The 125786-nt window shown below is 39.9% G+C and overlaps 1 protein-coding gene across 4 annotated transcripts; it reads right to left on the minus strand.

Annotated features, from left to right (window-relative positions):
* Nucleotides 1-53993: 53993 nt before the first annotated feature.
* On the minus strand, nucleotides 53994-109743 carry LOC124595425 (zinc finger protein 391-like). Of its 4 annotated transcripts, none has more exons than XM_047134162.1 (8): nucleotides 109528-109743; nucleotides 106189-106251; nucleotides 84211-84273; nucleotides 79753-79815; nucleotides 75069-75175; nucleotides 64010-64579; nucleotides 63812-63895; nucleotides 53994-55600 (listed from the first exon to the last, which is right to left on the minus strand). In XM_047134162.1, exons 1-8 carry the CDS (start codon nucleotides 109546-109548, stop codon nucleotides 55228-55230), a joined length of 1344 nt encoding a protein of 447 aa, XP_046990118.1. In that variant the 5' UTR covers nucleotides 109549-109743; the 3' UTR covers nucleotides 53994-55227. The 4 variants fall into 4 exon arrangements, with proteins under 4 accessions (XP_046990118.1, XP_046990117.1, XP_046990119.1 ...); XM_047134161.1 differs by having other exon boundaries at nucleotides 53995-55600; nucleotides 64010-64582; XM_047134163.1 differs by lacking the exon at nucleotides 106189-106251 and having other exon boundaries at nucleotides 53995-55600; nucleotides 64010-64582.
* Nucleotides 109744-125786: the final 16043 nt, after the last annotated feature.

Consider the following 125786-nt stretch of genomic DNA (forward strand, 5'->3'; position numbering starts at 1 on the left):
ACAAAGACATCGAAAACCCTAGACATTTGGGTCAAATTGGGTTATTTTCTTGGACACATACAGAGGCTGGACAAAAATATGCAAAGACCAAAAACACGTTACCGTGCCTAATAAGGTGTGGGAAAACCGTTGGTGTTTAAAACAGCTACTGTTCGTCATGGAATGGACAAATACAGGTCTTGTGTGGATTTCAAGGGAATCTTTACCATTCTCCCTTTAAAATAATAGCAAGTTCAGGTAACAACAATGGTGGTGGATAGCAATCACACACCCTTCTCTCCAAAATAGACCAGAAACTCTCAATAGCATTGAGATACAGTGACTGCAGTGGATAGGGCAGATGTGATAATTCATCCTCGTGCTCCCAAACCAGTCCTGGACGATGCAAGCTGTGTGAACATATGCTTGGTCATCGTTGGAACACAGCATCACCACTGCAGAACAAAGATTGTACCATGGTATCGACCAGATCAGCGAAAATGGACTCATAGTTCTTGACAGTAACGGGCCTTGCAGAATACCCGTGGAACCTATGGAACACTATGATATGGCTGCCCAAATCATTACTGAACCGCCACCATGTTTCACTCTCGGCACATAAACACAGCTAGAAGTTGGAAGCAGAGTGCAATGAGACTCATCCGCCAAAATAATATTCTTCCATTGCTTTTAATCCCATGTTTTATGGCTTTGGTACCACGTTTTCTGGTTACGGGAATCTGCATCAATGATGAGTGGTTCTTGAATTCAATCTCGCTCTGCAATTCCCTGCTCATGGAGCTCCCTTAATATTGTTTTGGTACCGACAGGCTTCGCAAGTGCGATATTTTGTTGTGTAGAGAGCATCTGCCATGCTCTTATTTCTCGTCACAATGATCTTCAGTAATCATGTGTCACGATGACTCAAAACACACCTCCGTCCACGTTGCGATTTAGTCGATGATGTTTTTTCTGCTTTTCCGGTATGCAGTATAAATCTTTGATATGGTGCCTCTTGAAGCACCAGACACTTCGTCTCCCACCTTACGAGCACCAACAATGTCTGCACGTCTGAATTCAGTTAGCTTCGACATAATGCACTCACAACTACACAGAACCATGACTGACAATTGCAACATATTGAGGACACTGCACACGTGCCATTCATGATCACATGAAACGGTGCAACCTGCAGGCTTGGATAACATCTGCATTTAAGTTCAAGCACTCATTTCTTCTGGCGTTTCTTCAATTTTGCCCGACCACTGTATTTGTTGATGATAAGTTGGTCAATAAAAATAATACCATGATGAGTTAAAAAATATTGACCAATATAAATGATACAAAATTACTTAAATGGGTGTGCTGCAGAATCGAGATTCTATGTTTGCTGCACGGACATGTGGAGTGAAACATAGACTTGCAGGATTGGCTCGCCTGCACGCAACTGTATGGCGGGCGATTTCTCATTTTTCTCAACAATGAAATACAGAAAATATGTGCATAGGAGAGAATTTTAGCATGCTGGCCAGTAGTTTTTAAATATAAATGAAAGAAACTACCTATGCACCATACAGTTGTATAAAAAAGCCGCTAGGACACACGTGGACGGCATCAAAACTAGGCCAAGTCTTGGAAAACCCAGAGGAATGGCAGCCCTACCTAGGAAGGCAACATTTTCGAGACAGAACCCTCACCATGGCTACAGTATCCTTTTAATGGGACCATGTACACATGTAGTACACTCAATTGATTCCATTTCAATTCATTCCATTTCTATATAGCTCGTTAGTAACGTCCAGAATTCATTGACAAGCAAACTTTCTTTTCTTATGAGCTACACACTGTTCACAAGTACGGTACTAAAATCCCAAATTTCCGTGTGCACTCTTGGTCTAAGGGTAGTTTCTTTGATTAGTAATCAAAACTTCCTCAGTCCTAGGTTAGAACCACACCACCACTTAAATTTTGAATAAAAATCATCAGCAATGGCACCCGAAGACTTCCAGCATAAGACATTGCCCTCATTCAGCCAACAGCCTTGTCAAAGAGAGTGGAGGGCACTCTGTTGCCCTTGGGGTAGGAAATTGGCTCCCACAGGCAGAAGAAACAGCAATGATCAATGACATTAGGATGAAGAAGGCAATGGAAACCACTGCATTATTGAATGGGTAATTCAATATATAAAGAGAGATGAAAATCTAATAATCATGTGGCCTGTAATTGAAAAAGTGTCATGATAATCTATCCATTGGCAAAATATTCTGGACTAGTCACCCATTTGTATCTCTGGGAGGGGTCTGTCAGGTGGTAGGTGACCATGAGAAAAAGATAGAATAACCTTCAAAGAGTAATGTTCTATGAGTCAGGGCATGAAATTTCAGAAATTTGAACATGGTATGAAATCTAGAAAGTTTGAAAAGGGAAATGCTATGACTCAGTCTATATATAGTGGGGTGTCAGTAAAGTAAAATGGAAAGAAGACAAGGTTTTCTGGTCAGGTGAGTGTAGGATAATATCAATAGCAGCAGAAAATGGTATAACGAGAGTAGGATTTGTTATGAGTAAGAAGGTAGGGCAGACAGTGAGTTACCATGAACAGTTCAGTGACAGGGCTGTTCTCATCAGAATTGACAGCAAACCAACATCAACAATGATAGTTCAGGTATACATGCCGACATCTCAGTCTGCAGAAGAAGAGATAGAGAAAGTACATGGGATATTGAATGGGTAATTCAATATATAAAGAGAGATGAAAATCTAATAATCATGTGGGACTGGAATGCGGTTGTAGGGGAAGGATAGAAGAAAGGGTTACAGGGGCATAGGGGCTTGGCACTAGGAACGAGGGACGAGAAAGACTAACTGAATTCTGGAATAAATTTCAGTTAGTAATAGCGAATACACTGTTCAAGAATCACAAGAGGAGGAGGTACACTTGGAAAAGGCCAAGAGATACTGGAAGATTTCAGTTAGATTACGTCCAGGTCAGGCAGAGATTCTGAAATCAGATATTGGATTGTAAGGCATAACCAGAAGTAGATATAGACTCAGATCACAATTTAGCAGTGACAAAGTAGGCTGAAATTTGAGTGAACTGTCAGGAAGAATCCAAGTGCAAAGAAGTGGGTTGAATTGTTCTAAGGCTATAGATACTGCAATAATGAATAGTTCAGTAGGCAATTCAGTTGAAGAGGAATGGGCATATTGGAAAAGGGCATTTACAGAAAATGGAAAGAAAAACATAGGTACAAAGAAGGTAACTTCGAAGAAACCATGGGTAACAGAAGAAATACTTCAATCAATCAATGACAGAAGGAAGTACAAAAATGTACAGAAAAAATTCAGGAACACAGAAATATTAGTCACTTAGGAATGAATTAAATCAAAGTGCAGGGAAGTTGAGATGAAATGGCTGAATGAATAATATGAAGAAATTGAAAAAGAAATGATTGTTGGAAGGACTGGCACAGCATACAGAAAAGTCAAAACAACCTTTGATGAAATTAAAAGCAAATCCACTCAATTCTGAAGATTGCAAGAGGTGACAAATGTGGGAATTATCGTATAGTCAGCTTAACAACTCATGCATCCAAGTTCCTGAAAAGAATAATATGCAGAAAAGAGGAAAAGAAAATTGAGGATGTGTTAGATGATAATCAGTTTGACTTTAGGAAAGGTAAAGGTACCAGAGAGGCAGTTCTGATGCTGCTGTTGATAATGGAAGCAAGACTACAGAAAAACCAAGACATGTTCATAGGATTTTCTGATGTGGAAAAAGCATTTGACAATGTCAAATGGTGCAAGGTGTTCAAAATTCTCAGAAAAATAGGGATAAGATATAGGGAAAGACAGGTAATGTAAAATATGTACATCCAAGAGGGAACAATAAGACTGGAAGATCAAGAATGAAGTGCTCACGTTAAAAAGGGAGTAATGACTAAAAAGGTGTAAGACAGGGATGTAGTCTTTCACTCCTACTCTTCAATCTATACATCGAAGGCACAATGTCAAAAATAAAAGAAAGGTTCAAGATTGGAATTAAAATTCAAGGTGAAAGGATATCAAGGATAAGATTCACTGATGACATTGCTATCCTCAGTGAAAGTGAAGAAGAATTAAAGGATCTGTTGAATGGAATGAACAATCTAATGAGTACAGAATGTTTGTTGAGAGTAAATCAAAGAAAGATGAAAGTAATGACAAGTAGCAGAAATCAGAACAGTGAGAAACTTAACATCAACATTGGTGATCATGAAGTAGATTAAGTGAAGGAATTCTGCTACCTAGGCAGCAATCTAACTAATGATGGACAGAGCAAGAAGGACATAAAAAGCAGACTAGCACTGGCAAGAAGGGTATTCGTGGCCAAGAGAAGTCTGTTAACATCAAACATAGGCCTTAATTTGAGGAAGAAATTTCTGAGAATGTATGTTTGGAGCATGGAATTGTATAGCAGTGAAAGATGGATTGTGGGAAAACTGGAAAAGAAGAGAATCAAAGCATTTGGAATGTGTTGCTACAGAAGAATTCTGAAAATTCGTTGGACTGATAATGTACTCAGTGAGGAAATTCTCCACAGACTCAGCAAGGAAAGTAATATATGGAAAACATTGATAAAAAGAAGGGACAGGATGGTAGGACATCAGTTAGGGCATCGAGGAATAACTTCTATGGTATTAGAGAGAGCTGTAGAGGGTAAAAACTGTAGAGGATGAGGGATGTTGGAATACATCCAGCAAATAATTGAGGATGTAGGTTCCAAGTGCTACTGTGAGATGAGGGTCTTGGCACAGGAGAGAAATTTGCAGTGAGCCGCATCAGACAAGTCAGAAGACTTATGACTCAAACAGAAAAAACAAGCAGTGTGCCCCAGGAGGAATGGTCAGTTTTCACAGGTATGACAGGAACTCTCATTTTAAGCAAACAACTTCTTACGGACATATGCTCTGTTCTGAATGGTTTCCAAGATAGGCCATGTTCAATCCATGTTTGTTTTGGGGCTAGTTATAAGCATGTATCTGTCTTATCCCATTCACTGGATTGGTCATTGCGTGGTAGTACAAATAACTGGCCACCAAGATTGCCATACATTACACCATTAGATTTTTTTCTGTGAGGTTGGATGAAGTCTGGGGAGTACAACCAAATGGCGAGTATGTGAGTTGAACTGCTCAGTCACCTCATGGATGTTTCTGCATTCATTAGCGAATATGTAGAGGCACTTGGACAACCAACAAATATTCTCCCAGCAAATGTTGAAAGATTTTCTAACTACATGCACATGTTGTCTGACAACAGATGTACCACACTTTTGAAAACCTCTGCATGGTGACTGTCATACATTATATGATAGTTATACAACAGTTCCTGTACATCTTCAAACAATAAAATTTCTTAAAGAAAAATATTGTGGTTTTAAACTAATTACCCTTGTTTGAAATTTCAGTTCCAACATCCTATGAAGCATTCATAACTCTAGTTCATTTTGTAACTCACTTTACATACGTTTTACATTTTTTACGGTAATCTTATTGGTATTTTAAGGTCATTTTACTGATTATTTTCCAGGTATTTTAAATCATAAAAATATGGGCCCGACATTTTCAGCCACCTTCTCATACACATCACATGAACTAAGTGAATTCTCACTAGGGGAAAATGTCCCCACAGCTTTCTCCCCACCCCACCCCAATGACTCCTCCCCCCCCCTTCCTCCCAAGCCCCCACACCTGCTGACACCCCTGGTGACTATTTAGCAACAATTGGTGACCAAGCCACTCTGTGACACATTAAAATCTCACACCCAGTATGTTGGGAAGGAGTCCTGACATCACACAAAAAATTAAAACACATATCATACTTGCCTCATTGTCAGTTAAAATAGAGGTCAGGTACCATGGGAGACACAGGTCTGCTCTCAGGTCATCATATAAAAAATATTCTGTTAAAATCTATGGTACTGACTCCTACATTCCACAGCTTTAACAGTCTGGTGGCTCCTCACAACATAAAAGAAAGTGATATGTTAATGAGCAATGTCCATTTCTGAGCCTTGTAAGGGCAACTTCATCACCTCATTGTGGTCTGAAGCAGGTAAGCCATGGTTGCACTGAAGGTTTCACTGACTGCTGCTTACTACTACTCATTTCCAGCTGCTGAGACTCCCACCAAACATGGTCTGCAGGGTCACATGGGAGGTAAAAGCCTGCAGGGGACAGAAGAGCTAGCAGGAAGTGGAAGGGAGAAAGCCCCCTTGGCAGCCCCATCAGCAAGCTCATTTCCTCAAATCCTTATGTGCCCTGGAATCCAGCAGAAAATTATTTCCTTCCCCTGCATTTGAAAGAGAAGGAGACCATCTTAGGTTTCTTGCACCATCCTGCCCTCTTTGTACATCTGATCAATAACGAGATGGACACTTTAGGAATCTGAGCAGATGGGAAATTTCTTGCCAAGATTTGCAGAAAAATCCCTAAGCTCAACACCCTCTACAAAGCATGTTTCTTTAGTTATGTGGGTAATACATTCATAATTCAGCCACATGGATGATAGTATCTACAAGACTTCTTGAATCATCTGAATTCTCTGCAACAAAACATCTGATTCACAACGGAGATAAAAGAAAGCAAGCAACTTCCATTCCTTGACACGCTAGTCAAATGAAGACCAGATAGCACACTATGCCACACCATTTACTGTAAACCAAGCCATACAGATGTATTCTTGGATGCCCCCAGCTATCATGTTCTCTAACAATGAGAAGATGCAGTTTAGCACCACACTTGCAGCAGCTACAGCCAATTTTCTGGAAGAATGGTTACACCCACCAGCAGATCCAGTGTGCTGTAAAAACCAATCGAACCTAGTGTCATGTTTTGTACTGGATTGCTCGGTAATGAAAATCACAGCAAACACATAGGAAGGCAACTCAAACCAAGGTAACATTACCAACTTAATCAGCAGATATAACAACTGCCCCATCTAAGAAAGGGACAACTTCAGATACGTCTCTCTGTGTTTTTCTTATTTTATTTTATTATTATTTTTTTTAACAATCCAGAAGCTACAGTGCAACTTAGAAATGTCCTGGAGTTCTCAGTGAGCAGCTGGTGTCATAGCTCATTCATTATTCTGTACAGCTACAGGTGGCTCATTTACGATAGAGTTTGGTAGTGGTTCACTCTCAAGAGTATTGTCAGTTTCTCAATCAGAGTTGAATTCAGCTACATTATCATCAATTGTTGGCATTACATTATTTTCAGAAATGGCAATCAATAGAAATGGATGACAAGAGTTGGCCCACATGTTTCCTATGAATATTATGATTAAGATCTTTTACAGTGTACATAAAATTTCCTTCTCTTTTCAAAACTCTGCCCTTTTCCCATACATAACAGTTAATACCTTTCCTCATCCAGACAAAATCTCCCACAATCGACGTACAATCCATCTCAAGTATTAACTTGGGTCTGATCTTTGGCTAGATGTCAGATGATTTGGTTATGTTTAATTGAATCCTTAGATCCCTTCCAAATCCAAGCATGGCTGGGCTTTGGCCTGTGAATGCAAGTTCTGCTTTCCAATATGCAACTAACCAGACATACAATTTATCAAGTTTGGATGTTTAATCAAACATACTAAATTTCAGAGCATGCTTGTGTTTGGAAGGGATTGCCTGTAACTTATATCTACATCTACAGCTACACTCTGCAAACCACCCTAAGGTACATGGCAGAGGCTATGTCCCACTCTACCAGTTATTAGCGTTTCTTTCCATTCCATTCATGTATTGCGTGTGGGAAAAATGATTGTTTGAATGTCTCTTTGCTTGCAGTAATTAGTCTAATCTTATCCTCATGATCTCTATGTGAGCGATATGTAGGGGACTGTAGTGTATTTCTAGAATGATCATTCTGCAAACCACCCTGAGGTACATGGCAGAGGCTATGTCCCACTGTACCAGTTATTAGTGTTTCTTTCCATTCCATTCATGTATTTCATGTGGGAAGAATGATTGTTTGAATGTCTCTATGCCTGCAGTGATTATTCTAATCTTATCCTCATTATCCCTATGTGGGCGATATGTAGGGGATTGTAGTATATTCATTTAAAGCTGTTTCTTGAAACTTTCTTAATAAATTTCTTGGGACAGTTTACATCTATCTTCAAGAGCCCTCCAGTTCAGTTGCCTCAGTATCTGTGGGACAATCTTCCATGAATTAACAGACCTGTATACGGTCAATATCCCCTGTTAGTCCTCTTCGGTACGGTCCGACACACTTGAGCAATAGTTTGAAACTGGTCACATAAGTGATTTGTATGCAATCTCCGTTGTCGACTGATTGCACTTCCCAGTATTCTACCAATGAACCAAAGTCTGCCACCTGCTTTTCTCATGACTGAGCCTATGTGATCTTTCCATTTCATATCCCTACTAAGTGTTACACCCAGGTATTTGTACGAGTTGGCCAATTCCAACAGTGACTCATTGATATTATAGTCATAGGATACTACTTTTTCTCATTTTGTGAAGTGCACAATTTTACTTTTCTGAGCATTTAAAGCGAGTTGCCAAACTTTGCACTGCTTTGAAATCTTATCAAGATCTGACTGAATATTTATGCAGCTTCTTTCAGATAGCACTTCTTTATAGATAACTGCATCAGCTGCAACAAGTCAGAGGTTACTGTTAATATTGTCTGCAAGACCTCTAATATACAACATGAACAGTAAGGGTTTCAACACACTTCCCTGGGGCAACCCGAAGTTACTTCTACATCTGTCAATGATTCTCCATTTCACTGTGTCCTCCCTACAAAAATCCTCATTCCTGTCACAAATTTTACTTGATACCCCATATGATTAGACTTTTGACAATAAGTATAGGTGTGGTGCTGAGTCAAATATTCTTCAGAAATCAAGAAATACTGCACTTACTTGCATGACTATATCCAAAGCTTCCAGTATGTCATGTGAGAAAAGTGTGAGTTGTGTTTCACACAATTGATGTTTTCGGAATCCATACCAGTTGGCATTGAGGAGGTCATTCTGTTCAAGACACTTAATAATGATTGAGCTCATAATATTTTCTAAGATTCTACAACAGATCAGTGTCAAGGATATTGGACGGTAGTTTTGTGGATCACTTCTACTGGCCTTCTTTTAGTTGGGTGTGACCTGTGTTTTTTTCCAAGAACTGGGCACAGATTTTTGTTTGAGGGATCTACCATAGATTGTAGTTATAAAACAGGCTAACTCATCTGCAAATTCAACATACAATGTGACAGGGATTCCATCAGGCCCTGGAGCTTTGTTCAGTTTTAATGATTTCAGCTGTTTCTCAACAACACTGACACTAATACTAATTTCATTCATCTTTCCAGTGGTACAAGAACTAAATTGGTGCAATTCTCCAGGGTTTTCCTTTGTAAAGGAATGTTTGAAAATGGAGTTAAGCATCAGATTTTGCTTTGCTACACTCAAATTTCAGTTCCTGCGTCGTTCTCCAGAATTGGAAACTTTACATATGACCAGAATTTCTTTGATGTTATATTGAATGGACCTATATTTTTCCATGGATGTCGAGTCAATTTCAGTCTTGATGCTGGCACTGGGAATACTGGAAGTGGATGGTTTACTCTTGCTATTGTTCGATGTGAGAATGCGTCTCTACCTGGATTGGAATCATTCGCTGACCGAGATGTCATCACCTAAAAGACTTGGCATTGTGGAATAGATGCTAAATCCCAATCTATGCCTAGTTATGTATATAGTAATATGCCTTTTACATTGTATACAGCAGTCACTGAAGGCATCACATATTCCTCTCTTGACAGTCACGAGACTCAGAGAGGCATAGACACGGGTTCCCAGGTAGATTCCATGTTTCTTGACTTTCACAAGGCATTTGATACAGTTCCCCACAGTTGTTTAATGAACAAAGTAAGAGCATATGGACTATCAGACCAATTGTGTGATTCGATTGAAGAGTTCCTAGATAACAGAACGCAACATGTCATTCTCAATGCAGAGAAGTCTTCCAAAGTAAGAGTGATTTCAGGTGTGTTGCAGGGGAGTGTTGTAGGACCATTGCTATACACAGTATTTATAAATGACCTTGTGGATAACATCAGAAGTTCACTGAGGCTTTTTGCGGATGATGCTGTAGTATATCGAGAGGTTGTAACAATGGAAAATTGTACTGAAATGCAGGAGGAGCGGCAAAGAATTGATGCATGGTGCAGGGAATGGCAATTGAATCTCAATGTAGGCAAGTGTAATGTGCTGCAAATACATAGAAAGAAAGATCCTTTGTCATTTAGGTACAATATAGCAGGTCAGCAAGGCAGTTAATTCCATAAAATATCTGGGAGTAGGCATTAGGAGTGATTTAAAATGGAATGCCCATATAAAATTAATCATTGGTAAAGCAGATGCCAGACTGAGATTCATTGGAAGAATCCTAAGGAAATGCAGTCCATAAACAAAGGAAGTAAGTTACAGTACACTTGTTCGCCCATTGCTTGAATACTGTTCACCGGTGTGGGATACGTACCAGATAGGGTTGATAGAAGAGATAGAGAAGATCCAACGGAGAGCAGCGCACTTCATTACAGGATCATTTAGTAATCATGAAAGCGTTACAGAAATGATAGATAAACTCCAGTGTAAGACTCTGCGAGAAACATGCTCAGTAGATCGGTACGGACTTTTGTTGAAGTTTCGAGAACATACCTTCACCGAGGAGTCAAGCAGTATATTGCTCCCTCCTATGTATATCTCACGAAGAGACCATGAGGATAAAATCAGAGAGATTGGGCCCACACAGAGGCATACCAACAATATTTCGTTCCACAAACAAAACGAGACTGGAATAGAAGGGAGAGCAGATAGAGGTACTCAAGGTACCCTCTGCCACACACCGTCAGGTGGCTTGTAGAGTATAGATGTAGATGTAGATGTAAATGTAGATGTAGATGTAGATGTAGATGTAGATGTAGATTTGTTTCATTTAGCATCTGTCTACCTATAGCCCTATGTTTTGTTTTACACCTATTATGCAGTGATTTCTATTTCCTTAGAAGTTTCTTTACAGTGGCTGTTACCATGGAGGTTCCCTCCCATACGAACTGTTCTACTGGGTACATATCTATCCAGTGCACGGTCAACTATTCTTTTAAACTTGAGCCAGAGTTCCTCTACATGCCCCTACCCTCTGCTGAAAGTCTCAGGCTACTCACTGAGATATGACACTACTGATTTTTTTTATCTAGTTTACCAAACATATATATTTTTCTGCTTTTTTGGTCATTCTTTGTACTTTGGTAATCATTATTGCCACAGTCACATCAGTTACATTGGGAGACAAGTATGGTGGACAACCAAAGGATCCAATTATCATTTTATGCCCACTCCTGATACTGAGTCTTGCCCAAACAATCTCACATGCAGCTTAAATTTCTATCTCAGTGGATTTGAGTTTCTTGTCTACTGCGACAAATACACCACCTCCATTTCCCATTTGCCTATCCTTTCAATATGTACTTAAATTTTCCTCAAAAATCTCACTGCTATCAGTTTCAGGTTTCAATCAGCTTTCTTTTTCTAGTATTAGGTGAGTTTCACTGCTTCGAACTCTGGCGCTTGTTGTGAATGCTTTGGCAGTTTACCATTAGGATTTTAATTCTCTCACCTGTGGAAGGCGTTTCTTTTGACCTTATTCTGATACTGATAATTATATGGATTGGATGGAGAGTCACCTAAAAAAAAAAAAAAAAAAAAAAAAAAAAAACTGGTGTAGCAGCCCCTGATGCGTTTGCTTGTCACTGAACCTTCAAAGACTCTGTTTTAGTTCCTCCTCTCAACTCAAAACCAAAGAACCAAGATCAGTTCTGCAGACAATTCTGCAAAGTGTGAGCCTTGTTGAAACTCCATGTGCAAGGCTGGTCTTCTCAACCTTCTCTGCCAGTCACTGGAATGACCCAAGTATGGCCCTGGGGCCCAGATGACAGGCATCATTTGTTCCAATGTATGACACAATCTGCAGTTGTTTGCACCGTTCCCTCGATGGCTGCTGGAATAGCCTCTTCAACATGTCGAATGAGACCGCCTGGTATACAACAGTTAGTGAAGCAGGCACCCTTACCTGTCCCTTGCTGCCATTTCCCTAGGGAATATGTTCATTTGCTGTACATTTGAACCACCAACAATTTATGGACCCCTACCCTTTCATGTTTGCCTCCTCTTGACATTGGACAAAACAGATTTCCTAAAAACATTTGAACTGAGTCCCACTGGCCCAGTTTCACATTCAGTGAAAGACAGCACCTCAAACTTGTCGGTTAGGGGTATTGGTATAACATCTTGAGTCCTCCCTTGTCGCCATTCATCCTGTGCATGATGCACACCACTCACAGTCAAGTGGACGAGTAATAACAGATCCTGTACTTTCTGCAGGTACACAACACTCAGGAGCTCTTCCAACACACCAATTCTTGGCAGTTGTCAATCGTTTGACAGTATTTAGGGTGAATTCCAGCTGCTTACAAACATCAACCAAATCATCCCGCGTTCAAGAACATCATTAACAGTTGACTGCATTTTGGCTGGTGCAGTGTATTACAAGGCAGAGAATAAATAACTTTAAATTAAACCCTACTGATTATCTTTTAATCTGTTGAGCTATAAAGCTGTTAATTCTGTATCATAATTCAAGTGAATACACAAAACAAGATTTCTATTAAGGCAACATAAAAACCAAAGGTAAAAGTTACTAGTTACATAAAACATTTTGAGGTCAATTACAGTTGTTAGCAAACTCAAAAACGGAGATAATTTATGATAAATGTAGGTAATATATGGAGCTACTCCTCTTTAATGGAAAATTAAATGTAATGGAATATGTTGGTATATCTGCTACAGTAACTAGATCACAATCGCTGACTTATTACAAATTGCTCGTATATTATGCAAAGGACAATGGTAGCTTCTGAAAATTCTCAAAAATGCATATTTATTTGCATTGATATACAATGAAATATGATGTATTCTTTAGCAGAACTGTGAACCAGAAAGGCTGATTTGCTACAAAATAAGATATGTATCTAAAACATTCATACAGGTAACATACGAAAATATAGTTTTGTAATCATCTGGAAATTCTAAAAAATAACCTGTTTCTCATGTAATTGTACAATGAAATTAAAGAATGACTGTTTTGAATGAAGGCACACCTACTCTTCTCAAAAATTTTAAAAAGGCACAATTAAGTTTAGCCTGTAACTGACAACAATAGTACAAGTTTATTGTGGCTCTTGTGAATGTTCAAAATTTCACAAATATAGCAATACAGAAATGTACTGATACAATCAATGAAAGATTATGCAGAAGCAACATGAACAATAAAATGTGCAGAGCTAGAACCTCAATTCGACACATGAATCTTGGACACTAGGTCTCACACAAATGAAAGTTCAGAAGTTAGCATTCATATATAAATAAACATTCATATTGATCAGATTTTTCACTTACCTGTTCCTGTGCACACTTCTACACTGGTGTGCTGAAGAATAACACTGCAGTGTGAATTTGTCTCAGTCAAAATTGCTAAAATGTGCCATACAAACAAAGCAAGTCTTCTGTCTGTTGCAGCTAACTACAGCTAACCTACAGTGAATGTGAGGCCAAGGAACCAGTGAAGAAGATTCAAATGTCTGTGAATAATCCTGGTGCCATCACAATGCCCAAGCTCACAAAACAAGTACCATGAGGTTGTGTATATGTCCATTATGAAAAATACGTTCATTGTGCACAAGATTCCAGACAACTGCCAACTGCTACCAAACTAATCTTGAGTCTCAATGGATTTGAGTATGTAGCTCTCATCACAGTCCTAGCATACCCTCAGAACCCAGATGTCATGACTTTCAATGAAACTGACAGTAATGAAACTACTGCACCTTCAGTGATTCTGGATGGCTGTAAGTTTCATACAAGAAACCAGTTTTTGAAGAATTTATTCTGCAGTACATATCCCAGTTGAAGTCTGTGGCAGAACACTGTAAAAAGATAATCTACAATAAATGCTACAAGACAGATTAGTGTGTAGTTTAAAAACTGGAAAAAAAGCTGTTTGGAGAATGCAACTGACATTAAATAAATGCCAAGAAATTGCAATGATTATGGAGTCTACTGAATGATTATGGAGACTGCCACAACTGATGTTGCAGTGGTTGGCCACAGATACACAATCAGGCTTCTTCTGACAGAAATCATCAAGTGAGTTTGCAGTCTAACAAAGCACAATGTTACTGTAGTGGCAAACAAGGACACATGAAGCCATGATGCTCACTAAAAGGTTTCACTTGTAAAATTTGTGGCATTCAAGGGCGTGTTCCAAAAATGTGTCACAGAAAAGGCAGCAGTCAACAGTATACAAGTTGGGGACCAAAGGAAACCAGTGGGAGAAGAAGAAGAAGAAGAAGAAGAAGAAGAAGAAGAAGAAATGCAGGAAAGTGTACAAGATGGTGTTGGAGGATTCTGACACTGATTCAGGAGAATCAAATTCAAACAATGGGGCAGAATTAGTATTTAAAAATTTCATACTTAGAAAATGGTGCATCAAAACAAGTGTGTATCAAAAAAGTTATCTAAATGAAGAAAATCTCATTGTGTGCCAGGAGTGTCACAGTGCTGATGTGTGTTCAACTGTGGCAGAGCAAGTTCCAGTGCATAAAATTGACACCATTAAACAAGTGGACTATGATGCCAGTTGTAGAGCTAGTTGTGAGTGAAAACAAAATTCCTTTTGAGTTGGCTACAGGTATATACATGGGTGTTGTGAAGATAAGATTAGAATAATTACTGCACACACAGAGGCTTTCAAACAATCATTCTTCCTGGGCTCCATACATGAATGGAACAGGAAGAAATCCTAATAACTGATACAATGGAATGTACCATCTGCCATGAATCTCACAGTGGGTCGCAGAGTATAGATGGAATTGTAGATGTAGATGTGTACATGCCACTTTTATGGCATATCACAAATGGCACAAGTGTTTCCTAAAAGATAAGTTGTGCAAAATCAGTACAAAAACTATTCATTATGATAACATGCATGTGAAGGGCTCTGTATATTTGGTTAATGTCACTGGTGAAGTTGATAAAGTAAGCTGTTTATTGCCTCTATACATTGTAAAGTCATCAGCCAGCTCCACTGTGCTGGGGAGAAACTGGCTAAGATCCATTCCACTTAACTGACACAATATTTGTCAAAATGCATAAAGTGAAATAAATATAAGTTTTTGACCCAGAAATAGATTCAGTGGAAAAACTTGTGAAGTCATATCCAGAGGTTTTCACAAGAAAATCCAGAGACCTTAAAAGGCATCAAAGGTACGCTAGAGCTAAAAGAAGGGCCTCAACCTATTGCACTTTGTGCCAGGTCAATTTCCCTAGCTCACCAAATTCTTGTAGGAAATAAAATATAAAATATGGATGAGGAAAAAACCCCTGTCAGATTGTCAGATGAGGAGTTAGCCAAAGCCATATGGACCACATCTCTTTAGCCTATCATTCAGCAGGCTAAACACCAAACACCTAAATAAGAATTTCTGGGGATTTTAAGGTAACTGGTAGCCAAACATTTTCATTCCCTATTTTCCCTTACCAAAGATAGATGATAGTTTCACCAAACTTGCTTTGTATTTACAATTAGAAATGGCTGAGCAAACTATTGTTATTCCTTGGTGTCTGTTTAAGTTCACTAGACTTGCTTTTGGAACTGCATCTGCTGCCACTACATGGCAATCAGAACTGGATAATATACATGTTGGTCTTAAGAAAACATAACTATTTTGCAGAATTTTGTAAGACCATGTTAATTGTAGTGGATGTCCACAGCAGGTGGCCAGAAGTAATCAAGATGCCTTTTACCAATATTTCTGCTCTAGTGGATACATTAATCCCTTTGTTGCTCAGTTGGTCTGCCTATGTGATTGCATCAGACAATGTGACTCAATTGGTTGGTGATGACTTCACATCATTTTGTGTGAAAAATGAAAATAGGCATTTAATCATTGCACCTTACCATCCCATCCTCTATACCAGTGTGTTAGGTTTTGTACTGGTTTGCTCAGTAATACATAGACATAAAAACCACACACTTTATTTCACTAACTATATGCTCTCGCACACACGTGTGCGCACACGCACACACACACACACACACACACACACACACACACACACACACACACACACACACACACACACACACGACTACACTGAAGATCATAATATTGGCAAAAAACATAGGAAGGCAACTTAAGCCCAGTTATGAGGGAGGAAAAGACCCACTGTGGTTCAAGAAACTTGTTAGAATGCTGCTACAAAAGCAAAGAGGGCTTCACTACTAATTTAATTGTACTCAAAGCCTCACAGATAAACAAAAATTAGTTGAAACCAAAATTCGTGTAGGGAGGGCCATGTTTGAATCATTCAATGAATTCAAATTCTGGTTGAACAGTCCATGGGTGTACTGCTGGTCCACAGTGTCCAACAGGCACAATATTTTGGCGATCAGACATGTCGCCATCATCAGTTGTGCTGACAAACTGAGCTCCTGAGGTCGGGCGGCCATATTAAATCCATTCCCCTCACGAGGCGTTCTCTCCATGGTCCACGCCTGCATGTCAGCGGTCGCTGAGATGCTGGCGTCGGCATCTGTAATCATTGTAATTGCCTCGTCTGCCCCAGCTGCCTGTTCATTTCCTTTGCTGAGCATCTTTTTAATTATACTCAATGCTGGTTCCCATGCCCGGCTGAGGTTGTAGCTGCAATCTCGCTTGAAGAGTCTGTCCCTGGTTAGAATTTCAATAGCCTCTCTAACAACGCTGTCCCAGTATTTAGATGTCTGTGTCAAGACCCTGGTATGTTGGTAGTTCATTTCATGATTTTCAGACAAACAGTGCTCTGCAACTGCCAACTTGTTGGGATACCCAAGTCGAGTGTGCCTCTGATGTTCTCAGCAACAATCTTCGATGGTGCACACTGTCTGTCCAATATAAGACTTCATTTCGTGATTTTCAGACAAATAGTGCTCTGCAACTGCCAACTTGTTGGGATACCCAAGTCGAGTGTGCCTCTGATGTTCTCAGCAACAATCTTCGATGGTGCGCACTCTCTGTCCAATATAAGTCTTCCCACATTGACATGGAATCTGGTATATGCCGGCCTTCCACAAACTGAGATCGTCTTTGACACTTCTCATAAATGCTCGTGTTTTATTTGGTGAGCAAAAGACAGTGCCTACTTGGTGTTTCCTCAATTTTCATCCTATTTTCCCCGATTGTGTGCCAGTATACGGTATATAGACAGTTGCTATCTTCTGTCTCCACACACTGTACTGTAGAGGTGGGGCAGAGAGCACATCTGATCTGCCACTCCAAGTACCCATTTTTCTGGGACACAGTTTTGAGATGTTCCAACTCTTGGGGCAGACTCTCTGCATCAGAGATGGTGTGCGCACTGTGCACCTGTGGTTTTAGCACCCCATTCCTCTGCGCTGGGTGGTGGCAGCTATCCACATGCAAATACAGGTCGGTGTACATTTTCTTCCTGTATACCCCATGTCCCAGGGTGTCATCCGCTCTTCTTTTGACCAGGACATCCAGAAATGGTAATCTTCCTTCTGCTTTGGTTTTCATAGTGAATTTGATGTTCGGATGTATGGAGTTCAGGTGTGTTAGGAAGTCTAGGAGCTTGTCCCATCCATGGGGCCAGATCACAAATATGTCATCCACATAACGTAGAAATCAAGTAGTTTTCCATTTGAATGATGCCAAAGCTTCCTCCTTGAAGTACTCCATATAGAAATTCACGACCACAGGTGGGAGTGGGCTCCCCATTTCAACTCCTTCTGTTTGTTCATAGTATTCTCCATTAAAGAGAAAATGCGTGGAGGTCAGAACATGCTTGAAAAGGTCAGTCATCTTCTCATCAAATTTCTGTGCAATAAGCTCAACTGACTCTCGAACAGGCACCCTGGTGAATAATGAAACAACGTCAAAACTCACCAGGATATCTCAGTCTTTCTGCCCGCCCTCAGGAGCTCAGTTTGTCAGCACACCTGAGGATGGCAGCATGTCTGATCACTGAAATATTATGCCCGTTGGACACTGTAGACTGGCAGTACACCTGTGGACTGTTCAAGCAAGAAATACACCAGGAGAAACTGAAGAATCACATCAATTCAAATTCTGTATCCCAATTTTGCAGAATTACATTACATAGGTAAACAGGTACATGACACTGTTTCTAACATAATCACCAAGTCTCTGTAAACAATGGTCAGAACATTCTGCCCATCATTCAGTTTCTTGATGATAGAAATCCACTGCTTGGTCATGGAACAACAGTTCAAACATTCTCATCATTGAAAAATCTCTTTCCCCCAGAATTTTTTCCCTTGATTGCCTGAACATTGCCCTCTGTTATCAATGTTAATGACCTTCCTCTCCAATCAGCATCATCCACATCTGTGCACCCTTGGTCAAATTGTTGGCACTATTTTATTAGAGTTGGAGGCAACATTAAATTTAGTTTACACATCACCAAAATTTCACCGTGAATCTGTGTGCAACTGAGATGTTTTGCCCACAAAAATCTTACTGTCCTAAGTACTTCAACTTTGGAGTATGTTAACGTTAGCCAGACCATTTTGCTCACACACCGTGATGTACCTGTTGTCTGCACTGCAGTGGATCTGTGTCTGCAGGACACCCAGAAAATGTACTCTCTTGTAACAATGTGTGATTCTTGTTGTGCATTGGTCTTGGTGAGGAATGATATGTGTCACTTACTTTCTTAAAGTCCCTAAGTACTGTATTGTTCTATTAATGTTTCTAGTTGCCCTTGCAGCACTACGATTTAGTACTAATTTGTAAAAAAAAAATGATCATTTCCCTCCAGTTCATGTTTTGTGTAAATTGGTGTATGCCATGCTTATAATAAACTACCAACTTGCTCAGCTGAAGGTAAATATACTCATTTCTTTCCAGTACCTTACAGCATCTGGCATTGTTTGGAAAAGTGGACTTGCACCATCACAAAATCCATCATTTCATGGACAATTTATGCATTGAATACAGGCAGTGTCATGACACAACACTTTCTTTGCCTGGTATTCAACTAATTAAGTCAAGCTAGCTACATTTATCACTTAAAATGCTTGAAGATTTCATTTATTTCATTTTGCTGAACTAGAAAGAATATCTTAAAAAATTCTCTATAATTTCTCTATGAATGTCAATGGCAGTCTGAAAATAACTTATATATGTATTTCCTTTTTCTGCTTTCATTCCAGCTATGCTGCAATACACAGGAGCACTTCCTGTGTTGTGGAAAATGCTTAACACAAATGCTGACTTTAATGCAGTTTAGTCACCAACAGGTTTCAGTCCAGGACAATGTTCACAGTAACCAAATATGCTGTTATAGAAACAACAGTACATATCATATATTTTTCAAAATTTAAGATACATAATGAATGTCAAGCACAACAATTATAAACACAAAAACTGTGTGAAATGCAGGCACTAATCACTACAAATGGATACTTCAAACTGGTTCAGGATAGTCAAGAACAGAATTCTGAATCAGTTTTAAGTCTTCAGTTGTAATGATTAGTGCCTGCATTTCACACAGTTATTGTGTTCAGAACTGTTCTGTTTGACTTTCATTATGTAACTTGGATTTCAAAAAAATCTATTATGTGCAATGTTGTTTTTATAATTCATATTTGACTGCCACAAACAGGGTCCTGAACTGAAACTGGTCAGTAAATAAATTGCATTAATCAGCATTTGTGTTACGCATTTCCTACACTATATACATGCTGATATCCACCCGGGCAAGATGTTTTCCTGCACTGCTGCTGGGAAAAGTATGAGGGATTTATGTGTGGCTCCAACTAGAGGAACTAACAGAAATAATAAAAGCTAGTACTCATTGCAGTCTATGTTAACCCAAAAAGACACATGACTGTTTCATTCCTCATTTTCCATTGATCACTTTAGGCACTGTTTCCTAGCTTGAAATAATATTCCTTGTTCTACTATATGGAAACACACATCACAAAAAACACTGATTTAAACAGAATGACTGTTTATTCAGTAACGGATACAGAAAATCCAGAAACAAACAAAAAATTAACAAAAAATAATTTAAAGTAAAGAAAAGTGCCAACAGATCTTATTAAGAATTTTAATCCATTAATTTATTTTTCTTTTTACAATGGGACTGAGGCAACCACTCACTTTTTACAAGGAAATCTTGGCCCTCACAATAACACATTTCATCTATACCATTAAGAAAATTCTCATTACAATTATCACAACATTAATAAAAACATATGGGAAAAAATTGGTGGTTCTTAAAGCTGCTTAGTATCCCTTGGACAGCACTTGTGTCTACTGAGACTGTATGTGGTAGTAAAACTCTCACAGCACACAGGACATAAGAAAGGTTGTTCCCCAGTATGTGTGTGCATGTGTTTCATAAGACCACAGGAACGAGCAAATGTCCACTCACACAGACGGCACTTGAATGGTCGCTGCCCTGCATGTGTTTTCTTATGTGCTGTAAGATCAGAAGGTTTTGAGCAAGCCCAGCCACAAATGTCACACTCCAAAGGGAGTTTTATGATAGTTTCTGTCAGATGCACTTGTGAAGATATTGCTAATTGGTTGTCAAGTGCCAGTATCCTGTTATGGTCTGAAGTATTATCATCTTTTTCATGTTCACTCCCTTCATGTGTTGTTTGATGTCTCCCATGAATAAACTCTGTCTCACAATCATCACATCTGCAGTACTGTTCACAAATGTGTGTGCAAACATGTGAAGACAACTTCCCACAATGTGGACACAGTGCTTGTTGATCATCATTGTTGGAGCATATATGTTTCCTGTAACAATCAAAAATTTGGAAGAGGAATATCATATCGCAGAAATAAAATGGCAAAAAGACAGTTCTAACTGGTATTGGTAACTATATTTTACTTAACCACTCCATTAATTTTTCAGTATTTCTCTTAGCACATCACAATTACACAGAATCAGTATTGTTACTTTGCAAGCACAGCTTTGTTGCTTGCTTTGACTATCAAGACTTTTATCATAAAGATATCATAATTCTCAGTTAATTCACAGGAAATAACTTACATTATGAATGCAGGGCAGATTTTTCTGTGAACTGTGAGAAATTATCTGTGCTTTTTGTGTTCAAATAATGCATATCTGAGATAGAATCAGAAAACCACATTAGTATTTCACTAAATGAAGCTGTATATTGACTGACCACAATGCCAGATCTTAGGTGCATTTCCGATAATCCAACCTAATTGCATTTTTATCTTAAACTGTGCCTTTAACAGTCCTTATAGGAAAACTTTAAAAAGTTACATAGCCTTCCATTGTCACTAATGTTTCCATTTATGATTTCAAAAACCTACTAGCAGAGGTTCTCCCACCAGGGATGTGGGAATAGCACTACTGCAGATTCACAGTATATCTAAAAGGACTTCACTGACATTATATCACCTTCATTCATTTTTTCATCTTTGGTCTATTCTTTTCATTTCAGTGCATTTAATTTTAAGTGACACTGAATTGTTAATCATGAGTTGGACTTTTGCCTTTTTAGGTTGATGTGTGTTCTTTGTTGATGCAATGTTTCAGCGGTTGGTATTGTCAGAGGTTAATCTTCAGAACAGTGGCCTAGCAATTGTTATTGTATAGAAATCATGAACAAATTTTGCTATTAATTTTGAACATTTTTCATTAATACAAGATATGAAGTACCTATGTAATTCAATTTGCAGTTAAAGTGCACTTATGGCATTAGTGACTCTTCTGCTGTGTGCTGCTGCTGGCAATTTGTTTCCTTTGGTCATAGCCAATCAGATGATAGTATAGAGTAGCCAATGAGAACTGCTGAATCTAATGACTTTAGTTTGGTGGAAAATATGAATAGTTGACTTTTGTTTATGACACAGATAGTACAAGATTGATGATTATTACTCTGTGTATTATGTATTGCAAAGCTCGTTACTGGTTTTTGTATGTATTACTTGAATTGTGTGTTCCTTGGAATATGACAGTATATCTTGAAATATTGTTTTGCATTCCTGTGTTATAGTTTGGTTTTGAGCTGGCAAAGCCAACAAATGTGACTAGAGGGGGAAAAAAAAACACTGTGATAACAGACAGATCTTTAACGTGACCAACAGTGTAGGTTATGTTGAAACATAATGGTTTGATTGTGAGCTGTCAAAGACTACAAATGTGATTGGAAAAGTGGCTGTGGTGACGTACTGATCTGTAGTGTATTGTACGTACTGATCATTTTGAAAACTCAGTTGGGTATTTTAGGAATATCCCAATTTCCAAGGTTGTGGTTACACAGGAACAACTTCTATTTTACAGAATATTGTTCTGTTTGACATTCTGCACAGTATATTCCACTATGCCACCACAGAACTTCATACACTATACATTATGACTATGTTCATCAAAAGCTATTTTCATATTGGTTGTGGCTAATTATTCATTGTCTTCACTCCCTATCATTCACCACACAAACAGTTACCAACTGCAGCACGCAATACAAAAGCCGTAAGTGCACTTTTACTTCAGTTCTATCTTTGATAGAGTACACAGTGTCAGAACTTAGCTGCCCTGTCTCAACAACCAGTGACCACTGAAGATGTATGGTGGCCAGCCTACTGTTGGGTCACCCGGAAGGTACATGTGGAATATTGCAGCTATCAACAGTTGCACCCCCCTGTAAGTACACTCAGTGGTGACAGAGTAAATGTTGCAATGAATCTTGAAACTCAAGAGGTAGAATCTAGCACAACCAGGAAAAGACCAGGTGGGTGGAAACAAAACAATAAAGACGCAGGGAACAGATTGGTGGTAAAATAGGAAATGACAAATAAGGACTTACTAAGTGTAATAGTAAGGCCTGCGTTGGAAAAGACTTGATGGCATGGAAACAAAACAATAAAGGTCCAGATCAAAGATGGGTGGTAGAATTGGAAATGACAAATAAGAACACAGTGTAATGCTAAGGCTGTTGTTGTATAATGTACACAAGAGCTTAATAGTGGATATCTGCATACTGAATCACAATACAGTTATATAAAGCAGCATAAAAATATACATACGTTGTCTAAATAGAAGAATCAGACATGAATATCTGATATGGCCACAGATGAAACTTGAAAAATAATTTCATCAAAATATGCCACGAACTCGCAAATTAGTTATCTATAGCACTATATAAACACAAATTGTTGTTTAATGTCATTACCAAAAGTCTCAAAATGTTCGCAACCAATTTACTTCAGAGTTTTACATAATACTCTAACAAATGTTAGGACAGACACAGGCTACTCTTTTGTAAATACATGTGGTATATAAATATACAATATATTATATAAAGGTGAAAAATCAGTACCAAAAATTTTGAAAAATGCTTGACCAGTTTACTTCAAATAATTACATGATGCTCTGATAAACATTCAGATGGACATATGCTATATATTTCTTAATATATATGGTCTATAAATATATATCCATACTACTATATAAAGACAAGCAGTTGTGTTATGTTGTTACCAACAATCTTGAAAAGTTCTTGACCGAAATCGTAGGTGTTTTCCTGATGATATATAGGTGTTATCAATTGGGAACGACAAACACTGATGATATATATATAGGTGTTGTCAATTGGGAACAACGAACACTGGTGTATTCTCTGATGTCATTTCAGTATTAGATTGTTCAACAGCCTAGATGGTTTCCTGTTACCACATGTGAATTCAATGTTATTGATTTAATTATTCTTTCATTTGGGTCTACATATAGCCCCTGTTGGGCCTTCTTCACAATATTTTTATAACATTTTTATTTTAAGCACTTCTGTCACACTCTGAACATAAATTGTCAGTGACAACTGGCTTTATGAAGTCTGACATCCATTGCTGGTTGCATCAGTAATGCTCCTCAGAACATGCACTAAGCCATATAGGTAATGTGGGACATTAAACATTTTAAGTAATTTTGTGATAGTGGCTCATGCCTTTTGTTATTAATTCATGGGCCATGGTTTTAATTTTTAGTGTTAAGGATTCTGAACTTTGTAAGTCAGTAGTATGGTTCTTATAAAATTTCTACATAAACATTTTGTTATGCAGAAATACACCTGAGAATGTATGTGCATCACAAAAACTGGTTGTACCAGTCTCTGAGCAATTACAATGAAACAGCTAACACAGCAAATTGAATTCTCAATGAATTTTACCAGCACTTCAGGACCTCAGTATATTTTAAGTTTTTAGTTTTCCTTTTGGTATGCAAAATAATGATAGTTGTGGGTGTCCTTGTTATAAGACTGTTTCCTAATCTAAGAGAAAAAATTCTGATAATCAATTAACTCTTTAACTGCTCTGGACATGTTAATGTACGTGCCTTTGTACCTGTCCCTGTGTGTTCTAAAAGTGTTTATGCATGCCACCAGTCCTTCTACCTGGTCCCCTGAATGTGTCTACTATCTGGTCCTCTGAATGTGTCTAAGCGTAGACACACAGGGACAGCTACAAAGGCACATGTGTTAACACATCCAGAACAGTTAAAGGGTTAAAATGTTTAAAATTCACCTCAATAGAAAAACATTATTTATCATGGCAGCATAAGATGGAATTTAAGATGATGCATATGTAGAAATACAACTTGCATTAAATATAAGCACATTGTGTTAATTTTAATTAGTGAACCCAGTAGTTCATGAATAATTTCTAAACTATGTGTCATATCCAATTATGAAAACTACCACACAAAATTCAGCACAAAATGTATATTTTGTTGGTTTTTATTTATGGGAGAGTACATTGATGTGATGGATAAAATTTACAAGTAATGTTTCCCTGGTAATCACTACAGATAAATGATCTTGTAAATATTAACTCCACTGATAATACATTGTGTGTCTATTGGTGCAATTAGAATTAAGATTAGGTCAATATTAAGAAAGATCCTGTGTATGCTGTACAGCAAAAAGAACAATGACTGATGCTGACCTAAGTGCAGGTTGCTATTTTGTATCTGGATCACTCCTGTACAAATGGTCAGTTCAAAAGGTTGCAAGCAGTTGTGAGATTTAGTGAATGAATAGTCTACTTGTCACAATTTGGAAAAGATAGAAATCCAGGCTAGGCCATGACTGGGACTGATTTTTTGAGATGTGATGAACTTTGAAACATTTTTGCAGTGGGATATGCACTCTCAACAGTTAAGTGCAATGACGTCTTTACAATATTTCATTTAATATTATACACAATTGTGACACTGTTATTACTGGAGCTCTCAAGGAATTTTAGCTTGCATCACATGCCACCACCTTACAGACATTTGGACTTTATGTCAATTAATAATTTTAAGGAAAACTTAGCTCACCTGTGTAGGAGAGATCTCCTTTAACTATCTCACATCTTGTTAACTGCAATTGAACAATTTATTTGACAATGCAATGACTATGTGGTCACCTCTTGACAACAGGCAAAGTATGTATCAAAAATGCAATCACAGTTTTCACCCAGCCAATTAATATAGCCGCGACATCAAAACATATCGAGCAAAACTAACATGCTGGGTATTTTTACATAATGGACCATCACTGAGTGCTCAAATGCTTTAATTCACAAGTTGCCACCAAACAGTGCATTTGTGTGATGTTTAAAGCTTTCCCGGCATACTGATTGTTCCATAAAAACACAGGAGAACTGCCGGATATCAGTAATGTCCTGCCATGATATTTCGGCGCAGAGTCTTCTGGCCATCTTCAGGTGAGTGCCACTGTAGTAGTTCTGGCGAGTACGCACTGAGCCCCACTATTTAAAGTCATACTGAGGTGACGCATGCGCTGCTCAGTGTGCGCATTCATAATGGCTCCGTGCGCTGCGCCTTGCACCCTCCACGGTGAAAGCCTGTCGTATCGGTATCAGGTCGATTTCCATCTTTATGCAGATAACTACATCGACTATGAAGTTTCTCTATAACAGGATTCCAAGCAGATTTTAGCTGATAACCGCTATCTTGATTGATGAGAGTCTCATTGTCAGACAATCTTATTTCCACAGATTCATTGATAATCAAGCTCCAAAAGTTTGATGTATGGGCCAAAATTTTTGGGTCATTGTAATTCATGGAATGGTCTGTGGAAATACAGTGTTCAACGATTGCGGACTTGGTGGGTTGGAGAAGGTGAGTATGCCGTTGGTGTTCCACAATGCGTTCCTGCACAATTCGTGTTGTTTGCCCTATATATGGTTTGCCACATTCACACAGAATTTTGTAAACACCTGATAAACGCAGGCCCAGGCCATCTTTAATGGGTCCCACCAGTGATAAAATTTTGGAAGGAGGGCGAAAGATGACTCTCACTTGATACTTTCTCAATATTCTGCCTATCTGTGAAGAAGTATTCCCAATAAATGGTAGATAAACAGTCGACCTGAAGGCCTCTTCCTCTTCCTTGTTCCATTGTTTGTAGGTCTTCATCACTCTGTTCACTTGCCTAGGTGAAAAGTCATTCTTCAAAAATACTTTTTGCATGTGTTCCAGTTCCGCTTGAAGACTGTTGGCGTCAGAGATAGTATGGGCACGGTGGATCAAGGTTTTGAGAATGCCCATTGTTTGTGCTGGATGGTGGCAACTAGTAGCTTGTAGATACAGGTCTGTATGAGTGGGCTTTCTGTACACTGAGTGACCAAGTGTGCCATCACTCTTCCATCACACCACGATGTCTAAAACTGGCAGACAATCATCTTTCTCTATCTCCATGGTAAACTTTATGTTGCCATGTATGGAGTTCATGTGACGTAAAAATTCTTGGAAACGGTCCAGACCGTGAGGCCACACTATAAAAGTGTCGTCAACGTACTGCCAAAATACTGTTGGTTTAAAAGTGGCAGAGTCGAGTGCTCTCTCCTCAAAATCCTCCATAAAAAGATTGGCCACCAGGGGAGACAAAGGACTCCCCATGGCGACTTAATCAGATTTTTCGTAAAATTTGTTGTTAAATATAAAACATGTAGAGGAGAGAGTGTGCTCAAACAACGCTGTAATGTCTGCACCAAACATATTGCCAATGAGGTGTAGTGAGTCCACCAGAGGCACCTTGGTGAAAAGTGAAACCACATCAAGACTGACCAATAAGTCATTACTTTGCAGTTTTAGTGACTGAAGTCGACTGATAAAACCACCAGAATTTTTTATGTGATGTGCACACTTGCCTATCATTGGTTTGAGCAAAGATGCCAAGAATTTTGCTAGGTCGTAGGTGAGTTTGAACATGATGTTATAGTCATGCATGAGCGATGGACACAGCATCTCCGAGATACCAATGAAGTAGGGATTTTCTCATGTGACTATTTCACGAGTGCATTGTCAGTAACAGGAATCTGGTATACACCGCCACATTGCTGTGGCTGGAATAAGCTCCTGCATGAACAGGACCAATGACAACTGAAAAGAATTGTTCAACATGACAGAAGTGCAACCCTTCCACAAATTTCTGCAGGTTTCAGTGCCGGGCTTTCAACAAGTGTCAGCATGCAAAGCATTTAGTGAAGCATCATCGATATGGGCTTTCAGAACCAAAGGCCCACTTGTGTACCCTTGATGGGATGACACAAAGCTTTACGCCTTGCCTGGGCCCGTCTACACTTTCACTGGCCTGTTGATGACTGTAAACATGTTGCCTGCTCACATTAGTCTTTTTTTTTCAAATTGTATTGAGTGGATGGACATGTAGGGGTATGGAGACAACCTCATGAATCCATGGACCCTGCATGTCAGCAGGGAATAGCTGAAGCTGGTGGGGGCTCTGTAGTGGTTTGGGGCATGTGCAGTTGGAGTGATACGGGACTCCTGATATGTCTAGATATGACTCAGATGGGTGACACATACGTAAGCATCCTGTTTGATCACCTGCATCCATTCATGTCCATTGTGCATTGCAACAGACTTGGGCAACTCCAGCAAGACAATGCGACACTCCACATGTCCAGAATTGCTACAGATTGGCTCCAGGAACACTCTTCTGAGTTTAAACACTCCCCAGACATGAATATTATTGACCATATCTGGGATGCCTTGCAACATTCTGTTCAGAAGAGATCTCCACATTCTCGTACTCATACGGATTTATGGACAGCCCTGCAGGATTCATGGTGTCAATTCCCTCCAGCAGTACTTCAGATATTAGTCCTGTCCATGCCACATCATGATGTGGCACTTCTGTGAGCTTGCAGGGGCCCTACACGATATTAGGCAGGTTTACCAGTTCCTCTGGCTCTTCAGTGTATTACAGCTACAAGATTTTCATAACCACTCCAATCCCTCACAGTAGGTTGACACCTCATGTCACACTTCACAAATGTTTCCTCTTCGATGAGAAACAGTGCTGCTGCTGTTAATATTTATGGCACCCTGTGTGAAAGTGAAAATAATGAAATAGCTTTTATAAACTTGTTTGCAAGTACATACAGGTTCCTTTCAAGCTTAAGATTACTCTTTTAGATCATTTTCAGCATTATGACTGTGTGTTCACACACAGAACAACAACATTGTCCATATACTTCATATGGTTGATGTTGGTGGTAAACTGTGCAATATAGTCCAGGTGATGGGAATCGCCTGGGGCATGCGTCTTTCAATGGATTTCAGACTGAGTCCACTAGCAGTTGGTGGTCCATGTAAATGACTAGTGATCTGCATTCCATGTCATATATAAACTGGCAAACTGCTTCATAAACTGCTAAAAGGTCACAGTCATAGGTGGACCATGTAGCCTGTGAAGCTGTCTGTTTATCTGAGAAAAATTAAAGTGGCTGCTTTATACCTGTCACTTCCTGCTGGAAAACTGCCTCTGACGCCACATCAAAAGGTTGTAGTTCACACCACATTGGGTCACCAACATTATGTACTACCCCGGGATAAGATCAGAGAGATAGCAGTCCCTTGGTTACATGAAAAAGCACAACAGAAGATAACATCCATACAGGAGTTAGCCATAGAACTAACTAGGCCTACAGCATGCTCAAATTCCAAATCACTTGTGCAAGACCACAGTCAACAGTCAGCAAGTTTAATATGCCATGGTGTCTGCATGCCTTTGGTATCATAGTAAGAAACAAATATGAGAAAAATTGGTAAAAAGTATCCAGTTAATTGTTTTAAGGAGGTGGTTTCACTTTAGAACCACTGGGACATACAGTTTCCAAGCACCCATCATTTCATGAGACACATTTGAAAGCAATTTCACATTCTTCCTAGATGCAATAGCAAAACTTCCATGAACTCCTAATACCCAAAACAGGTTATAGTCATAAATAACAAGCAAAAATGGGCATAATAAATTTATGTCAAAAGTACATAGTGCTCCACTGGTTTCGTTTTCAAACAACTCATAAAAGCAGTAATACAAACTCAAATTTCCAACAATGTAGGAAAAGATAGACAGCTACTTACCATAAAGATAATATGCCAAGTTGGAGACAGGCACAATTAGGACATCAGCTTTCAGCCACAGCCTTCATTGTAAAAAGAGAAACACACACCATTCATTCACACAAGCAAGCACACGTTATGCACACATGACCACCAACTATGGCAGCTCGGGCCAAAGTGCAACCATCGTGTGGGATGATAGCTACAATCTGGAGGGATCGGAGAATCGCCCCCTTGAGACTGCTGCTACTATCCCATGTAATAGCTGCCTTCTGACCCAAGCTGCTGGTGTTGGTGATCATGTTGCACGAGGTGTGTTTGTTGTGTAAATGAATGGTGTGCGTTTCTCTCTTTACGACAAAGGCTGTAGCTCAAAGCTTATGTGTAAGTGTCTTTTAATTATGCTTGTCTTTAACTGAGCATGTTTTCTTTATGGTAAGTAGCAATCTATCTTTTCCTATGTTGTTGACATTCCTACCTGGTGTTTCCTTTGTTTGATTTAAACTCAAATTTCCATTACAATAACTTTAGATATACTTACTTTCACTGCCAATGATCATCTGAGTACAATCATTAATTAATAAAATAAATAAATAAATAAAAGCATGTCACAGTCCCCTACAATCACATATCACCTCTCTGGAGGATACCATCTTGCAGGCGCATTGTCTGGGACGCACCTCAATGGATGGACCAGATGAAGAGTGTTTCAAAATGCCCCATCCCTTCCCTGCCTGCTCCCACAGTCCTCCAGTTCACCAATGCCCAACTCAAGGTGTGATGCATGGCACACGGGAAGATGTGGAAGGTGTGTCATTAATGGAGCCTCAGGGTCATCGGGCAACCATCGTGAGCAATTAGTCTAGCACTGCATGAGATTCCATGGCTTTGACCAACTAGAGCCCCAGTTCTCATGGGTCCCAAGAGAACACAGAAAACAAAACAAACATTGAGAAACTTGATGAGCCCTCAAAGACCCAAACAATGGGGTTGGAAATAGTGAGAGATGTTACAGCAGTTGTATCAGACAGTAGAACAGTCCAAGAAGTGGAAACTGTTACTGAGAAGCTGGACCAGGTCGAGATCAAATCCTTTTCTTGGACTCAGAGGAGGAACCACTTCAAAGAATAAAAAGAAATTAATGTAAAGAATGCTTTCTAAATGTAAATGGAGTGAACTGAAGGGTCTTGAACCTAATACCTCCCAAAAAAAGGCTATCTCAGAGTGAAGGGGGTAATCAGACTCCTTCTACCTCTAAGACAGGGAACAAGAGAATGGAGGAGACTAATACTTCCACTTCTCAGGATAAATGGATCCAGAAAAAGCCAAGTGAGGGAACAGGGAAACATACCCATAGTATTGAAATCTTAGTTATCATGATGGTGGTAATCCAACAGGGACACCTACTAGGCATTACCTTACAGCAGGTGGAGCTTGTGCAGATGGCTCTCTTTGAGAAGACTGAGAGGGGGGTGGGAGGAGGGGCAAGTCCACAACCCTAATTCTTTGTCTATGAAGCAATGGGAACAATGGAGCGACTTAAGGGGGGTGGTCCCAAGATATCTCTCTGCAAGGCAGCGAAGCTGCCAGTCAAGATAGCAGCTGAGCTCTTCAGGACTGCAAAGTTATCAATTTGGGTATGGGAACTTGTTAAGGATACTCCTCCAAAGACTCTGTCAAGAAAATAAGGGCACTGAACCAGTAGGTCTCAATAGAGGATTAGAGGGCAAAAGGTTGTACCGGGTGGCCAAACCTCTGTGGAGAAAGTCAACAAACATTTTTTTCTGGCAGCTGTGCAAGAACAGGACTGGAAATTGTACTTAGTGTTATCACACATTGCTGTCAGGATAATCAAAGACATCAGAAGCAACCACGGCGGCAAACTGGAGACTGCAGATAAACCTGGAACACAGTAAAGGGGCAACATTTGCCCTGAGTCATCTTCTGGGAAGACAATAGGTGGATGTGGTCCTAATCCAGGCACTCTATCTATACAGGGAGCATCAGTTAACACTTGCACAGCAGATATTGTGGAAATGGAAAGTGCTATTGATGAGCGGCTTTGACAGAATGGGCTAGCATATTGTTACTGAGTAAACAGATTGTAATAATACCAAGAAAGTGTATTTTTTGTGCAAATACACACTTTTTGAATGGAACAATGCCTACTGACAAAAAAAACTAAAAATAGGGTAAACTAGAATTCAGTGGTATATGTTGAAGGATTTTAGTGTGAGTCATTCACACGATATTCCATTTTGAAAATCTTCCTCACTAACACTTCTTCGAGCCATTCAACCTGTGTAGTTGCTAGGTACAATGTTACATTTGCTTAGAGTGTGCTTTTGCATTGTGACTTGCTAATCAATTAGTGTGTGACAGTCCAAGCAGTAGGTCATGAATGAACAATGGGTTTTACCAATTCAGACAAAGCTGACATGCTTGTGGTATATGGAAAGTGTAGGAAGAATATAGTTCATTCTTGTTTGGTGTATGTGGCAAGATATCCCAATAGATGTCATCATCTTGATAATTATTTATCAACCTCTTCAATCAGTTACATGAAAGTGGTAGTGCAATACCTAAACAACATAACAGAAGGAAACAATTGGTGAAGAAGAGGGGGAAATTAATGTTCTTGTTGTTGTTGCAATTGATCCACTCATTAGCTCCCACACAACCGAACAAGGAAGAGGCATGAGTCAGGCAAGTGCCCCACACAATCTCCATCATCACATCTCTCTCTCTCTCAAGAGCTGTATGGAAACGATTTTGAGAGTCATGTTAACTTCTGTACATGTGCATTATGACAGGATACTCAGATGTACCATGTATCATGTTTAGTGATGAAGCCACATTTATCAATCACGGCCAGCAAACTGCCAAAACGTGCATTATTGGTCTGTTGACAGTCCCTGTTGGCTTCGTCAGGTGAGATGTCAGCATCCATGGAGTGTAAATGTGTGTTGTGGGATAGTGAACCATCAGCTCATGGGCTCATAGACAGAAAACTGAATGGGCACAAGTATCACAGCATCCTAACAGACCATCTTCCATGGATGGTAGAAGATGTTCCTTTGCAGACTAGGAGGAACCTGTGGTACCAGTATGATGGCTGTCCAGCACATAGTGCACCAAGTATTACAGCATACATTCACAAACTGTTTCCAAATTGTTGGGTTGGACACAGAGGACCTGTACCTTGGCTGCCCCATTTTCTGGATTTGATGCCTGTAGACTTTTTCTGTGAGGAAAGCTGAAAGACACTGTCTACAAGGACATACCAACTATACCCAATGATAAGCAATGACATGTTTATGCAGCCTGCTTGGGCATCTCCTTGCTAGCATGTGTGAAGCAAACAAAATAAATCTCGGGTGAACAGCCTGGTATTGGTGTGCATAGGACACACTATTTCGGCAATCGACCACGTTGCCATCATCAGATGTGCTAATGTACTGACTGGCGGTGGGCCGGCGCCATGTATATATTGGACAATCCCCCTCCCGCTCCTCCCATGTGTGAAGCAGACCTTCCAAAACACATTGGAAGCTTGTATTGCGACTGCTGGTGGCAATTTCGAACACAACCTGTGATGATCAACTGTCTCATTACTGATCAGAATCCATGTAACTGTTGTATGCACTTGTTCTTTAGTGCGTGCTTCCACAGGTATCGTGCAAGTGTTGGTGAGGGAACTTTTCAAAATATGGTATCTCATAAATGACTTGCACTAGAATTCTGCAACAAATACCACCGACATTCTAATTTACTCTACTTGTAGCTTCTTAATGTCAACAGGCATTGCTCCATTTAAAAAAGTGTATGCTTGCACAAAAAATACACTTTCTAAATATTATTACATTCTGTTGATTGGCTACCAATACATGCCCCTGCCTACGAATCCATTTTGTGAAAACTGCAGTTCGATAGCACTCTGCATTTCTGCAATATTTGCAGTGTAGGTTTTAGGTGATTCACCTTGTATAAATGGTTCTTTCAGGCCTTGGAGGAACTAGAGACAAATTGACTTATGCTAGAAGCCTAAAAAACCCCAGGACATACATTTATGTTAAGAATGGAATTTCATTCATGCTGACAGTGGACATCTGTTCCAGGGACTTAGTGAGCATCAGAATGAAACAATGTAAGCAAGGAAGCATGAGTGAAACTGTATTGGCCTCACATTACATTCCTTGCAAGGACAGTATTCCTCCTTCCCATGAAGGGAAGAGGCTGGCACATAGCTGCACGCAGCAACATGAACAGCAGCTGGTTGGCTGTGGTGCCAGTGCCTGTAACCTGGTGGGGGTGGGGGGTGGGGGAGTGGGGGGGAAGCAGTGATACAACAGCAGAGGTTCCTTCTTGAGTTTCGCTCCCATTTCTGCTGATTTAAATTTCAGTTTTTTACTCTTCACTATGCCACGGAGTGGGCGCTTATGACCATAGCAGTTTTGCACCCTAAAACCATAATAAAAATAAAAACAAAAAATAAAAAACCAGCAGAGGTGAGCACCTATTTGAATTTCTACTACAAAATAGTCTGTAAATCTTAAAGAGGGGTAGGGTCTCTACCTTCCAGGATAGAAGAAGTAACTGACATAACTTGCAGGCCTACTCTAATGGGTACTTACGTCAAACAATGGCCTGTGGCAATGGAGCCATCCTTATCTGATCACATGTATATCAAGTTTGATGTTTAAATGGATGTTAAACAGACCATGGTCCATAGAAATCCTAGGAAAACAGACTGGAACTCATATAGGAAAGACTTAAACTCACGCCTATCTGAAGCCAGAACTTCTATAAGGAACCCAGCAGATTTTGAGGTAATGGCAGATGCAGTGACATCTGTCATTAAAACCACATATTTAGAAAACTGCCCAGTTACTAACAATCTGGAAGGGCAAAGGGAGCCAGTAAGGAGACTGTTCAATCTTAAAAGAAAAAAGGACAATGGGCAAAATATCAAGAGGCCCTTATCAAATACAACTTTGTAATCAAGCAAGCAAAACTATTGTAACATTATGAGTCAAGATAGCTGTAACAGAACTTGAATAGCATAAAGTTATCGTTAAAAACGCACGCCGCATGATTTGTTACGATTCGGTCGGTCATAATAATAGCAACGTGTTTTTGAATACCATTAAAATATAACGGCGATACCTGTTTAGTGTTATTGGGAACAATATGTAGTAAATTAATGAGTAAGATAGCCGATCCTATAGAAGAGGTAAAATTGGGCATATTAAGGTGTTTTGCTTTATATCGACTAAGCCGATGATACGGCGTCTTTTTTTTTCGTTTACTCTTAGAAAAAAAACAAGTAAAGAAGTGCTAATTGTGTGCTGTGAAAAATATAGGGGCGAATTTTAAATAGCTACAGCGTATAATCAGACTAACAAATGGACATTCAGTTAGGCGAAATAGCGGATAGCGAAGTGTGGTCATTAAACTGAGTACACCTACAGGGCGGTCAATTCCGGGATAAGGCTATTCGCATCTCACGAGGGATGCGGTATTGAGACCATTTTTTTTTAATTATATCGCGGAGAGCGGGCTTCAATTTATAAAAAGGAGAAAAGCTGTATCATTATCATTGACTGTTGGTGTCAAGCAACCAAAACTGTTCATCAAAGGGTTTCAGTGAATGAGTGGTGAATGCAAAATGAAACTGTGAACGAAGTTATGTTAAATAAAGCAGAAGAGACAAGACAGTTTGGTCGTCTCTGTTATTATTCCATAAACTGTAACATTTCTTCTCGTTGTATGAAGCCTTGATAGACGATCGTTATGACAATTTGCTTTGAAGGGATCTCGTTACGAGTTAAGTTTTGGGGACCTGGTCAAGAGGGGATAGTTCGTAGATCCTAACTACTGCAGCTATTCTGGAATCAGGTGCTACCGTGACAGTTGTGTGTTGTCAATGGCTAAAGGTCATCATATCTCATGCTCTAAGATCGACGCGCCTTTCCTCTTGGTATAACGGTGTATCACAGTAACAACGACAACGCCGACGGCGAAGGACGATATGGTAGACTATCTTCATGGAACATATTTTGTGAGGAAGTGGAAGATACAGATGCCTGCACTAGGCTCCATAAAAACCTCACTGGAATATCAACTAATTCAGGAGGTGCTTTAAGGAAGGAGAATGGTGAGTATACAATAGCAAGTGAGACACTGGATGTGCTCCTTAAGACTCACTTTCTTCACTGCACTCTGGCAGCATTAACACAGACCAGAAGTCAGTCCCTGAGAGACACGGTTTACAGGTAATAAAAAGGAAACCTGGGGAAAAATGATGTGGGCAGTGGAAACATTTCAACCATTCAGCTCACCAGACCCAGATTGTATATTTCCAGCTCTACTGCTACAAAACAGGAGAGGATTAAATGGCTTTAATTAGATTCCTGTGTAGACTGTTTAGGGTCAGGCTAGCAGCATGAATCATTCCTAATGCTTGGAAGACAGAGAGTGTTGTTTCCATTCTGAAACCAGGGAGAATTACTCATGCCAAGGCCAAGGATATGAGACCAATCAGTATGTCCTCCATTGTTTTAAAGGCATTAATGTGCATATTAGGAAGAAGAGGTACACTCAGGTTCCTTGGTGTACATGTACACCAACATATATACAACCAATAAACCATGTGAAACAGCACTTCACCAACTTATAGGGAAGGTGGAAAAAGCTCTACACTTTCAAGAAATAGCTCTCTGAAGCTTCCTGGTTAGAGGGAGCTTTTAGCAATACAATCTTTGAATCTATAGTTGGAGCTGCAGAAGAGCATGGCACTGAGACACCATATACAGGTGGATTAAGACCATGCTCAGTAGAAGAATGGTGGAAACCACCATGATAAATGAGAAAATGTTGATCAACAACAGCAGGGGATGTCCACAAGGAGGGGTCCTGCCCCATTGCTGTGGAACCTAGTGATGAATGAGTTCATTGAAGAGTTAAATATTATATGCTATTTTTTTCAAGGATATGTAGACAACTTAGTCATAGTAAAACTTGGCAAATTTGCTAATACTGTTAGAACAATGGCACAATGTGCAGTAGACATTGCAGAAAACTGGTGCATAAAACATGATCTAAGTGCTAGGCCCAATAAAACTGTTGCAGTACCATTTACGAGGAAGAAAATCCAGCAAACATATTGGAATCTGAAGCTCCCTGATGAAACTCTACTAATAGAATGGGTAGTGAGGTATCTAGTATAACCGTAGACTTCTCATATAAAGAATAGATGTTTCCAGGCAAAAAGTACTCTTATGAGTACCAGGATGGCCTGTCGTAAAAACCAGGGTCTAAACTGCAGGATTATGTACTAGATATACACCACTGTATTAAGACCTATGATAGTTTATGGGGCTACAGTATGATGAAATAAAATAGAACAGAAAGTGACTGCTAAGGAGCTTGGCAAGATGCAGAGATTGGCCTGTCTAGCCATAACAGGTGGAATTAGCAGAACAGCAACTGCTAGGATGGAAACCATGCTGGACAGGCCCCATTACATCTCTGAGTCACAATGGAGGCAGCAGCAAGGACAGACAGTTTCCTTTAGGATATCCAGAATCTCACACCAACACAGTGAGTGTGGTAAATTTAGGAATGGTCAGGGAAATGCCAGTTGACCGTATAGTAATTTCCTGTTGCTTCAATAAACCTTTCATTATAACATTGGAAGAAGGGAGCAGTGGAAGAATGATCCATGACACTGTGCAGGAGACATAGTCTGGTTTACTGATTGGTTGAAAACAGAAGAAGATGCATCAGCATGAGCATAAAGGGTTCAGCCTAGAGAAGAGACAGCTGTCTCTCTAGGGAAGCTGGCCACAGTATTCCAGTAGGAAATATCTGCTAGCAGAGTGTGCACAGAAGAGAATTTTCATAGATGAGAGAAGGATTGTAGCACCTGCATTTATTCAGACAGCTAAGCAGTTCTGAAATCTCTATCAGCCCTCCAAGCAGAACAAAGATAACTACAGGATGCCCTTGGGAGACTAGAGGAAAGAAACAGGGTAAACCCACTGTAGGTTCCTGCTAGAGATCAGAAACACACTACACGAACTCACTGTAAACACCACAGTGGGTCCTCTGGCGTCATCTCTGAACTCATCTCCGTGTGCTCAGAGACTTGACTCACGAGTCTCTGCTGCTCCCCTGTAGCCAACAACATGCCACATGAGTCTGTTGTCAGGTGTTACTGTATTGTGCCAACATGGAAAAGAGTTTGAATACATGAGTCTGAAAGTATAACCAAGGACTCGCAGCAGTCCCACTAAATGCACATGTCTCAGGATGATGACTATATACATGTTCTTGTTATAGTCTCCAGTCTGAAGACTGGTTTGATGCAGCTCTCCGTGCTACTTTATCTTGCGCAAGCATCTATGTCTCCAAATAACCACTGCAACCTTCATCCTTCTGAACCTACTTAATGTATTCATCTCTTGGTCTCCCTCTATGATTTTTATCCCCCACACTTCTCTCTGATACTAAACTGGTGATCCCTTGATGTCTCAGAATATGTCCTATCAACTGATCCCTTCTTTTGGTCAAGTTGTGCCACAAATTTCTTGTCTCTCTGATTCTATTGAAGACCTTCTCATTAGATACGTGATTGACCCATCTAATATTCAACATCCTTCTGTAGCATCGCATTTCAAAAGCTTCTATTCTCTTTTTGTCTAAGCTGTTTATCATCCTTGTTTCACTTCCATACATGGCTACACTCCAGAGAAATACTTTCAGAAAAGACTTCCTAACACTTAACTCCAAATATCTCTTTTTGAGAAATGCTTTTTTTTTGTCATCACCAGTCTACATTTTATACAATCTCTACTTCAGCCATCATCAGTTATTTTGCTGCCCAAACAGCAAAACTCATCTACTACTTTAAGAGTCTTGTTTCCTAATCTAATTCCCCTAGCATCACCTGATTTCATTTGACTACATTCCATTAGCCTTGTTTTGCTCTTGTTGGTTTTCATCTTCTATCCTCCTTTCAAGACCTGTCCATCTTGTTCAACTCCTTTTCCTAGCCCTTCACTGTCTCTTAACACAATTACAGTGTCATTGCAAACCTCAAAGATTTTATTTCTTCTCCCTGAACCTTAATTCCTACTTCAAATTTTTCTTTGGTTTCCTTTACTGCTCGTTCAAAGTACAGATTGAACAATATCAGGGATAGGCTACAACCCTGTCTCACTCCCTTCTCAACCACTGCCTCCCTTTCATACCCATCAATTCTTATAACTGCCAACTGGTTTCTGTACAAGTTGTAAATAGCCTTTTGGTCCCAGTATTTTACTGCTGCTACCTGAAGAATTTCAAAGAGAGTATTCCAGCCAACATTGTCAAAAGCCTTCCCTATGTCTTCAAATGCCATTCTTATAAGATAAGTCGTAGGATCAGTATTGCTTCATGTGTTCCTACATCTCTCCAGAATTCAAACTGATCTTCCTCAAGGTCAGCTTTTACCAGTTTAGAATTTTTATTAGTATTTCACAACAATGAGTTATTAAACTGATAGTTAAGTAATTTTCACACCTGTCAGTACCTGCTTTCTTTGGAACTAGAAGTACTATATTCATCATGAAATCTGAGGGTATTTGCCAGTCTCATACACCACACCAAATGGAAGAGTTTTGCTATGGCTGGCTCTCCCATGGCTATCAGTAGTTCTGATGGAATATCATCTACCACCTGGACCTTGATTTGACGTACATATTTCAGAGCTCTGTCAAATTCTTCTCACAGTATAATCTCTCTCCTCTGATCTTCATCTACATCCACTTCCCTTTCTATAATATTGCCTTCAGCAAACACCTCTTTAATTTTCTTGCATGCAGTATTATCTGTCTTTCTCCAAGTGAAATATCCTTCTACACCTATACATTTGTCCTGTAGCCATTCCTGCTTAGCCATTTTGCACTTTCTGTCAATCTCACTTCTTAGATCGTTGTCTTCCCATTTGCCACATTTTTAAATTTTCTCCTGTAAATCGCTTAAATTCAATACTTCTTGTGTTATCCAAGGATTTCTACTGGTCTGGTCTTTTTACCTATTTGGTCCTCTGCTGCCTTCACTTTCATCTCTTAAAGCTACCCATTCGTCTTCTATTGTATTCGTTTTGCCTGCTCTAGTCAATTGTTGCCTAATCCTCCCTCTGAAAGTCTCAACAACCTGTGGTTCTTTCGACTTATCTGGGGCCCTTCTCCTAAATTTCCTACTTTTTGCAATTTCTTCAGTTTCAATCTACAGTTCATAACAAATAATTTGCGTTCAGAGTCCACATCCACCCCGGGAAATGTCTTACAATTTAAAATCTGGTTCCTAAATTTCCGTCTAACCATTATATAATCAGTCTGAAAACTTCTCATGTCTCCACATCTCTTCCACATATATATCCTTCATTTATGATTCTTAAACCAAGTTTAAGCAATGATTAAATTATGCTCTGTGGAAAATTCTAATGGGCGGCTTTGTCTTTCATCCCTTTCCCCCCAGTCCATATTCACCTACTATTCTTCCTTCCTTTCCTTTTCCTACTATCAAATTCCAGTCCCCCTTGACAAATTTTCGACTCCTTTAACTATCTGAATAATTTATTTTAGTTTCTCATACATTTCTTTAATGTCTTCATTATCTGTGGAGCTAGTTGGCATGTAGACTTGTACCAGTTTGTGGTGTCATATCTTACCTTGACTACTATAATGTGATCACTAAGCTGGTAATAGTAGCTTACCCACATTCCTATTTTCTTATTCATTATTAGACCCTCTCTTGCATTATTCCTATTTGAATTTGTATTTATAGCCCTGTATTCCCCTGAGTTCTGTTCCTCCTGCCACTGAACTTCACAAATTCCCATTATATCTAATTTCAACCTATCCATTTCCTTTTTTTAAATTTTCTAACCTACCTGCTCAATTAAGAGATGTAACATTCATGATTCCATGTTAGTTGTGTTTCTCATTATGAAGACATTCTCCTGAGTAGTCCCTGACTGGAGGTATGAATGGGGGCTATTTTATCTTCTATATATTTTACCCAAGAGGACACCATCTTCATTTAACTGTACAGAAGAGCTGCATGCCCTTGAGAAAGCTTACGGCTGTAGTTTCCCCTTGCTTTCAGCTGTTCACAGTACCAACACATCGAGGCTGTTTTTGTTGATGTTACAAGGCCAAATCAGTCAATCATCCAGACCATTACCCCTGCAACTACTGAAAATGTTGCTGCCACTCTTCAGGAACCTCACATTTATCTCACCTCCCAACAGATAAGCCTCAATTGTGTTTGCACCTATGGTACAGCTATCCATATCACTGGGACATGCAAGCCATTTCACTGATGACAAGGTCCATGGTTCATGGGGTGTATCTGTACACAGTATAACTTACGGTTCCACATCGCGGTTTTCTGTCCGTATGTAAAGAATTATCTCAGAAACTACTGTAGGGATTTTGATATGGTTTCACTAACAGATAGACTGATTCACAAGGCTGATTTGTGCGTATAATTTTTTAACGCTATGCCAGACAAGTCATCTGACCATAGATAATTAGTGCAACTCATGAAAAACTGGGGCAGGTTGCTGTTTATTTACTGATACTGATCTGTCAGCAGTGAATATTTCTGTGTGTGTGTGTGTGTGTGTGTGTGTGTGTGTGGTGTGTGTGTGTGTGTGTAATATTACTTTGCCCATGGCCTTGCCACAGTGGTAACACTAGTTCCCATCCTTTTAAGTGCTGGATGGATGACCATCCGAGTCTGCCGAGCACTGTTGACAAGTGAGGTTCCCTTAGCCCTTGTGAGGTCAATTAAGGAGGTACTCGAGTCAGAAGTGGTGGTCCCAGTCATGAAAACTGACAACGACCAGGAAAGCTGTGTGCTGACCACATGCCTCTCCATACCCACATCCATTGACAACATTTGGCTGACCTATCGGTCAGTACCATTGGGCTTTCCAAGGCCTGTTCTGCTGGAGTATAGTATTAATCTATGTCAGAAGTATTTTAATAGATTATTGTTATTTGAACCAATAAAATGTCATGCACAACATTAGGATCCAGATGACTGTGTTGTTTGGTAACAACCAAACCTGTAGCACTGAAGTTCCTTTCACTAGATCTGCTTTAGGCTGTAATACACAAGATGCTCTTAGCTACACCTGCCAGAGATGGCACTGTCATTTCATGTTCTTTCCACTATCAAAGAATATCAGTTTCCGACTCTGCATCTTTTTCAGTGGTAGTGACTGAGAGGTACAACAATACTTTGCAGTGTTTGTCTGTATGGTACAGACTTCTCGCACACCTCTGCAACTTCTACAGTTGCGGCAGTTTCGATGGGCATGGTGTACTTTCATGTGAACCATGAGTAACTAGACAGAATGGATGTCACAATTTGTAGGAACAGTCACTGATAAACATGTTCCACAAGCAAAAAATATTTGGCATATTTAGATGTCACTCCCCTGAAATGTTCGCATGCAGAGCACCAACTTCTTGCAAAACATTATCTCTATCATCAAAAGATCATGATATGGGGGACACAAAAATGTTATGATCCTGTGGTAAAAGTGCACTTTAATCTTCTCATTACTTCTGTCCATGTAATTTCTGCATCTTAATTTAAGTATTGCCAAGGCATCACTATCTAATTCATTAGGGCTCAAGTGCTCATCCAGAAGTTTACATCACCAAAGTAGCACTAAATGGAGAGTCAGATAGTTGTCATGTTCTAGATCATTATTAGCTTGTTTGAATGGCTCAAGGAACATTACAAGCTCATTTAGGGTATGTTCGTCTGTACTCTGAAGTGTACTTAACTCTTTTTTTTAGCAATCCCTAACCCTCAATCAAATGATCATGTACTGAAACTGCAAGTTGGACAAACTGTTTGATTGGACTTTGATCTCTAGTTTCAGTGGTTTTGTGAGTCTTTTCGAAAAGCCAAGTCTCCTACAATGTGCCACTAGTGCTTTACACAAGTTTACTTTCTCTCCTAAATGAGTTAGTTCTGCTTGTGATGTTTAAAACTCTGACATGAAAGTATAACAAAGAAAACAAACAATTTTTGACAAAATAAGGCAACTAGATACATTTAAAAAAATCTACTCACAAAGTGGCGGCAGAACACACACATAAAAGATTATAATTAGGCAAGCTTCTAGAGCCAGTGGCTCCTTACAGCAGAAGGGTTGAAGGGGAAGAAAGAGGAGTGAAGGAAAAGGACTGAAAAGGTCTAGGAAAAGGGATAGATTTCAGGAAAGTTACCCATAGGGGTAATGCGAACGGCTGAAAGCAAGGGGAAACTACAGCCGTAATTTTTCCCGAGGGCATGCAGCTTTACTGTATGATTAAATGATGATAGCATCCTCTTGGGTAAAATATTCCGGAGGTAAAATAGTCCCCCATTCAGATCTCCGGGCGGGGACTACTCAGGAGGACATTGTTATCAGGAGAAAGAAAACTGGCGTTCTACGGATCGGAGCGTGGAATGTCACGTCCCTTAATCGGTCATCCGTTCGGAGCGTGGAATGTCACATCCCTTAATCGGTCATCCGTTTCCTTAAAAAAGGAAACGGATAGGTTAAAGTTAGATATAGTGGGAATTAGTGAAGTTTGGTGGCAGGAGGAACAAGACCTTTGGTCAGGTGAATACAGGGTTACAAATACAAAATCAAATAGGGGTAATGCAGGAGTAGGTTTAATAATGAATAAAAAAAATAGGAGTGCGGGTAAGCTACTACAAACAGCACAGTGAACGCATTATTGTGGCCAAGATAGACATGAAGCCCATGCCTACTACAGTAGTACAAGTTTATATGCCAACTAGCTCTGCAGATGATGAAGAAATTGATGAAATGTATGATGAGATAAAAGAAATTATTCAGGTAGAGAAGGGAGACAAAAATTTAATAGTCATGGGTGACTGGAATTCGACAGTAGGAAAAGGAAGAGAAGGAAATATAGTAGGTGAATATGGACTGGGGCTAAGAAATGAAAGACGAAGCCGCCTGGTAGAATTTTGCACAGAGCATAACTTAATCATAGCTAATACGTGGTTCAAGAATCATGAAAGAAGGTTGTATACATGGAAGAACCCTGGAGATACTAAAAGGTTTCAGATAGATTATATAATGGTAAGCCAGAGATTTAGGAACCAGGTTTTAAATTGTAAGACATTTCCTAGGGCAAATGTGGACTCTGACCACAATCTATTGGTTAGAATTGTAGATTAAAACTGAAGAAGCTGCAAAAAGGTGAGAATTTAAGGAGATGAGAGCTGGATAAACTGACTAAACCAGAGGTTGTACAGAGTTTCAGGGAGAGCATAAGGGAACAATTGACAGGAATGGGGGAAAGAAATACAGTAGAAGAAGAATGGGTAGCTTTGAGGAATGAAATAATGAAGGCAGCAGAGGATCAAGTAGGTAAAAAGACGAGGGCTAGTAGAAATCCTTGGGTAACAGAAGAGATATTGAATTTAATTGATGAAAGGAGAAAATACAAAAATGCAGTAGGTGAAGCAGGCAAAAAGGAATACAAATGTCTCACAAATGAGATCGACAGGAAGTGCAAAATGGCTAAGCAGGGATGACTAGAGGACACATGTAAGGATGTTGAGGCTTATCTCATGAGGGGTAAGATAGATACTGCCTACAGGAAAATTAAAGAGACCTTTGGAGAAAAGAGAACGACTTGTATGAATATCAAGAGCTCAGATGGAAACCCAGTTCTAAGCAAAGAAGGGAAAGCAGAAAGGTGGAAGGAGTGTACAGAGGGTCTATACAGGGGCGATGTTCTTGAGGACAATATTATGGAAATGGAAGAGGATGTAGATGAAAATGAAATGGGAGATATAATACTGTGTGAAGAGTTTGACAGAGCACTGAAAGACCTAAGTCGAAACAAGGCCCCAGGAGTAGACAACATTCCATTAGAACTACTGACAGCCTTGGGAGAACCAGTCCTGACAAAACTCTGGTGAGCAAAATGTATGAGACAGACGAAATTCCCTCAGACTTCAAGAATATAATAATTCCAATCCCAAAGAAAGCAGGTGTTGACAGATGTGAAAATTACCAAACTATCAGTTTATTAAGTCATAGCTGCAAAATACTAACGCGAATTCTTTACAGACTAATGGAAAACTGGTAGAAGCCGACCTCGGGGAAGATCAGTTTGGATTCTGTAGAAATGTTGGAACACGTGAGGAAAGGCAAACCTATGTTTCTAGCATTTGTAGACTTAGAGAAAGCTTTTGAAAATGGTGACTGGAATACTCACTTTCAAATTCAGGGGTAAAATACAGGGAGCGAAAGGCTATTTACAATTTGTACAGAAACCAGAGGGCAGTTATAAGAGTCGAGGGACATGAAAGGGAAGCAGCGGTTGGGATGGGAGTGAGACAGGGTTATAGCCTCTCCCCGATGCTATTCAATCTGTATATTGAGCAAGTAGTAAAGGAAACAAAAGAAAAGTTCAGAGTAGGTATGAAAATCCATGGAGAAGAAATAAATACTTTGAGGTTCGCCGATGACATTGTAATTCTGTCAGAAACAGCAAAGGACTTGGAAGAGCAGTTGAACGGAATGGACAATGTCTTGAAAGGAGGGTATAAGATGAACATCAACAAAAGCAAAACAAGGATAATGGAATGCAGTCAAATTAAGTCGGGTGATGCTGAGGGAATTAGATTAGGAAATGAGACACTTAACGTATTAAAGGAGTTTTGCTATTTGGGGAGCAAAATAACTGATGATGGTCGAAGTAGAGAGGATATAAAATGTAGACTGGCAATGGCAAGGAAAGCATTTCTGAAGAAGAGAAATTTGTTAACATCGAGTATTGATTTAAGTGTTAGGAAGTTGTTTCTGAAAATATTTGTATGGATTGTAGCCATGTATGGAAGTGAAACGTGGACGATAAATAGTTTATACAAGAAGAGAATAGAAGCTTTCGAAATGTGGCGCTACAGAAGAATGCTGAAGATTAGATGGGTAAATAACATAACTAATGAGGAGGTATTGAATAGAATTGGGGAGGAGTTTGTGGCACAACTTGACTAGAAGAAGGGATCAGTTGGTAGGACATGTTCTGAGGCATCAAGGGATCACCAATTTAGTACTGGAGGGCAGCGTGGAGGGTAAAAATTGTAGAGGGAGACCAAGAGATGAATATACTAAGCAGATTCAGAAGGATGTAGGCTGCAGTAGGTACTGGGAGATGAAGAAGCTTGCACAGGATAGAGTAGCATGGGGAGCTGCATCAAACCAGTCTCAGGACTGAATACCACAACAACAACAACAACAACAACAACAACCCGGAGGGGAGACTTATCAGATGGGATCAGAAGGAAAGACTGATTGTTGGGGATTGCACCAGACGAGATTTGAAAACCTGAGAGCTTGAAAGTGGAAGACAGGGTAATATCCAAGACAGAGACTACTGCTTAAACACTGTGCACTAGTTAATAAGAGTGAAAAGCTAAGTGCATTGTACATAACGGAAGAGGGAGGGTGGGTGGCGAAAAAGACAGGTAAGAAATTGAAAGATGTAGAAAACTAAAATGGAGTGAAGAAAGGAGTAGTTACTGTGATGTTTGGTTGGTTGATTTGAGGGGAGGGGACCAAACAGCAAGGCCCCATGGGATTAAGGAAGGATGGGGAAGGAAGTCGGCCGTGACCTTTCAAAGGAACCATCCCAGCATTTGCCTAAAGTGATTTAGCAAAATAATGGCTGGCCGGATGTGGGTCTGAAGCATCGTCCTCCCGAATGCGAGTCCAATGTGCTAATCACTGTGTGAAGAATGCTCAGGGAGAAGAGATTAACCTAAATTAATGCCATTAATGCCAGGTGGGTGGCGAGAACCAAGGACATGTTGTAATGCTAGTTTCCACCAACGGAGTTTTGAGAAGCTGGTGTCTGGGGGAAGAATCTAGATGGCATGTGTGGTAAAACAGGCACCAAGGTCATGATTGTCATGTTATACAGCATGCTCTGGAACAGGATATTGCGTGTTGCTAGTATACACCTTCTGCCTACGCCCATTCATCCTAACTGATAATTTGTTGGTAGTTATGCTAATATTTACATAACAGTTGGCTCTCCGTTTGATAGTATATGTTTTGCCAGTGACAGGGCTGGTATAGGTGGTTGGTAGTAGGCTGCATACGGCAAGTTCTGCAGTGGGAACGATCACAGGGTAGTGGCCACAGGGTAGGGAAATGTGTGCAGAAGGAGCATTGAGTCCGACAAGAATATTGCAGAGATTGGGAGGGCGATGAAAACGTATTCTAGGTGTGGTGGGCAAAATTTCAGGCAGAATGGATCTCATTTCATGACATGATTTTCGTCATGGCCTTGTCAAAGCAGCTGATTAATAAATGCCAGACCAGGAAAATACTGGGTGACCAGTGACTTGCTCCGAAGTTGTTTCTAGGAGCGATCAGCAGTACCCGGATTGGAGTGATGGCCCGGGGAATCTGCTTTTGAACTAGGCCGGTGTGGACAGAAATATGTAGCTGGCAGATGTCATCCATGTACCTAAAACAAACCAGGGTCTGAAGACTTATAGATCCCAGGAAAGCCCCCTCAGAGAGACCTATGAAAAGGTTAGCATAGAAAGGAGCCATCCTGGTTCCCATGGGCGTACCCCTGATCTGTTTGTATGTTTGCCCCTCAAAGGTGAAGTAGTAGCTGGTAAGTAGGAAGGATGTCATAGGTTTGGAATCAAGTGGGTACTGACTGAAGGAATGTTCAGCAGCAGACAGACCATGTACATGGGGGATGTTGGTATAGAGGGAGATGGCATTGGTGGTGACAAAGAGACATGCACAGATTTCAGATTACCTAGGAAATGGTTGGTATCTTTGATATAGGAGGTAAGTCTTTGTACTATGAGTTGCAGGTGCTGATCAACTAAGGCAGATATACATTTGGTGGGTACTTTGAAGCAAACAACTATAGGATGGCCAAGATGATTGGGTTTGTGGATATTAGGAAAAGGGTAAAAGGTGAGGGTGTGTGATTTGGGTGGGGTGAGAAGTTCTAATGGCTCTGAGCACTATGAAACTTAACTTCTGAGGCCATCAGTCGCCTAGAACTTAGAACTAGTTAAACCTAAATAACCTAAGGACATCACACACATCCATGCCTGAGGCAGGATTCGAACCTGCGACCATAGCGGTCGCTCGGTGAGAAGTTCTAATTGCAGATGCTGTATATAGAGACATCGGACAGCTGGCACAGACCTTCACTAACATACTCCTTTCGGTCAAGTACCACAGTGGTAGATCCTTTGTCTGCTCGGAGGATCATGATGGAGTCATCAGTTTTAGTTTTTAGGGAATGCAGAGTGTGGAGTCATATTGTAGGAATCTGAGGGAGGGTTGCAAAGCAATACTGGATGTGAGGAATCTTGGAAAGCTTGTAAGAAATGATTTTGAGGTGGTGATGGTGGATCAAGTTGGGATTGCAGTTGGAACTGTTCAACACAGGATCAATGTCAGGTTTGCTGTTGGAAAGGTTTTGGGATTGAGTTGCAAAGTGAAATTTCCAGTTGACATTACATGTTGCTTCACCAAAGCAACATGATCAAATCCAGGTTTAGGGCTGAAAGTGAGGCCCTTGGAAAATTTATATAATTCAGGAGGGATAATGCTTCAGACAAGAGGTTGAAGACACTGTACTGTTATGACTTGTTCTTGTGATTACAAGTTATTTTTTGGTCTTGCAGGCAATGGTGAAGGCTGTGAAATGTTCAGGAGCTTGGCCAAAAGTACGCTTGAGCAAAGTGTTAAACCATGACAAGTGCAAAAAAGTCTAGTGAAACCTTTCAGAGTTGCCACTGTATTAGAATCTCAATCTGTTACGAAAGGTGCAGACTTCATTGCGTCCTCAAAAATTGTAAAGGACTCGAAATGGCGAACAAGCTCCAATAAAATTTTAGCTGCTGTTCTTTCCTCATCAGGCAATTGACATTGATCTATGTCCTTTTTTCTTTTGATGGAACACATATGTTTCCTCATGGTAGAAGTACAGTAAACAAGAATGCAACCATTTTGTATGCACTGTACAAACTTTTTATGTTTTGCATCTGCAGTGTACAAAAGAGCATTGAACTTTTCTACTTGTTACTCTTCCTAACCTGGAGCACATTTGAAGTTAAGTAAACTTCAACACACAATTTTCGTTCTACCATCCTCTGGCCCGTGGCGTGCACAACCACACCCGTGACAGAGATAAATAGCGCCTGCAACTTAGTACCGGCGCGTTCCGCCGGCCGGCGCTAGAGGCGTTCCAGCCAAACATTCAATCAGCTCACATACACTTCTTACTTCTTAGATTTACTTGCAGGTTGACCGTTGACACATAAAAACTAAGATAAACTTTTATGACCTCTCACTTGTTGAAGAGTGTCTACAAACCCTCAAACATTTCTTGAACATTACCGGATAGACCAGTCTCAGAAAAATTATATTTAAATCATTACTGATGTTTCAGTATACTATAAGACACTTTAATGTATTTCTACATCAGGGGCAATATATGCTTTATTTTGCCCATTAATTATACACTAGCCTGGATTCGTTCGCTCTGCAGACACAGTAGCTACTTAAAAAATCAACATCACATCACTGGCATCACTGGATGCAATTACATTTTACACATATTAGTCCTGTCTTTTTGACGTCTCTCTAGTATCAGTCTTCATAGAGTTACGAAGCAAGTGTGTCTACTCTGCTTAATTTGCTCTTAAAGGAACACATAGCAACAATATGACATGTACACTGAGGTGAAAAAAGTCTTGGGATCCCTCCTATTACTGTGTTGGACTTCCTTTTGCCTGCCATAGCACAGAAATTCAATGTGGCACAGACTCGACAAGATACTGGAAGTCCACTGCAGAAATACTAGTCATGCTGCCTCTACAGCTGTCAATAATTGTGAAAGTGTTGTTGGTACAGGATTTTGTGCATGAACTAAACAATTAATTATGTCACATAAATGTTCAATGCGATTCGTCTCGGGTGATCTGGGTAGCCAAATCATTTGCTCGAACTGTCCAGAATATTTTCCAAACCGGTGACATGGGCCCCCACTGTTACGAAGCCACAACGAACTTGCACAGTGCCTTGGCAACAACTTGGGTCTATGGCTTTGTGGGATCTGTGCAACACTCAGTCCCTACCATCAGCTCTTACCACCTGAAATCTGGACTCACCTGACCAGGCCACAATTTTCCAGTCATCTAATGTCCAACTGATACGGTCATGGTCCCAGGTAATGCACTGCAGGTGATGTCATGCTGTTAGCAAAGGCACTATGTTGGTCACCTGCTGCCGTAGCCCATTAATGCCGAATTTCGCTTCACTGTCCACATGGATATGTACATCGTTCATACCACATTGATTTCTACAGATATTCCGTGCAGTGATGCTTGTATGTTAGCACTGGCAACTCTACACAAACCCTGCTGCTCTTGCTCATTAAGTGAAGGCCTTCGGCAACTGTGTTGTCCATGATGAGAGGTAATGCCCGAAAATTTTGTGATCTTATCACATTCTTGAGACTGTAGATTGCAGAATATTGCATTCCCTTATGATTTCTGCAATGGAGCGTCCCATGTGTCTAGCCCCATGTACCATTCCACATTCAGAGTCTGTTAATGTCCATCATGTATCCATAATCATGTCACAAGCTTTTTCAAGAGAATCACCAGAGCACAAATGACAGCGCTGCCAATGCACTGTCCTTTTATACCTTATGTGTGTAATACTACCGCCATCTGCACATGTGTATCACTAACCCATGACTTTTGTCACCTCAGTGTACAATGGACTTAGTCGTGTTGCAGCTGATGTATTTTGATGTCTTGAAGAAACTTTAGTTGAAAATATACATTTTTTTAAAGAGAAGTGTACCTATTTTACTGTGTTGGCATTCCAACTTATCTAACAACAAAGTGAGAGTGCTACAAGGTAAAAGGTTTCATTCCTCGCCGATCATCTTGAATAACTGGGTAAGAAAGAGAGCCTGCTTCACAGTCTTCATTATTTGCCACCACTTTCATGTCATTTTTATAATTCCACACATTAAGAGAGATTTACATTATTATTACTATTATTATTCTTAATTATTAATTCTCTATTGAACCTTATTCAATCGTTACTTATTTATTTATTGGAGGCCACACTATCCAAGAAAGTTTTCGTTTACTCAACTAACACAATTCAGTAAACTTGTATCAAGTAGTAATACATAAAGTGACAATTACAACAATATGTATATGAGTTAACACAGATAATTAAATGATAACTACTTTGCCTAAATGCATTATAAAAACAGTTAACAATCTTATTACAAATATGGTATGTGATTTGTCAGTGAACAACCTGCGATACATGTTGTCTGATAAATCCATATTTGAGTGTGCATTTATTGGTTTAGCAACCACATGCATAGTGGTAACAGAAAGACTCAGTATGTAGCAACCACGAGTCCGAGATGCTTGCTATTAAGTTGCTGACACAGCTCTGCATGTTGTGGAGGTGAGCTTAATACCTTTTGATTGGCACAAATCTAAAGCAATGAGATTGTTTTAACTGATCTGGAAGTATGGAGAATGAAGAGACATTCTGATTCAGATTGGGGGGGGGGGGCTTACTATGATCTACTCTTTGTTGCAAATGTAATATGGCACCTGTTAAACTGACTTCTGTTTTAGTTGCTAATATCCTTTCACAATTCAACAATTTAAATTGGCTTCACATTAATCACTGACTAAATTCACTGCTCCAGTCTCAAAATCGTCATTTGAAAAGTTCCTAGATCTGCTTTATTATCTACATTTAATTGCCAATAGTAAATTAATGTTCTAATTATAACTAGTAGCTAATCTGTAGGATTGCACAACTGCTGCATTAAAAATACTGACCAGCCAGAACTAAACCTGGAAGTAGTAGTCATTGGACTGTGGAGTCTTTAAAATGGTATCCCTGAAGTATCACATTTTCTTGTAAAGTATATTTATAGTGTGAATGTGCATATAATTCCAAGTTGTTGATGTCTTGTTCAAAACTGTCATAGTCTGCATTCAGCCCTGCGTCACACAAACAGCATCGCTGTGTATCACCAATTTGTTCTATGATACCAATCACAATTTTTAGGGAACTCTAGTACTTTCTGCTCCTTAAAGTACTGAACCAGACAGCCTCAGTGAGATAATTTGGTCTTCTAGATTTTTCTAAGATACCTAGGTCTCTGTGATTGTTTTTTGGTGAACCTGAATTGTGAATTTTCCATATAATTTGAAACACAAAATCAATGCCCAAATTCCCAACAGATTTGGCCTATGTATAACCAAACTGAACTCAGTACAAAGCATAGAGTTAATGGCACACTCACGAGTGATCAAGTTAAAATTTCTCTTACATTTGCAGCTAACAAAATTAGTATTCAATATTATGAGAAGGAAAGTTGCTACTCATCATATAGCAGAGATTCTGAGTCACATACAGGCACAACAAAAAGATCTTCACACTTAAAGCTTTCGGCCAATGGCCTTTGTCAACAATAGACACACACATGTGCGCGCGCCCACACACACACACACACACACACACATACACACACACACACACACAAACACACACACACAAATGCAACTCATACTCACAACTGCAGTCTCAGGCAACTGAAACCACACTGCAAGCAGCAGTATTAGTATTACTATTCAAACTATTATCTTGTAATGCTGACAATAAATGTCCCCCATAATAACCAATTGTGCTCCTGGTACGAAGTTGCTTTTAGTAACTAAAAGTAAAGAAATTCTCCAGCTGTAAAATGATGGTTTCTGCAGAATTAAAGATCAAACACTTTCCACCCCTCCTCCTATTATTGGCCAAACAATAAAGATGAAAATTTGTTCTATCAAGTACCTTCTACTGAAACTCCACTACAAATAGTTCAAATGGCTCTGAGCACTATGCGACTTAACTTCTGAGGTCATCAGTCACCTAGAACTTATTAAACCTAACTAACCTAAGGACATCACACACATCCATGCCCGAGGCAGGATTCGAACCTGCGACCGTAGTGGTCGCGCGGTTCCAGACTGTAGCGCCTAGAACCGCTTGGCCACTCCGGCCAGTATTTAAATTTCACCAACACCGATCTGGAAGATGAATTGTCACAACATAACCACAAGCTAGTTTTGTCCTGAAACATTCTATAGTCAACACAGCTAAAAATATAATTTCTGAGGCACCACCAATAAACTATACAGCAATGTATTTCTAAGTGTACATTTACCCACAATAGAGAGTTCTGTTTATGTTCATTTAATTTAATAGGATGATTATGTTGACAATAAGCAAAAATTCTCCTACAAAAGAACAGTGAACTTCATCAACTGTCATTTCAATTTTATTAGTTTCCATATTTACCACACAGCCTGTTCTAATCTAATCTACTCCTCTCCCTACATACTCAATACCTATTTCAATCGTTCTTCCTCCAATCCACTCCTAACTCACCTGAAACCAATCGCATCAATTATTTCCCATAACTGATGATGCATCCATCCATCAGTTTTCCCACAATTTCATTTTCTCACTATTTGTTTCATGTTTTCTACCTTTTCCTATTGTTCTTTGCACAGCTTTTTTCATGATCTGGTTCTTAAAAGCTCATACTCTAGATAGCTACTGGATAATCACCCCACCCGCTAAACAATCTCTGGCACCATCTTTGACAGAAGCACCTCAAAACCGAAATGGCTCAGTTTTTACAGTCATTTCGGGTTTTTTTCCATTAATGGTTAAATTAACCTGTCATGGGATACTCCTTACAATATACTTTTGGAACATATCTAAGACATTATAAAAATAAAGCCTGTCTTCTCTTCAGATAACATGAAGATTACTGTGATAAACATTTACATCAACTCGGGAAACTTCACATTTAATTTTATTGTAAATACAACACAGTATGCATTACATCCCACCTTTATTAAGGAAACCATAATTTGTTCTCAGTTTTTGCAATCAGATCACTCAGAAGTTGAGAGCACTATAAGTAAAACACGTATGTTAAGTCATACAGAGACCTGCTCAAAAAAATAATTGTTTCCTACCACTAATAGCAGAAGTTACATTTTGACAATCAAGAAACCACACTGCATGGGGAGTGGGTGTAGTTGGAGGCAAAATAAAATCAAATATGACCCAATACTGTACAGTGTAGCATCAGCTGTATGGAAACATACGCATTTATTACTTAGAAACTTACCATGACAAAACAGAATAAATTAGTAATAAAACAGGAGTCTAGTTTTTATAGTACAATTTTATAAAACATTGAAAGGGGTGCAAAAATAAATCAATTTCAAAGTTATTTAAACCAATTTTACTTACAAACTGAACTACAGACATAAAAAATTACAAATTTCACAACATTTAACACCTCAAGGAACAAATCATTCAATTAATTCCTGAATGACCACACTTCATGTAAGTAATGAGAAAACAGTAATAAAAAACAATAACACAAGACTTGTGGTGGATTTGTCCATTTTCCCCACCATTTGATATAAAATACAAAAGTAACAAAACTGCATTACACATGCAACAGTATTATTTTAATGTGAGGCTTATAAAAATTACAAATTTCACACAACTCCATACAAACTTACACTCCAAACACTGTAGGCAAATCCATGACATGACCAATTTCACAAGATTCAAGTGTAATAAGTCATTATGGCTGCAACTATCCTGTTTTGAAGTATGGAGTGAAGTAATTGACACAAATGCAGCTCTACATATTATTTGGTTTGCAGTTTGGCTGTAGATAGGTCTCTACTTTTTGTGTTAAAATATAAACAAATAAATAGCAAGTTTAAAATGGTATAATGTAGACTGACACTACAAATGGCGGTAACACAAAATTAAACAAAGGGTGCCTGCAAAGACGGAACACACAAAAAATGTCCATTCCATAATAACAAGTTGTTACCAATAATTATCTACCAAGCAACATGGTAACTACTGCAGAGATTCCAAAAGTGAAGGCACTCTGCTAATCTTGTGTCAATATATATTGTATAATGATGGGAAAAAGTCTATGAATTCGTAGACACAATATCATCAACTAAGATCTTTTTTTCTAATCCATTACGAATCAGATCACATTACTTCTCTAACATCACATTTCTTAAATATTTCACAAAGTTTCAACACCTAATACTGTAAACGTAAAGAGCACAACAATTCAAAGTGTACTGGGGTAAAAGGGGGTTATTTACATATGAAACCTCAGAAATCTTGAGTAAAGATAATTACTTGTTATGCAGTGGAGCCGCTGCACAATGGTACACACAGACAATAAACATTTCTTCTTTAGTAATTACACACATAATTATTTGCTTAAGGCCAAATTAAGCAAAGTATGTTATGATAACAGTTATACAATGAGACAATGGCAAGAACTTAAAGTACACTTGAATCTTTGTGAATTGGTTCAGTATGTTGTTTTGAGTGTCATCCATTTGCATTCATAAAGGTTGTTACTGCACAAAGTTCTTTGGTTCATACTTAAAATTCTTGTTAGCATAATCCTCTGTTATTACATGTAATTTGTGTTATGTCTGCTGAAGACCCAAATGATAGGACGTAACATGCCTTAGAAAGTCCGGACGCGCAAATGTCAGCCCACACTGGTGACAAGGAAAAGACCTCTCGCCAGTGATGGGTGGGACTGGGTGTTGTGAAGTGCTCAGTTTTGGCTTGCTTAGTGCATTCACAGGCTCACAACTGATAGCACTTGAAGGTCTGTCACCACTGCCTCCACTTCCTACTCCACTGCTGTGAGCCCGCTTATGCTTAGTAAGTTTTCCTGATTGTGAGAAGCACTTTCCACATTGCTGACACTGGTAGGGCCTCTCACCGGTATGGATGCGGCGGTGCTCTGTCAACTGCGAAGTTCGGGAGAAAGCCTTACCACACTCTTCACACCTGTGTGACAAATCGTAAAAAAAAAAAAAAATTATAAAGTTTGAAACTTTAGGTCTTATCAGGAGAAGAACAAAAATCAAATGAAGGAATGACATAGTATATTCTAACTTAATTCACTTTAGGTCTTATCAGGAGAAGAACAAAAATCAAATGAAGACATGAATGACATAGTATATTCTAACTTAATTAACAAAATATGGTCAACATGTTCTTCAATTTGAGATTAAAAGAAATCGGGGGACTGCACAACAACTACAGTCAAATAATTTTTCTCTTGTAATAAATTAAAATGGAAATAAAAGGTAACGGCATGTCCAACACAACAATACTCTAATGACACTGATAACTGTAGATAACATAGTATGAAACTGTTATTTCCTGACATGGTCAGTGTGAAGACAACTGATGTGCCATGTCTAATCACAAGATTGGGTGAAAAAAACATTGTCAGCAATATAACACATGCTTCCACATGAAAGCAACTATAAAAAAAGTTCTGCATGTTACAACCCATGAAACACATCAAAAGCAAAGCCTTTCTTACTCAAACATGTCAGAATGTCATACACACTGTACAGTAACATTGTACCACTTAATAACAAGGTGTGTTATGTACCCAATGCAGAGCAGTAAACAGGCTATTCACTGATCTGTAGTGTCTGCTCACTGCACATAACACATTTATTGTTATTAAGTGTACTGTGCACTGTGTATGACATTCTTATATGTTTGAATAAGAAAGGTTTTGCTTACATAATGTTTCATTGATTTGTAATATACAAAACTTTTTCTGTGAAAACTTTCTTGCATAAGGATATGTGATACTGATATAATGTGTCTTCACCAAATCTTGTGATTAAGACACTGCACTCATTTTACCAAATGATCTGAAAATGGCTTATTGCTCTGCCAAGACTAATAATCAATGATTGTTAAAATATTGTGATCTGGACTATTAAAGGATTTTAGTCTGCCTTGATAGCTGAGTGGTCGGTGCGGTGGAATGCCATGCTATGGGGCCTGGGTTTGATTGCCTGCTGGGTTGGGGATTTTTTCTGCTCAGGGACAGGGTGTTGTGCTGTTGTCATCATCATCATCATCATCATCATCATCATCATCATCGTCATCTCATCCCCATTAACGCACAAGTCGCCAAGTGGCATCAACTAAAAACACTTGCACCTGGTGACCAGTCTGCTCAATGGGAAGCCCTAGCCACACAACATTTCATTTCAAAGGATTTTATATAAAAATGTGTAATGCGTAATGAAATGATTTACTTCCAACTGATAGGCTGCCTGCACAACAAGCTATTCAAAAAGAATTAAATTGGTAGACGACTCAAACCACTGACACTTGTTCCACATTCATTGGTAACACAGTTCTGAACATGGTGCTACTATGAAGTGACAGAAACTGCGGTCAACATGTATGATCTTGGAGGATTCAAGGTGCTGACTGTTACTACACTTTAATTCTTTTTGTTACACTCTATTTGTTTGAGTAAAAATTTAACATCAAAAGAAGATGTGATACTGTATTATTATCAAAAGCACATAAAAAAACACTAATAAAATTTTGGGTTCACCCATATGCCCAGGAAAAAGTAAGCTGCAGGCTATTTGTGGCAGATAAGGAGCTGCAACAGAGTTTCAAAATGCATAACTTTCTATAAATACCTAAACAGTTGCAGTGATTTAGTACAGTTTATGTATCCACTTATAACCCAGTGTAATACAGAGTACACATTACAGCAGAGGAACTGACAGTCACTCTGAGGTAAGGAAATGCTGATTTAATTTATGCGTACAGTAAATGTTCCACACAAAACAGTTCACAAGTGTTTCCATTTTTCCTTAGGTCCAGGCAAAAATATGAGCTCATGCCTACAAACTAACAAGAAAAAAATAATTACGATATAAACAAATAACTGAATGCATCACTGTGAAGAACACAAAAACAGTTATGGTATCTTCTGAACAGTATTGATGCAATGAGTGGTAAACATGTCTGAATTGAAAAATTAATAATCAGTGGTTTAACATACTTCATTTACAAATCATACCACTCTATTTTGTTAATGGCACATTATGATGCTGTCACGAGGAATATTCCATGCTATAGTAACCAAACACTGAATAACACACAAATTACCATGGATAGTAATGTACAATGAGAATAATAGCCCCTTCCCATATTATTTTGTAGTCTATGAAGTACAGGGTGTTGATAACTAAACTTTCACTATTTGAGAGAGACCTCATGACTAATGAGTGATTGTATGACAATGAAACTTTGTGGAAATATTTGCAGGGACATGTGGAAAAGAAATAATGAAAAGAAAACTACCACGAAACGAATACGTTTCAATTTCCACATGAGAGGGCAACATTTGTTAATTGTGCACGATGTTTATGTTCTATGTTACAAACACTGCTCAATGTGATGAGCACGACAGCCTGGACCGGCACTATAGATGGCAACAGTAACTGCTTTAACAATTTGCGTTGCACTTGGCTGTCAGCCTCTCCCAGGAACAATTCCCAAATCACCAGTTAATTCGAATTTCCGAATCATGTTCTTCAAAGTCAGCAAGTATAGAGGACCTCTCCATATTCCTTTAATGTGTCGATACTCTCAAAGAGCAACAGCACTATTGCTGTTATTTTGACAAAACAGGTTCACAAGTAAAGCCCTGCATATGTTGTTCAGACACATCTTGGATTTCTGCAGCTGTAATGCACACTGATGCTTGTGTTTCAGCCTCAACACCGCTTAATGGCCAAGTCATTGTGCTAACACAACTAACAATGCAAGCCCTGCAGCACACATTCTGAACATCATTTCTATAAAGTTGGGTACCCATATAGTAAATAGTTTTCCATCTACAGTGGTTCAAGTACCGAAAATTTGATTATAACTACCTTGTATATGTAGTATATTAAGCATATTTCTACAAAAGAATTATATTATCACATCTATTCAATATCCTTTCTACAAGATGACAAAGACCTGCATCTTTCTCCTGGTGCCTGGAACACTTCATTTCTCCAGTGTCCTTACTACAGAAGGGAGTAAGTTCTTTCATATAATCTACACAGATCCCAACTGAAACCCATTAAGCCCAATGATCTTTTCTCTAATGAGGAATGACTGTGGATCTTCAATTCTGCAACAACTCATTTGCCATGTTTACCATTAATTGCACTAATAATGAGATACATTTCCAAATAAATTATGGATAACATGAAAATAATAAAACAAAATTAATCAAATAAAATAATTTTAATGAAATTTAGACAGGAAGAAAAATGATTCAATGCAGAATGCAGTCCGAGAGGTTTGTTATTAAACACTTCTCCATTCTAACGCACTTCCTTTACAGGAACTGCAATTGCTGACCACCAGCAAACAAGTCGCCAACTTATTACAAAGTGATTACTTATGGGTTTCTAACAGCACACTGGCAGCATTACACTGAATCACACAGAAAGTGACTTCCAAGTAAACTGTTATTGACTTGCATCACACATGAGTTCCCTCTGAGTAGGCGCGTATATGGATAGCCTAAATCAAACACACAGGTATAATTTCTTTTTCTTAGGTTATGACAGCATCACAGCCGTGGTAAACATCTTGAAAGAAATTAGTTTCCTGCATTGGCTGTTTCTTTATATCCATTTTATTTTGTATACTATGACTTTTGGCAGTGTAGCCATTTTCAAGCAAAATTTTTAAGCCATTAAACATACATCTTTTGGGATACAGTTGTATAATTTCATGGGCAGTGTGCAGCTGGCTGGGCTTCAGAGTTGCAGCCGTGATATCCGTTTCTGTACAAACAATAGCACACAGACAAGCCATTTACTAGTGTGAGGGAGCACTGAATTCCGTGCAGTGACAAGATGTCGCTGCACACCATTTTTGGCTGTGTGCTATTGTTTTCACAGAAACGGATACCATGGTTGCAGCTCTCAAGCCCAGCCAACTGCACTTCGTCCCTGAAATTATATGACCAAAAAGATGGTGTTTATCTTATTAAACATTTCCTTTTAAAACGGCTACACAGCTGAAATGTCACAGTATACAAAATAAAATGCATATAAAGAAGCAGCCAATGCAGGAAAACAATTTCTTTCAAGATGTTACAAAGCCTAGTTTTTCTATGAGCATAGGATGGGGTCTGATGCTTGTGTAAGTCTACACATTGATGCACATAAACGTCTGTGCACCTATGAACATGTCGAAAGTCACCCTCTGCAAATAGTTTCTAATGTATGGAATTTCTTAAGTTGCTAAATTATGTGCTGAATTCACTAAATGCGGTACCACCCAGCTGATTTGACCCATAAAATAACTTTGTTATGTCGTGTGACATCATGGTGGCGCGGCGTATTTGAAACGGATTGTATTCGCAGAGGGCACGTTGGACTTCGCAGTGGCACTCTCCAGTGTATGATATTTATGTTTCTAAATTGACGGGAGTGCTGTTGGTGATTCACTGTACTTCTTGAATGCCGTTTGTGAGAATACTATTGGAAGAGTTTGTGTCCGTTTTATGAGTTATTTTGATGCTGGCAGTTATGAGTAATAGACTAGTTTTCAGATTCAGAAGTACAGGTTGGTGGTTTGCAGCACTTTTGTTTTGTATACTGGTATTCTGGTTGCTATGGGTCTATTTATCAATTGTCATTTTTTATTTGTAATTCATTGTTGCTATGCGAGTTTAGATACTATCATTTGGAGGTAGTGAGTGGAACTGCGGATGCTACAAAATAGAGTGTGAACTGGAGAAATCTGAACATTTCCGGCATATTCTTCTGCCTGAGCTCAATAGACAGGCAACAGCAGCGGAGGCAGCCAGAAACATATGAGCCACATATGGAAATAATGCCACTGAACAAATCACGGAAAGAAAACAGTTTTATTGTTTTAAAGTGGATTGTTTTGACATTTGTGACTCTCCACTTTCAGGAAGACCTTCGGTGTTCGATAAAAATCATTTCAATGCTTTAATCCACAATGAGCCACATCAGTGTATTCGAGAACTGGCAAATGTGATGAACTGTGATCATTCTGCGATTGTACGACACTTGCATGCAATTGGGGAGATCTAAAAATCTGGTGCATGGATACTGCTCTGCATGTGCACATACGTGCATCTCTGCTTGCTTGTCATAAACTGGTTTGTGAATGACACTATCATTATCCTGTATAGTTACTGGTGACGAGAAATGGTGCCTTTATGCTAACATAAGGCAGAGATAGCTATGGTTGAGCCCAATCAAAGCAGCAACCCCCCATACAAAGACCTGCACACATTCACAAAAGATAATGATACGCATCTGATGGAACAGCAATGGTGTGATGTAATACAAATTGCTTCCCTGAGTTGTAACCATCACTGCTGACATTTACTGCCAACAACTGAGGTGTCTTGCAGATGCAGTTCAAGAACAATGACAAGGAAGACTGCGTGAAATGATGCTACTCCATGACAAAGCTTGCACATTTTTTGCGAGACTGACAAAAAACACTATACAGGAGCCGTGTTTGGGGAGTCATAGCGCACTCACCATATTCATCTGATCTTGTGCCCTCTGATTTTCAAGACACTATTGAACAATCTTGAAGGAACTTCCTTTCCACATGTAAATGGGCTCAACCTTCAAGGAACTTCCTTTAAAAATGGGCTCCAAACATGTCTCAACCAGTACTTCGCCACAAAACATTGTGATTTCTACAGCTGTGGAATCGAAAAGTTACCTCAGTGGTGGCAGACTTTCATAAATAATGAAGAGGAATACATTATCCATCTGTGACCAAAGTCTCTGTTAGGTTTATCTGTTGCTTCTATTAAACTTATGGAAAAACAATACAAACTTATTCACCAACCCAATATTAGTGTGGTGTGTTCTTTACAGTTGGCAATTTAATTTTATGTTTCATTTTTCAGTAACTATGGATACGACAATGAAGTTCATGAGTAGGACCCTGAATGCTGCAATGGAGAAATGCAAGTTGATCACAATTAAATTCCTACAGTTGTTTCGTTTAAGTGGTGATTATGTGAGGTGTTATGTTTGTGGAGAAGATGTGAGACTGACCAAAAGCTGCTGCATCTAGGACAAGGGGCCAAGACATGGGCAGGGACAATGTATAGTTTTCTATCCAGAGAGGTTACTGGTTTGAAAAATTAGGGCTGGCCATTCGGAAGACAGTACTGATGAAGCAGTATTTGTGCTAGCACTGATTTTGAAGCTATGCCCCTCTGCCCAGCTTTGTGTAGGCTCAATGTATCATGGCCTTCGTTGAGTGAAATTTCTGTCAAGTTTTTTTACTAGACTTTTTTATTGTGGTTTTCTTGATTTCTGAGGATTTTGTTTGCTTAATTTTTGCATTAGTATTTGTTTTGACACATCTTCATTATTGGGATTGTAATATATTTAGTTTGTTCCTGCCCCAAACCCCATAATTTCCGCAGTTGTCCCATTGGTCACAAGCCATTTCTGTAATTAAATATTTTTCATTGTATTTATGACTGCTCCCTTGTGTAATGGGCAATGTTATAATTGCCATATTGTATAAGCTTAAAACAGGACTCCCTGCCATCTTGATGGTGTCTTGGGTAAAAGCTGAAAGGTTGTGCTATAATCTTGTAATTTACCCAATGTGCATTACAGTTCGTAATGTTGATGGAATTACCGCAAAATCAGACATTACAGAATTGTTATGTGTGATTACATTTTATGAGTGTAATAAATGAACTGTAGAATATGATGTGGCAACAAATATAATATAGGGACAAAGGTAACCAAAAGAGAAGCATAAGAGAGAGGATATCCCATAAAACCAAACCAACATTCATCCAAAATGACAAATTGGTTGTTAACAGTAGAACTAAGTATCAGATAGCCTACAATCCTGCTTAGGTATCCATTATATGAACACACTGATTTCCTTTCTTTGCTCCTCCTTGCTACACATTTTAAATCTTATCAAAACATTTGCAAGTACTGCATCTGAAGCAAATAGTGGGAAGATTAAAGATTAATACCTAGTATAACTGAAAACTGTTCCCATAACTTTCGTGACCACTGAAAAACAATTGATTAGCATAACAATCAGCAAACACTGCAAGTGTTATGTGAATCGTAATGTGTTTAGATGAAGTTAATTTTTTAAATAATTTTAACTTTACTTTCTGAAGATACATCAGTGTCTGAAGTAATACCACCATCCCAATGTCTTGGAAATCAGACAAAAGGATTCAGTTATGAAACTCAAAACTGTTTTACAAATTACAAACAATATAAAGAATATCCTGACCGAGAAACAACATAAAAATACCTACAAAGATATGAAGAATGTAATAATTTTGTGCTGACAAAGAATACTTGAACAGTACAGTACAAGCTAGTTCATCTGACCCTCATTTATTATGATGTCAATTAATCTCTGATGAACATTTTTCAATGCAACTTACATTTTTCTTACCTAACAGCTTTTAAATGTGGTAGTGCATAGTTTATCAATATTAGAGTCAGTTATTTGTCTGAATTTTCATTTATGGCTGCCACCTGGAACTGTCTCAACCACCACCCAAAACATCTCTGCATGGAGAAAACTATTCCTTGTTGTGTGTCCCTAGCACAACTGGCAAGCAACAACTTTTACATCATGGCTGATGAGATCATTTCACCAATGTTTTCAAAAATAACAGGATGTTCAAATGTTGAGGCAGACAATTGGGAAACCGAGGACAGGGAGGAAGTAATGACAACACAACAGGAGCAGATGACATGCAAATACTATGCATCTGCTCACTCTTATCATGGTGGAGTGTCAGTTTGATACCACTATAACTGAACTAACAAACAATTCTATTATCATGCTGCTGAAAAATGTCATACTATACTTGTTTGAAACAAAGGACATTACGTCAAGCCTCAGTAAGAAAAGAAGGGGATACTGTTGTTATATCTCAATATGTTGCAAGTAATTTTATTACTGTACAAGATTCTCCTTTTTTCAAAATATTCTCCAATTTGATTTATCATATCACTTCTGGTCCCGGATAAACGAGGTTGTACTGTGTACTTCATACATGCACACACCCGAAGGTCACTCTGAAGCTAATGACAAATAGTTTTCTGAAAGATATCACACTAAATTTACCTCCCTGGGGAATTTATGAAAATTTTAACTCACCTGAAAGGGCGCTCACCCGTATGACCGCGATGGTGCCGGACGAGGTTGCACGAGTCGGAGAAGCCCTTGCCGCACTGCGGGCAGCTGTAGGGCCATTCACCAGTGCTCAGTCAGCTAGCTGTCCTCCCTCAAGAACCCACTCAAACTAATGCAACACACACACACACTCTCAAAAAAAAACTTAACACTACAACTCACCTGTAAGGCCGCTCTCCTGTGTGACTGCGATGGTGACGAGCGAGGTTGTAGGAATCTGAGAATCCTTTGCCACACTGTGGGCAAGTATAAGGCCAGTCTCCAGAATGGATGCGCCTGTGTTTAGTCAGTTTGCTCCCTTCTGTGAAGGCCTTGCCACACTCTGGACAAGAGTATGGCCTCTCACCAGTGTGGATTCTCTGATGGGTAGTCAAGCTGTACACTTTTGTGAAGGACTTCCCACACACATTGCAAGGGTGAATCCTTTTGGCTGCCAATGCACGAGCATCTGAACTCAGTTTTGCAGGTGTCACTTTATTCACTACACTTGGATTATTGAAAGGTTCCTTACTCACTGCACCATGAGACTGAGAAAAAATTCCACTAGATAACGTCCTCTCTATTATCCTATCATATTCCTCCTTATACTGCATGTATGGCGGAACCATAGTTGGTGTTCCAGAGTAGAAATATGTATATGGTTCACTCATTATACTTCTCATGTCTTGAGCATTGTATGGAAACTTCTGTGTTCGGTCACTGCTACCTTCTCTTCCTGAGTTAGACACTGACCTGCTGGGCAATTGAGATGAAACAATATAAATTCAAATTAAATATTTTTAAATTTACACAATTATTAGAGCACCCTTAATCCTTAGTTTTACACACTTTAAATTTGAAAAAAATTCAATCTCATTAATATTCTCAATAGTTAAAAAACAGTATTGATTATTTAATGTCATATAGAACAGGAGGAAATATAATTCAGGTCATGAAAGCTGTCAATAAGAACAACATCTGCAAAAGCTCAGAGTATATGAAGATTAATTAGACCTCAATTATTGCAAAAAGCCTGCCTGTTTTTGCAAAACATAGATGCTTGTCAGATTCATTGCACAACCATAATTCAGCATATCTGTGCTGTAATCAGTGGGTTCTTATTTTTGTAACACACCATGATTACCAGTTTAACAAAAATGAAATAATATCACCCTCACCAATGTGGCACTGAAGGAGAGGGGGAATGAGATGTTTGTGTGTGTGGGCAAAATTGCTAGAGAAAAAGCAGTAATTTGAAATCAAGTGTAGCCTCTGTACAGCAATATGCATCTACATTTGATGCATCAATCAGGTTGTTGCCTTTTCATGCTGTTTATTGATTACTGATTTGTTTAGTTAGCGTGTCTTTTTATTTCATTAACTTTATATTGTCATCCCCATATACTGTGGAATCCGAGCATATAATTTCAACTGGTGTATGGAAGATCACTACATAATTATCTTCTTGTTAAAGGCACTAAAATACAACGTCTATGCCATAACTGTCCCCTCCATACGCATTTGAGAAATTATAATCTTCCTACATGGCAGACACAAATTATTTGAGATCATTATAACCACACATATAAAACAAGAAATAAAAGTAATTTTATATTCTCCACAGCTAGGATTTTTAGTCTCTGAAATAATGGGCGACAAGACTCTTGTTAGCTGTGCAGTACAAATGTATATGGCATTTTTCTTTTGCAGTATCAGTATTTGAGATACACTTCTTGGACTTCCCAAGAAAATTATATCATATCTAATAACAGATTCAAAATAACTACAATGTGCAATTTTTTGTCTGCTCAAGTAAGTGGAATTTGCTGGTATTCACATAGCAAATGCGAAACCACATAGTTTATTTGATAGGAAGGCAATATTTACTCTATCATGCTAAAAACCAGGCTCATAGAGTAGTGTCTCTCAACCAGTCTAAGTGCTGTTTCATGTGTACTATTAACATTTGCAGACAGCCAACACAAGATGAGCTGCATAACAAGCAATCCTTGCTTTTATAATTAAAGACAAACTTTTCCTCATTATCTACTGCTGAAAAAGGTGCCAGAAATCACAATGACTACATCCAAATAACCAATACAGAAAATGGTTTAAGTTAACTGATGAGTCTGCAAGACATTACATATCTTTTTTTCAAAAACAAGAAAAGTAGTTTTCATCCACAGGGTGTCCTTTGACACTGATCAAATAACCCTTACTTATGATTTTTGCAGCTCAAGATCAATTCTATCTCAATTGAGTTTCCCAGCCTCTTGAGCTCTTGCTTTCCTACGAAGTCCTCTTCATGTTAGAAATTAGCAAACTCTACGAATATGCAGCACAAGACAATGTTCCCAGAAGCAGATAACCCACTGTTAATATTCATTACATTTAAACTGAACAGTTAACAAACTCAAGTTTCCAACACTGAAAATTAACTTCCGCCTACTGAATGTATAACTGAACAGTGTCATTGTTGTTGTTGTAGTCTTCAGTCCTGAGACTGGTTTGAAGCAGCTCTCCATGCTACTCTATCCTATGCAAGCTTCTTCATCTCCCAGTACCTACTGCAGCCTACATCCTTCTGAATCTGCTTAGTGTATTCATCTCTTGGTCTCCCTCTACGATTTTTACCCTCCAATACTAAATTGGTGATCCCTCGATGTCTCAGAACATGTCCTACCAACCGATCCCTTCTTCTAGTCAAGTTGTGCCACATGCTCCTCTTCTCCCCAATTCTATTCAATACCTCCTCATTAGTTATGTGATCTACCCATCTAATCTTCAGCATTCTTCTGTAGCACCACATTTCGAAAGCTATCTCTTCTTGTCTAAGCTATTTATCATCCTGGTTTCACTTCCATACATGGCTACACTCCATACAAATACTTTCAGAAACGACTTCCTGTCATTTAAATCTATACTTGATGTTAACAAATTTTTCTTCTTCTTCAGAAACGCTTTCCTTGCCATTGCCAGTCTACATTTTTATATCCTCTCTACTTCGACCATCGTCAGTTATTTTGCTCCCCAAATAGCAAAACTCCTTTACTACTTTAAGCCTCTCATTTCCTAATCTAATTCCCTTAGCATCACCTGACTTAATTCGACTACATTCCATTATCCTCGTTTTGCTTTTGTTGATGTTCATCTTGTACCCTCCTTTCAAGACACTGTCCATTCCGTTAAGCTGCTCTTCCAAGTCCTTGGCTGTCTCTGACAGAATTACAATGTCATCGGCGAACCTCAAAGTTTTTATTTCCTCTCCATGGATTTTAATATCTACTCCGAACTTTTCTTTTGTTTCCTTTATTGCTTGCTCAATAAACAGATTGAATAACATCGGGGATAGGCTACAACCCTGTCTCACCACTGCTTCCCTTTCATGTCCCTCAACTCTTATAACTGCCCTCTGGTTTCTGTACAAATTGTAAATAGCCTTTTGCTCCCTGTATTTTACCCCTGCCACCTTTAGAATTTGAAAGAGAGTATTCCAATCAACATTGTCAAAAGCTACAAATGCACGAAACATAGGTTTTCCTTTCCTTTCCTTAATCTTTCTTCTAAGATAAGTCGTAGGGTCAGTATTGCCTCACGTGATCTAACATTTCTACGGAATCCAAACTGATCTTCCCCGAGGTTGGCTTCTATCAGTTTTTCCATTCGTCTGTAAAGAATTCGCGTTTGCAGCTGTGACTTATTAAATTGATAGTTCGGTAATTTTCACATCTGTCAACACCTGATTTCTTCGGGATTGGAATAATTATATTCTTCTTGAAGTCTGAGGGTATTTCGCCTGTCTCATACATCTTCCTCACCAATGGTAGAGTTTTGTCAGGACTGGTTCTCCCAAGGCTGTCAGTAGTTCTAATGGAATGTTGTCTACTCCCGGGGCCTTGTTTCGACTCAGGTCTTTCAGTGCTCTGTCAAACTCTTTACGCAGTATCGTATCTCCCATTTCATCTTCATCTACATCCTCTTCCATTTCCATAATATTGTCCTCAAGTATGTCGCCCTGTATAGACCCTCTATATACTCCATCCACCTTTCTGCTTTCCCTTCTTTGCTTAGAACTGGGTTTCCATCAAAGCTCTTGATATTCATGCAAGTGGTTCTCCTTTCTCCAAAGGTCTCTTTAATTTTCCTGTAAGCAGTATCTATCTTAGCCCTAGTGAGATAAGCCTCAACATCCTTACATTTGTTCTCTAGCCATCCCTGCTTAGCCATTTTGCACTTCCTGTTGATCTCATTTCTTAGACGTTTGTATTCCTTTTTGCCTGCTTCATTTACTGCATTTTTATATTTTCTCCTTTCATCAATTAAATTCAATATTTCTTCTGTTACCCAAGGGTTTCTACTAGCCCTCGTCTTTTTACCTATTTGATCCTCTGCTGCCTTCACTATTACATCCCTCAAAGCTACCCATTCTTCTTCTACTGTATTTCTTTCCCCCATTACTGTCAATTGTTCCCTTATGCTCTCCCTGAAACTCTGCACAACCTCTGGTTCTTTCAGTTTAGCCAGGTCCCATCTCCTTAAATTCCCACCTTTTTGCAGTTTCTTCAGTTTTAATCTACTGAACAGTGTTATCATCCACGTATATAGTGTGTTGTTGTATCTGACATTCTTATTTAGTAAAGTGGTAAAATTTTAATGTAAATGATAAATACAAAATTAAATTATTGTTCCACTTTTAAGAAGATAAAACAAATCTTTTATGTAAGGTCTGAGGCCATACTTAACTTAATATTATCTATTATTGCAAAAAATAGCAAAACATGCATCAGACAGAAGAAAGTCACTAGGATTTTACCCTTGTTGTTTCCACCTGGAGAATGCTTTTTTCTAAAAGAGAAAAATGTGATGTAAGTGGTGAGACAGGGATAACAGGTGGCCTTGTTGCATTCAATTTTGGAAATGCCTTATAAAAGGAAAAAACTTTACCGCAGGCAGACTGAGCAGGGTAGAAGTAGCCAGACACCAGTGACATGAACAGTCATGTTTCTTTGTTGCACGTAGCAAAATTTTACTCTTTAGGCTAACACCTGCACAAAATATTGGAGGAACACATTTATTAACATTTCTGTATAAAAAGTCATCTGTGGTAATTACTGGGCATGGTTACAAGAATTACCAAGCTCAATTATGGGTTTGCAGTGGTTGCACAACTTTGTTTCAAGTGTCCTGAATAAGTGTAGGCTAGATGACACCATTCTCATATTGTTTTAACCAGGGGCGTGAAAAATTTGCACAACTGTTCTGACATGACATCATCAACTGAACTACAATTAATATAGCAAGCTGTGACCTTTCTTACTGTCATTAATGTAAAGGAGAGCCAGGCTACTCCAACCTGTTCTGTGATCAAGTGAACTTTGTTCAATATATTGTCATTTATACCTACAGAGTGTTTCTGTTTCATTTCAAATATCCATTTCAATTTTCTTACTTCTTATGTTCTAATGTAACAATGATAAATATACCAGCATCTACAATATAGCCTTAAATGCTTTTGAGGGGGTCACTTTACTAGATCACTTGAGTAAAATTCATCTGCGTAAAGATGTTCTCTTAAAGTTTCAAGAGCATATTTTGTTTATTTAAATGATACATATTAACTGTAACTGAACTGTTGAAAGCCCTAAAACTACTGAAAAAAGTGAATAAATATCTTCTCAGTTTCATTCTTGTTCTTGTACTTTATTAATTCTCCTCCAGAACATGGTGACAGTGTATAGGAAATAAAAGCATTAATTTGAGAAGGAATTTCTCAAGGTGAGTTTAACCACAATTCCTGTTCCAGTAGTGGATGCAGCCACTATGTTTAGTGGCTGCTTCGGAAGTTCGACAGCCAAATTAAATTTCAGTTAAAATCAAACAATGGAAAATCTAGGGCGGAATAATGACAATATTATGAAAAGGAAAGATTGATACTCACCATATAGCAGAGATGTTGAGTCGTAGACAGGCACACTAAAAAGATACTAACATGTAAGATTTTGGCCAGAAGGCCTTCTTTCAAAATAGACAAACACACACACACACACACACACACACACACACACACACACACACACATTGACGCAAACACAGCTCACACACATATGAGCACTGCCTCTGGCTGCCTTGGCCAGACTGAAAAACTCCACGTGGTGGCAGAAACAATCTGGGTGGTGGCTGGCGGTAGCTGGGGCAGGGAGCGGAGAGGTAGAGCACAGTATAGGTGGTGGACGGAGAAGTACTGTTTGTGGGAGCATACAGAGACAAAGTGGAGAGAAGGTAGAGAAGTTAGGTGCAATCAGGAGGTTAGACGGAAGAGAAGGGGGAGGCAGAAATGGAGTGTAGTAGAAAGACTGGGGTGTGCTCATGGAATAGAATGCTGCAGAGTGGAGACATGGAGTGGACGACGACTAGGGAAGGCTGATGCCGGGAGGGTTCTGGGAAGAAAGGATATATTGCAGGGAGAGTTTCCAACTGCGAAATTCAGGATCCGGATGGCACAGACTGCGAAGCATTCATTAAAATGAAGACTTGTGTTGGGCAGTGTGCTCACCAACTGGGTGATCCAGCTGTATTATGGCCACAGTTTGTTGATGGCCAATCGTGCAAACAGACTATTTGTTGGTTGTCATGCCCACATAGTACAAAGCACAGTGGTTGCAGCATAGTTTGTAGATCACACGACTTGTTTCACAGGTAGCCCTGCTTTTATGAGACATGTGACGCTTGTGACCAGACTGCAGAAAGCAGTGGTGGCAGGAGGTACGGGGCCGGTCTTTTATCTAGGTCTATTACAGGAATATGAGCCAAGAGGCAAGAGGCAAGGGGTTGAGGGGAAGGTTTTGTAGGGATGGATTAGGATATTGTGTACATTCAATGGGCAATGGAATACCACTGTGGGAGGAGTGGGGAGGATAGTGGGCTAGACATTCTTCAGGGCACAATGCGAGCTAGTCGAAACCCTGGTGGAGAATGTGATTCAGCTGCTCCAGTCCTGGGTGGTACTGAATCATGAGTGAATGTTCCTCTGTTGCTGGACAATGGGACTTTATAGGTGGTGAGGTAAGGACAGGAGATCTGTTTCTGTACAGGGCTAGGAGGGTAGTTACGGTCTGTGAAGGTTTCAGTGAGACCCCTGGTACATTTTGAGAGGGACTGCTCATTAATGCAGATGTGAGGGCCACAGATGGATAGGCTGAATGGAAGGGGCTCCCTGGTGGTTGGCAACTGTCGAAGTGAAGGTATTGCTAGTGGTTGGTACGTTTGATATGTAGCCATCTTTGAGGTGGAGATCAACATCGAAAAAGAGGCTTGCTGGGTTGAGGAGGACGGGGTGAAGAAAATGGGGAAGAAGGTGTTGAGGATCTGGAGGAATGTGGATAGGGTGTCCTCACCCTCAATCCACATCAAGAAGATGTCATCAATGAGTCTGTACCAGGTTGGGGGTTTGGGATTCTGGGTAGTTAGGAATGATTTCTCTAGAAGCCCATGAACAGGTTGGCCTAGGATGATGCCTTGCAGATGCCTATTGCCATACCCCAGATTTGTTTGTCGGTGACGCCTTCAAAGGAGAAGTAATATGTGGGTGAGGATGTAGTTGGTCATGGTGACTAGGAAGGGTTGGGGGTTGGGTTGTTTGGGGGAAGAGACCAAACAGCGAGGTCATCGGTCTCATCGGATTAGGAAAGGATGGGGAAGGAAGTCGGCCGTGCCCTTTCAAAGGAACCATCCCAGCATTTGCCGGGAGTGATTTAGGGAAATCACGGAAAACCTAAATCAGAATGGGCAGACGCGGGATTGAACCGTCGTCCTCCCGAATGCAAGTCCAGTGTGCTACCACTGCACCACCCCGCTCGGTGACTAGGAAGGGGGTTGTAGATTTGGAATCCCTAAGGTGTTGGGAAAGGTATTGTTCCATAGCGTCTAGGCCAAGGGCATTAGGGATGTTAGGCCCGTTTTACACTGGGACACTGGTGATGTTCACCAGCGACTCTCACCGACAGAGATACATTCATTTGAACTGGAGCATTCACACTGGGACACTACACTGCCTCACCGAGCCACTGTGACCCAGCAGTGACTCATCCTCACCACATGTGACAGAGGAGGTCACTGTGCTCACAGCAGTCACCATTGGACATGCATTAGTTTGAATTGGAGTGTTCACACTAGAACACAGATCACAGAGACAGCGCTGCAGATTTGCCAACCGACAGGCAGTCATTTCTGAGACAGTGACGCGAAACACTCATTGTACATTATACTGTAGTACACACTCTAGCCATGAGTTTAGATTTGATTAACATGAGAGATTTTATAAGTGAAGTAGAAAGTCGTCCTGCTATTTGGGATGTGAAAAGCAATGATTATAGCAACAAAGTGATGAAAGCGAATGCGTGGCAAGAAATTATAACAAAGTTTGTGTCTGATTGCAATGAGAAGAGCAATGTGAGAAACAAAATTGGTAGGTTGTATGTTCTTTGTTCAAATTTAGTACCTTATTTTTTGGACCACAAAACTAGCAAAATTTAGTTGCTACCCGTGTACGAGTCCATTTCACTAACTAATCAGTTGGCAATACCTATGGTGTCAGAGACCAGTGATCCAGGAGTGTTCACCACAGTCACTGGTGACCATCACTGGCAACAGTCACCAGTGTCCCAATGTGAAACGGGCCTTAGGGTAAAGGGAGGTGGCATCGATAGTGACAAGCAGCACACCATATGGTGAAGGAACAGGAGCTGTGGAGAATCTGTGGAGGAAATGGTTGGTATCTTTTATATAGGAGGGTAGGTCTTTTTACTTTCTCCACATTCCCATCTAACACCCCGACTGCAACTAGCTGCCCTACACTCTCTCCACCTTTTCCCTGTCAGCTCCCACAACAACACTACACTGTCCACCACCAGTACCCCGCTCCCGCTCCCCCTCCCACCCCATCACCCCATCTACCCCCACAACCCACATTGCTTCCCCCACCATACACAACTGCTCGCAATCTGGCTCTGGCAGCCCAAGGCAGTGGTCATGTGTGTGTGAGCTGCATTTGTGTGTGTGTGTGTGTGTGTGTGTGTGTGTGTGTGTGTGTGTGTGTGTGTGTTTCGGAAGAAAGCCTTCTGGCTGAAAGCTTATGCGTTTAGTAGTTTTTTTGTTGTGCCTGTCTGCGACTCAATGTCTCTGCTACATGGTCAGCAGCAATCTTTCCTTTCATAATAACAAATTTCAGGTAGGTAAACATGGGGTCACCTAATATCTGTTTGGTGTCTGTATGTGTGGATGGATATGTGCGTGTGTGCGAGTGTATACCTGTCCTTTTTTCCCCCTAAGGTAAGTCTTTCCGCTCCCGGGATTGGAATGACTCCTTACCCTCTCCCTTAAAACCCACTTCCTTTCGTCTTCCCCTCTCCTTCCCTCTTTCCTGATGAGGCAACAGTTTGTTGCGAAAGCTTGAATTTTGTGTGTATGTTTGTGTTTGTTTGTGTGTCTATCGACCTGCCAGCGCTTTTGTTCGGTAAGTCACCTCATCTTTGTTTTTAATGTAAAATAAAGTATACTACTTTTCTGCATTTTGTAAAGAGCACAATTTAATATTTCTGAACCCTCAAAACAAGCTGTCTATATTTAGACTTTAAATCTTATTAAGAACTGACTGTATACTGGGGTCATTTTTCGCAGATAGTACTTCATTATAGTCAACTGCATCATCTGCAACAAGTCTGAGGTTGCTATTGACATAATCTGACAGATCATTAATACAGAACATCAATGGCAAAGCATCCCCACGCACTCTGTGGGGCATTTCTGACTTTCCACTCAAGATAACATGCTGTGTCCTCCCTACCAAGAAATCCTCAACTCAATCACAAATTTTGTTTGCTGTGACACTTTAATGTATTATGCTTTTCTGTAACTGTGCAAGAACTTCGTACCATCCAGAGCTACTTTCCAACAAGTCTTCCTATCAACCAGTCATCTGAAGTGACTATTTCATCAGTATGTTACGTGGAAAATAAGATACAAAATACACTTACAGATTTTTTTAAATGAGGTCTATATGTATTTCCCTGTGTTACCACATTCATTCTTCATCATTAATTGAAGAAACTACTGAACAACGACAATTTGATCTTCTTTCTGGGTGCTGCCATAAAATCAAAAGAGCATGTTGAATTTATATGTGACATACAAATGAAAACAGTAAAACTTCTCATGGTAGGGGTTCACAGTCATGTTGCATTTTTTTTTAAAGGACACCATAGGACACCATACTTGCTGTTGACTGTAGACATTATTTATTTCACAATTGCAATTTCAGTCTTTGGGCCATTTTCTCCGAACTGCAAAAGATTTTTGCTTCAGTATATGTCGGAGGATTTTAAGTCTGATACTCTAAAGCAAAATCTTATGAAGTACAATTTGAAAATGGCCCAAAGGCCAAAATTGCAACTGTGAAATAAATAATTTCTACAGTCAATGGTGAAAAGTCACACACACACACACACACACACACACACACATTAATAAGTTCATACTAAGGTGTAATGAAGTTTGTAGCAAATGATGTGCTTTTGATTATATATTACTTACTGTACACAACTTCAGAGTAACTGAGCTAAAAAGCTACTTAAGAAAAATATATTCGTGTCCCAAATATGAACTAAAAATGTGATTCATCAGACCTTCCTTCAACTTAAAGCAAGAGAATCAAGTGTTTGGTAGTGGTCACTGAAATACAGATACACTATTTAGTTAGGGGTAGAGGCTGTTACCAATTCCTAACTTGATATCTGTTGTTTGGTAATCCTTTTAAACCAACGAAGGAGAGGTCACATGAAATACGGTTAGTAAGCTGTTATTTTTACAAGAAGATTGTACTAGTAGATAACAACTGTTTGCCTGAGAAAAACCAAACAGAAGTGTAACACAATCACACATTTGATATAGTATTTTTGAGATCATTCCAGAACATTCAAGACAAAAGATGGCAAAAATCATATTAATAGTGACGAAGTGGCCCACTTGGATATGATTAATGGGTACCTAATTCTGAAATTAATGACCAACATCATATACATTATAAGATGCTTATTGTGGCACAGCTGAAGATTCAGTTCATTGGCTAATGCTGTATATTATGTTTTCCAACACCATAGCGGTAAAAGTGTATCAAATAGAAATGCTAAAAATCTGCTTTATCCCTCGTTTTTTCAAGTTTCACAAAAACACTATGTTAGAAATTTACCTTTCTCTAGAATGAGTAAAGCTGCTTTCCTTCTGCTCAGTATCAGTTTGGTTTTGCTTATGGCATAATGGCTGCAACTGATCCTGCTGCTGCGGTTGTACTGCTTCCTGAAATAACAAAATACAAAGTACATAAACATAAGATAAAAGTTTTTGTAAATGCACAGGCATTGTACATACAAAGAGTTTTCAACATTCTGCAAATAAATTCCAAACAGTATCTATCAAGAATTTTCTTACTGAAGCAACAGCATACATTTAAAAAAAAAAAAAAAAAAGAATTTTCCGTCTGCTTCCAACGAAGTGAACAAATTGTCTTGAATGAATGCTGGTCTGGGTTTGTTGAATGGTGCCTTGCTTAGGACTAAGCAATGAGTCAAATACTGTCAGCGCCATAGCATCATGATGTTACATGAAAGAATGTGATGACTTGTTCAGGGTAGTGCATGTTCAGTTTTGAAAACAGTACATTTAGAGATGCAAAGGTGTGACAATTTTTGAATGGGTCTGGAACTCTTGGAAAATACATGGTTCAACCAACAAGAATTGCAAACAAGTGTCACAAAAAGAAACATTTTTCTTCTCTATCTTATTGATGCTGACTAACATCCAACAAGTTTAACACTGGTCTGAAAACAGGAATACACTTTTTTTTCCGTAATACGAGTCCCTGGTCTTATGCTGTTGAATCAATGGAAAAAGATTACCACTGACTTCAGATGCAAAATGAGCTGGAATAGGCAAATATTCTCGTACAACTGCGAGCTGTGATACAATACAAGTTCACTGTTGTGCCAAGAATAAATATAACTTAGCAAGTAACAATGGAGAAATAATAAAGCTGCACCCAAAATAGCCAAGTTTGTTTACTTTTATCAAAATACCCAATTTTTTGAAGAGATTTTTGTGGGATATTCTTGAATTAAGGACATAAATAATTCTTATATCATGTTTCTATGTTCCGAAAATACTATCCTGGAACATTAATTTCCCGAGAAAATGTCGTGATAACTCATTAGTAAATGGAAATATGCAGAGTAAGCTACTTTCATCATTTTTTAAATTGCCTGTGGTAACAATCATGCCTTCTGCAAACATAGCTGAACCAAGGCACTTCATTAATTCTCAGTAGTGGATTTTCCAACTGAACTTGTGATCTATCTGTAGTTCCAAAAAATTAAAACTTCCTACTTCTTGAATTTCGTTGTTTGAGGTAATTATTTTTATGGCTTGTTTAGTTCTACGAGATGTATGTAATGAATCTTGAAATACATTGATAATCCACTTGCCTTGAACCCGCTGTTGATGTTTTTGAATATTTCATTAGGAGCCTGGTACTATTTTTGATTCACAAACTTCTATGATCTGCAAAACATACAAAATTTGCGTAGTCTGAAACTACAAGTGGAAGATCATATTTGTATGTCAAAAACAACAGCACCCCAAATCAAACGCCATGGTACACCATATTTGAGTGCCTCAAATTCTGAGAGCATATCATTAGGTGATTAACATGGAAGTGACACACGTTGCTTTCTGTCATTCTTATACAATAAAAACCACAAACATGTTGTGCCTACTATACTGTAACATTTTAACTTTTGTATTAGGACATCACGGTCAACAGAAACTAAAGCCTTAGCCATGTTGCAAAATATTCCTAATGGTAGTAATTTTTTCTTTATTGATTCTATAAGGGGTGTTCAAAAAGAAAAGAACCGGAGGCATAATTACAGAAACCAGTACCTGTATCTCAGACGTACTGACACTGGCTGTTGAGACACTTGTCCCACTGCAACACAAGGTGGTGAATGACTGTCTCATAAAATTCCCGGGGCTGTGATTTTAGCCAGTTCCGCACATACAGCTGGACGTCGCCGTCTGAGGTGAATTGTTTGCCCCTCAGAGCCTTTTTAAGGGGACCACAAATGGCATAATCACAGGGAGAGAGGTCCGGACTATACCAAAGGTAGCCAAGAACCTCCCATTTGAATTTCTACAGAAGTGTGTTGGCTGTATGAGGCTTTGCATTGTCGAAGTGATGAAACCACGACTCTTCTCCAGCCACCACTCATGCCAGGAACACATTCCCTTCCCGAGTATAGCATTGCAGATGAGCAAATTGGGCACACACTTTGTGCATGTGCAGTCATTCCTTCATGATGGTGTGAACTCTTCCAATGCTCAATCTGACCACAGCAGCTATGGCTTTCACTGTCACTTGGCAGTCCTGGGTAACGAGTGCATCCTCCATCTGGACGATGTCATCGATAATGCAGTGTGGTGCTCCAGACCATACATCATTGGCTAACGACACCTGTCCTTCCCTGAAGCCCTTGTGCTATGCCTTGACCCTTGCAAGGGACACGCAGTGTTTGTCGTACACTTGTGACATTCGTCGATGAATGTCCATTCCTCCTACTCCTTCCGCTACCAGAAAATGAACAATACCTCTTTGCTCTTCTTTTGACGCCTCCATGTCACTGTTTGCAATGCGACTGGCAGCACTCGATGATTGATGCGTGCTGCTGCTAACTCTGTCTAGTCATGTGACGTGCACACGTGCCTCTAGCGAAGGGCTGCGAACTTCCATGCTCTGGTCAGAACCACACCTCGTTACACACACCAAGATATTACCCTCCTGTCACCGGTTTACACATTCCAGACTCCGGCTCTTTTTTTTTTTTTTTTAATGCCCATTATAATATATCCCTGTTCAGTTAACAGTCCTTTTTGGAATCCAAACTGTTTTTGACGAAGTATGTTTTCTCAAAGTCTTTCACAGCGCATTGTCTGAATAAAATCTTCCCTGTTATCAAGGTGTGTCAACTCGAATAAAACACTTGTGCTTTCTACAATTACTTCAGTCATCATCATGAGTAAAACCCACTGACTACTTGGCTATGGTTTTCCACTTATACAGGCACAACTGCAGTCTCTGGCACTAATCACAGAGGGCCGAAACAACGCATGCATGAAAGGCAAGTTGAGCAGCTTATGGCAACTCTGGCCCACCTCAGGACCGAGTGTCATCAAGTGGCACCAGGAGTTGGCACCAAATTTGAAACTGCAGCTCCCACCTTCCTAAAAACATCAAACATCTGTCTGATTTCTTTGGATATCCAAAGCTCGCCCGCACTTCCTACTAAGTGTGTACCCTTGGCCCATTTTAAAATTTTTGTTGTTTATTCTATATCTCAGCTAACTCCTTTTTAATGGAATCCCAATATGTTGATGCTTGAGCCAAGACTATCATCTCTTAAAACTATTTTGTGTCCACTGTTCAGGCAATCCTCTGTTATGGCCGAATTGTCACACTCCCTTTATTAAATACATTGTTTGTGCTCTGTACAACACTGCAACTGTGTGAACAGTCTGACCTATATAGAACTGTTGCATTCGCAAGGGGCATAATACACACCAGACACACAAAGAGCAATGTTGTCTTTAAAAGGGCACGGAATAACTCATTTCTTGCGAGGCAGGCTGGAACACTGGTCTCAGTTCATGTCTCTGCAGCACACATTATAACTTGCTGCTTGTTGCCCCACGGTATGGAAGGAAAGCAGCTGACATGGCATCCTCGGCCAACTCACGAGGCATCCTTCACATTGGTATTTGAAAGTGTTATTGTCTCCCTTGCTACAACCATTCTCTCTTAACACATGTCTCAATTGTTACAATTCCAATTGTACGTGGTCGTCATCCAAAGTAATCTTCGCTCTGTGTACCAGCATGTTCATGACCACCTTCTTGTGTACCTGATGGTGAAACCTATGAGTGTTCAAGTACCGGTCAGTGTGTGTGTGTGTGTGTGTGTGTGTGTGTGTGTGTGTGTGTGTTGGTTTCCTGTACACTGAATTATCCAGCTGGCCTCCTGCCTTCCTCTCAACTAAAACATCCACCAATGGTAGCTTGCCATCCTTCTCCAATTCAACAGTAAATTCAATGTTGGAGACAGACAGCATTCATGAGATTGACAAACAAGATAATGACAGGAAGGTGTCATCAATGTACCTTACAAACCAAGAAGGACACAACACCACCAATTTCAAAGCCTTCTCCTCAAAGCTCTCCAGGAAGTAGTTCGCAACTGCCAGACACAGTGGTGATCTCATCGCTGTGCCCTCTGTCATTTTATAATATTTGAAGCGATACAACAAGTAATTTGAGTAAATGTTCTGCAAATACCTCAAAATGCCCACACCACTCACCAGATATCAATAAACGTAATTTCTTCCCATGCAGTTTGAAAACAGAAAAAATTACATCTGTTTACACATCCAACAATGCTGCCAGGTATAAGTAGGTACATTCCCAACATCTTTGAAGTACTTACACCAGATCTGCTTTTTGTGTGTGTGTGTGTGTGTGTGTGTGTGTGTGTGTGTGTGTGTTGTATTCAACATGGATCTTGCATTTAACACACACAAAGTTGGCCTAAGAACTTGGTATTTCCTTCTATGATACTGTCATAAGACCATGTATTTACAATCAATGTTGCTGAAAATGTAGTCTTAGGAAAATGATCAGTAATTTGTAATCAAGCTACACTGAATCAGTTTTCTAATCACAGACAATTTCATTTACAGTGTTTACTCTACAATTAGCTGTATAGAACTTTTATCAGACATTTGGCATTAATTGTCAAGCAAACCTTTACTTCTAATAAATTCAGAACATACCTTTTCTTTCTTTGGAGCATCAGTTGACTGAAGCCTCGTAAGGCCGCTAGTTGACAAACAACCCTACAACAGAAACAAAGCTTTCTGAACTGCATTCTATGTGTGTGATAAGGAGAAAATAACACTACATGCAGTTGCAAGGTGGTCATATCAGTGTGTCTATGTAAAAGAAAATATAATTAATATAATAGAGGGAAACATTCCACGTGGGAAAAATTTATCAAAAAACAAAGATGATGTGACCTACCAAGCGAAAGCGCTGGCAGGTCGAAAGACACACAAACAAACACAAACATACACACAAAATTCAAGCTTTCGCAACAAACTGTTGCCTCATCAGGAAAGAGGGAAGGAGAGGAAAAGACGAAAGGATGTGGGTTTTAAGGGAGAGGGTAAGGAGTCAGTCCAATCCCGGGAGCGGAAAGACTAACCTTAGGGGGAAAAAAGGACGGGTATACACTCGCACACACACACATATATGTCTGCTTGTGTCTGTATATGTGTGGATGGATATGTGTGTGTGTGCGAGTGTATACCCGTCCTTTTTTCCCCCTAAGGTAAGTCTTTCCGCTCCCGGGATTGGAATGACTCCTTACCCTCTCCCTTAAAACCCACATCCTTTCATCTTTCCCTCTCCTTCCCTCTTTCCTGATGAGGCAACAGTTTGTTGCGGAAGCCTGAATTTTGTGTGTATGTTTGTGTTTGTTTGTGCGTCTTTCGACCTGCCAGCGCTTTCGTTTCGTAGGTCACATCATCTTTGTTTTTTGAGAAAATATAATTACATACAGCAAGTATTTACAAACATTCTTATCATATAATACCACAAAGAGAGAAAAATACGTTACATGAACACTTCAGGCAGTAGAAACTAGTACTACATTTGTTACAATTTAAGTTATTTAAAATACAAGGCAGTTAATTTAACTACCATTAAGTTGATTTATCTTTAAACAAGGAAAACATTTTTACAAATACTGGTAATTTACAAGCTTTATCCATGGTGGCAATCTTGACAAGAGTATTGTACCAGGAGTAAATGTATCCGCAAATAGCGTTAATTACATGCTTATTTTACAGGTCAAGTCTGCACAAAAAATTAATAGTTTTTGACCTGCACTAGGTACTCCACACTTATCTTCTGCAGCAATGCCACTTTTCACGAATGCTGAGCACCCACAGCGACTAATTAGGTAGCCAAACAACCAACTGGGACTATCCAGAGGCTGCCTGCAAATGGCACACTTTTGACTTCAATCATGAAATAATGAATACAGGCACATGCCAGTTTTCAATATTTATCAGGGTTGACAAGAAAGTAATAGCAGCAGTTTAAATGGACAATGAGATGTCAGTGTATTTATACTGTTTGCGCATGCCACTGCTGAGGTGTGGAAAACTGAATGCAACTGTTGACATGAGTGATCAAAAAATGAAAAGTCTGATATTGAGCCGATCTAAAGAAATATTAATGAAAGTACTGTATAACAAAATTCATAAGATGGAGAAGTTCGTGGCTATGACACACTACTGCACATTTAAGCAGCAAGGTTGTTCAGTGTGTGTTGTAACTGGTACATAAAACTCCCAATTTGACTCACCGTGCTCACACGTACAAGACAGATGAGTAGGTGGTGAAAACGAGCTGTTTGCTGCTGTCACGAAGTTACCCCTCAAGGTAGAGCTGTCCTGTCAAATTGCATAGCAAACCATGAAAAATACGAGCAAAATTATAGCAAACTATAGCTCGTCATATTACTGAAGTGCAACAGTGCACTGGTGTGCAGGAGCTGGTTTGCACTTGGACAGATATCGTAATGATGAACATGCAAGCTGCTTATTATTTCTGGTGTTTATTAAATGTGAATGGGTTGTGACATACAAAAACCCCTATTCAGTTGAATGAATGATTTCTCCAAGCAGCAATGCAACCAAACATATTACAACATAAATTTAATAAAATGGAAGTGATGCCTGTAGTGTTGTACAACTACGAGACAGCATTTCTGTATCATGCCTTATTTGCAATTGAAACTGTCATACACCTACTGCTTTTTTTATGCACACCGTGACTACTCCACTGCGAATGAAGCAGTGCAATTTTGATCTCTTGCCACGGATGAAAGAAACCCCCCAAATCCACTATTCTGGTACACGCTCCTAAATACACTTATCAGCCAGAACACTATGACCACCTGCCTACAGCCAGTATGTCCACCATTTCAGTAATAGTTGTCAATGTCATGGTGTTAACATTGGCACCTGCATGGGTTGTTGGCTGCAGAGACCCATCGTTAGGAGTGTTCAGTGCATTGTGTGTTCTGACACATTTGTACTCTGCACGGCATTAAAGTCTGATGTTAGTTCCATCACAGGCTGCCGACTGTCCTGTTTTACCAGTCTGCCTAGACTACAACGTCCAATACCTGGGATGTGGTTTCACCTTGGTTTCGCCACATACTGAAGAAACACACCACACCACTCCTCAAACACCCTATAAGTTGTGCAGTTTCCCAAATGCTTGTGCCAGGGGCCTTCAGTCAAAATTAGGCAGATCGCGCACCTTCCCCATCTATGCAAGGACAGCACACTCGCTGATACTACAAGCACTGTGCGTGTGCCTGACTAGCTAGTAAGTCGATGGTCATAATGGTCTGGCTGATCAGTGTATGTGTAATATGGAGTATACCAGATGACAGCAGAGAGAGAGAGAGAGAGAGAGAGAGAGTGTGTGTGTGTGTGTGTGTGGGGGGGGGGGGGGGGGGGGGGGGCGCCTGCATGTGCGTACCCGAATCTTAGTTAACTTGCCACTACTTTCTGTACTACCCTTGCAAAAAGAAGAGCACACACAAACATGCGCAATGTCCTGGCAAGTGTCACAAAACTTTTTGCAAAAAAGTAAGAGCCTAGACCAAGAGCAGAGCCATTACATGTTTAGCAGATGATCATTGATAGTGCTTGGCATTACATGTGATGGAAATGCAAGGGAACATGTCAGTAATTGGTTAAAAGTAGGCAATGAGAGTGCAGTGTGTTGAAGTGTTTCAGTGCCAAGAGTAGATGTGATTGAAAAAATAGTTATAGTAAAGTCTATATAAAGGCTGAATGCACAGTGTGTGTGTGTGTGTGTGTGTGTGTGTGTGTGAGGGGGGGGGGGGGGTAAAATTTAGTAAAACTAAATTTGTGTCATATGATATAGAGCTGAAATGACAATGCAAACTAATGTGAGATGTATACAACTCATGATCACTGACTATCTTCTGAATAATTAATATTTTGGCTTTCTGTCATGTCCCATTGATGGCTTTGACAGCTAACTGGGCTATCAGCTGTAAAACTAATCCAGACCTCTGATCTCTGAAAACCAGTCTGTCACCACAATCTTCATTCGAAGCAGAAATAAAAACGTAAAAGCTTTGGTGGTAAAATTTTATGCAAATCATGAAAAACCTGTAAAGAATGCTGGTTGCTGTATTTTAATTTTAGTCACTTGAAATACACTGCCTCTCACTGACTACCAAAAACTCTTCTCTCATTTGCTACACAAAACTGACACATTACAAACATATGTTCCTTTAAGAAAAAGCACAATGGCTGGCACCAACCTTGATCTAGACTTCAACCACAGAAATGACTTACACAGACATTCAACAATATTTGTTAATAACATCTTGTGCAAAAACAGTTATTCACACATGAAAGGTTGAGAAACAAACAGCGTTACAGTAGGTCTATACTGGAAGCAGACGTGCTATAAATATCTGTAATTTGTGACAAATTGTAATCTTGAGACCCAAACATCTAACCAGTTAATAGCTACATAATGTTTATACAGGGTGTACATAAAGTCCGGGAACACTTTCAATTATTTATTGCACATTGTACAGATATCATACATATGTCATTTTGAAGAGAATCCCTGAAAGTTTTCTCTCATGTATACTGCAACAGCGTAGTTTGGTAATCTGCTGATAGTCAGCGCTAGTCGCAAATGTGGCGAATTCAGGTGCGGAGCGAGCTTTCTGGAATTCAACAAAACACCAGATCTCACTCTGTGTGACTTTTTTCTGTGGGAACATATTAAAGATCTGATGTATGTACTGCCTCTACCATGTGATGAAGCAGAGCTCCAGGAGAAAACATGAGAAGTGAGTGCCACAGTCAATGATGCCATGCTGGGACATGTATGGCGAGAATTTGATTACCGTTTTGCCATCTGCTGGGTCACTCATGGTTCACATATCGAATGTTTGTAAAAAACACTTTCCTAGTTTCTCTTCAAAATGCAATATGTATGACATCTGTACAATGTTTAGTTCTTGTGCAATAAATAACTGAAAGTGTTGCCGGACTTTATGTACACCCTGCATATACTCAGTCTGATCTTTGTATTAAATTTTATATAAAAAGAGAATTATATTCTTAATGTAAAATACATTAAACAGAAAAAATAACACTTACAAACTCCTCTTTGATGCCATATGAATCTGCTAAGTTCTGAAGTGTTTCATCAGCTGAAGATTTCTGCAAAATAAAAGAAGAATATACTGTGATCTCTCAAGTATTCTCGACACAATTGATTAATAATGTGCTTAAGAGTGCTCTGCCGAGTTGTTGTTTCCATTTTACACAAGATATTTTGACAACTGACCCATCTGACTTCAGGTGTTGCAAATTTTACTGTTATGAGTACTATCTGGACTCCAACAGCAGAACTCACAGTACCTGAAGAAGACAGTTGGGTCAGTCATCGAAATATTGAGCATGAAATGGAAACCACAACTCGGCACAGCACCTGGAAGCACAGCAGAGCACCCAGAAGCACACTATTAATTGAAAAATTTGTCATGTCTCGCAATCTTTCATTACACATATAGTACACAAAAAATTATGACTTTTTTTTTAGTTTGTCAACATAAAAAGCAACTGGAATGCACAGAGGCTACTTAGTCACTGAAAGAATGTGCAGAGTCTGCTACATGCAGAAAAAAAACAGTACCCACACAAGAAAAAATAGTTCGGCAATGGAAGTGGATACATTTATAACATGTGGAATGTTGTGGATATCCAAAAGAGAGAGAGAGAGAGAGAGAGAGAGAGAGAGAGAGAGAGAGAGGAGAAGAAGAAGAAGAATGCAAAAAGCTGAAAAAGTACACCAGATGAATACAAATTATTGCTAGACACTTACATGAGATTACCTAAAAACAGAGGATTGCTAATACAGAAAGAGGGTCATTAAATATAGCGAAAAACTGTTGCCAAATATGAAAGGCTGGTCTCTCAACAAGCAAGAAAAATTACTGAAGAAGTAAAAGCATGTCCACATGACAAAAGTGTGACCAGTAAGAATAATAGTTAACAAACAGAAAGAGCAAAAGAAGACACCAAAAGGCAAGTAACTGTATCAAAGGAAAATTCAGATGGGAAAACTAAAATTGTTGGCCAGTATTTACACCTAATACTGCTGATACATACATATTACAGGGGCAGTGACAACATTGTCTTAGCTTTCAGAACTATTATTTCCTTCGTTGGGAAGCAGAGAGGGATAGGATGGGAAAAGCTGAACAGGAAGGGCACTCACTCAGAACCAAGCAGGGGAGGGACTCTAGTGCCCAGAAGCAATGAAATAGAGAGGTCACATGTTATGCTGAGGTTTTACTACAGAGGTGGTTCACTAACATCCTTACAGATAGGATTAAATGCATAATCACGCACATTTTGGATGGAGTAGGGGGACAGCTTCAGAAAATGTTTCGTTTTGTAGGTTCCTCTCTCTCTGCTGGGGAACAGCGTTGGTGTGCCTAATGGTAAACCACTTACTGCAGGTCTTCTTTGGTGCTCACCTATGGCTTCACTTTCTATCGTGTATGCACACATCTGTGTATGAATAAATGAGACTGTTGGTGTGAGGTGAATGCAAGAAACATGATGCTGCAGGTGGCAAGGGTGGTCATCAGCCTTCTACAATACGTAATTTACAAGCAAGCGCCTTCATCCTTCACATTCACTGCTTCTCATTTGCTGCATCAACATTTTTCTTTCTTTTTTCAACATACACTGCCTTCTAGGGTTGATGTAAAGGACATAAGAAACATGGAGGCCTAACAGCTATTAGCTGTTAGTTGTAGGGGAAGGATTAAGGAACCAAAGAATGAAGTCACCAGTTCCTCATTTGCAAAACCAATTCCTAGAGAACAGTGCTGTTAGCAAGGAGTAAAAGTCATTTAAATGTTGTCATGGCATATGGGAAATAGTCGAGCAAAGACACCCAGAACACTGACAATGTTATGATTTTTAAAAATGCAGGAAATATCGCAAGGGGCACCTAACACTTAATCAAGCACGTTTGTAGGGCAGAGGGACAGAGACAGATACTAGAACCCTGAGGGTTCGTATGTGTCAAAGACACAACCCTTTGCTCTGTGGCTGACTCTCAGTTGGCATGAGATGTTCATAAACAATAATATAATAAACATCCTACAAAGCACACAAAATGGAAGTCCATATAAGCCAAGAGCTTAACAAAATCAGAAAAGGCTGTGAGAAATCATACAATGAATACAAAAGGCATATGACCAGGCAGTCAAACTGGGCAGGCACAGTCAAAACCTACTGGAGCTCAAAATATTGGGGGGGGGGGGGGGGGGGGGGGGGGGAGGTAGGACGGGCAGGAGGGAGGCACACCTCCCATAACAGCTGAACACCCATCCCCAAGTATAGTTTAAACACTAACCCTCCAGCAGGTACAACATTATTTATAACACAGACTGGCGCAAGTGATATACTCTGTACACATGTCAAGAACAGCTCTGTTTATGCTGCCAAGGTAAACAAGTATGAAGAAGATCACAGTTTAATCTTAGTTTAACTGAACAACAATAAAACAGACTTACATTATAAGAACTAAATCACTGTTTAATTAAACAATAAGAAAATAAACTTTGATTGTGTCACGCTGTTGCCATGTACATGTGTTACCCCACATTAATGATGCACTCAAAGCATTAAACATCACTTTTGCATCATATCCTAACCAAATGCTTATATGATTGTTAATTATCTTATACACAACTGCCTCGTTGTGGGGTTGCGCTGCTAGATCAGAATTTGGGTAATTTTGCTGTTTGGATCATAATTTTTTTCTCATCCAGTTCACTGTTTATTTTATATTACTGCTGCTCTCTTGGATGTATGACAACACAGCTTGCTGAGGCAATAATGAAGGAACAGATACCAGCTCACAGTTGTAAAACACCAATGGAATGGTGCATGAAAATTATTTGTAATTCATGTACTTTATACATAGGTGCACAAACTCGAAGGGTTAAAGCTGGAAATAAAAGGCACTCCCTCCAACTGTGTTTATCTGAATGCCTTAAGGAAGGCTGTGAGTCATTGTCATGTTGGGTGTGGACATGGTGTGAGGGTAGGGGTCATCTTATTGCTCAGGATAAAACCTAGTCAGAGAGTGTCTAATACGAAGTTGGGGTAATATGGAGGATTCTTTCTGGGACAAACAGAAGAACAAACGCAACAGTGGTCTCCTTAATGATACACTGTTAGCTGGAAGGAGTAGCTGCAATGGATCAGAATGTCCGCACTGTGCTAGCAAGTTAGTGTCTGGCATCACCATTATCAATTTTGGCCACGTAGTCAATTTCCTGGATAAAGTGATCAGGTAGCTTGTTCTCAAGGATTCCCATAGGGATAGGGATTCAGAAGAAAGAGGCTTTGCATGCAGTACTGCTGAGACTAGAAAGATGGTCATCAAGGCTAAATGGCACTGCAAGATGGAGAGGTCAAAATCAGTCAGTAGGTGCACTTGCTCACAGTCACTGAATACCAAAAATAAGTTGCGAGTTTACTTCTTCATGGAACAGACAGCTCTAACAATAGCCACCAGTTTCACTGTGAAGATGCAACAGGTACATGGCAAACTGTATTGTTACTGGCCTTTAATGCATGTGAAAGTGTATTCCAATCATTTTGACATCTTTAGCACCATCAACTTTTCAGTATTCCCACAGAAAAGCAAGGATGCAACAACAGAATCTTGTGAACTGGATACATAGCAGAGGTTGCATATGAATCAGCCTGTGGGAACATTTCAGAAGTTAGATATGAAGTGCTCTATGAGCACTGATAGAAAGTACCGAAGCTGAAATCATTATAGGTACGGAAAGCTGGCTGAAGCCAGAGATAAATTCTGCCGAAATTTTTACAAAGGCACAGACGGTGTTTAGAAGGGATAGATTGCATGCAACCAGTGGTGGCGTGTTTGTCACTGTTAGTAGTAGTTTATCCTGTAGTGAAATAGAAGTGGATAGTTCCTGTGAATTATTATGGGTGAAGGTTATACTCAACAACCGATCTAGGTTAATAATTGGCTCCTTTTACCGACCTCCCAACTCAGCAGCATTAGTGGCAAAACAACTGAGAGAAAATCTTGAACACATTTCACATAAATTTCCTCAGCATGTTATAGTCTTAGTTGGAAATTTCAATTTACCAGATACAGACTGGGACACTCACATGTTTAGGACGGGTGGTAGGGACAGAGCATCGAGTGACATTATACTGAGTGCACTATCCGAAAATTACCTCGAGCAATTAAACAGAGAACCGACTCGTGGAGATAACATCTTGGACCTACCGATAACAAACAGACGCAAACTTTTCGACTCTGTAAGTGCAGAACAGGGAATCAGTGATCATAAGGCCATTGCAGCATCCCTGAATATGGAAGTAAACAGGAATATAAAAAAAAGGGAGGAAGGTTTATCTGTTTAGCAACAGTAATAGGAGTCAGGTTTCAGACTACCTAACAGATCAAAACGAAAATTTCTGTTCCGACACTGACAATGTTGAGTGTTTATGGAAAAAGTTCAAGGCAATCGCAAAATGTGTTTTAGACAGGTACGTGCCAAGTAAAACTGTGAGGGATGGGAAAAACCCACCGTGGTTCAACAACAAATTTAGGAAACTACTGCAAAAGCAAAGAGAGCTTCACTGCAAGTTTAAACGCAGCCAAAACCTCTCAGACAAACAGAAGCTAAATGATGTCAAAGCTAGCGTAAAGAGGGCTATGGGTGAAGTGCTCAGTGAATTCGAAAGTAAAATTCTATGTACCGACTTTACAGAAAATTCTCGGAAGTTCTGGTCTTACATTAAATCAGTAAGTGGATCGAAACAGCATATCCAGATACTCTGGGATGATAATGGCATTGAAACAGAGGATGACACGCATAAAGCTGAAATACTAAACACCTTTTTCCAAAGCTGTTTCACAGAGGAAGACCACACTGCAGTTCCTTCTCTAAATCCTCGAATGAACGAAAAAATGGCTGTCATCGAAATAAGTGTCCAAGGAATAGAAAAGCAACTGAAATCACTCAACAGAGGAAAGTCCACTGTACCTGGCGAGATACCAATTCGATTCTACACAGAGTACGCGAATGAACTTGCCCCCCTTCTAACAGCAGTGTACCGCAAGACTCTAGAGGAATGGAAGGTTCCAAATAACTGGAAAAGAACACAGGTAGTCCAAGTTTTCAAGAAGGGTCGTCAAGCAGATGCGCAGAACTATAGGCCTATATCTCTGACATCGATCTGTTGTAGAATTTTACAACACTTTTTTGCTCATGTATCATGTCATTTCTGGAAACCCAGAATCTACTCTGTAGGAATCAACATGGATTCCGGAAACAGCAATCGTGTGAGACCCAACTCGCTTTATTTGTTCATGAGACCCAGAAAATATTAGATACAGGCTCCCAAGTAGATGCTGCTTTCGTTGACTTCCGGAAGGCGTTCGACACAGTTCCGCACTGTCAACTGATAAACAAAGTAAGAGCCTATGGAACATCAGACCAGCTGTGTGGCTGGATTGAAGAGTTTTTAGCAAACACTACACAGCAAATTGTTCTCAATGGAGAGACATCTACAGACGTTAAAGTAACCTCTGGCGTGCCACAGGGGAGTGTTATGGGGCCATTGCTTTTCACAATATATATAAATGACCTAGTAGATAGTGTCGGAAGTTCCATGCGGCTTTTCGCAGATGATGCTGTAGTATACAGATAAGTTGTAGCATTAGAAAATTGCAGCGAAATGCAGGAAGATATGCAGCAGATAGGCACCTGGTGCAGGGAGTGGCAACTGACCCTTAACATAGACAAATGTAATGTATTGTGAATACATAGAAAGAAGGATCATTTATTGTGTGATAGCGGAACAAACACTGGTAGCAGTTACTTCTGTAAAATATCTGGGAGTATGTGTACAGAATGATATGAAATGGAATGATCATATGAAATTAATTGTTGGTAAAGTGGGTGCCAGGTTGAGATTCATTGGGAGAGTCCTTAGAAAATGTAGTCCACAACAAAGGAGGTGGCTTACAAAACACTCGTTCAACCTATACTTGAGTATTGCTCATCAGTGTGGGATCCGTACCAGGTTGGGTTGACAGAGGAGATAGAGAAGATCCAAAGAAGAGCGGCAAGTTTCGTCACAGGGTTATTTGGTAAGCGTGATAGCATTACGGAGATGTTTAGCAAACTCAAGTGGCAGACTCTGCAAGAGAGGCACTCTGCATTGCGGTGTAGCTTGCTGTCCATGTTTCGAGAGGTTGCATTTCTGGATGAGGTATAGAATATATTGCTTCCCCCTACTTACACCTCCCGAGGAGATCACGAATGTAAAATTAGAGAGATTCAAGCGAGCACGGAGGCTTTCTAGCAGTCGTTCTTCCCGCGAACCATACGCGACTGGAACAGGAAAGGGAGGTAATGACAGTGGCACGTAAAGTGCCCTCCGCCACACACCGTTGGGTGGCTTGCAGAGTATAAATGTAGATTTCCAAAACATTCCAATTTGAAGGTATGTCATGGGTTGATTTCCAGTGTTGGTACTTCTGAAAAAGAAAAAGAATGTGATAATTCAGATGGCTAGGGAATTGGGAAATAGTAATTGCATAACTGAGTAGTAGATGGTGGTATCAAAACTGCAGCGGTAGGATCCCATATTCAGCCAGAAAACTATCAAAGGGGCTCAAATGAAAGGTGCTCATGATCCGACTTATCCCTCAATGATAAAATGACTAACTCTCTCAATGTCTATAGTGCTGTTGAAACATGTATCTGGTATTGGTAGTATAGTCACCACAAGGCCAATAACCTATATTTGGAGAATGGTGCTCGAGATGTATGGCGAAGAGGGCGGAGACTATTAAGCTTATGAAGCAACTTCTTGTATTCTCTTAGACATGGGTAACTGTGTCATTTCACTGCTGGAGAGGCAGCCCTCAAAACAACACTGTGTGACTACATTGACAAGTTGGTTTCCCATGATGAGCTCTGGATGGTCCATGCTCCAGCAACAAAGATGGATGACTTGTTTTTTAGCAGGGGAAAAATGAAAAGCGATGGCAGAGGGGCCCAAGAGAAGGCCCACTGTTTGGCTCCTTTGAGGTGATACTTGGCAAAGCCTACAGACAGAGAACTATACCAAATGCAAAAGTTCTCAACATAATGAGCAGGAGTAATCAGCAGACTCAAAGAGTGCACAACTCCCTCGATGTCTGTGAGAAAAAGTATAACATGAAACACTGACAGACACTGTTCTCCTGGACTAGTGGGGACCTGAGAGATGCAACACTGATCTAAAAGGACCAGGTGACAAAAAGCTGCAGATAAAAATTGGTGAAGTATCTCAACATCCTCTCAGTGAAGCGCGGTTATTATGTGACAATGCCAGGTAGTATATGCTATAACCCACCTGAGCACTACACTTCAAATATTCTGCCAACGGTATCTGTACGGACCGACCATCAGAGGCGTCTTCTACTGGAGCCCTCCTCTTTATAAGCACAATGGAGCAGGCACCCACCATCATATTGTACTCTTATTTATTGTCAGCAACTGCTTGTATAGTACCTAGATTCATTAGTTAAAACTTCCGGGCTGAGAGGCCGTGGTCGATCTGTTAGACTTCTTGACATTTCGTTGCCAACTGCGGGCAACATTGGTCGAGGTGAGTCAACGACTGGCTGCTAGACCGTGGAGGTCTCGTTTATATAGAGCGCATAGAGGGCTGTGGGGCCAACTATAAGTCTTATCTCTGACTAACATCATTATTCTCGATTGAAGGTAATCGATTGTCGCATCTTTGGTGCAAAGTCGATCACCATATCTTATCTAACTTTAAGCGTTCCTCTTTTCTATTAAAATCACGGTGGTGTTTCTGAATCTATATAGCTTCTTATAAATGCAGGCATAATAATGTGATGTGCTGGCTAGCAAGCTTGTCTCACTAACTTTTGTTTCATAATCATCGTCTTTAAAAACATGTTCTGCTACAGCTGATTTGTCGGTATGTCCCAGTCAACAGTTCCTTTTGTGTTCAGATAAGCGGATATTGACATTTCTTCTGTTGTTCCAGTATAAACCTTCCCACAGCTACACAGAATTTTATACACTCCAGGAGTTGCTAAGGATTGTCGTGCGTGTTTCGCCGATCTTGAACATCCATTAATCTGCGTGGTGGGTCTAAAAAATGTTTCAACTTGAAACTTGGCCAGAACTTTCCCAATACGGTCCATAATATTGTGAATAAAAAGAAGAAAAGCTTTTCCAGGAAACAGTTGTTGTTGCTGAATGTTGCCAGACTCTTTTCTTCTGTGATACAGTGCTCGATCTATGGTGGTGTCATCGTATCCATTTTTCTTAAAAGCTCTTCACAAATGATTTAGTTCATCTCACAAATAAACTGGCTCACAGATCTTATTAGCTCTGTCCACCAATGTTTTAATGACACCTCTCTTCTTCCTGGGATGATGCTTCGAATCTTTATGGAGGTACCGGTTGGTGAGTGTACCTTTTCTATACATTTTATGCCCTAGACTCCCATCTGCTCATTTCATTACTAATAAATCCAAAAAATTAAGTTGTTCGTTACTCTCTTTCTCCATAGTAATTAATACTATTTTGGTGCACATAGAAATCATACAATTCCTCTTCAATGTGATTCCATACCACAGAAGTGTCATCCACACACCGATACCACTTCAAAGGACTTTTACTGGCAGACTGCAGCCCCTGCTGTTCAAAAACTTCCATGATAGATTAGCAACAGCTGGACTCTGAGGGCTGTCCATGGCCACTCCTTCAGTTTCTTCGCAAAACTCATTATCATACTGGAAATGGGTCATGGACAGGCGACGTCGAAACAGAGCTACTATATCAATTGGAAACATATCAGCTATGTATAAGAGCTTTGTCAACAAGAATCATGGTAAACAGGGATACCACATCAAAACTGAGAAGGATATCACCTGCACCGACAGTAATCTCCTCCAATTTTTCAATAAAGTGCATAGAATTTTTAATGTGATAATCAGTTTTACCAATATGCGGTTGTAGCAAGGAGGTGAGATGTCTGGCCAACTCTTGAGTAGGCGATCCAATGGTCTCAATGGGACAACAGGCTTATGTATCTTTGGTAGCCCATACAATCTAGGACGGCAAGCTTCCGTTTTGCATAGATATTTTTTTATCCTCAGTAAGAATAGAAGACTTTTTTTATTAATCAGTTGGTAGCTCCTAACACTTTTGTTCTAGGATCCTTTAGAATCCAAAAGGGCTGTCCATGGCCACTCCGGTTTGTTCGTAAAACTCATTATCTTCCTATGGTAGTCCTCACTCTTCATTACAATGGTAACATTAGTCTGATCAGCATTAAGTACAATAATATTCCAGTCCGTATTAATCTCCCGTAATGTCTTCCTTTCTCCTGGCTGCTAGGTGACTTAGCTTTACTTAGTATCACGGCTGTTTCCATTCTGATTTCATCAGCAGAATATGGTGATAACTGACAAATCCCCACCTCTACATTAGCTACAATATCCTCTGTGGGAACCTTTGATGGAGTAATTGCAAAATTTCCTCCTTTGGAGAGAACAGGAATTTTTTCCTTGCATAATTTCCTTCCCAACAAGTTAATAACCACATGGAAATCATCTGTAACTGGTGTTTCCTGTCTGACATTCTGTAAATTCTTGAACTACTTCTGTCTATCAGAAGACACTTCTACAATCAGTTCCATAGATCTAAATGTTAGGCTGTCCACCTTATTCATACCACAAAACTGCATTGCATTGCTAATAAATAAATGGCAATTTAACAGTTGACTGTTAGTTACCACCAGTCCTCAACGTGTTTAATGTATCTGCTCCCATAGGATCGCCACTTCCATGTGTGAATAGATACAGTTAGCTTGCACCAAGTGAAACAGTTTTCTCACATTCAAAAACTTCGGAATTGTCCCAGGACAGTTTATTTGCAAGATGAACTGAATCATTTGTGAATGGCTTTTAAGCAAAATGGATACACTGACAACGGGATAGAGTGAGCCCTCCATCCCAGATGAAAAGTGTCTGACAACACTCAGCAACAACAACTTCCATTTATTTGCAATATTATGGACCATACTGGGAAAGTTCCAGCGAAGTTTCAAGTTGAAACAATCTTTAGAACCACCAAGAAGATTAGTGAATGTTTAAGATCGGTGAAAGACGCTCGACACCCCATAGCAACTCCTGGGGTGTATGAAATTCAGTGTAGCTGTAGGAAGGTTTATATTGGAACCTAACACAAAAGGAACTGTCAACTGGGTCATACCGACAAATCAGTTGTAGCAGAACATGTTTTTAAAGACGATGATCATGAAACAAAATTTAGTGAGATGAGCTTACTAGTCAGAACATCGCACTATTATGCACGTATGTATAGAAAAGAGGAAGGCTTAAAGTTACATAAGATATGGCAGTTGACTTTGTACCAACAATGTTTTTTTTATTATTATTATGGTTTTAGGGCACAAAACCGCTATAGTCCTAAGCGCCCATTCTGTGGCTCAGTGAAGGGTAAAAACCGGAAATTTAAATCAGCAGCAATGGGAGCGAAACTCGAAGGAGAGAAACTACAAACAGAAAAAAATTTGAGAAAACTGCTATTGAATGGGAGGGGGGGGGGGGGGGGATGTCGGGTTGTTTTCCCCAAAGAGAGTCTCAAATGACTGGTAAACACAGGATATGATCGGCTGAGCATGCATCATCAGTGTGGGATCCGTACCAGATTGGGTTGACGGAGGAGATAGAGAAGATCCAAAGAAGAGCGGCAAGTTTCGTCACAGGGTTATTTGGTAAACGTGATAGCGTTACGGAGATGTTTAGCAAACTCAAGTGGTAGACTCTGCAAGAGAGGCGCTCTGCATAGCGGTGTAGCTTGCTCGCCAGGTTTCAAGAGGGTGCGTTTCTGGATGAGGTATCGAATATATTGGTTCCCCCTACTTATACCTCCCGAGGAGATCACGAATGTAAAATTACAGAGATTCGAGAGCGCACGGAGGCTTTCAGACAGTCGTTCTTCCCATGAACCATACACGACTGGAACAGAAAAGGGAGGTAATGACAGTGGCACGTGAAGTGCCCTCCGCCACACACCGTTGCGTGGCTTGCGGAGTATAAATGTAGATGTAGATCATCTGCTAAAAGGGAAGATATATCAGGCTACAACGGTAAACGGGTACGGTGCGGATTAAAATAAGCTCACAGAAGTAAAGGGTGTCTCACCATCCACGGTTGAGAGCAGTGGGGACGAAGAGAGTGAAGATATATCAGGCTACAATGGTAAATGGGTATGGTGCGGATTAAAATAAGGTCACTGAAGTAAAGGGTGTCTCACCATCCACAGTTGAGAGCAGTGGGGACGAAGAGAGTGAGGACTGCCACTTAAACAATGTTGATGGCTAAAAAGACAGTGCCCATTCCAGAGTTTAGTTAAAATTACCTCCTCCTGATGACGAGGCAGAAGGAAGAGGTCCAAGCACAGGGAAGAGGTTTCATGTCCCATAATTTATTATCGGGGCATGCAGACCAATGTGTGTGCCATAAAACAGCAACACGACGACATAAAATGCTCTGTAGATCAGCAAAGGGAACCAGAGGGCCAAGGAAGAGAGAGTGCAGCCTTTGCCCCTATATCGGCTGCCTCGTTTCTACGGATACCAAAATGCCCTGGCATCCAGAGGAATGCCACAGAGACGCCCCCCAAGTGGAGCATGTGGAGGCAGTCCTGAATTCGGTGGACCACAGGGTGGACGGGATAAAGAGCTTGGAGGTTGGGAAGAGAGCTGAACAAATCCAAGCTTATAACATACTGTATCCGCTTATGGTGACCGATGTACTGGACATCCTGGAGAACAGCGTAAAGCTCCGAAGTAAAAACCAAACACTAGTCAGGAAGCTGAAATCTAATAGGGGTGTCATCAACAATATAGGCACTCCCAACACCAAAGGTGGTCTTTGAGACATCAGTGTAAATAAAGGTGGCATCCTCCACTTGTGCGCATAGAGCAGCAAATAAAATATAAGGGGGTGCTAGTGCCCTTGGGAAGCTGGCAAAGGTCACAGAGAAGGCAGGTCCGGAGGCAAAGCTAAGGTGGCGCCTTACCCCCATTTGTTGAAAAAGTTTTAGGAAATTGGAAGGAAAGGGAATGTAGCAGTTGACAGAAGCCAACTCCCGGTGGTGGGAGAGATGAAGGGTGGCCTGCATACCCTAAATTCAAGGAGGCGCCGAAAAAAAGGGCATGGGTCAGATGAGCAAGCACGGAGGAGAGATGACTAGCGTAATGACTCAGGACAGCTTGCCGATTGGACAGCGGAGGTTTAGCAGTCTCAGTGTAAAGAATCTACAGCACAGTTTTCTGTCAAGCATAAGTCGCAAGAATTTGGTGACGCCCGCAAACAGAAGATCGATAGTGTTTAGATGTAGGGGAGGCAGATAAAATTCCGTAAGATACCAAAAATTTACTCAGACAGTCTTACTAGGAGAAAATCGGAAGATGGTTTCGATGCTATGTGAGTGAAGGCGATCGGGACATCCTTGAAGACATCGTCCAAGAAGGCTCGTCCATTGAGAGCTGTAGTAGATTGTAAAATCATCAACAAAGAGGGAGCCTGAGACATCGAGAAGGAGACAATCCATAACTGGATTTATGGCGATGGCAAACAGTAAAACACTTAGCACGGAGCCATGGGGCACCCCGTTTTCTTGGGAGAAAGTACAGGAGCGAGTAGCGTTCACCCGCGCCTTAAAAAAAGTGCGCTCTGTCATAAATTCACAGATGAAAAGGGGTAGCCGACCTCGAAAGCCCCAAGAGAACAGTGTGCGGAGGATGCCTGACCTCCAACAGGTATCATATGCCCTCTCCAGATCAAAAAATATAGCTACCGTTTTGCATTTCCTGAGGTTCATGATATAAATGGAGAGAGCAACAAGATGGTCAACTGCGGAACAATGTTTTCGGAAACCCCATTGGGCAGGTTTCGGGACTCCAACCACCAGCCTAAACGGCAATTTACCATACGCTCCAAAACCTTATATACACTACTCAAGAGAGAGATGGGGCGAGAGCTACAGGGGAGGTGTTTGTCCTTTCCAGGTTTCGGAACACGAATGCCGATAGCTACCCGCCATCTTCTGGGAAAGATGCTGTCAGCCAGAAACGGACTACCATATGATAAATGCAGCAACATTTTGACATGGATGCCATCTGGTCCCGGGGCGGAAGAGCATCCACCAAGGAATTTGCAGGCACTGGGGCAAAGGGGAGGTACAGGGTATTGAACGTTCCATGGCTGTAAGAATAACTTCCGTAACATGAGTGACCCGATCGTCAATGCTGCGAAAATTAAGAGTCATCAAATGTTGCTAGAGTGGAGAAAAGCGTCCCATCCGCTTGGGAAACCTGCCAGCGTCTTGGGGTGCATAGTGGCTGTAATCGAAGGACACATGGAAAATGGTCACTTGAGTGTGTATCAGCAAGAGCAAACCATTCAAAACACCAAGCTAGCTGAACAGTGCCGACCACAGGTCCAAATGATAGTAGGTTCCCAAGTGTTGAGGCAAACACGATCCGCTTGGTGGAAGAGGTCAATCAATAGGGAGCCTCTCGGATAAGGACACGGAAATCCCCAAAGTGGGTGGTGGGCGTCGAAGTCCCCAACCAGCAAATAGGGGGTGGGAACTGACCTTGCAGACGAAGAAGATCGGCTCTTGCCATTGGTGTGGATGATGGAAAGTATATGGTACAAAGTGAGAAGGTGTATCCAGAAAGGCAAAGACGTTCAGCGACAGCTTGGAAGGAACTGTTTAAGGGCATATGGTGATAATGCGCCGGAGCCACCAACAGAGGGGAGATCAAACCGGGCCGATTGGAAATAAGGGAAGACAAAGCGATCATGAGGACATAGCTTTGTTTCCTGAAGATAGGAGATGACCGGGGAGTAGGATCGTAAGAGGATTGACAATTCATTCCAACTGCAGCGAATTCCGTGAATATTCCAATGGATAATTGACATAGGGTGGGCAGAAAAGGTAAAAATCTCACCACAGTTGCCATCAACTCAGCAACTGCTGACAGCTGGCAGCCGACAGCATAGAGTGGCATTCTGCCAAAGGCAGAAGATCCTGATCCATAGGTTGTTTGGGGGAAGCTCCTGCTGCCAGTGATCGGCTGGTTGATTGGCCACCAGCGGTGCGTCTCGGCGACAAGGAAGACGGCCGAGAGTGGCTACCGCTGGGAGGTGCCATAGAGGAGACATGCTGTGGCGGAGAAGGAGAGGAACTGTGTTTCTTGTGAGCCTTCTTGGAAGCAGGACATTGAGATGTGAGAGGAGTCGATGGTTGTGAGGTCTGGGTACGTAAAAAATCTTCAAGAGTAGGCTCTTTTTTGGAAGTCCAGATGTCCAATTATGGGGCCCATGATTTAGCAGGAGCCAATGAAGGTTGAGCCTTAGAGTGAGCATGTGACAGTGGGGAGGTTGAACGGGCGATCTTTGAGATGGCGATCTGACGGCCTTGAAGCTAAAGGTGAGATCCAAAGTCTGCATGGCTACCTCCTTAGTAGGTCGAGGAGAGGCAAGGACAGTGCTGTATTTATCCACTGGGAGCACAGTGGGCTTTCTACTGGTGAATAACTCACAATCAGCAAAGGTAGACACGTTTTCCTTCACTCGAATTTCCTGACTATTTTGTTCATCTTTAAAAATAAGGCACGTCACTCATACAGTTGATGCAACAAGGGAATGGAGGTGGACAATCACCCTCATGGGCATCCCCGCCACAAGTAACGCATTTGTCTGTATTGGACCACCACTGGCTGGTATGATTAAACCACAGACACTGATAGCAACACGTAGGGTTGGGGATGTAAGGGTGAACTGAAATTATCTCATAGCCTGCTTTAATATTTGATGGAAGTTGAACTCCATCAAACATCAAAAAGAGAGCGCAGGTGGGTATCAATTCCTTTTCAAACCTTTTCATGACTTGATGTATGGCCTTTATGCCCTGATCAAACAGGTAATTTTGAATGTCCTCATTGGATAATCAGTCACGTGATCTTGTATAAACCACCTCGTACGATGAATTTGAAGTATGGTGTACGTCCACCTGGACAGGGAAGGTGTGTAGCAGTCTAGTTCGAAGAAATTTATGTGCCTGGAAGGCACCGTCTGTTTCTAACCACAAGGTGCCATTTCGTAACCGGAATAAGACTTTACAGGACCTGCAATTGCGTTGACCCCTTTCTGAATAATAAAAGGGTTGACAGTGGAAAAGTCTGGTGAGGGGGAAGGAAGGAGGTGGAGGTGGGGGGGGGGGGGGGGGGGGGCGGGAGGAGGATCGGGGACAGGGTGGGATGTCTAAAGGGAAGCTATGCAGCCTGAAAAGGAAAGAACTGCACTAGCTCGGGGTCCCATGCTTGCCACACACATATCCACAAAAGAGTTGTCGACCTGCTGGGGGGGGACACCAACAACGCGACAATTGATAACTTTCAATTAAAAATAATGACATTAGTCAGAGATAGACTTACAGTCAGCCCCACGTGATGTACGGTGGTGCCCTCTACGTGCTCCACACAAATGGGACCTCCACGGCCTGGCAGCCAGTCACTGACTCACCTTGGAAGATGTTGCCCGCAATTGGCAACGAAATGTCAAGAAGAAGAAGTTTTACGGATCGACCAAGGCCTCTGAGCCCGAAACTTTTAACTAATGAAGACGCCAGCTGCGAAAGCCTGCAAGTTATGATTAGCACCTGCATTGTTTTCATGTTTGTGTCTATATTCTTAAATACTGTTTGCTTGTTTGTGGAAGAAAATTAAACTTTGGATGATTACTGCCGTACCGTTGTTTGTGTCTTACATACAGACACAACTGGTGACAAGTGTGGTATTCATTTTTGTGTGCTCAGTCTATTGGTTGTTCCTTAGGTTCTTCTGGCCATAGAGCCAGTGCTTAAATCTCTCATCAAGCAGCAGCAGCAACTTACAGTTGCTATCACGAACTTGTGACCACGCTGCCTACGCAGGTGCCAATGCCAATGGCGTGCCCCCCATCCTTTCCCCTTTATGACAATGTGGCCGAAGACTGGGAGGCTATGTAGCTTGGGCAACACTTCCTCACCTTTGGTGTCAGTGATGCAAACATGTGTAACGCTTTGTTCCTTTCTTTGTTTTCTCCTTGGATCTACCAGTTGGTCCAGCTCAAAGAACTCGTGTCACTTTTATTCAATGAAAAGTGTAGGCTGTTTCAAACTACCACCATAAATGCATACATGTCATTGCAGCACTTGTACAGTTCTACTGTTGTCATACATAGCCCCCCCAATCCTACCAGGCTGGGTGACCAAACTCCCTGGCCTCGGCCACAAATGTCAGTTTGTTACTGATGCTCATCACGACTGCTATGCTCACTCTATGGTCCGTGAGACAACCATTCAGTTGGCTCCTAACAAGGAGGCATTTCAACTCCCACTGCAGTGCAAGTATCCACCTTTGACTGAAGTATTAAATATTGGTCAATCTTTCGAGGCATCTTGTGCTGTGGGTTATCAGTCTGATACTTGGTGTGACATCACCGCAGTGGCTCCTACTTTTGGTCATCAAGCATCAGTCAGTTCTCTGCCAGTTCTCAGGGGAGGACGACGCAGCAGGCATACAACCACAGCCTCTGCACTGTGCTGCACAGCTACATGCCAAACAACAATGAAAACAGCAACAGCAGCGCTCTGCGCTCCCATCTTGGCCATATTGTTTTGTGCAACATGACAGGGCCGTGTGCCGTAAGTGCTGGGTGACTTGCAACAACTGTAGGAAAGAAGGATCTACAGTGTCTGTGTAATGTTTCCAGCCTCCTCCTGCACACATGGATGTAACTGTGCATCTCTAGTGCTTATACACCATAACAAACTGTTCATCGAAGTGCAAGTGATAGAAAGAAGTGTTCAGATTACAAGTGAACACGGGTGCAGCTGCGACTCTACAGAACTCCCGAATTTATGTGGATTTGGGCCTCCTGTGTTATCTCCAGTTACTCAACATTTGACGAGTTACAGCAAGCAGCATATTCGAATCGTGGGGAAATTTATGGTTCCCACTATGTATACAGCTGTGGTTCATACTGTGACATTTTTTGTAGGTAATGATGCTGACACTGCGAGTTTGTACAGTTTGGATGCTTTCAATGCATTTGGTTTTTCCTGGTTTCCGACTCGGACCCTCACCAGCAGTTAGACCCTCTGTTTTCCAAGTTCTCTTCTCTTGTCTTGAGTGGTTTAGGTTGTGCCACTAATTTTGTGGCCCACTTTCCAGCCATATTTTTTCTGTTCGTGCCCTGTTCCAGTGGCTTTGCATGATCAAGTGAAAGCGTAATTGGAGAGGCTGATATTATTGGGGCCATACAGTCTATTACATCAAGTGAGTGGACTACCCCCCCCCCCCCCCCCCCCCCCCCCCCCCCCCCATGACTGTAAAAAGCCAACTGACCAGCTTCACCTCTGTGGTGACTTTAACGTACCAGTAATGCTCAATCTACCATTGACACCTACCCTTTGCCCCATCTCGACAAGTTATTGGCTAAACTCACTAGTTGACAGTTTTTCTCCAAAACTGAATTTATATGAAGCGTACTAAACAGCCTGGGCCGGGCCGGTTCCTTTGGGCCCTCCAACACCGCCACACCCGACAGAGCAGCTGGCGCCTTCACCATTGGCACAGTTACACCATGTTGAGGAACCGGATGTCGAGATGTTACCAGTACCCTTGTCACTGGCCCTATCCTATAACATTTTGCAAGGGAGCGCCTGGCGCGCATGTCCACAGCCACATCACTTATGCCCCAAAATCTCTTTACACTGTGGCCATAATCATCGGCTGCGTCCACCACAGAGGCAATGGATGTTTCAAGTCACCTCAATGTCCGTATCAGCTGAGCGCCCTTTCTCCAAGAGGGACGAGTTGTTGTAACCCTGTATGTACTCAGCACCCACAGCGCCATCTACCAGTGCCCTCACATTGTGTTCTTACTTATGATCAGCAACTACTTGTATTAATACCTGGACTGTTTCTATGTTTGTGTCTATGTTTAACTGCTGTTCACTTGTATTTCGAAGAAGAATAAACTCTGGTTCACTTTAGCTGTACTGTTGTCTGTGTCTTACATTACAACAGCATAGTATGCTTAATGCAAGCCAAAAAGATAGCAATAAGATGCTTGGTAAAAGTCTTGCAGATTTCATGTCCAACAGGACCTGATGGTCAGTTGTGGACTGACCCTTCTGGAAACCAAATTGGCAGGTAAATTAAAAGGGCCTTTCAATTCAAGGATGCTAATTAATCAATCGGCCACCAGGTAATTTCCAAGAATGATTGCTTATCAAAGTCGTGGTGTCCAAAGAATACATATTGAACTTGCAATTGTAAATCAATCATGCGACTGGTGGTGGGCGTTGTGATCAGTCATTTGTGATCATCATTTTTATCCATTTTCTGTTGTTCCCTTAGCTGCTCTAAATTACATATCTCCACGAATTATTTGTGACTTGTTAGGGAATCCCAGACGATTTATGTCGTTAGTGAGTGGGATGTCTGGTGTTCTTGAATTTTCTTTGGCGGATTCTCTCCCATGGAAAAAACTAATTCCATGTTTATCTAGCATAGAAAATTGTTCGACTTTTTGTTGCAAATATGGACTACTACTGGAAGAGGAAAGAAGAGACTGTGTAGACTGTGGTGGTGCAAAGTGTGTAAAACTTCGTAAGAACAGTTTCGATGCTGAAATACCATTTATAATTTCATTGCGGACAGTGCGGGAAACAAATGAGTATCAGGAAGAATACACAGTTCGACTCTACCAAATTATCCATCCAGACCACTGTAATGGACTTTCACATGATTCCAACACTGACAACGAGTAAGGTAAGTCGTCTCCTTGGAATTAAATGTAGTTTTGTAACGCTCTTCTCTTTTTGTTGCTGTTGTGACCACCGTAAACATACTCATAATGCCCACCACCAGAGTCGCAGGATCGATCAACGATCGCATGTTCGATATGTATCATTTGGAACTCATGACTTCGATAGGCAATCATTCTTGGAAATTACTGGCCACCATGCTCTCGAGCAATTTTCATGGCACTATAGAAAAGTACTGGTCTACAGCAGTTAACGGAACTTGGGGGTATGCCTGGTTTTGAAAATGGGTTATGGTACTGTCTCACTATTGCAAGGGCAATCCACCTCTTAAGCCTATATATTTAAAAAGATAGGTGATTTCCAACCACTATTTACATGTTTGGAGGACAAGAATTACACACTTATGCCATCACAAAGTGGATAGTGAAATTGTGGTAATCCGTCTTTCAGTAAAAGACCAGGGATTGTTGTTAGAGGTTGATGGCCTATGATCACGGAGCTTGGCTCACATCTGGGAAGAAGGCACATAAATTTCCAATGGGGAGACCCAATGGTCCCCATATTCTCCTCCTTTGCTTAATTAAAATATAATGCCAGTTAACACTTACAAGGCTGGTCATTAAGGGGTTTTGTTTACTGTTAAAAGAGTTTTCTGATGATCCTTTCAGCCCACCATGAGCCCCGCTGCCAGTAGCAAGGGCCTATGGAGCTGTTCCAGCGTCACAGATGATGGTAGTAGAAAAACAGAGTAATGCATAAGCAGGATGGAGCGTCGAGGGACTTGATGAATTGATTTGATCAGCTTGGAATATACAGGGTGATTCAAAAAGAATACCACAACTTTAAAAATGTGTATTTAATTAAAGAAACATACCTTCTGTTATACATCATTACAAAGAGTATTTAAAAAGGTTTTTTTTCACTCAGAAACAAGTTCAGAGATGTTCAATATGGCCCCCTCCAGACACTCGAGCAATATCAACCCGATACTCCTACTCATTCCACACTCTCTGTAGCATATCAGGCGTAACAGTTTGGATAGCTGCTGTTATTTCTCGTTTCAAATCATCAATGGTGGCTGGGAGAGGTGGCCGAAACACCATATCCTTAACATACCCCCATAAGAAAAAATCGCAGGGTGTAAGATCAGGGCTTCTTGGAGGCCAGTGATGAAGTGCTCTGTCACGGGCTGCCTGGCGGCTTTTAATCTTATCAGCTGCAGACAGTGTTTGAACCAATTTCAGACGATAAGGTTTCGTAACTAACCATTTTCGTAGGACTCTCCATACAGTTGATTGTGGAATTTGCAGCTCTCTGCTAGCTCTGCGAGTCGATTTTCCTGGGCTGCGAACAAATGCTTGCTGGATGCGTGCTACATTTTCATCACTCGTTCTCGGCCGTCCAGAACTTTTCCCTTTGCACAAACACCCATTCTCTGTAAACTGTTTATACCAACGTTTAATACACCACCTATCAGGAGGTTTAACACCATACTTCGTTCGAAATGCACGCTGAACAACTGTCGTCGATTCACTTCTGCCGTACTCAATAACACAAAAAGCTTTCTGTTGAGCGGTCGCCATCTTAGCATCAACTGACGCTGACGCCTAGTCAACAGCGCCTCAAGCGAACAAATGTACAACTAAATGAAACTTTATAGCTCCCTTAATTCGCCGACAGATAGTGCTTAGCTCTGCCTTTTGTCGTTGCAGAGTTTTAAATTCCTAAAGTTGTGGTATTCTTTTTGAATCACCCTGTATTATTTCCCTGTCTGGAGCTAGGCAACTATTACAGTAGTTATCATCTATCATCCAAACCTACACAGTTATCACTTTTAACACTGCATGAAGTGACATCCATTCACTCTAAGCATTGATGTGAATGAGCATACAGGTTTTTGCTGATTCTCTCTCAGAGAGGGCACAGTAACATAAACCTGAGGCTATGTTAAAAACAGTTTGCTATCACACACAAGATTTCATGAAAATCATTAAGAATTAATTAAATGCAACAATTGGAATAGCACTGTATAACAGAAACATCAATATTATGCAAATGCAGAAACTGAAGGGCTCTAAATCCAATGCAAATAATTTTATTTCCAGCAGGCTGAATTCCAGATCAGGGCCAGCGGCGGTCACACCAGAGTTTATCAAGTGCTCATAGGTTGGCAACGCGTCAGTTTCATATAGCCGATGCAATTATACTTTCAAATAACCAAAGAGAGGCAAGAACACAAGCAATGTATTTTTAGTGCCAAAATTGAAACCATTGTCTCATTTGCTGTTTTTTGGTGCATTAGCAAATTTAGAGAGGGGTATTCTGTGATTATGTGAGTAAATAGTATGAAGTGGACTGGTTTGAGAGATGTAGTATCCCTCTATCTCCTCCCATGATTTAATTAAAAACAGTGATCCACCTACCCCCTACCACGATTTCATTAAAAACATTGACTCACCTACCTTCCCCAATGATTTAATTCCAAAACATTACTTCACATACCTCCTTCCATGATTTAATTAAAAAAACACTAGTCCACTTACTCAGTGTGCTCACACAGATTGACTGTGTAGCAACACAAAGCAGAGAAATATTTCACGGTTTTTTATTTTTATTTATTCATTTTTTTTTATCGTAGGCTGAGTTACTGTCCTTGCATTACTTTTACAATCTTGTTTACCACAGTGTTTTAATTTCTCTTCCTAATATATTCAAAACATGTCTGTTTGCTGCTCTCTCACTGGCTGTGCAACGCAAACAGCTGACACACCTTCTGTTCCCATCATACATGACAGCACACACTGACAACACTCCTGCGCGAAACATACAAGTACGCCACTGGCCCTATTCTAGACTTTTATCTTTCCAGCATATATACTCCATGCTGTTAAGAACTTATTACAGACTACCCCTTATCAAACTCCCTTTGCTGCCTTTTTTACTTTTACAGCACTGACTGTGACAATCCTGAAAGCACCTAGCTTCTAATTCACTGTACTCTGACTTGTGATAGGGTTACCTTGCTGTACTGGGAAGCATTAGCAGAAATTCTGTATAGATCTTACAATCTGCCAATGTTCCGTTACTTAATAAAACCCACCTTAACATTGATACATACCATGTCTGCTTTCAGAAACAGGGAACTCTTCACATCTTGTACTCCACTTATGGAGGGCCACTTCTATAAAACAAATGATCAATAAGAACAATGAAAAGTAATACCTCATTAAACATCTATAAGCCCATAAAAGGGGAACATATCTGAGTCACAGTGCTTCAAGTTCAAATTACAATTTGGAGTTCGTAACATACAATTCTCAATTAAAATTGTTTGTGCACACTGTCCTTATCAAGAATTCATACATTTTCGTAACACATAGGCGTAAGTATGGCTTGAATAAGTTCTTACTAATACAAAAGCATTGCTTTTCCTCTACTAAAAATTTCATTTGTTCATTTTCATTTTTTATGTGACTAATAATGAAATACTTTGAAAAAATTCTTTATTATACGTGTAAAAGTTATCTGTAACTTAGAGATTTCCTACTTTACACGAGTGTTATACATACATGCTCAACACTGCCTCTCAACCTTATATATTTTGTAACCCCTGGTATCTCATACTTCCCAATTCCTCACTTCTCTAACGTCAGCTTCAATTCAGTCTTGACAACTTTTCCAATATTTCCCACTCAGTTTTATAAGTTATTTCCCTGTGCTCTCTGAGTAATAAAAAAGGTTTCTTAGGAAAACCAACTGATGCATGTATGTTATTATTAATATCACATAGGCTAAGATGAATACTGTGTACAATCTGACTTCCGTACAAATCTTTGTGCAGTAACGTGATCACCGTAAATAAGTGCTGTTTTATTTGATGATGCATGGCCACAACAACCCTCAACTTCCTATACACTCTCAAGTGTACTGAACATTTAATATTTGATGATAAGTTTCACATCCTTTTAAATATGCTAAAGGCTGGGCCATTTCATTTGGGATCTGTGGAAGGTACATTAGCATATCTGTTCTTATTTTGTAAATATTCATTGCGTATGCTTGTTTTCAGACATGTCCCACAACTGCAAGGATCTCTCCTCACTTTGGGTCAAATGGAATGAAAAGTGTATCTAATGTAATCTTGGCATACTTTTATTGTCCGTCTCCTCATTTTATTGAGCAAGTGCATCACTATATACATCTTGCAAGATATCTGTGTAGTTCCAGCAGCACAGACTACTAATCCAATGGCCAAGCATTTCAGGACCGGCTCACTACACTGGAATGTTACCAGGCTTAAAGTACAACCTACAATAACAAAAGCACTTATATCTCTGCATATTAGCCAGACATGGAAATGCTTGTTTTGATAAGTTCTAGAAGTTCGCATCAAGTTATCCAAACCTCTCTGTTACATCAGATGACAACAGCAAGGCTGGCTATAAGTAGAGCGTGGAATACTAACTCGGAAAAAAAGGAAATAAAGAAAGAAAAAAGAAGAAGGAACTTGTACAGCTTTACATTAATAGCAGTTAAACATGGTAAAGATACCTCCTTGTCCCCTTCCATAAGGAGAGAGGAAAAAGCCATTATTTACATCTTATTTGTGTTTGTGTGTGTGTGGGGGGGGGGGGGGGGGGCGGCGGGGGGGGGGGGGGGGGGCGGCACACAAGTGCAAAAAAATCCACTACTTCCATATTATGTATTACGCCTACAACAGTTTTGGTAATTTCTTACTATTGTTGCTATTTATTTAAGAAAGATGCACTTTACAGTGCCAATGTTGACAACATTGATCCAAGACTTCAGGCTGTTACAAAGCAGTCTACTGTCACAACCAAGAACAGAAATATTCATTGATTTTACCAACTCACCACAAAACAATCATCTTTCAACGTAACACAGCCCTCAGGCTATACCACAGTTCCCGATCACCTCAATCAATGTGTCTAATCAGGTGAAGCTGCTGAATACTTCAAAAACTACTGTGAAACGTACTGGAAGAAATATGGTGATACATAGTTAAATCTAGAGCTGCAGGGATTCAAGAGAAATACATGTTATGTGGACTTGTACTGGACCTTAAAGAACCTCACAGTGCAATTTTTGTATAAACATAAATGAAGTTAAGATATTCAACAAGAAGAGGGCAAATCAGTTTTGTTATGGAAGCAACAGATCAACAAATGTTGCAATACATCTTGTGATAATGTGTCACTACCAAACAATTTCCTGCAACAGCGACAGCTGAACCATTAAAATTTCAAAATGTCAGTTCAGTAAACTCCAGTCATCAGAAGAGCATCAATTAGCCTTAAAGTTCAACATACTGCACAATTAGGCCTACTCCATTACTTACTGAGTCAGATAGTACTCCAAGTGAACCTAAGTTCAGTAAAACTAAAAATATCAACCATTCTGAAATATCTGTATAATATACAACATCGACATGCACAGCATGTGGCATTCACAAACTGCTGCACTGAAAGTAATAAAATTCTCAAAAAAGTCACGAAAAGGGCAGCAGGATGGTACTTTCACATGGATTCCCAAATGAATACATAATAAATCCTCTAAAACGGTTTGTGTCACGAGAGGTACCCAAGGTTGCATCAAATCTAAAATGAAGCACCTATCTACCTTTTGTTTTACTATCGCACTGTGTACGATTTACAGTCTATATGAAACTGTAAACTACTTTGCAGTGCAAATACAAACAGGTAAGAATTGTAAATTAGTGTGTGAATCAGAATAAAATGTACGTTTATTGGTTACCACTGCGAATAACTTTCAATGAGACACCAACAACTAACAGCGACCGTGCGTGCATAACAAGCACATATAAACTAACTGTTTTTAAATATATTTCTCTCAATTTCACTAAGTACTCTCTTGGACAATTGAAAAACAAATAGTCGACCGACAAAACGCAAACTGTCATCTTACCGCTCTCAAGACATTTCGTCAATTACTTGCGATCAGTCTACCTCTTACCCAACTGGAACTACTACTTGTAATTACCATAAAGCTGTCTTTTGACGTGCTTGCTCCTAGGAGTAACTATCTCTTACGAATCCACCTACGTTGTTACAGTTATTATTTGCTGCGTATAAGCTTCCCTGTTACTTTTGTTTTACATTACGGATTATAGTCCTCGTAATCTACTTGATAATGGCTCTAGTAAACACTTATTCACTGTTCCCTCACAAAAAATTATCTGTGTACGATAGAGTCCATTATACTACTTCGAATCCCGATGTTTGCTCATAGGTAAACAATGTGTCAGAAATGTCTTCTAGGTACGACCAATAACTATTGTTTACTGAAATAATATCTAACCTCGCCCCAACCATCGAGACAAATGCACTAACAACAAGTAATTGCACATTTTGTGGCAATTATATGTGATAACATAACTGACAAAGTAATATTTAAAACCTGTCATTGCAAAACTCACCTCTTTCGTGAAATTAAACATGACTGCTATTGCACAAAATCGCAGACCTTCAGTAAACAATGCAGAGGAACAAGTAAAAATGATTCCTTGACACGCATTTTTTCCGTACACAAACACAAAATTCAAAACAAAACATAGCGCAATATTGTATCTCCAATGCACATTCCTATACCATCATAGCAGTAACCTTTACTGAACAATGTGCTTCGATAGTAGTTTATAATTGTTCTAAATCGATTGATCGAGGGAATCGCGGCAATACAATATAGGTCAAACCAAAACGTAATCATATTACGAACGTGCTCTTCTTTCAGCACCACGAAAGCAAGTTATTAATGTCTGCAACCTATGACTATTTTTACAACAGAAAATTCTACATGCGTTTTATTACTCACTTCCTATGCTTTGAGAGTTCTACAAATTATGTAGCTCGTTTGGATGAAGTTGTAAACACAGTTAACACTGTATAAGTAAATAAAGTGAGAGTTATCAACACAGTATTAAAAAGAGGCAGTGCAGACTGGATCTAGTGATGAATCAGAGAATAGAAATTGCGGATAAGCTACAATGAAGAGCATAATGAACGCAGTCAACAGATATAAAGCCGACACACACCACTGTAGTACAAGTTCATATGACTTCTAGTTCCGCAGATTATTTAGAGGCTGAAAAAATTCGTGATGAGATTAAAGAATTTTTCAGATACTTTGGGGAGACGAAAATTTAACTGTTATATGGGACTATAATTCGGCTGCAAGAAAAGCAAGGGGAGGAAAAAAAGTATTAGCAGACAATTGACTGGGGGAAAGGATCGAAAGTGGAAGCAGCCTGGTAAAACAATTTAATCTCTTGGGGCAAGGCTGTATACATCGAAGAAACCAGAAGACAACAGAAGGTTCCAAATTACACAATGGTCAGGCAGAGATTTCGAAATCAGATTTTAAACTCCAGTAAATTTCGAAACTCAGATGTGGACTCTGACCACAACTTAGTAGTTATGAACTGCAGATAAAAATAAAGAAATTGCAGAACGGTAGGAAATTAAGGAGGCTGGAGCCGTATAAATTGAAAGACTGCATTGTCAGTCGCCCTAAATAGAAAACATACTTCGCTGGTGCCCCACAGTTTGGGTATAATAAACGCACGGAGGTTAAATCTTGGGCAGCAGCAGCTGGCTGAGACACAAGCAGCAACAGGGTAGCAATCGACTTTTTGACATTTTACGAGTTCCTAACTAAGAGCAAATTCTATAGTGTCATCTGTGTGCTTTGGAAGTTTAGTTTCTTGAGTTTCTGTGCGTTATTTTCGTATTTAATAGACACAGTTCTCATGTTTTTGTTTTCATCGGAAAGTAAACCGATTTTGTGGCATATTAAAAGTTACTAATCAGGAGCGAATTATTTAATGTCACTGGAGTGCTTTGGTAGTTCAGTTTTTGAATTCCTGCGTGTTAATCTAATTCATTGAACACAGTTCTTCCGTTTTCCTCTGTGTCCACAGTAGTGTTCCAGAGCGCATGACGATTGTCCATGTAGTGCAGTCTTCCACAGTCTATAGTATGGATAGGAACTGTGATGGCTGTGTGCGGATGCGAGATGAGTTGGTGACACATCACTCTCAACTCTATGCTGTGATGGCTTCGGTTACACAGCTTGAAGCTGCAGTGGAAGATCATCACTGTTGTTGACCAGCCGTGTGGATCCCATAGACATCCAGCACGTCTGAGTCCGCCAATCGGACTGCACCAATGACCAGCCCAATTACTGCTCACACTGACATTGACCATTCATGACCATTCACCTGTGGTGGAGTGGGAGGTTAGCTAGCTGTGTGGCAGGCAGCGAAACATTTCCCAGGGGACTGCACGTAAGGCCTGCCCAGTTACTCTGACGAACAGGTTCCAGGTGCTCTGTCCATCAGCCAGGTACAGTCACTTGCCCTGTTTGAAAGTGAACCTCTCAGCCCGCAAGATCTGGACAATCACAGAAGGTGGTATTATTGGTAGTTGGGAGCTCCAATGTTAGGCACATTATGAGTGTCTTAGGGACATGGCTGCTAAGAAGGGGAAGAAAACTAATGTGCATTCCATGTGCATAAGGGGTGGAGTCATTGCAGGCGTCGAACGGGTCCTACCAGACGCCGTGAAGAGCACAGGGTGCAGCGAACTGCAGGTGTTGGCTCAAATCGGTGCCAATGATGTGTGTCACTTTGAATTGGAGGAGATTCTCTCTGGTTTCAAGAGGGTAACAGAAGTGGTAAAGGCTGCCAGTCTTGCTTGTGAGATGAATGCAGAATTCACCATTTAGTGCAAAGTCAACAGGACCGATTGAGGACCTTCGGTACAGAGCCCAGTGGAGGGTCTGAATCAGGGGTTCATAGGGTTCTGCGACCATGTAGGCTGCAGTTTCCTCGACTTGCGCCATAGGGTGATTGGTTTTTGGGTTCCGTTCAATAGGTCAGGAGTCCACCTCATGCAGGAGGCAGCTGCACTGGTAACAAGGGCTGTGTGGTGTGGACTCGGCGCTTTTTTTGGGTTAACGGGTCTCAGGGAAATAAAAAAAGGGCTTCAGCCACAAAAGGTGCAGGCTGAAAACAGGAAGAACGTAGATACCTGAACCATCAGTATAACAGTTGTAAATTGTCGTGGCTGTGTTGGGAAGTAACAGAGCTCCAAGTGCTAATAGAAAGCACTGATGCTCAAATCGTTATAGGCACTGAAAGGGGGTTAAAACCGGAGATAAGCTCAGTTGAAATTTTTGCGAAGACCCTAATGGTGTTCCGAAAGGATAAGCTAAACACGTTTGGCGGTGGAGTGTTTGTTGCTGTCATAAATAGTTTATCTTGTCGCGAAATTGAAGTAGATAGTTCCTATGAGTTAGTATGGGCAGAGGTCGTTGTTGCCAACTGGAATAAAATAATATTAGGATCCTGTTACCGACCTCCCAGTTCAGATGATACAGTTGCTGAAAGGTTCAAAGAAAATTTGAGTTTGATTTCAAACATGTAGCCAACTCATACGATTATAGTTGGTGGTAACTTTTATTTATCCTCGATACATCATTAAACCCTGAGGAATGCATAAATCGTCATTCGAAACCATGCTAAACGCCTTCTCTGAAAATTATTTCGAACAGTTAGTTCATGAGCCCACGCAAATAGTTCAAATGGTTCAAATGGCTCTGAGCACTATGGGACTTAACATCCATGGTCATCAGTCCCCTAGAACTTAGAACTACTTAAACCTAACTAACCCAAGGACATCACACATATCCATGCCCGAGGCAGGATTCGAACCTGCGACCGTAGCACGCAAATAGTAAACTGTTGTGAAAACACACTTGAACTCTTAGCAACAAATAATCCTGAGCTAATAACGAGCATCATAACAGATAAAGGAATTAGTGAAGACAGGGTTGTCGTAGCGAGATTGAATACAGTAATCCCGCAAATCCTCCAAAAATAAAAGTGAAATATACCTATTCAAAAAAGCAGATAAAAATTCACTTGACGTCCTCCTGAAAGACATTCTTCACTTCTTTCAAATTAACAATGTAATTCAAAGAAATAGTATCGACAGCAGTTGAGAGATTTATACCAAATAAACTAACAAACGACGAAGCTGATTCCTCTTGATACAAAAAACGGCTCAGAACACTGTTGCACAAACAACGAAAAAAGAATGCTAAATTTAAGCGAACGCAAAACCTCTGAGATTGGCGATCTTTCACAGAAGCTCGAAAATTACGGCAGACATCAATATGAGATGCTTACAATAGTTTCCACAACGTAACTTTATCTCGAAACCAGGCAGAAAATCCAAAGAGATTATGGTCATATGTAAAGTATGCTAGCTGTAAGACACAGACAATGGCTTCTCTGTGGGATGCCAATGGAAATACTGTCGACAATATTGCGGCAAAAACAGAGTTACTATACATAGTCTTTCGAAATTCCTTCACCAAAAAAGATAAAACAAATATTCCCGAACTGCCAACATGACTAACTTAGAATTATGGAGCAACTTAAATCGCTTAATAAAAGTAAGTCTTCTTACCAGTTAGGTTCCTTTGAGAGTATGCTGATTCAATAGCTACATACTTAACAACTGTATACAACCACTCGCTCGACAAAAGAACGGTACCCAAAGATTGGGAAGTTGCACAGGTCACACCAATATTCAAGAACGACAGTAGGAGTAATGCACTAAATTACAGGCCTATATTATTAACATCGAAATGCAGCAGGATTTTGGAATATATATTGTGTTCGAACATTATGAATTAACTTGAAGAGAACAGTCTATTGACACACAGTCAACACAGATTAGAAAACATTGTTCTTGTGAAACACAACTGGCTCTTTACACATACAAAGTGTTGAGTGTTTTGACAAGGGCTTTCAAATTTATACCATATTTCTAGATTTTCAAAAGGCTTTTGAGACTGTACCACACAAACAGCTTATAGTGAAATTGCATGCTTATGGAATGTAGTCTCAGTTATGTGACTGAATGCGTGATTTCCTGTCAGAGAGGTGACAGTTCGTAGTAATGGACGGAAAGTCATCGAGTGAAACAGAAGTAATTTCTGGCGTTCCTCAAGGTAGTGTTATAGACCCTCTGCTGTTCCTAATCTATATAACCGAGTTAGGAGACAATCTGAATAGCAGTCTTTAGTTGTTTGCAGATGATTCCATCATTTATCGTCTTGTAAACTCATAACGAAGATCAAAACAAATAGCAAAGTGATCTGGAAAAGATATCTGAATGGTGCGAAAATTGGCAATTGACCCTAAATAAATAAAAGTGTGAGGTCATTCACATGAGTGGTAGAAGGAATCCGTTAAACTTTGATTACACGATGGATCAGTCTAATCTAAAGGCCACACATTCAACTAACTCCCAAGCAATTTTAATTATGAACAATTTAAACTAGAAATAACACATAGAAAGTGTTGTGGAGAAGGCAAACCAAAGATTGTGTTTTATTGGTACGTAGAAAAGGTAACAGCCTTCTACTAAAGAGACTGACTACACTACTCTTGTCCATTCTCTTCTGTGCAGTCTGGCATCCTTACCTGATAGGATTAACAGAGAATATCGAGAAAGTTCAAAGAAGAGCAGTACGTTTTCTGTGATCGCGAAGTAGAGGAGAGAGTCATGGACTTAATACAGGATTTGGAATGGACACCATTAAAAGAAAAGCGATTTTCGTTGCTGCGAAATCTTCTCATAAAATTTCAATTGCCAACTTTCTCCTCTGAATGCGTAAATATTTTGTTGGCGCCAACCCACATAGAGAGAAACGATCATCCTAATAAAATAAGGGGAATCAGAGCTTGCACAGAAAGATATATAGGTGTTCGTTTTCCCTACACACTTCTTCGAGAGTGGAATAATAGAGAATTATTATGACAGTGTGTGGCGAAACAAGCGGTGTATAATTTGAGAATTACAGAGGCGAGCAAGTGTGCTGGGACTTAACACCAGTTCACTGGTATTAGCATTATGTCATCATAATGCGCCTGTGCGTAGCATACAGAATATTGCGCCTTAATCTAAGAATGAAATTAAAAATTAAGGTAGTTTTTCCAAACTTTGTCAACATATGCTTCAGTATATTAATGGTAAAACTGTTAAATCTCAGAATCATTTGAAGAATATGTTTCACTAAATACACTGCTTTAAGAAAAAAGTGGCGCTAAATAATGATTTTAGAAAGCCACAAATTGTTCAGAATGCGCATGTGTATGTCACAATCAATTGTTACAAGTCTCATCTTGATTGGAGCAGTATTTTAGTCAAAATCGGCTTTTTAAGAAAAATTGAAAGCACCAAATATTAAACCCAGAATGAGGGAAATTGGTATGAAGCTTCAGTCTGATATAAGAACATTAACTAAGTTACCCCACTAAGCTACCTCAAACAGTTTTCAAGGAATTTACTAAAAACTAAATTTGGAACAAAAATTTCCGTATTTGTAATGGATTAATCATTATTTGTATAAATTAGAGAAAGTTCTGATTACAGCACTTGATTACATCCATTAAATCATAAAGATATGACAAGTTTCAAGACTTTGAAGTAAATAACAATCAATACAAGGACTCTTAAAGAAGTAGTTCAGAGGTTATGTTCTACTGTTGGTGCCATTTTAAAAATTCGAACCAGCAAAGTTTAAATGCAGTCAAGCTTAAACTTTTTCTGTAATTAAAATCAATTTAACTCCATTCATATCAAAATTCTGAAGGTTGTAAATTGATACACAAAGTGTTATAAAATACTGAGTATCTGAGAAAGTAGCAATTTAGACGCTGCTACCTGGGCATAAAGCAGATGACAGCAGATGTTCTATTCAAGCCATCCGCTGCGCCCACATATAAATAAAGCCTAAGAGGCAGTGATACACACACTTTGTACCCATCTATCAATTGCTCCGCATCAGTCAAACGCCGGCTTATGCGTTGCCTTGGATGACGTCGCAGCCAATCCACTGCTGAACATATGTTTTCAGTACAAATATAAAGTGATCTGGCGAGTACTGTACACCGTCCTGGATAGCTTAGATTTCATGGAAGAAACTGTTTGTGTGCTGCCCGTGATGTTAACAAAACCTCTTGGCAATTGGTGAGATTATTTTCCACTTTTGTGGCGAACTATAAACTTCAATGATTAGAAGTCAGGGGGAAAGACCATTTAAATTGAACTTGAGGTCGCTTCCGAACTACTCATAGTGCTGTTATGATAGGGACATTATCATTACCTTTATCAGGAATATTAATATATTTGTGCATGTATGCTTTTACTGATTATATGAATCAGAATGAATGCAAAACTTTTATTTATGATCATAGTTCCTGATCCCGCTGACTAAATACAGGGTACAAACATATCTTTCAGTGATCACAAGAAAAACATGGTCTTGCAGACTGGAAACTGTGGTCAGTATGTTCTCCATCATTCTCTGGCTGACCGCAAAAATAGTTTTTAGGCTTTTGTAAAAGACAGCAAAGACAGCAAAGTACATACTTTATATGTATGAAATAATCAACCTCCTGCCCCATAGGCAGTTCGATGAACCTTCTGCCAGACACTTAAATTTAATTTGCGGAGTATCCACGTAGATGTAGATGGATAAACCAAAGAGTGTAAATGAAGTGAGAGTAGCCCATGAGGTATAACAGTTACCTCCATGGCATAGCCTACTTGGCATGTTCCATAGCGTATAAACGTCTACAGAGTGAACAGTTGGATGTGCAGAATGAGAATTCTGTCCACATCATCTCCTGCAGCTTAAGTGACATGATTTTCGGATGGCGCATTTTACCTGGTACAGCATTTAGCATACTTTGATTGTTACTACTTCGCTGCTACAGATAGATCACCTTTTTGCAGTCTCATCAGGAAAGTAAAACCATGGACTATAAACAAAAAAAAACAAGATCAGTGCTCGAATTTTGGAGCAATAAAGAAAGCGACAGTACACTTTTTTTACATTTTCTGTTGCACTGATTCAGAGTGCCGAATCCGTTCTAATTAATTACGTTACAGTGACACTGTATAGGAAATTGTTTTATGCAGATGTACAGTAGATAGGCAAAATAATGTGAACACCTGTACTTACTTAGGAATGGTTTATTAGTAAGGGATTGGACTCCCATTTGCCCCTAATACAGCTGTGATTATTCTTGGAATACTAGCATATCATGATTGTATAGACTCCAGTGGAATGTTATCCACTCTTCGATCAGAACCTCTCCGAACTACTGTAGTGACGAGGGAGGCAGAAATCTGCTCCGGAGTCTACACTCCAATACCGCCCACAATGGTTCGATAATTTTCACGTCTAGGGACGGTGCTGACCAGGGAAGACGCAACAGTTCAGTTGCATGCTCCTCATACCACGATCGTATTGTCCTGGCTGTGTGAATCGATGCGTTATCGTCCTGAAATATTGCATCATTGCTGGGGAACAACATTTGAATCAGGGGTTGCACCTGATTACCTAAAATGTTCACATAATCGTTGGTTGTAACACGGCCTTTGGTAGTAATGATGTGAGCAGCAGAGTACCATGATATGGCTACACACACCATCACACTTCCACCTCCATGCTTAAACCGTTGGAATCAAGCAGTCAGGAATCTAGGCTTCTTTTGGCGTTCTCCAGATGTAAACTTGGCCCAATGTTGGAAATAACGAAAACGTTGACATGTCGGACCATGTGACACATCTCCATTGATCAGCCATCCAGGATTTATTCTCCTGACACCATGTTTTGCACTTCTTTCCTTTGTTTGTCATCACTAATGGTTTTGGTATAGCAGGTCGTCCACGAACACTCACTTTACGGTTCTCGGCTTACAGTGTGGATAGACACAGGGTCTCGAAGATGGATGTATAGCTCTGCCATCACTTTAGGTGCTGTAGTTTTGTATTGTTTAGATACAACTCATGTTAGTGTACTACAATCTCTTGTCATTTAGTTTTGATTTGCATCCACTATTACATTTACAAGATGATGTCTTTCCATGTTTTCTGTAGGCTAACATGACGGTTGCACTGTTGGCTGTCACTTCTTTTATTACTCCAAAATTCTAGCACTGACCTTGTATTTTTTTGTTTATTGTCCATGAATTTACTTTCCTGATGATTAGCTGGAGCATCAGTAACCAAGATGACCAATTGGCCCCCCACAATCTGCCCTCTTTGTAACTCTGTTACGTCTTATGTTGCACATAAACCTCACCCTCTGAATGCAAATGCGAAGTGTGTAATACTCGTAAACCACCTGCACTTATGCCTAGTCCATACTGAACATGCGCAGTCCAGTGTGACACTTAACTTACCTGTGTTGTTGACCATCAAACACATCCTCCCATTACTACTACTGTTCACATTATTTTGCCTATCCCCTGTACTTAGATATGTTCGAGGATTTGAGAACATGCATAAATTGGAGGAAATTAATCAGACTGTCATGTGTAAATTTTATATTAGCGTAGCACCAATATGTACACAGAGACTGGCAGTTTATTCAGACACACTTGCAAATTTGTCTAGCACATGTCTCGTAAATAAATTGCCGTAAATTTGCAGAAACCATCTCTGCAAGCCACGATATTTTTCAACACATAAAGTGCCTCATATCAATATATTTGCAATTATACGTTTGTTGTGCATACCGGTACCTATTAAAAGGAACAGGTTCTCCTTTTCAGTGGCATAGCTACATAACCAAAGATGCCGGGGTAAAAATTAAATTGGGACCCTACTTAAATTAAGCTAAATACTGTACAGATACAAAAATACTTCATCATCATCTCTTTACCACCCACTGCCTGTTGTAATAAGCCATACCTACTAATTACTAAGTAAGTTATTATGTGTAAAGTAGCGAATAGTATTTAATTGTATTTCCTAACAATATTATAAATGTGAAAGTATGTTTGTTTGTTACACTTTCACACAAAAATTACTGGCTGGATCTGGATGAAATTTTGTACATGAATAGAGTTCGACCTGGGTAGTACATAGGCTACAGTAAAAGGATCCCATGGGATAATTTTCAATGTTGGTCAATACAAAGTGAACAAACTTGTGGGCAGAAGCTGGCAAAAAATAAACAATGAAGAAGTATTACTTAGCCATGAAGACATGGACCCTTGGCGTGAAGTGCACTGGGAACTGTCAAGTCAGGATCTGCACATCCTCAATGAGACAGAGGTGTGGTGAGATGGGCTGCTGTCAGTGCCGGCAACTTACTAGTGCAACTAGTGCACTGTGAGCGCTGTACCTGATAGCCAGATTTCCTGATTTCGCTTAGAGCTACGATTTCTGATTGATAATTGTCGGTAAGTGTCAGAGGCAGAGGCCATGTTGTTACAGTTAGACAATAAAATGAAGTTGACAATTTTATTTGAACAATATATTATACAATCTTTTTCTAGCTTTAGTTTTCGCAAAATTATCAATAGGTATTATTAAGGGGGGTAGGATGTCAAACGGGACGACTTGGAGCAGGAGAGACACCACAGGAATTTTTAATTTCCACCGTCCATACTTTTAAAAATGAATTCATAAAACTTTGTCAGAATGACCAGGAATGATTCAGGATTTACACTTATAGTGGTGGAAGTTCAAAAATACAAGAAAATAATTTATTTTTTACATTTGTATTTCACCTTTTTTTCACTTACCATTGGCTGCATTTGTTGCTATGGGTACACTTTTCTTCATAAGTAAGGGAGATTCTTCAATGAATTTTGCACAGCATACAAAAAATACTTACAGGTGTATGAAACTCTAGAATTTTCCAAATCTATTAAAAACTGTGGTAAAAATTGAGATAATTGACCATAAAATTTGAATTTTTCCAAACATGAAGTTTAAAATGTAGCAGCACATTCCTTTTTTCATAAATTAAATAATTTCTAGAGTTTCATACACCTGTAAGTATGGTTTGTATGCTGTGCAAAATTCATCGAAGAATCTCTCTTACTTATGAAGAAATGTGTACCTATAGCAACAAACGCAGCCAATAGAAGTGAAAAAATGATAAACTTTCACATGTAAAAAAAATTTATTTTGTTATTTTTTGAATTTCCACTGCTACGATTCTGAATCCTGAATCCTTCCTGATCATGCTGACAAAGTTTTATGAATTTATTTGTAAAAGTATAGACAGTGGAAAGCAGTGTGCAATTTGTGCTTTTACCAGTGGGGGGAGGGGGATGTCTTATGGGGTTACTATAATTATATATGTTACTAGCTTGGACCGTGGCGTTACCCATGGTTAAAAAGTTATATGTAAATAGATGTTAATGCCGAAACTCACTATTCATGTGTATGCACTATCAGAAAAGCCATTATAGGTAAAGCTTATTTACAAAATTATCTACATACAGGTATACAAGGGGAATTCAAAAAGTAAAGGCACATTTGTGAAAAGCTGTACTTATTCTGATGATAGAAAACTGAAATATACATTATATTTCTACGTAACCTGCCTGGACTTCAATGAAGTTTTCCCGACGTTTTACGAGTTTTTTTATTTCATCAGAATACGTTTTTCGATTGCATCTGTAACCAATTTTGCACCGTAGCAATGACGTCTTCGTCACTTTCAAATCTTCTTCCCTGTAGTGCTTCCCTTAAGGGTCCGAACATTTGAAAATCGCTTGGAGCCAGGTCTGGACTGTATGGTGGATGTTCCAGCACCTCGTATCTCAAATCCTTTATTGCGTCGGCTGTCCGTTTGGCAGAATGTGGGCGAGCGTTATCTTGCTGCAGGATGACACCTCTTCACAGTTTTCCACGACGTTTGGATCTGATTGCAGGTTTTAGTTTCGTACGCAACACATCACATCCACCATACAATACAGACCTGGCTCTAAAGCCTCATTTACACTGGGGCGACATCTTGCAACATTGTGGCATGCTACGGAAATGTGGCGTGCGTCGTCTTGTAGCGTGCTACAACAGGCAACATCTTGTCGCGTATGTTGCATGCGGCAGGTTAATTTATACCAAAGCAACAGAATTTGTGCCACACATGTGTCGGTCTTGCAGTGTAATGGATGATAAAGTGATCGCAGCAGCGGCCTACTTGGTAATTGCACATGCAGCTAACAACAGAAATGAAAACCAAAGGAAAAGAAAACGATAGTGGAAGAGAAGAGTATTTAAAGAAGGTCCACTAACTAGTATCCTAGGAACTAGAAGCAGACGATGGTGCATTATTTAGTAATTTTACGGGAATGTCGACTGAAGACTTTAATTACGATATGCAGTTAACTACACCTCTTATTGTAAAGAAAGATAACAACTGCCAAGACAATATTTCACCAAGAGTTCGATGGGCCATCACTTTACGATTTTTAGCCACTGGCGATTCATACAAGTCAGTAATGTACTTATTTAAAGTATCATACTCTGCTATTTCCCTCATAGTGCCAGAAGTATGTGAAGCTATTTCATTGGTGTTGAAGAATTACATAAAGGTAAGCACGCAACATTCAATACTGACTTCATTTAAGTAATGTTTTATTGGCATTTTTAAGCAAATTAAAATGGATATTAAATAACTGTTAAAAATACTTATTTCTAAAATCAAATTAATTCGAGCTTTTTTGTTTCTGTTTGAGCAAATTCGTCACAATTATTATTGTCCACATATACAATTTCACAGCTACGTTTTGCAACCAATGTTTCGATGCTCGGAGTTTGCTGTTCATACTCCCCCAAGGCTGGTTTAAAAAGAACTTTTGAAAATATGTGCTTGACATAGCTCATCAAGAGCTACATCGCCATCATCTTTTGATATGTGTCCTCTGTGTCATCAGTCTGAAAAAATAGGGAAAGTAATGAGTATGTTTTACTTTCCAGATTCCAAAGGATACTGAAGAATGGCAGAAGGTAGCAAGAAATTTCGAAGTGAAGTGGAATTTCCCTCTCTGTATAGGAGCCATATATGGCAAACATGTGCAAATTATGTGTCCTCCAAATACTGGAAGTGAAATACATCAACTACAAAAAAACATTCAGCACTGTCCTTGTGACAATTGTAGACGCAAATTATTGCTTTGGATATGTGAATGTTGAATGTCACAGGGACAGAAAGAGAGGGGAGGAGGAGATTGACTTAGAGGGGGTGAGAAATCGACCTTAGTGAAGGGGAGAGTGATGGAGGGGGTAGGAGGTGGTAGAGGAGAGAAGCAGATGGACAGAGAGAAGGGCAGGAGAAGAGGGGGAGTGGGAAAAGAAGGAGATGGACATAAGGGGAAAGTAGAGACATCTGGGCAATGCCGAGTTTATTTACCTCATTTATAAAATTAATAAACCTTCATATGTTGTTAATTAACAATTTTGTAACTGATTCATGTAATATACAATACTCAAACTATACTAAAATATGAGATGAATAAAATGTAAAATCAAAAATTTTGTGTTGTTTTGTGCTTAATTTTAACACTCTGAAATTATAAGTGAATGTTAATTTGTTAAATCATCGTATTATGACAAAGTCACAGCAAAGTGTGGCCGGTTCAGCTAGTACTACAGTATATAATTGTCATTTTAACTTACAGAGTTTAGTTGAAGAGATGATATGAATGAGACTGCTCCTGAAGATTCGAGGGTTTGCCTGTTGGTTTGTCAAGGGCGCTATGGTGCTGAGACTTGATCCACCTTGCTGCAAATTTTTCTGCATCGAAGCAATGCAGTGGGGGTCCATTTATTGAAATGAAAAGTAGATTTGAAAGTGTCGGAATTTGTAAGTGATTTCTCTGATCAGTCAGTGTTAAATTCATGGCACTAAATCCGCATTCACATTCAGCCATAGATATAGGTATAACTTCGACTGCTTTCACAAGTTCCTTCACAGAATTGGGCATGTGTTGAGGATTTTCTTTATAGATTCGAAAATCTTTAACTAGTGACGCACACGTGCTTTCACGTAATTTAAAATTCACGTTACTACTCAAGCGAGAAATTGACATGTCACCATAAAACACATGTTCATAATCATCTGACGGCAATGTATCTGAATTTAATACGGCTACATCCGAAAAGAAATCCAGGTCCTCAAAGCGGTTTTATATATTGTCTACCAAAGACTGAAAAAATTTCTTTCGAAATGTCTGAAATCTGTTACATTCATCACAAGATGGTTCTTTAATTAATACCCCTTTGAATGTGCACTTATCCTCCAACTCTGTACTATCATCCTAAATCGTGGCGAGTCATTTGTTTTCAGTGTTGCAAGAGTTCTTATAGCCACATCAATTTCCTGTTTTGCTTTAAGGACTGAAGAATTTCTGTTCTGCATAAAGAATGATAATACTTGCAGAACTTCTAGGGCCTCATAAAGCATAACTAATTCCATTACAAGCAACGACTTTGTGAGATGTTTTAGTAAACCATCAAATTTAGATCTCTCCTGAGTTGATCGGGAACCATCGTGTCTCAGTTTTTCAAAAGGATGGACAAGAGAACTGTGATTTTCAAGAAGAGCTCGAACAGCATTAAATGAGGAAGCAACCCAACGTACGCGAAAAATACGGCCTAGTTTTAATAGCTGTGAGGATAATTCTTGTGAAACACTTTGTAGTAGTCTCTGATTTTTGGGACCTCGAGAAAACACAGAATATATGGAATCTAAAAGAAACCTGTATATGGTATACATCTGCTACATCATTCATAACATCGTGGATTCCATTTTGTGGTTCATACAGTGAACGACAGTTAAATCCTTATGTAAATGACTACGCAGTAGAGCGGTTACACCTATGTAAGGTGCAAGCATTGTTGAGGCAATAGATATAGACTATATTGTTCTGAACAATATTTTACACAAATTGCATAAAAGGAAATGGAATTCTTATACCATTAGTAATGTTAGTCTTAGTATGGAGTTAAAACAGATACAACCATATTCATTGTACTGAGAGTAACACGATGTGATGATGGAGGGCTAATTTCTATATCAATAATTTCAGCAACAGTGTATGAAAAGTGTCCACCTGAGTTTATTACTTTTTAGTATTATGTAACAAATGCAACGCTTACATGTATGATTATTTTTCATTTCTTCTCCTACAAACATAATGATATTTCGGCATGCATGGTCAGAATGAAGCATATTACTGACTGATAAACCATTAAGCTTTTGTAGTTCAATTACTGCAGGATACAATTTGAATGATAATTTCAGTTTAGCTGTTACATATGCAGATCTGAACAACGAAGCAGTTGCGATTACTTTTTCTTGATGCTGCTATCCCCACAACTTTTCACTTTCACTCACGCATTTTTCTGAACTTCTATTTTCTTTTATACTCATGATTTCTACGCACTTCATGTGTGATTTACACTTTGCATGATCCCCGATTTTATCATTTAGTTTTTTGGCGTTATTAGCAGAAACACCAGCTAAAAACCCGATATCGATACGCACTCGTTCACTGCTTTCCACTTTAAGTTCACGAACTTGTAAACACACTGTGCATATTACTAAGTTGACAGCCACGGCTTAGTCTTTTGTAGGTTTGAAAACGTGATAAGGCAACACAATTTCCTAATATAATCTCAAGAGTACTGTTACTCTCATTCCTACCTTGAGATGTGTCACAGTTTTCAGTCACCAGAGATTCAGTCTCTTCCCCTGTATTAGCACCATCATTACCGTTTTCTTTTTTACATTCACTGTCTATTTTAACTCTTTAAGCACCACTGTTAGTATCCTGACTGTCGGAGTTTGTACATGTATCAGGTAATGCACTGTTCTTAAGGAAATCAGAAAGTTTGCTTTGTTTGAATGACATCCTGAAATTCCGTAGTTCTTAAAGGCCTGGACGCACTCAACTCACTAATGAAGCTACTGAAGCAGGAACGTGTGAAGGTCGCCGTGTATTTGGCAGATGCGAGGCAACGAACAAACGGCACCAATTAATTTGGAGTAAGCGATGCTGGGGAGCCTGTGTTAAGTTCCACCCACATGGTTCGCGGCTAGCGAAGTCAGACTGTCCGATCCCGTCTGGTAGGTATTGTTGCTCACTTCGCACTACTTTGTGCTATCGTCCCAAATGCGTTAGTCCGCGCCATACCGTTGCCAAAAGGTGGCCTAACGGTAAATGTTTACACAGGTACCGGGCCGGTCACCACCCTGTGTCAGGGCCCGTGGTGGGAATTTCAGCCCCCAGCTCACCCAAGTCTGCGGTATGACTGCTGCAGTATGACTGCCACACTACTTCCCTCACAAGCTCGCAAGTACATGGATGATGCACATTAGACGAAAGCAGCAATGACAACATGAGAATGATGATTTAGTTCTAAATGTTTTGAAATGCTTAACTACTACATAACACTTTTTCAAAATTAATAAGCAAAAATATTAATAGTATTAATAGTAAGACTGTACTAAAAACTTTCAGTGCTCGGCTCCACATATTTAAATTATATGTAAAGTTTAACTCCAGTGCATGGGAAATAAACATCCCAGGTTGGGATGCATAAACTAAAACCAGAGGAGGGGATGGTGTGATGCAGAGAGGGGGAAATTCCCCCCATCCCCCCCTGCAAATCGCACACTGGTGTAAAGTAAAATGTCCTGTGGTGTCTCTCCTGCTCCAAGATGGCCCATTTCCCATCCTACCCCCCTTAAATCTAGATCTGACCCGGCCTGGTTTTATATTGTTGTGAGAGCCAAATGACAGAATTAACCTTGAACCATAATGTTCTTTAAATAAGTTTTGGTTGTTTT

The sequence above is a fragment of the Schistocerca americana genome, chromosome 2, assembly GCF_021461395.2.
Source record: "Schistocerca americana isolate TAMUIC-IGC-003095 chromosome 2, iqSchAmer2.1, whole genome shotgun sequence".
Lineage (NCBI taxonomy): Eukaryota > Metazoa > Arthropoda > Insecta > Orthoptera > Acrididae > Schistocerca > Schistocerca americana.

Excerpts from the sequence above, each read along its gene's own strand:
- LOC124595425 (XM_047134161.1), bottom strand. The coding sequence starts at position 109,548 with ATGTTTAATTTCACGAAAGAG. Across the intron at positions 106,252-109,527 it reads TGTTTAATTTCACGAAAGAG|AAGTGGCCCTCCATAAGTGG; the intron begins GTGAGTTTTGCA and ends TTTGTTTTATAG. Across the intron at positions 64,583-75,068 it reads TTTACTCATTCTAGAGAAAG|CAGGTCAGTGTCTAACTCAG; the intron begins GTAAATTTCTAA and ends TCAATTGCCCAG.